Source organism: Hyperoodon ampullatus (assembly GCF_949752795.1).
Source record: "Hyperoodon ampullatus genome assembly, chromosome: 4".
Lineage (NCBI taxonomy): Eukaryota > Metazoa > Chordata > Mammalia > Artiodactyla > Ziphiidae > Hyperoodon > Hyperoodon ampullatus.
The window spans coordinates 80,341,785-80,485,963 of record NC_136917.1 but is presented as its reverse complement, the minus strand read 5'-3'; the positions used below and the strand labels follow the sequence as shown (position 1 = coordinate 80,485,963).

Genomic DNA, 144,179 nt, shown 5'->3' with positions numbered 1-144,179 from the left:
GAGAGTCTTTTTAGAGGAGCCATCAATAGTCATAAACTACCACTCCCATGGAAGACCTGGTTCCATAGGAGAGTGGAAAAAGCTGGGAGAAGGTGAAAAATGTGTCTTTGGCTCTAACAGTCCAACACACATTTTCCATTTAAGGGCAAAGCCATGGACGATCTGGCTATTTCAGAGTGGAATGAAGAAGCCACACCCAGAGCCTCTAGGGCTACCCTGTGCTCCCAGATCTAAGCCCGGCTCTGGAATCAGAATAAGTCTTCATCACTTGCACGTGCACACCGGGAGCCAGGGGCAGGTGCTGCGGAAGATGTGAAACTCCCCTACGGTCTTGCTGGGAAGTCTCCTGGTGCCCCTCTCTTGTTGGCCTGAACTGAGCAGCCAGCAGCTCCTGTCCTTTAGGCCAGAAATGCCTACAGAGCTACTATTGTTTCCCTCAGGTAACAAATGCCACAGGCCTGGGCCAGCCCAGCTGCTTCCGCGCCATCCAATAAGAAGGGTGCTTTGTTTTAATTGTCACATTTGTTGTTTGGAAGAATGCTCTTTGACCACAGAGTTTTCTCGGTGACCTTTACATAAGAATTGCATGCAAATGTCCGAGCGAAAGGTTGTGATTGGTTTGGAAAGGTTATCTACATTTGTCTAGATGGCTGTCTTCACAAAGGCGGAAAGTTCAGGCACGGAACCCAGGGCTGGGGTGCAGCCGAGGAGAAAGGTCATCTGGTCTACACCCCTCAGTCCACTGGGCCGCATCTGCAGGTGGCGGCTTCTGTTTGCTTCTGGCCTCCCACGTTTTACCTCAGCTAGAATAACCCTGCTGGCTGAGGCGCCTTGCTGCTGTTTCCCCCAGATCGCCTGTTTCCTCAGAACAGGCTCTCTTTGAGCAGATGTAATACATCCTCCAATCGCCCTGAGATAGGCCATGCAGAGGAATCACCCCTCTGAACAACCAAGGCTCTGTTAATAGGTTCTTAAAGGGTTTGTTGAGGGGACAGCGAATTAATGCTTCACCCTCCAAACAACTCTATTTAAATAACTGCCCTTTCTGAACCAAAAAAAAAAAAAAAAAAAGCTCTGGAAACTCAGCTGAGATTAGTGTGTTCCTTATTACCGTAGAGGCGTCTGATAACCCCTTTCCCCTAATCTCAGGCTGGTGATGGGAGAGAGATGGATTTTTTTTTTTTTTTTTTTTTTTTTTTTGCGGTAGGCGGGCCTCTCACTGTTGTGGCCTCTCCCCTTGCGGAGCACAGGCTCCGGAGCACAGGCTCAGTGGCCATGGCTCACGGGCCCAGCCGCTCCGCGGCATGTGGGATCTTCCCAGACCGGGGCACAAACCCGTGTCCCCTGCATCGGCAGGCGGACTCTCAACCACTGCGCCACCAGGGAAGCCCGAGAGATGGATTTTAAATGAGAGGTACTCAGATTTAAGCTGCTGAAGAGAAAGGCCTCTGCTATGATTTATGTGTGGGGGGGAGTGGCCAGTCACTCCCAGCGAAATCAGACTGTTGATTTTCCTACTGGGTGGAGGTCCGGAGGCAGCATAATTAACCTTAAAGGTCGAGTGGGGCGAGGGTGGGAGAGAGGGAAAGCCTGGAACGTGAAGCTAGGGACCAGGGTTGTGCCTGACGGATAGCAGAGAAGGTTCCAGAGGCGTGAGAGGATTGCAGTGGAGGAGTGTGACGTGCTCATGGATCACATCAGCTGTTGACGGGGGATTCACAACAAACAGCTGCGTGTGCAAGCCACAGCCCAGTCCCTGGGGAAGCAGGTGGTGGGGACGTGTGGGCTACAGCCTGCCCCAGCCTGTCTCCATTAGCTGTAATTACGCTCATGACTTGTGCTCCGGGACAGCAAGGAGCCAGCAAGGCCTGCTGGGACTACCAGAGACCTGCCTTTCTAGCAGTGGTGGTCAGTCAGCTGTAAAAATGGGCCACAGTTGGCAACAACAGAAGGAGTCTGAGGCCTGAAGCAATTTTTCTTTGAAATCAGCTTCTAAATTGCAGGGAGTCCAAATAAATGGACACACTTCCTAGCGCGAGCGGCTTTTCCATTCCTGCTTCGTTGCCTCAGCCTGGCCACTCCTTGCTGGAGCAGTTCTGGCCATGGGGTTGGGGATGGGTGATGGGGGTCTTCTCCACTCCCTCAGCCTCACCCCCCGAGGCTGGAGGCGGCTCTGAGCTATCTGGAGGGCTGTCACAGGCTGGGCACTTAGCTGAGGATTCATGTGTGCGAGCCCAGTTTCATTACCAACATTACCGAGTGCTTTTCACCTTATAAACTGAAAATGTGTTCCATAAAAGAAACCTGTAATCTACAAGGGAAAGCCCCTGTAAACTAAAAAGCAAAGAGGTACCAAGCGTTCACTCCAAGATAAATACGTGTGGTACTAGGATGCAGGCTCTCTCCCCAGTCTGCCCTCCTGGGTAGAGAAAGCCTCTTTCTTAGGCAGCGGAATTTTCTTATAATTTACCCAGTTTAAATTCTGGCCTGTTTCTTTCCCTAATCATAACTGAAATTAAATGACAAAAGAAGGCCCTCCTGAGTTTTGATCAATCACTTAACATTTACGGCATCTTGGTCACTAGGATTTGAAAGTGCAGGCCTGACTGGGCGGCCCTGAAGCACTTAGAGGGGAGTGGTCCTTGGTGGTCGACAGTCTCTGGGTGGACAGCTAAGGCACGGGGCTGCCGGCACAGGCATGAATGCAGATCCCAGTTCGGCCGCTTAATGGCTGGGCAAGGGACGTCATCTTTCTAAGGCTCAGGCTCCTCACCCATCAGTGAGGATAATAATAACTATCTAATGCTTAGTTTGGGATTGAGTGACAGATGTGACAGCACTGGCATACTGTAAATGCTTAGTGAGTGTCGGCTCTTTTTCATCATCACTAAGGATCAACACAATCACACTTTCTCTTCACAGTGCTGGCTCAGGTGGGGAGGTGGGGCGTAGAGAATCACTTTCTGGTATCATCCTTGACGCGAGCCCCGACTTTTCATACTCCCGTCCTCTACGCAAAGTCGAAAAGCCAGCTGGGTTGGGTCCTTGCCCTGTTCCAAATAGGCCCTTTGGACTCTGATTTCTGCTCATTCTCCTTTCTCCTCCATCTACCTTCACGCCCTGGCTGAAGTCTCACCCCCTCTAGGAAGCCTTCCTGAAGTCACCCATAATAATTCTTAGAGTATTCCTAGAGTATTCATTAGCACTCCCTGCCTCTTACTGAATGTAATGCTGTGATATTAATTAGCTTTAGATGGATCCGTGTCACCTCTTCATCCAGCTGGCTACAATTTTGAGGTCAGGAGTGGCTTTCTCTTTCCTCGCATTTTCCGCTAGCTTAGTGACAGGCTCAAAATAGGTGCTTAGCAAATGCTTGTTTAGACTCTTGTAAAAATACAAAGAGGGCTGAAGACTTGTGCAAAGATCGGAGTTTGTTTTGATTATCTCTGGCGTTGATTCATTCAACCAAATTTGACTGAGAACCTTCTAGGCCCAGGGATATGGCGGTGAGCAAAACACAAATAGGTGTTGATGAGAACGAACGCACTGCATTGGGATTGGGATTTCTCCCACAGGTGTGGGAGAGGGATGTGGGGGTGGAAGATCACGGCTGTCTTAACAAGTATTATGGTTATTTGTACTGTACCAACTTAGCTAACTGGAGCCACAGCCTCCTGCATTCCCTGTGCCGTATGGTTCTAGGTGAGCACTGGCCACGTGAGACATTTTGAGTAAAATTTGGAAGGTGGAGGTAAAGCAGGAGCCACAGTTCTTTTTTTTTAAATTTATTTTATTGAAGTATAGTTGATTTACAATGTTGATTTCTACTGTATATCAAAGTGATTCAGTTTTATATATATATATATACATATATATATAAAACATATATATTCTCTTTCATATTCTTTTCTATTATGGTTTATCTCAGCATACTGAATAGAGTTCCCTGTGCTATACAGTAGGACCTTGTTGTTTATCCATTCTGTATATACTAGTTTGCATCTGCTAATCCCAAACTCCCAATCCACCCCCCATCCCTCTCTCTTGGCAACCACAAGTCTGTTCTCTATGTCTGAGTCTGTTTCTGTTTCGTAGATAAATTAACTTGTGCTATATTTTAGATTCCATGTATAAGTGATATAATAATGGTATTTGTCTTTCTCTTTCTGACTTACTTCACTTAGTATGATAATCTCTAGCTCTATCCATGTTGCTGCAAATGGCATTATTTCATTCTTCTTTTATGGCTGAGTAGTATTCCATGGTATATATGTACCACATATTCTTTATCCATTCATCTGTCAATGGACATTTAGGTTTTTTTCATGTCCTGGCTATTATGAATATTGCTGCAATGAACATTGGGGTAAATGTATTTTTTTTTTAATGTGGACCATTTTTAGTCTTTATTGAATTTGTTACAATATTACTTCTGTTTTATGTTTTGGTTTTTTGGCTGAGAGGCATGTGGGATCCCAGCTCCCCGACCAGGGATCAAACCCACACCCCCTGTATTGGAAGGCGAAGTCTTAACCACTGGACCACCAGGGAAGTCCCTGGGGTGCATGTATCTTTTTGAATTATAGTTTTGTCCAGATATATGCCCAGGAGTGGGATTACTGGATCATATGGCAGCTCTATTTTTAGTTTTTTGAGGAACCTCCATACTGTTTTCTATAGTGGCCGCACCAATTTACATTCCCACCAACAGTGTAGGGGGGTTCCCTTTTCCAGGAGCCACAGTTCTTAAGCTCTGAATGTGGGTACGAGGTGCAAGCAAGGTAGCAGTTTACATGCACCGATGCTGATGTGCTGGCTCACCCAGGTGGTACAGGGCAGCACTTGGCTCTGCAGATCTTCCCACTCCCACCAGATCTCCTTCGGCCTCTCCAAGGCCTGGGCCAGGTGTGCGTGCAGCTCCGTAGCATAGAACCCCTACTTCTCCTGCACGTCACCTACCACGTCGAGGTGCCGAGACACAGAGCAGCATCCCCCCGGTTCCAGATGTCGTGTGAGTCTCAGTTCATATCCTAGGTCCCAATGTGTCCTTGCTGCCACCCACATCTGCTCCCTTCTCAGCGGATGGTCTGGCTGACCCAGAGTAACTGCAGATCCAACGCTAGACGTGGAAGCAGAAGGCTGCACAGGCTACATCAGTCCACTGAGGAAGGTCTAACTCCCGTCAACTCTAACAGATCCGAATCTAAGTCATCCAGAATGGTCCTGCTTCTCTAATCAAACCCTGCCTGATCCAATGAGTACAGCACATAACATTCGTGGAGTCTCCTTGTGTGCAGGTCCAGTGGTCATACCTCGCCTAAGAGAGTTTACATGCAAATGATGTGGCAGGGACCCTTAAAACCCCCATCTCAGGGGGAGAGGCACTCACCATTCCCCTCTCTCCTGGGCTGTTCAGGCTGGCCTTGGGGTTGATGGAGAGGAGGTAGGATCTGTGCACGTGACACCATTGGAGGAACAACTGCTCACCACAAAACTGGCACAGTGGAGACGCAAAGCAGCTTCGGATTGCGTCACTGGAAGCTAGAGACGCAGCAGCTTTCTTTCAGTCCAGAAGATTATTGCTTAGCTTCTGCCAACGGGTGGTGGGAAGAGGTACCAGGAAATCCCATTTCCCAGATTCGCAGGATGCATTTGCCTTCAAAGGGGCCTCAGCCGTACCTGGTCTTTGAATGAGGTGGCCCAGGGCTAGGCGGGGGCTGCACAGTGTCCCCCTGGAGCAGCACTGGACCTGCGGTTCCTGCTTCACACAGGGGCCAACACACAGCCATCACCGAGCAGCAGGGCCGCAGGATCTAGGACGGGACGAGATGAGCAGAAACATCCAAATTTGAAGTCAAATAGGCGACAGTGTACACACTCACGTGAGGAAAACATGGGGACATGGAGAAGGAAACGGAGTGGAAACAGGGAGCTTCCCCGGGGCGCACTTTTATAGAGTGATGAACTGAAGCCTCACTGTCTGTCACTGTTCAGAGTGCCATCATTTTATCATCCTTCCCACGCAGTGCTGTGCTATTTTGGGTTCTGTTATTTTTTTTTCCCCTCTCTCACCTCAGTATGCCCGAGTTGCCTGACAAACGAATGTGTAAGAAAATGCTTTATTTTCCCCAGCTCGGATGGAGGATTTATTACAGGATGGCCACCTGCTCCTCCGTGCTGTCAGGCTCTGCCCTGCCGAAGATTCCTGCTGAGAACAGAGGCCTGCTGCCGTCTTGTGCCCAGGATCTGAGGCCCTGTTTGCTAGTAAGATTCCTTTGCTTAGCCAAGATCCAAGCAGAAGAGAAAAGAATGCCAGCCGCCCTTTTGCAAAGACCACATACCACCCCTCTCCCTTACACACGGTGTGCCAAAGGTTTGTCTAATTTCCTTCGTTGAAAAACAAAGCAAGACAAAACCAAAACCAAACAAACAACAAAAAGAAGAAACACACACAAAAAACTTGGAACTCTTTTGAGGACAAGGAAGGAGACGCCAGAGGAAGTGGAAGCATTTGATGTTATCTTCGTACCATCTGTTCACCTAAGTTAGCTATTTAATCAAATGAACAGTTGAGAGCCTGTATAAACCAGGAGGCTGGCAGTCGCCCGCAGTCATCCCACTCCTTCCCTCACTGCCCTTTCTGGCCAGGCCTCCTCAGTTTCAGGACGGCGGAAACCCTCATCACTTGTGTCCATCTTCCCGCTCTGGTTGAGGGCAGAGCCGTGAGCTGGGCCTAGGCAGGCCCTGGTGTCGCGTTACCTCTCGACCTGCATTTTCCGGGCCAGTGAGGGGCCAGCTCTCCTTGAAGTAAATCTCTCTGCCTGTAACCCTGGGGCTGGGACAGCCACGAGCAGCAGCACACCAGAGGCCATGTTACTTTGAGAACAGTATTCCCAGCAGCGGGACAGGCCGTTAAACTTCAGGAAAGAAGCTACGAGCCACCTCCAGCAGGGCACGCGTTCCCTGAGACTCGGGGCACAGGACGTGGCCAGAGACCGGTCACCAGTCAGCCTAAGTAGCCATCTGCGGAGACCAAGCCATTTCTCCTTGGAACTGATGACACTTCACCTTCAAAAGGGAACTGAGGGGGCTTCCCTGGTGTCGCAGTGGTTGAGAGTCCGCCTGCCGATGCAGGGGACGCGGGTTCGTGCCCCGGTCTGGGAGGGTCCCACGTGCCGCGGAGCGGCTGGGCCCGTGAGCCATGGCCGCTGGGCCTGTGTGTCCGGAGCCTGTGCTCCGCAGCGGGAGAGGCCACAACAGTGAGAGGCCCACATACCGCAAAAAAAAAAAAAAAGGGAACTGAGCCCGTCTGGGGCATCAGCTCAGGCCTAGTCTAACTGTGCTAATAAAAAGTTAGGTTGCCCTAGGAGACTTTTGCAGTGACAGCAGAAGGGTGACTGAGTGCCTGGGTTCAGTACTCCACTGACAGGTGTCCCCAGCCCCCCTCATTTTCCTAGCACCCCTAGGCAGATGCTCCTCCATCCTGCCATTTATATGCTTCTCTGTGAGGGAATCAGACCTAAATGAGCACTGTAATGCTTGGGAGATTTGTTTTATAATATAAAATGCATGACCTCCTCTCTCTAAACCATTTTCAATTCTACCTCAGATGACTCTCATTGAATTCTTTATCTGGATGTTTCACTGTTCTGTGTTTCTCTGTTGCTTCTAAGACCACATCATTTCTACCTGAAAAGCGCCTCCAGAAGTACTAGTTTTTCAAACTCATCCATTCTTAGGTGAGCACAAATGCCGAATCCTCGGTGAAGCCTTGGCTGAGACCCCACCCAGAGGTGATCTCCATCTCCTCTGGATTCCCATAGCTATTTACTGTGACCTATTTTACGGATCCCATTCATTTCTGCATCATTTAATGGTCGCCTAGCTTCTTGGTATAGTGGTTAAGTAGGTGGATTCAGGAGGCAGGTTTTCGGGGAGCAAACCCTGGTTTGGGCATTTGCTGTGTGGCTTTGGGCATATTAACCAGCCTTTCTATGCATCAGTCTCTTCATCTATGAGATGGGATGATAATTAAGTACGATGTAGGACTGTTGTGCAAATCAAATGAGCAAATCCATGTTGAATGTGTATGACAGTGACAGGCAGGGCTCGGCAATGTTAGCTGGCTTATTATTATTATTAATTATTACTATTGTTATCATTATTATTATATCTTCTCCTTTAAACTTTCTGATGGCAGGGGCCCATCTTTTCTATCTTTCTGCTCCACCACATGGCACTTTGCATATTGATACATGTCGATTTACTTTGTATATTGATAGATGTTTATAAACAAGTAGATGGCCAAAGAATAAATAAGACTTCCATTCCTAACAAATTGATCCCATTTTCCTCCATTAATTTTAAGTTACAGAGGAGTTGATAAAACTGACTTAGGCTTCAGATGACAGTATTAATACATTTTCTTAAATATAATACATCAGACGGGCATCCTTTCCATCTCGGCACATCAGCCCATGCTGTCATTGCTCAGAGGTAGTATCAAGAATCCATAGCCCGGGGGCTTCCCTGGTGGCGCAGTGGTTGAGAGTCCGCCTGCCGATGCAGGGGACACGGGTTCGTGCCCCGATCCCGGAAGATCCCACATGCCGCGGAGCGGCTGGGCCCGCGAGCCATGGCCGCGGAGCCTGTGTGTCCGGAGCCTGTGCTCCGCAACGGGAGAGGCCACAGCAGTGAGAGGCCCGCGTACAGCAAAAAAAAAAAAAAAAAAAAAAAAAAAAAGAATCCATAGCCCAAGACAAGCCTTCCAGCAATAAACCATTAAGAAGCAACTCACCACTGGGCAGAGGCCTGTCTATGATTGCCTGGCATCTGGCAGTATTCCCTGGCCCACTATGCAGAGATGGGCTCAGGGAGGCCAGAGGTGTGACAACCTAGAAGTAGAAGTTGGAGATTCAGACACACCTGGGATCTAGGAAGGCCTTGGAGAAGCCATGGAATTTTTCTCATAGACATAGAGTGACCCCCTCAAATTTTAAGAGGTGTCCCCATGCAAGTACTGTTGTCCACAGGCCTCAGGATCGTTTTGTAAAAGGACGTGGTGGTTTTTCCTAAGTCTGGGCCCTGCTAGTTTCTGTCCCACCTCCTTCTGACATTCTTGAGCAGGTGAGAGAAAATGTGGTGAAGGGAAAGAAAGGAGAAAGAGAGAGAGAGAGAGAAGAACTGGAGGAGAATAACCACAGTGAAAATCACCAGGGAGAGAAGGAGAGATTTCGATTTTGACATCTTTTTCCACTGTTGTTACCATGAATGAAACAACAGTGGAAACTGGAAGACAGTGAGGAACGTGTGTGCCCAGACTGGCCATGCAGGTGCAGCCCCGGACAGGCTGCTCTGTGGGGACAGAGGAGGTGGGCAGGCAGTGAGCTCAGGTGATGGAAATGTCACGGCAGCTGAGTTATACTGAAGCACTCAAAGTTCTTCTTTTCTGTCTTGATGAAAAATTTGTAATTTTTACTCTGTGGCAAAGCAAATGGAACAGTGACTTACGATTCACAATTGATGCAGTTTGACACTTCTATCATGTTTCTCGCCGGCACAAGCTTTATTACACTCAGCTTCATGGAGAGAAGCAACAGAGGGGAGGGGAGGCACTGTGCCCACTCCATCCTTGAAGTCATGTTGATGGCAGATGTTTGTTTATTTATTTAAATTCATTCACTCAACCAAGAAGTAATCTTGGAGCTAGATGGGAGTCCCGAGTTGCTTACAGAACTGTGCAGGAAGGACCAGGCTGACTCAGGAATCTGACTGGGGAAATGAGGAAGAAGAGAAAGTCTTGAATAAGTTAGAAGAGTCAAAATCCTGCCCAGCAATAGCTTAGAGGTGATTGTAATGCAGCAGAAATTTCAGTATTTTGTGATGTATTCGACCTCACAGGCACCGCAGAGCAGGGATGCGTGTCCCCTGCTGAGATGACAGTGTCTAGGAGGGGATCCAAATAGAGCCAGCCACCCCAGGGGCTTCATTTAGTCCACTTTCAAACCTGTGAATACAGCAGATTTCTGTTGAAAGCAAATACAATTACGTTGGTTTAAATAATTTAAGGACCAAATAACATCTTCGCAGAGTCAGTTGAGGTGTGAAGCACAAATGTCTCTCAAGCTGTAGATTAAAGTGGGAGCAGGGCTTGCATGTGTGATGGAGGAGGTGTGATCCCCAAAGTGTCTGGGGAAGATGAGGCCACTGTAGCTTGACTTCCCTTCCTGGGCAGGACAGTGGGAAGGGAATTGTGTCAGGGCTGAGCTGTGTGGCAGTCTGAATACTCCATATAACCTCCCTGGGCAGGCCCTTTGCTCCCAGGCTAGGAAGTCAAGGTTGGGTTGTATTCAGCTTGTGCTGGGAGCTGCCCACTCACAGGTTGGAGGCTCCAGGTTAGGGGTGGGAGGGTGCTGAGTCCCACACCATGGCCTGAGGTCATCTCAGGTAATAATCCCTCTAACGACCTGAAAGCTCCTCATCCAAGATGCAGGGTTCCCTTCCTGGCCCGAAGCACTGTCACAAAGAGCCCCATCTCTGCTTAGCCAAGGGAACACTGGCCCTCTTCAGGCCTGGGGACACCCTGGTCACAGTACAACCAAGAGAAGACCCCAGACCCCTGTGGCCTCCTTGCCCCTAACCCAGCAACCATTCACACAACCCTCAGGGGAGTATCAGACAAAGCCATTGAAAGAGTAGCTAAAGTGTTTCTTACTTACTGGATGACAGACTCAGCTGAACTGCAAAATGAAGAGGCATCTGGCAACGTCCACCTGCATTTTAAAGGAATTTACCCTTGGACCTAGCAACCCCACTTTTGGGCATCTATAAACAGATATACCTGTGCATATATTCAATGTACACAGAAGGCTATTCACTGTGATAATATAATAGCCAAAGATTAGAATCAACTCAAGTATTTATTAGTAGGGAACTAGTCAAACAAATAATGGTACATCTGCATAACGACGTACTACGCCACAATAAAAAGAATGAAGTAAATCTGTATCAGCTGATATGGAAAGATCTCTAGGATATACCGTAAAGTGAAAAAAGCAAGGTGCGGAACAGTGTCTATTGTATACTACTTTCCATATCACAGTTTCTCAATCCTTTTTTCATTATAACCCCCCACGAAGCCTTTTTAAGACATTTTTTCTCATTGCCACCCCCCATGAAATTTTAATACCGTGTATATCTGTTTATGTGCTGTATGTATAATGTATATCTGTGATTTATACATAAAAAGAGTATGAATTTTTCACTTCCAAAACCAATTTTCACCCCCTTGGGGGTGGTATCATCCCTGTTCAATAAGAAAGGGAGAAAATAAATATATTATGTAACAAACTGGAAGGATACATAAGAAACTCATAAAAGTAGTTGCCTGTAAGGAAGGGAGAGAATAGGGAGATGAGAGCCAAGGTGTGAGCAAGATTTCTCCAGGTATTCATTTTCATATTATTTTTGTTTTTGAACTATGCAAATGTATTGCCTGTTTAAAAAATTAAATTGAAAGACATGAATTCATTTTTTCTAAAGTAAAACAAACAAATAAAGGACGTCTGAGGAAGTGCCAAACAAAACACACAAGCAAGCAATACTTGCACCTCTGCCAAGGCTCTTCTCTTAACTACGCAGGTCCTTCAGGGCTGCAGGCTGCATCTGGCAGAGCCATGTATCCGGTACCGCCGGGGACCTCCGCCCCTCAGCAAGGGACTTCAGTCCCCCCAGGTTTATTTATTCATGTATTTAAAATTTTATTTTATTTATTTATTTTTGGCTGCATTGGGTCTTCATTGCTGTGCGCGGGCTTTCTCTAGTTGCGTCGAGCAGGGGCTACTCTTTGTTGCGGTGCGTGGGCTTCTCAATGCTGTGGCTTCTCTTGTTGCAGAGCACGGGCTCTAGGCGCGCGGGCTTCAGTAGTTGTGGCTCGCGGGCTCTAGAGAGCAGGCTCAGTAGTTGTGGCACACCGGCTTAGTTGCTCCGCGGCATGTGGGATCTTCCCGGACCTGGGCTCAAACCCGCGTCCCCTGCATCGGCAGGCGGATTCTTAACCACTGCGCCACCAGGAAAGCCCCCTCCCAGATTTATTTTTTAGCACAAAAGGAACCCAAGAGTATAGTCTGCCCTCTTATAAGGGCTGTTTTGGTTAGTTTTGAAGATCGTACCTTCTACTTTAAAAGCGTCAGGATGTTTCGAATTCAGAGGAAGAGGCAGCACAGGGACTGGGAGGTAGCACTCCCAGCCAGCTTTTCGGAGAGAATGTGAAACGAACGGGGAGATCACCCGTGCCCTCTCGTCCTCCCACGGCCCACACAGGCTCTTGCCAGGAAGGGCCTGCGCTGGGGCCATGCAGCCCTGGTCGTGAGAGAGACGTAAAAGGGCAGAGATCCTGGGCCTGCTCTGGTTCCTGTCACCTGGACCAAGGCCGGGTCAGCTTCCTCCAACAGTGTGTTTCCTCCTTCCAGAGAGATCGCTCGGAGGAGGAAAGACCATGCTTAAGGTTGATTAGTAGACCAGAAATTCCACTGTGGGATTAACAAAACAAAACTAAACAAAAAATTGGGCTCACACTTCAAGGTACCAGCAACTTTAATTTGATCGTGTAATGAGGCGAGATGATAACTAAGATGTACATGATTGTGTCCTTTCTTTTGCTTAAATATCAAACGTTGCCATGCGTTTTTGGAATAAGTGGCCGCCTTTGAATGAGTTTTGTTTTTAAAATGCTCCAATATGGTACCTAGGGAAGAGAGTCAGTTCATTTAGGTCACTTCATTTGGTTGTGCCCCTCAGACTCAGTTTCCCCGTCTGTAGAATGTGTAAATAATAATAATCACATCTACATGATAATGCTGTTGTAGAGAGTGAACGATTTGATGTAAGAAATGTTTCATGAGAGGAAGATATTGTCATGGTTGACATTGCTATTTCTAGAAGAGGGAGGGAGTCTTGCTTTCTAGAACTCAGTAGAGGACACTTAATAGACTTGTTGAGCTGAATTGTTGAGCTGTGTTGAAATGTCTCTGCTCCACTGAAGGAGATTCTAGAATAAACATCTCCCTTCTGTTATGTGGATTCATTTCTCGACTTTTTCAGAAGCCACTTACGAGAGGATGGTGTAGATATCCAGGGTGCTGTGTGCAAAATGACAGCTTTTGATGCTCAGTTCTATACCTTCTTACCACATCTCCCTGTGGGGCCTCAGGTCTGTCACTTAACTTTTCTGTTTTCTCTGCTCTTTCTGTCTCTGGGTGTTGCTCTTTGAAATAACCACTGGGAAACGCAAGCTGTCTCAGGCCACGCCAGTGCTCAGTGCTAAACTATAAACATTAGGGTGCTTCTCTCAGAACTGCCTAGACCCTCAGCATCATTTTATATCATAGTGAATTACCCTAACACCTGTCTACCTTACTAACATGCATTCCTGGCAGAAGCAACTGAGCCTTTTTTAAAAAAATTTTTTATTGGAATATAGTTGCTTTACAATGTTGTGTTAGTTTCTGCTGTACAAGGAAGTGAATCAGCTGTATGTATACATATATCCCCCCCTCTTGGACCTCCCTCCCACCTTTCCCCCCATCCCACCCATCTAGGTCATAACAGAGCACCGAGCTGAGCTCCCTCTAGCAGGTTCCTTGCTAGCTATCTATTTTACACATGGCAGTGTATATATGTCAATCCTAATCTCCCTGGGATAGGGAGTGTGGGAGGGAGGGAGATGCAAGAGGGAAGGGATGTGGGAACAGATGTATATGTATGACTGATTCACTTTGTTATAAAGAAGAAACTAATAAAAAAAATGTTAAAAAAAAATCCTAATCTCCCAATCTGTCCCACCCTCCCTTCACCACCTGTGTCCACACGTCCATCCTCTACGTCTGTGTCTATTCCTGCCCTGCAAATATGTTCATCTGTACCATTTTTCTAGATTCCACATATATGCGTTAATATCCAATATTTGTTTTACTCTTTCTGACTTATTTCACTCTGTATGACAGACTCTTGGTCCATCCACATCTCTACAAATGACCCAATTTTATTCCTTTATATGGCTGAGTAATATTCCATTGTATATATGTACCACATCTTCTTTATCCATTCAAATGTCAATGGACATTTAGGTTGGTTCCATGTCCTGGCTATTGTAAATAGTGCTGCAATGAACATTGGTGTACGTGTGTCTTTTTGAATTATGGTTTTCTCAGGATATATGCCCAGTAGTGGGATTGCTGGGTCATATGGTAGTTCTATTTTTAGATTTTTAAGGAACCTCCATACTGTTCTCCATAGTGGCTGTATCAATTTACATTCCCACAACAGTGCAAGAGGGTTCCCTTTTCTCCACACCCTCTCCAGCATTTATTGTTTGTAGATTTTTTGATGATGGCCAGTTTGACTGGTGTGAGATGATACCTCATTGTAGTTTTGATTTGCATTTCTCTAATAATTAGTGATTTTGAGCATCTCTTCATGTGTCTCTTGGCCATTTGTATGTCTTCTTTGGTGAAATATATGTTTAGATCTTCTGCCCAGTTTTTGATTGGGTTGTTTGTTTTTTCAACATTGAGCTGCATGAACTGTTTGTATATTTTGGAGATTAATCCTTTGTCAGTTGCTTCATTTGCAAATATTTTCTCTCATTCTGAGGGTTGTCTTTTCATCTTGTTTATGTTTCCTTTGCTGTGCAAAAGCTTTTAAGTTTAATTAGGTCTCATTTGTTTATTTTTGTTTTTATTTTCATTACTCTATATGCTTATTGTATAAAAATTCTAAAATAATGTAAAATGTATGCAGAAGAAGACATTACTCATAATCCTACTACTTAGAGATATGGAATGTTAACCTCTAGGCGTGTAGACATCTATGTATTTATTTGCATATATGCATAATGTGTGTATACATGTATATAGAGAAATATAGATATATGCATATGTGTATATATATGTGTATATTTAGGTTTATATAATTTTGTTTGCTCATTTTACTTTTATACACAAATGGAATCACAATGCGCATACTATTTTGTGAACTAATCTGTGCCTTTTCTAAAATCTGATAATATATTGCAGACAACCTTGCACAGTAATGAACATATTTCTTATACATGATTATTGGCAGAAGTGCCCCACGCCCAACACCCCCTCGAGAAACAGAGCTGGGAGCAGGGCTCACTGTTCCAAAAAGATAGGGAACTGGTAGAAAAAATGGTTTTCCACATTTTCCCCTTCCTCCAAAGAAGCAGATGACTGCAATGAGGATGTGCTGAACTTCTAAGGAGAGAGATTTTCTCTGTTATATGTGAGTCACCCAGGAATGACGTGGACCCGAAGCTTTTCTTAACAGCAAACTTTTCCAGGTCTGCATTCCCAAGCGGGGCAGTGATGCTGCGGGGCTCCTGGGCTTGCACTGGAACGCAGCACAGCATCCTGCCTTCCCCGCCCCTCTGGAGAGTCCTCCTGGTTTCCCAGGACCCTCAGGACTTCTCTTCGGGAGAGACAGAAGGAGATGCATTCTGAGGGCTTCTTTGTGCTTCTGTTGCCTGAATCTTCCTGGCTTCTGATTTTGTTTGTTTGTTTGGGGGTTTTGTTCTTGCACTGGAAATATTTTGTATCTAGATACATCCTCGTGCTGTTTTCAACCAATTCTTTACCATTCTGCTGTTACCACATCTCTCTTGGCTAGGGTACCTGCTGCCGCTTCAGCCTTCTGATAGCTCTCGTTTACCTCTAGGCGGGTATTCCTTCTTTGAACACAGGATTATGTAGCACACTCAGCTCAGTGCAAACTGTTATGTTCTTTTCCTGGGGCTAGTCAGTGGTAGAATGCACAGATGCTCTGGAGTCTCTTGGCAGACTGCACTCTGTCCCCGAGAAGGCCCCTGCAGCCATCCTGTTGGTACCTTCTCCAGGAGGTGACTGAGTGTCTGTTTCCACTCTTGTAGAAGCCTGCTTTATGAGAAAGAAGAGCCAGGAAGGATGAGGTTGAGGAGGGCAACAGTGTTCCATAAGAGTCAGGGAGAAAGAGCTGCCAGTTTCTGAAGAGCCAAATACCGATTTCAGAGCCACGGTGTGGACCCTGACTGCAGCTAATGCTCCAGGCAGGCGAAAACAGTCCCTGGAGGTCTGGGAGCAAAGAGCCCTGCTTCTCAGGGAGGAAGAACAGAGGAGGTTTACCTTCCTGGAGCAACAGTTCTTTACTGTTTTTGGATCATGGATCTCTCAAGAAATAAGTAATAAGACCCCAGTAGGGACTGATAGGGGAACAGCAGGGATCCTCACTGCCATGTACACATACAATACAGACACATCACAGACAATTACAGGAAGTTCACAGACCCGCTAACACCCAGCCAGAGCCCTGCTGGGAGTCAAGCCCAGGAAAAATGTCTGGTTAGAGCTTTTAGTGGAGGAAGCCCAAAGCCCTGGAGAGCGACTCTCCACCCCCAAACTGAGCAGAAGGCAGAGACCATTTTCTGGAATATTTAGGTAGAACCCCTCCCTCCCTATTCCCAGTATTTCTTTTTTAAAAAATATTTATTTATTTATTTGGTTGTGCCGGGTCTTAGTTGTGGCAGGCGGGCTCCTTAGTTGTGGCTCACTGGCTCCTTAGTTGTGGCATGCGAACTCTTAGTTGCGGCATGCATGTGGGATCTAGTTCCCTGACCAGGGATCGAACCCAGGGCCCCTGCATTGGGAGCACGGAGTCTTAACCACTGTGCCACCAGGGAGGTCCCCCCAGTATTTCTTTACAAGGGGAAGTCAAACCAAAAACATGTGGTTTGCTAGGTATGTAGAACCTTCTCCGCCAGCCCTAGACTCTTGGCGTGGAGACCCATGGCTGTGGCTTTGTGCACAGCTCTTGCTAGAGATGATTCAGCAAAGCTGGGAGGACGTGCTCTGATCAACCAGGATTTGTGAACCAGAAAATAAATCCTGCAGCACTGACTCTGAGTTTGGCTTATGATCACAGGGGCCCCTCATGACCTCAAAGCTGGTGCATTGGGACTGATTTATTTTGCAGGCTGTGGGGGAGCCACGGAGTTCCTCAGCTAGCGGAGAAAGGAAGGCTTCCTTCTCCGTTCTTCATCGGTTTGGATACGTTTCTCTCTCCCTGGCAGGACAGCCTCATGGACCCAGACCACGTTTCTCGGCAGGGTGGCTGGTGCTGGCCTTGGCTCCGAGCTGTCCGTCAGCACCAGCGCCTGGCCAGAGGCCTGGGGCCAGGCCAGTGAGGGTGGCAGTGTGAGAGGGGTGCCACTGGCCAAGCCCTTGTTTTTGGTGTCCTGTGAGACCCAGAGATGGCCTTGGACAAAACTGGAGAGGCTGAGGAGCTTGTTCTTTACTCCTCCCGCTTCTTTCAAGGCCACTTCTTTCTGCCTCCCCCTTAAAGGTGTATTCCTCCCATCATGGCCCAGCGGTGCCAAGTCTGCTTTTGGGGGAAGAGCCTATGTTTTGTGCAGCTTCTTTATCTCTTAATCAAAGCACACCCGTTAATAAAGTCCTCCCTTCAGAGGTGGAAAGGTACTTTCTCATTTGAGCTTCAGAATGGCCCTGTGAAGTGAGCAGACTTACCTCTGCCCCAGCCTCACTCCCTGATTTACAGAGAAGGGACCCAAGATTCTGAGAAGGTGGGGAGTTGGTGTTTATTAAACAGAAGTGTGACTTCTGTGGAATCCTGGGTTTGGGGTCAAAAGGACCTGGATTCAAATTGAGGCCCTGCTACAGGCTTGCACATTTGCCTCTTTTAGTTTTGGGGACCATTCTGAGCCTAAGTTTCCTTAGAAAATGTATTAAGTGGGAATAACATACTGCCTGGGGTTGATAGGAAAATTGAATGAGAATGCATGGCAGGTGTTCAGTCGTGGTGGAAATACTGGCTACAACCTATGGAAAGCCAGTGCATCATGTTTTGTTTTTCACTAGCTCACATACCACTCACGTGGTGGCATCTCTTTAGAGCCAATTTCCATTAATGATGGCTCAATGTGAGGCTGACATAACACAGCCAGGACATTTCCCAGTGTCCTCACACTGAAATGACCCAGCTCATTAATTTTGTTCCTATGCTGTTTTAAATAGCTTGAATCCAAAGGGCACTTTCCGTTCTCATTCCCTTGGCAAATCGCTTGGTGCACTTGCCAGAATCTCCTTGGTTACTCTCACATATGGATGTGGAACATGTTAATACCGGGCCAGACAGAGCCAAGTTGAGGATTTCACATTTTCAACATACACATTATTTCTTTTAACTCGGAACTCTCCATTGAGGCCTCTTACAACCTCCTGTTCAATGGGTTTGCAGCTGTCATTTCTCCCTCTGACACACCCACTGGCAGTCCTCTGGTCCCACACTTTGTGGCTCCTTATCACTTACAGAGCCAATCCCAGATCTTGGCTGCTGGGCAGTACAAACACGCTCAAGTGTCTCAACATGACCCAGGGTGCCCAGTAGAGGACGCTGTTTCCTCCTGCCAACTACGCCCTTCCTCACCAACAGCCCTCCTCCCCAGATAGAATTCCCTGGACAAAGACATCTCTCATCTGGCAGCTGGAAGAAACCTCCCTCCTTCAGAAGGCCCTAGCACTTGTCTTTGTCTTTCATATACCACTTATCACTTTCTCCTTTGAAGAATATTCATTTAATCTCATCTGCCTGGCTTAGCACCTCTTATAGAAGTCTCCTTGGAGGCAAATTCCCTTCCCGATTCATCTTTGTAGCCCCATGATACCAAGCACAATATGTTTCACAGATTTTCAAATGAATTAGTGAATTGAATGAATAGATTAAAATATTTTAAGTATGGAAGAAAATGGTAGAAGTAGTTTGAATTATTGAAAAGTTAGAATGTAGTTGAAGCCATGTAGTCATATTACTTTCAAGTATATATCTCCAGCTAGGCTAATCTAGTCTTGCATCATCGATATCTTTAGGGAACCTATTTTAATGCATAAATGAATTATGATTAATATTATATCAATTATTTATAGGTACTTGGTGCTTCTGAAATACTTTTCAGGTCTTTGGAGACTTTTTTTTTTTCCTCCTAAGTATTTTACTATTTCTACCTTGAAATCTAGTTTACACTATTAATTTCTTGTTCATGGGTGTGCATAGATATATTTCAGCACAATTCCTGTCTGAATGACCAGAGTACATTCTAGGAAACATCAGTCCTGGGAGATGTTCCATGAAAACAGCATATTTTGTCATCCAGTACTTTTAGGATATATCATATCCTGTTCCTTTCTCTCTAAGATTCCCAGCTACTAGTTCTCCAGAGGGATACTGTATTATTGAGTAGGCTTCCACTTTAATTCAGTCACCCTTTACTGGAGCCTCCACAGGGTGTCAGGCACCCATGCGAGGTGCTAGGAATGCACAGGAGACTGACACTATCCCTGCCCTCTGGAGACACCTGAAAACAAATTATTACAAGCCAGGGTGTTGAGGACAACGGTGATATGGAGGCCACTCAAAGGAATAATCCCCCCTGACCACTCAGAGGGACAGGGTCACTTCTGAAGTCCACTCCTGCCTCTATGCTTCCTCCCCACAGCAGGGGACAGACAGAGGTCTCCCTGCAGCTCCACCTCACTCTTCACCACCCTCCATGTGCCCAACTCCTACCACAGGCAAATTTCAGAGGCTCCCATATCCTCCCTCTCAAGCCTTTCCATCAGGCAATTTTTTTTTTAACCATCTTTATTGGAGTATAATTGCTTTACAGTGGTGTGTTAGTTTCTGCTTTATAACAAAGTGAATCAGCTATATGTATACATACATCCCCATATCCCCTCCCTCTTGCGTCTCCCTCCCACCCTCCCTATCCCACCCCTCTAGGTGGTCACAAAGCACCGAGCTGATCTCCCTGTGCTATGTGGCTGCTTCCCACTAGCTATCTGTTTCACACTTGGTAGTGTATACATGTCCATGCCACTCTCTCACTTTGTCCCAGCTTACCCTTCCCCCTCCCCATGTCCTCAAGTCCATTCTCTACGTCTACGTCTTTATGAGGAGGGCACTTTTTTGGTAGAGAAAGTCATTCTGCCCTGACTGGAATGCTCATCCTTCAGTTCTTCACCTGAACAGTCAGGGAGGCCTCAGCCAAAATGTCACGTCTTCAGAGACGCCTTCCCCTGCCAGCCCACCTGCCATCCCCACTCCTGCCCATCAGGCAATTTTAAGTTAAACTATATGGAATTGCCAACGGTCAACCATTATTTACCTAAAAATGGCAGTTTCATGTGGTTCAACTCAACACGTCGCTGTTGGCCTCTGTGACCCTCCGTTCGGGGTAGGGACCAAGGAGGAATTTGCGTAAGAGCAGGCAAAAAGACTGTTCCATTTGGGCTGCTATCACTGCACCTCCCAGGTCATCTTCCTCTCCTCCTCCTCTTGACCCCTGAGGGTCAGTATCTCCCACCTTCAGCCTCCATCCGTTGTTAACTTCTTCATACTCAGAGCTCATCACTCACAGTTCCAACATGCCACTTCCTAGAGGGACCCCGGGACAAACCCCACCCTGTCCCCTGAGATACAGCCCTATGTATCCCACTCCTGGAGTTATAGGGCATAGGTCTTACAGAGGGGAAAAGAATGTGGTGGCTGTGTCCATCTGTGATGGCCTCCTCACCCCGGAGCAAGAGCGGGCTCAGGAGTGTGGATGGACTTGCACACCCTCTCCCGATGCTAGAGACACAGCCGAGGGCCCTGCCCTCCTTGCTTCTGAAAGGCACCACCTGTGTCCTTCGTACAGTTCCCTCCAGGCAATGACTGTCAGGCTGAGGGCAAATCTCTTTGCAAAGACGGGAAACTGACACTCCAGTAAAACACCCATCCAGCAGAGCAGACAGGAATCCTACTCAAAGCCAGAGCTCAAAAAATATTAGCCTGGATTAAAAAAAAAAACAACAACAGAGAATAAATTACAAACCAGGTCTCTTGTTGGTAATGGCATAATAAGCATGTTATTGGGTGTCTACTGCATGCAATATGGTGTTTGGGGTCCCAGGGGACAGATGGAGACTGTGAGGCCTCTCCCAGCAGAGGGGATGTGTTCCAGAATCAAGGGGAAAAATCACGCTGGACAATAAGGATACATTTTTGGCTTTGCTGACCTAAGGAGTCAAGTATTCTCCTATATGTCATGGTCACATTTTATGCAACGGTTGCTTTTATGAAGATCTTGCATAATTCAAGACAACATTTTCCATAGCAGCAAATGTAAAGTCAGGGGGACGTGTTCCAGGAGGGCAGAAATCTGTAATTACTATGTTGTCCTTTTGCTTTAAAGCTGCTCTTCCTCCCAGCATTATCTTTAATATCTGGCAGAGCCTTTTCCCACATTAACAACATGTCAGAGCGTATGGACAGGTTTCATCCTGGCATTTTACCACATCTAACTTCTCTTGCCAAGATTTTGATTTGGGTGCCCCTTTAATCAGCCTTAGCACTAGCATCCCCATTCAGGGGTCTTTTAGGTGATTCTGCTATAATAGATTTTTTAAAGACAATAAATTATATCAATAACGATTAATATTAGCAGAATAGTCACCAAGATACTAACAAACTCTGATATATATAAACAATAAGAAGGTTCACAGATTACAGATCTTGAAAGAGGATGGCAGGCATTTCTATGGCCACACATGTGGGAAAAATACAAACTGTTTCCAAGGACCCCTGCTGGTCTTGAAATGATGCAGTTCTTGATGGATTTGGTTTTTTGGAGGATTCATATTCATTCCAATTTTGTGTATAACATGAGACTGTCGAGTCCATACTACTTTATATCCCCTGGTTTGGATTTGCCGTGATTATGCTGTGATAACTAACTGGGATCCCTCTCCCTTGTGCCTGATAACTTAGGCTGAAAATCGTGTAGGCAGAGGGGCAGGCCTGAGCAGCTGTGAGGGGAGGAAGAGGGGAGGTGTGGGGTACAGGGGAGACTGGACCTGGGAGACAGCTGGTAGCGATGAATGGGAAGTGAGTTTTCCACCCTAAGTGTGTTGCCCTGCCAATTGATCACCTGTGCCAGCAAGAAAATGAAAGCTCATTAACTGCCTCTTCTACCCCCACTGGAAAACACCCTGGGGGATACTCTGCGTGTGTAGATTACCTGACTAGTTCTCGGGTAGTGGTTCTTAAACTGGGGTCCCTGATCAGCAACATCAGCACCACCTGGGGGTCTTGTCACAATGCAGATTCCGATCCAGTACCGCTGCAGGGGCCTGACCTCCTACATTCCTAACAAGCTCCCAGGGGATTCAGGGGATGCTGGTCCAGGGACCACCTTTTGAGTCGCAAGCCTGTTGGGTTCTTTTAGGGCCCATCAGTTCCCTTCCCTCGTACCTCTTCACCACTTGCAAGTGCCTAAAATCCACCTTGATTATACAACTAGAGAAAAGGTTAAACACAGCTGAAGTGACAGTATCAGTGACGAATTCTTCCACAGGATGAAATGACTAATGTGCCTTTGGATGGTGGAGAGAGGATGAGGGCCCTGACTTTGACCCGGGAGAAAGGACAGAAACAGGAGTCTGGGGAAGCCAGAATCACTTTGAAGACTTGACTGTTCTGCACAGGGCAAGCCAAGGGAGTCCTGGCAGCCACTGTCTCTCGGTGTGGCTCTGGCTCCACGCTGCTTTGGCTATTTATTACGTCTGACTTCACAGAAAGGGGCTTTGTTTAGCGGGTGAGCTAACTAAGGCATCAAGGTATATGATATAGACCTTGCCATCCAGGAGTGTAATGTGATTTTTAACTGTTTCCAGAACAAATCTTAAGCAACCCAACTATGCACAAAACCCACCATGATTAGTTTTCAGTTTCTAAGCACCTTCTCATTCTCGACCGAGAAGTGGACAATCCTGAAAGAGCATGTGTTCTTCTCCAAAAGCCACAGGCCCCTTACATGTCAGAATATATTCAGCTTTTGGGGGAAATGACATGACAACTAATTTTCACATAAAATTCATCTTCACAGAGAACAGCAGGCAATACACAATAACCGCGCATGGGATGCCTGAGATTTATTTTTCTTCTTAAAACATGCCTTTTACTGTGGTTTTAATGATGTGCATACAATAAAAACATTCATTTTAGAAGGCCAAATAGTCTCTGAACTGTTTCTATTGTGCATTGTATTGGTAAGGATAGAATAAGCTCATTATTCACATACAGTCAGGAGAGCGGGAAGTGATTAAACCTTTTGATAAGAAGATAAATGATAGGAAATCCATCTGAAAGCCTGTACTGCCCGAGTCAGAGTTTCCACTTTGAGCCAGCACAAAGCCTGCCTTCTGTGCGAGGCGTCTGGGCATCCTCCCCCTTCCTGCTGTTGTCCCACTTTGGCTGTGACCCTCTTAGAGACCCACACCTGGGGCCGTAGACTTTCCTGAAAGTAGGACCCGGAGGCATGGTGGGGACCTTGCTTCTGCGCTCCTGTCCTACTCATTACCCTTGAAACCATTTGTTGTTCAGTGTGTCCTTCCCTGATGCTTGATGCTTCCAGATGTTGGAGACTGGGTCTCACGTGCACAGCCTGGCACACATGGGCACTTGGGAATATTTGTTAGATGGATGGATGTATAGATGGACAGATGGATGGGCGGACAGATGGAAGTTTATCAAGCTTTAAAGTGGTCTTCATTGAGCGCTTGGCCCTAGGCCAGACTTTTGTACAAATTGGTAATTGACGGACCATGTGTACATCACTTGCCCCTCCAAGGGGCAGGCTTCTCCTTGGGGAAATCAAGGGAAGCCCATCTTTTCAGGAATTTTGTGCGCACACAGTGATTTCTTTAAAATGCACTGAAAATTATATCCACTGATCCCCACACTCTGAAACAAACAAGCCACCTTCAGTTTGTCTGCTTCAGGTACCATAACTAACGTTCAGGGCCTTGAAGGCACTGAGGGTGTGTGACCCTCCAGCTCCCAGCTACCTCCCATTTCAACTCAGGTTGTGGCAGAGCAGGGTTTGGACTTCCAGTCCCAAGTTTAATATCCAGGAAGCAGGGAGTCACTGAGAGATTATGGAAACACCACTCCATCGCCCACCTTCCTCCCATTTCCATGCTTCTGTGCTTCAGGTAAAGCAGAGCATGATTAGAATTAGTGACTGGCTGGCCACCAGCAAGAGTCCACTCATTTCATTGAAGCTTCTGAACTTCTGTGTAGCAAGGATAAGGATTTTTAAAAATCTAGGTGACATTATTCTGAAAAAAAAGAAAAGCTTCCTTTTCTTATGTACAGGTAAATACAAACAAAAGAAACCCCCCCAGACTTCACATTAGACATCCTATTTATGCTCTTGATCTTGTCTGACAAATTAACAACTTTGTCACTTCCACAAGCCATATTCAGCTCTTCGCTTTTGGAATTAATTGTGATAGGCTGACAGAACTCCAGAGAGCATTGATGAATACATTTGGCTCTATTACCAGCTTACTGTAAATTTTGTCTCACTCATGTGAAAGCAACAGCACTTGGTAATCCTGAATCAGGAGTTTATCAAATTAGAGCTTTCTCTAGTGTCAGAGTAAATTAGAGCACAAATTATTTTCTTGAACATACTGATAAAATGAGGCCAACGGTCTCATTTGCTGTCTTGTATATGAAATGATATTGTTTACATGGGTTGATTTTATTTTTTTATTTTTTATTTTTGCGGTACGCGGGCCCCTCACTGTTGTGGCCTCTCCCGTTGCGGAGCACAGGCTCCGGACGCGCAGGCTCAGCGGCCATGGCTCACAGGCCCAGCCACTCCGCGGCATGTGGGATCTTCCCAGACCGGGGCACGAACCCGTGTCCCCTGCATCGGCAGGCGGACTCTCAACCACTGCGCCACCAGGGAAGCCCCTACATGGGTTGATTTTTAACAGGTCTTTTACTCAGGAGTGCAGGATAAATTGACCCCAAATTTACCTGTTAAGACTGGTTAATAAAATATAAAAAGAGGGACACATCAATGAAATTTCTTTGGGCCTACAAAAATCTCTGGTTTAGGAATCAAAACATGTAAGTTCTAATGCCTGCTTTGCCATTTACTTACTGGCTCTCTGTCCAGAGTGGACATCTGTTGTTTTTGCCTGCCCATCACCCATGTCCTTGTCTTCAAGTAACAGCAGCTCTTTCTCACTCACACATCATGTTTTCCCTGGGACTGATCCCACATCCCAGCCCCAGAAAATGTGCAAGGCCAGAACATTCAGACTCATGGTGATTAATTCAGCATTGGGCATGCAATTTAAACCAGGTCAATGAAATTCAAGCTGTGACTTTTACTAGAACTACTCATTTTTGCTGGGATTGCCCAGTTGATAGACTACAATGCTAGAGCTTCTGGTGGACATTTTTGCTCACAGGAAAGCAAATGCATTGCCAAGAAATGGAGAAGCATACATTTGGGATAATGTTAATTGAGCACCTGGATACAGCCTTACCTGCACAAATAATGTCTGGAGTTTTCAGATACAAGAGCTAATAAATGTTCCATGTATTTGCCTTTCTCTCCCCCCCTCCCTCCCTTCCATTCTCCCTTCCTTCTTTTCTTCCTTCCTTCCTTCCTTCCTTCCTTCCTTCCTTCCTTCCTTCCTCCTTCCTTCTTTCCTTCCCTCCCTCCCTCCCTCCTTCCTCCCTCCTTCCTTCCTTCATTCCATCCCTCCCTCCCTCCCTCCTTCCTTCCTTCCTTCCTTTCCGGCTTGGTTTTTGTCATTTGCAACCAAAAGAACAGTGATTTTAGCAAATGCCTTAACCTCTCTGGGCTGTAGTATACAATTGATACAATTAAATGAAATGAGATTCCTTTTATCTAAGAGTATTTCTGACACAAATATACACTGTAGAGACAGTGAAGCACTTTTGGAAATGTGTTTATTCTGAGACACCAACTAAACATGCAGGGACTGGAAAGAGGCAAAGCATCTCCAACCCTTTCTAAGCTCTGGCTCCAGGGAGCAGTGGCTTCATTGTGTCACTGGCCATCTCATCTGTCCTGCTGGGCTGGTGAGTGGACTGAGTGCTCTCACCAAGTCAGACCTGTCCAGAGAGTGATAACTTAATCCTTGCTAGTGCACGACAATCCCTGAAGCATACATAACTGGCACATTGACTGACCCAAACTCTGTGGAGTGTAGGTAGAGATCAATTTTGCTCTTTCTCATTGTTGACGCTTGAGATCCAATCTGTGGACCCGTTTTTACCCATCCATAATAAAAATTCTTGGGAATTCCCTGGCGGCCCAGTGGTTAGGAATCTCCACTTTCACTGCCATGGCCCTGAGTTCCATCCCTGGCTGGGGAGCTAAGATCCCGCAAGCCATGCAGTGCGGTCACAAAAAAAAAAATTCTTCCAGTTGCTTTAACTTTTAAAAATAATTTCAGTTCCATAGTTAAAATACCCAGTCTGCTGTAATAATTAAAACCTCAAACTTAATTCAAAAAGGAAAACTCTGGGCTTCCCTGGTGATGCAGTGGTTGAGAGTCTGCCTGCCGATGCAGGGGACACGGGTTCGTGCCCCGGTCCGGGAAGATCCCACATGCCGCGGAGCGGCTGGGCCTGTGAGCCATGGCCGCTGGGCCTGCGCGTCCGGAGCCTGTGCTCCGCAACGGGAGAGGCCACAACAGTGAGAGGCCTGCGTACCGCAAAAAAAAAAAAAAAAAAAAAAAGGAAAACTCTGTCCTCCCAGCTTAGGTTTGAGCAGTGGGAGAGAGGGATAATGGTTGGTTGGATTCTTTGCCGTTCCCCCCATCCTCCTCCTCCTCTTCACTTCCCCAGGCTGCTTCGGCTTCCTCCAGGGCTTGGAGAGGGTGAGGGAGGAGACGGGGGCGTAGCAAGCTCATATTTGGCCGGCATCGCCGTAACCCATGTTGTTGCCTCCTGGTTTGACTGGTTCCCAGCAGGGCCCATTCTGTTGGGTTTCGTGGGGGACATTCTTGGGAGCCTTCAACTGCATAGGGCATCACCTTTTCTCCTTCAGCCCCTGCAGTCCACTGGCCCTGTTGGGTTCCATTTCCCTCCAGGTGGCCCATACGGACCAGGTCTAAGATTTTGCTAAGCCAGGTCCCTTCCTGGAGTCCCACATCTAATCCTGGGGAGATGGCCATTGTAGATGTGCAATCAGCCCTCAGTATACTTCTCTGCTCTGCCACCAGGCTGCTTCAGCAAGCCTCTGCCTGTGGACTTCTTGAGAAGTGAGTCAGACCCAGCCTCCATCCCCTACATACTCCAGGGGACACAGGTCAGACTCTCCAAATGATTCTTTTGAAGCCCATGTCAGCTGAATAGAAAAGAGGGAAGCCTCATCCGTCCTCACGACCCCAGTGTAGGACGGAGCACCTGCAGACTCAGAGCACGCTCTCATCTCTCTCCAAAGAAGGTCTGGCAGCTTTCTTCACTTCAGTCCTTTTTTGTCCTCCAGGCAGACGACGGCTAGTGGACAAATCTTCGCAATGGCCTCATAATGGTCAGGCACCCCACTTTAGATTGGGGCTTCCTTGGCTCTTAGTGTTCACTGGTACCTCTCTGCCTCTGGGGCCTTAATCAAAACTGAGACATAAAGAGTCCCATATTAACATCCTGTCCATGCCTTGGGGTCTGTGTCAGAATTTTCTGGTTCCAGTTCTAAGTGTAAGTGGAATCTTCTCGGTAGAGGGGTCTCCCATCCCATCCTTGGGCTCTTCCCCCAAATCATCTCTCTGTCCAGAAGCCAATAGGATCTGGGCCACAGTGGTCCCAGGAGTGCAAGGAACTTACCTTTGCACAGGAGTGTTCATTCAGATGCCTTGACGCTTTGGTCATTTGGATTTCAATCCTACCTGATGGGACTTCCAACCACTCTTACCAGTAATTTGCATCATTATTTAGATTCTAACATAAATTACTGGTCTGAACATCTTTGTGAGTTAGACTGCTAAAAGGAGACCAGAGAGGTTAAGTAGCTCACCCAAGGTCACGCAGCGGAGCCGTGGCAAAATGTTGGCATGTGACCCCCAGCCCGTTCCTCTGGCCTCTAGACCTTGCAAGCTCCTTCCCAAGCTCATTATTGTCTGTTAAAATCCCTTCTCCCGTTTTGCACACAGCCACCGAGATGTCTGCAGATTCATTTTAAACAGAATGCAAACATTTCCAGAATTCATTTCCATTTCCATTTCCAGCTCTGAGGAGGTGTTAACTTCGGAGTACTTCACTGATCATTTTTCCTCTAACAGCAATAATTGTTTTGAAGAACTTGACACACATTTCACCAGGGCTCTGTGCTACCAGGCAGGCAGGGAGCAGTGAGGAACTGAATTCCAAGGGCTAAATTTGCATTCTGTGGCGTCCAGAGAGTGAGCTGAACACCCCACTCCCATTAACAATAATGAGAGGTGTGCGTTAAGCTCTTCCTCATTGCCAGAAATGTATTTCATCCTTTGGGGATCTGTTCTGATCCTTGGCCCTTCTGTGCATCCAGCCACCACAGCATTTGCTTGGTAATTTATAAAAGATGTGTGTTGCACCTGGGTGCCTCAGAAAATTTTAAATAATTTAAAAGCATTCAACACCAGCCTTAAATTAAAGCTCCCCAATTCCCTTGCCAGATGAGTATAATTAAACTCAGACCCACACAGGTGAGTCTTTTAATACATTTTAGGGATCAGGAGGCCTGGGCTGGGTCTGAGGCAGGAGTAATTCCAGAGACTGGAAGGGGAGAATGATCATCCTGCAGGCAGCATGGCATGCGGAGGGCAGATGCCAGTCTATAACAAAGCTTGGGAGCGTGCCATTATTCCAAGACACTCTGCATGCTTAACAGACATCATCTTATTCATCTGACTCCACCCATCAGGGAGAATGGCTTTTGCTTCCCATTCAACACCCTGGCCAGCAAGGTCCAGGATGGCCTGACCCCAGGCTTCTCAGCAGAGCAGGAGGGTGAAGGACTCAGAGTTTCTCCCAGTGCTGGGGTCACTTGCTCAATGGCGGTGGGTAGGTTCACGTGCAAAGTGCTTGAGGTTGGGACCTGAATAATCTGCTACAACAATAAGAGCAACACTTCCCAGTTTACCTTAGATTTTATTTTCTGAAACAGTTATTTTTAAACCCAAGTCCCTGGAACCTTGAGTACCGTGAAAAGCACCACTTTGGGAATTAAAGGGACCCCAGCTTGAGTCTTGGCTCTTACCACCCACTAGGGAGTGACCTCCAGTAAGTTACATCACCTCTCAGCTTATGCTATAAAAATTTTATAATGAATCACTCATTAGTGTATAGGCTAGGCTACTGTGAAGCAATCATATCGATTACGCTAGGCTACCATAAGGCAAACATATTGCTGCTTCTTTGTTATCAATGCATGAACTCTTACATCTGTAAATATGTTATATTTGTAAGGGGCAGGGGAATAACAATGTCCGCTCGGCCATGGCTGTCTTAACAGACAGACTTGGACACTCTTTTATGCTTCCAGGGTTGCCCTACCTCCGCGGTGCAAGCTGGGTAAATTCACACGATGCTGAATCCCTGGCACTTTATCCCAGGCTGGCAAATCATCTCAATCTTTCCCTTATTTCCAAATCTAAAAGCAAGCGTGCTCCGTAAGCTCCTAGGTAAATACATCCTTATGCTCCATTCTGGATGGGATTCTGGAGAAACAGAATCACTCAATTGAGACAATAAAGTAAATCTGAGTTTAGGACCTGAACAATCCAGATAATTGCTTTACCTATGTACTTGGTGGGACTGGAGACCCTGACTGGGATTGTCCCTTAGAATTGCACAGTCCAATGTGTGTGTGTATGTCTCTATGTGTAGATATAATATATATATACACATATATATTCTCATTAAACATTTTTATATTGCTTACATGTTGAAATGGTAATATTGTAGATTTATTGGGTTAGATAAAATATTTATTAAAATTAATTTTACTGGCTTTTTAATTTTTTTAATATGGCTACTAGATAATTAAAAATTACATATGTGTTTTATATTATATCTATACTGCCCTGGAGATATCTTTTGTTTCCATTGCAAGAGGTAGATACATAGCAGGATCAACTCAAACAAGGGGTTTTATTATCTGGATCCATGTGTCATTGTTCAGAAACCTCAGAACCCAAACCCCAGGGTGGGTTTCGCTCAGGTGACTGGATCTGGGAGGTATTCCTGGGTCCACAGTAGCTGAAAGGCCTCCAGCAACAGGGTTAGAAACGATCTTCGATCTTTGTGGTTCACCAACGCCTGTTCCTGCGTCTTCTCTCTCCTTGCATGACCAATGGGTAGCCTCTCTCCAGATTTCCTGTTTATATTCCTGAGAGAGAGGGGCTCATACTGGCCCAGCTAATGTCACGCTTTTCCTTGAGCTCTCTTTGTCAATCCCAACAGCATCCAATTGTTGTTTGGATTCTGGACAAAGCACAGAAAGAAGCTCAAGTGAGGTGTACACAGAGTAAGAGGAAATCATGTCACTGGGGAGAGAAGGCTCTTGTTATGGGCTGAGTTTCGTTCTCCCCAAATTCATACATTGAAATCATAACCCCCAGGACCCCTGAATGTGACTGTATTTGGAAACAGGGTCTTTGAAGAGGTAATTAAAATAAAATGAGGTCATGAGGTGGGGCCCTAATTCAAAATGGCTAGTGGCCTTATAAAAAGATTAGGATGCAGACTTACAGACTGGGAAGACCATGTGAAGACACAGGGGAAGATGGCCATTTACAAGTGAAAGCGAGAGGCCTCAGAATAAACCAACCCTGCTGACATCTTGACCTCAGACTTCTAACCTCCAGAATCGTGAGGAAATAAGTTTCTGTTGTTTAACACCTCATCTGCAGTACGTTTTAATGGCAGCCCTAGCAAACTAACACAGCCCTCAGAGATGAACTTGCCCCAGGCTCAATTTTTCTGTCTGCTCAGCCTGCCTGGGCTGCAGACCTGGGACTGATGAAGGCAGCCAACGAGATTTCCCAACAGGAAGTCAGACCATCCAGGTGTTCACTTCTCCCTGAAACTGTAGGGGGAGGCACAGGCCATGGGCGGAGCCCTCCCCTCATCCCTGCTGCGGTGGCACTTCAGCCAGCCGCTCCTTTCTGCTCCGTTAGCTCCTGGAGGATGAGGTCAGCTTTCCACACCTGCTGTTGACTGTCTTTCCCTCCTGAGTTGGCAGCGGGAATATAAGGACTTGCCCTGGCTTTTCAGCAGCTGTGAGGCAACCATTTTTGCTTTGAAAGTCACAGACCTGGGAGCTACCAGAATTACTACCCCTTGGGTGGAACGGGCCCCGAAAGAGCAGGAGGCAGGACACCAAGTGCCAAGAGAAAGCTTAGTTGTCATCTGAGGCCTTGAAACTTTTAAAGTGACTCAGCAAAGCTGTGTGCACAAAACTTTATCAATTGTGCATCATAAAGAAGTCATTTACGGCTTCCCTGGTGGCGCGGTGGTTGAGAGTCTGCCTGCCGATGCAGGGGACACGGGTTCGTACCCCGGTCCGGGAAGATCCCACATGCCGCGGAGCGGCTGGGCCTGTGAGCCATGCCGCTGAGCCTGCGTGTCCAGAGCCTGTGCTCCGCAACGGAAGAGGCCACAACAGTGAGAGGCCCGCGTACTGAAAAAAAAAAAAAAAAAAAAAGTCATTTAAATGCACAAAGTACTAATTGAATATTACTTTAATTCATGGCAATATGGAGTCATTATGAACCCCACTCCATCCCCTTTCAGAATGCAGAGGCGCACAGAATGGACTGCCCTTGAGATGCCTTGCCATTGGGGAAAAATGCCCAGAGTGTATTAATGGGAGGCAGTGGAGAGATGCCTCTTTAGTTCATTTCTGTACCTGCCTTTGCCTGTCCTCCGGTGATTGCAGAAATGAGCATGCCACAATCCCCATTCCTCCTCTCTGCAGAGTTTTTGGGTCCAAGAAAGGGAAAGCTCTTTGGCTTCTGACAGTATGCAATGCCCCTCACCAGCAACGGCCTCTGAAGGGCACACTTGGACCTGGGACACGTGTGGATGTAGCCCAGCGCCGCCCTCCAGAGAGGCTCCACCTTCACCTCCAGAACCTATTGCTTTGCATTGTCTTGGAATGTTCCTTATAGAAATCACTTGCCAGGTGTCTTGTTATATTGAAAGAAAATGGTTTAATGAGGAATCAGAGTGATAGTAATTTAGTTTTGTTGTTGTTGTTGTTTTTGCGGTACGCGGGCCTCTCACTGCTGTGGCCTCTCCCGTTGTGGAGCACAGGCTCCGGACGCGCAGGCTCAGCGGCCATGGCTCACGGGCCCAGCCGCTCCGCGGCACGTGGGATCTTCCTGGACCGGGGCACGAACCCGTGTCCCCTGCATCGGCAGGCGGACTCTCAACCACTGAGCCACCAGGGAAGCCCAGTAATTTAGTATTTGACAAGGGAGATTTGAGATGCTTACAGATAAGATTCACTTACAGTGGTTATCTCCAAGGGGTGTCGTCACCAGGAACTTTTCAATTTTCTGCTCCATTTTTTGGTAGCAGCATTTCATTCATTTTCTAATAGTAATAAAAGAGACAAAGCATATAAATATCTCCTTTCTCTGGTTGTATCAGATGCCCTGCTTCATGGCTGTGACAGACCATCGAACCAAACTGCATGGAGTCTGGCATGGCATCCACGCTGTGTGGCCCGCTGATAGTCAAGCCCATCCCTTGGAGTGGGATTGCCAAACGGGCCTGAGTGTGGGAGAAAGAGGGAAAATCCAAAACGTAGCCTCTGGCAAAGGAGAGGCCCTGGGCAGAGCCGGCTGTGAAGCACAGCCTTGGCGGCCTGTCTTCACCCAGCGTTCTCTGCCCTTGCCTGACCTGTCTCCTCCATGAGGTCTGCTCCCCAAAGCCAGGTGGTGTGAAAGGAGCTGGTGTCCCTGAGGGCACAGCAAAGCTTTCCTGTCTTGAGGCCTGGAGGCGCAGGAGTGAGAGAGTAGAACTGCAGCTTTCTGCCTGCAAAATCCACATCTAAGAGTCCCGCCAGCCCCCTCCTGGCAGCAAACTCTCCTTCCCCCTGCGGACTTCGCATTAGAAGGAGCGAGGGCGAGGAACTAGGGAATGAACAGTCAGTATTTGTCAGCTCTGAGCCAGCTGCTCTCCGTGAAATAATCCATCTGAACTGTCACAAGGACCCGGAGAGATTGGGGTGGTAATTTTAAAATGAGGAAACTGGGGCTAAAGATCTAAGAAATGAGTCAACTAGCATCATGTAGCCCATAAGAGAGACAGTCAAGATTTGACTCCAGGTTTTCTGACTTTGAAATCCACGCTCGTGGCTTTACTTCTGGTGCATCCTGCAGGGTTAACAACTAGTTCTAAGACTCCGAGTCTTTTTTTTTTTTTTTTCCCTAAAATTTACTTCTGTGGGCTGAGAGGCTCTTTTGCCTGGCTTTGCGATATGCGTAGATACAGAGATGCAGATATATGGTTCATAGAGTATTATCTTGCAAGAAAACAGGAAGGTGACCACACTAGGCTAGAAAACTGCAGATAAAACAGGTTGTGTGGCTTTGCCATCCTTCCTCTCGTGCACACGGACCTCCCCGAGCATGGAGAGTGTCACGTCCCCTGCCCGGCGCCCCGCCCCTCCTCTCCCGCTACTGCGCCCAGCACTGCTCTTCTCTTTAGTAGAAGCTAGAAAAGTGTTGAACCACAGTCAAAGTAAAGTTGTGAGCAGATGCACCGTTTATTACGTGCCCCAGCGTGAAGCCTGCCTGTGAAGTGTGTATTAGAATCACCTAACCACTGGGGCACGTTTAATCATGTAACGCATTGTTCTTTCAGCATAGTTGAGAGGTCCTTGTAAGTCCAACTGCCTGGTCACTGTTTTTACATAGCCAAATGTGACATTTCTGGGCTCAGCGGGGGGCGCGGGGGGGTGAGAGTTGAAGGCAAGGAAAACAAAACGAAATACTTTGAAGAAACGTGGCCCAGAGAAGCAGACCCCTTTGAAGACATTAGAGCGAGAACCAAGGGCAGAGTTTCCTAAATGTCCTTCCTTTCTCTGCCCCCTTTATAATTTTGGTCAAATTTTGTCAATAGATCACTGAGCTATTATTTATTTTATCTTTTAACTTGACTCACTCTGTAAGTATTTTGGCCTCCTCTCGGGCAATCATATCCATGAAATTACTTACCAGTTATGTCTTTTTCTAAAGCACCCTTAAATTAGGATAATTGAAATAAAAAGTGTTTGTGTGGCATTTATAAGTCATCTGAGGGGCACACTTTGGTGATCAAGGTGCAAGGGGACCGAGGATGCTTTCTTCCTCTGCGCGGGGCTGTCTGTTCTTGGGGCTCCAAGAGCTGGAAGCTGTCGGCTCGGCTCCCACCCTCCCTGGTGTTGGAAAGGACAGCGACAGCACAGACAGGCCCTGAGTGACATCTGGGCAGCGCCTACCCTCTGCCATGGGAGCTGCATTTCCTGAGAACCCAGACTAGCTTGGCTGCCACTTTGTGAACAGTAGCCATGCTTTCAGAACCCTAGATCAGAATACATGGTTCGGTCACAGGATAGAATATTTTTTTTTTTTTTTTTTTTTTTTTGCGGTACGCGGGCCTCTCACTGTTGTGGCCTCTCCCGTTGCAGAGCACAGGCTCCGGACGCGCAGGCTCAGCGGCCATGGCTCACGGGCCCAGCCGCTCCGCGGCATGTGGGATCCTCCCGGACCGGGGCACGAACCCGTGTCCCCTGCATCGGCAGGCGGACTCTCAACCACTGCGCCACCAGGGAAGCCCCTAGAATATTTTTAAATGAAACAGTTCCAGAAAATATGGACAGCGAGGTTGTTGTAGTCACAGAGCTTCCGGAGAGGGTGGTGGGGTGACTCTTCCTACCCCCCTTTGGGGGCCTGGTGCATAGGGTGAAAGTGGACCCACCTGGAGACAGCTTGTGCCCTTTGCTGCCTCACTGGGTTTTATGGGCTAGCTTGAATGTAGCTGTACATTTTCTAAAACTTTAATTCCTTTTTTTTTTTTTATTAGTTTCTGCTTTATAACAAAGTGAATCAGTTATACATATACATCTGTTCCCACATCCCTTCCCTCATGCAACTCCCTCCCTCCCACCCTCCCCATCCCACCCCTCCAGGCGGTCACAAAGCACCGAGCTGATCTCCCTGTGCTCTGCGGCTGCTTCCCACTATCTATCTACCTTACGTTTGGTAGTGTATATATGTCCATGCCTCTCTTCCCCTTTGTCACAGCTTACCCTTCCCCCTCCCCATATCCTCAAGTCCATTCTCAAGTAGGTCTGTGTCTTTATTCCCGTTTTACCCCTAGGTTCTTCATGACATTTTTTTTTTTTTAATTCCATATATATGTGTTAGCATATGGTATTTGTCTTTCTCTTTCTGACTTACTTCACTCTGTATGACAGACTCTAGGTCTATCCACCTCATTACAAATAGCTCAGTTTCGTTTCTTTTTATGGCTGAGTAATATTCCATTGTATATATGTGCCACATCTTCTTTATCCATTCATCCGATGATGGACACTTAGGTTGTTTCCAGCTCCGGGCTATTGTGAATAGAGCTGCAATGAACATTTTGGTACATGTCTCTTTTTGAATTATGGTTTTCTCAGGGTATATGCCTAGTAGTGGGATTGCTGGGTCATATGGTAGTTCTATTTTTAGTTTTTTAAGGAACCTCCATACTGTTCTCCATAGTGGCTGTACCAATTCACATTCCCACCAGCAGTGCAAGAGTGTTCCCTTTTCTCCACACCTTCTCCAGCATTTATTGTTTCTAGATTTCTTGATGATGGCCATTCTGACTGGTGTGAGATGATATCTCATTGTAGTTTTGATTTGCATTTCTCTAATGATTAATGATGTTGAGCATTCTTTCATGTGTTTGTTGGCAGTCTGTATATCTTCTTTGGAGAAATGCCTACTTAAGTCTTCTGCCCATTTTTGGATTGGGTTGTCTGTTTTTTTGCTATTGAGCTGCATGAACTGCTTATAAATTTTGGAGATTAATCCTTTGTCAGTTGCTTCATTTGCAAATATTTTCTCCCATTCTGAGGGTTGTCTTTTGGTCTTGTTTATGGTTTCCTTTGCTGTGCAAAAGCTTTGAAGTTTCATTAGGTCCCATTTGTTTATCTTTGTTTTTAGTTCCATTTCTCTAGGAGGTGGGTCCAAAAGGATCTTGCTGTGATTTATGTCATAGAGTGTTCTACCTATGTTTTCCTCTAAGAGTTTGATAGTTTCTGGCCTTACATTTAGGTCTTTAATCCATTTTGAGCTTATTTTTGTGTATGGTGTTAGGGAGTGATCTAATCTCATACTTTTACATGTCCCTGTCCAGTTTTCCCAGCACCACTTATTGAAGAGGCTGTCCTTTCTCCACTGTACATTCCTGCCTCCTTTATCAAAGATAAGTTGGCCATATGTGCGTGGGTTTATCTCTGGGCTTTCTATCCTGATCCACTGATCTATCTTTCTGTTTTTATGCCAGTACCACACTGTCTTAATTACTGTAGCTTTGTAGTATAGTCTGAAGTCAGGGAGCCTGATTCCTCCAGCTCCGTTTTTCGTTCTCAAGATTGCTTTGGCTATTCGGGGTCTTTTGTTTTTCCAAACAAATTTTGAAATTTTTTGTTCTAGTTCTGTGAAAAATGCCAGTGGTAGTTTGATAGGGATTGCATTGAATCTGTAGATTGCTTTGGGTAGTAGAGTCATTTTCACAATATTGATTCTTCCAATCCAGGAGCATGGTATATCTCTCCATCTATTTGTATCCTCTTTAATTTCTTTCATCAGTGTCTTATAATTTTCTGCATACAGGTCTTTTGTCTCCTTAGGTAGCTTTATTCCTAGATATTTTATTCTTTTTGTTGCAATGGTAAATGGGAGTGTTTTCTTGATTTCATTTTCAGATTTTTCATCATTAGTGTACAGGAATGCCAGAGATTTCTGTGCATTAATTTTGTATCCTGCTACTTTACCAAATTCATTGATTAGCTCTAGTAGTTTTTCGGTAGCATCTTTAGGATTCTCTATGTATAGTATCATGTCATCTGCAAACAGTGACAGCTTTACTTCTTCTTTTCCGATTTGGATTCCTTTTCTTCTCTGATTGCTGTGGCTAAAACTTCCAAAACTAGGTTGAATAAGAGTGGTGAGAGTGGGCAGCCTTGTCTTGTTCCTGATCTTAGTGGAAATGGTTTCAGTTTTTCACCATTGAGGACAATGTTGGCTGTGGGTTTGTCATATATGGCCTTTATTATGTTGAGGAAAGTTCCCTCTATGCCTACTTTCTGCAGGGTTTTTATCATAAATGGGTGTTGAATTTTGTCGAAAGCTTTCTCTGCATCTATTGAGATGATCATATGGTTTTTCTCCTTCAACTTGTCAATATGGTGTATCACATTGATTGATTTGCGTATATTGAAGAATCCTTGCATTCCTGGAATAAACCCCACTTGATCATGGTGTATGATCCTTTTAATGTGCTGTTGCATTCTGTTTGCTAGTATTTTGTTGAGGATTTTTGCATCTATGTTCATCAGTGATATTGGCCTGTAGTTTTCTTTCTTTGTGACATCCTTGCCTGGTTTTGGTATCAAGGTGATGGTGGCCTCGTAGAATGAGTTTGGGAGTGTTCCTTCCTCTGATATTGTTTGGAAGAGTTTGAGAAGGATGGGTGTTAGCTCTTCTCTAAATGTTTGATAGAATTCGCCTGTGAAGCCATCTGGTCCTGGGCTTTTGTTTGATGGAAGATTTTTAATCACAGTTTCAATTTCAGTGCTTGTGATTGGTCTATTCATATTTTCTATTTCTTCCTGAGTCAGTCTTGGTAGGTTGTGCATTTCTAAGAATTTGTCCATTTCTTCCAGGTTGTCCATTTTATTGGCATAGAGTTGCTTATAGTAATCTCTCATGATCTTTTGTATTTCTGCAGTGTCAGTTGTTACTTCTCCTTTTTCATTTCTAATTCTACTGATTTGAGTCTTCTCCCTTCTTTTCTTGATGAGTCTGGCTAATGGTTTGTCAATTTTGTTTATCTTCTCAAAGAACCAGCTTTTAGTTTGGTTGATCTTTGCTATCGTTTCCTTCATTTCTTTTTCATTTATTTCTGATCTGATCTTTATGATTTCTTTCCTTCTGCTAACTTTGGGGGTTTTTTGTTCTTCTTTCTCTAATTGCTTTAGGTGCAGGGTCAGGTTGTTTACTCGAAATGTTTCCTGTTTCTTAAGGTGGGATTGTATTGCTATAAACTTCCCCCTTAGAACTGCTTTTGCTGCGTCCCATAGGTTTTGGGTCGTCGTGTCTCCATTGTCATTTGTTTCTAGGTATTTCTTAATTTCCTCTTTGATTTCTTCAGTGATCACTTCGTTATTGAGTAGTGTATTGTTTAGCCTCCATGTGTTTGTATTTTTTACAGATCTTTTCCTGTAATTGATGTCTAGTCTCATAGCATTGTGGTCGGAAAAGATACTTGATACAATTTCAATTTTCTTAAATTTACCAAGGTTTGATTTGTGACCCAAGATATGATCTATCCTGGAGAATGTTCCATGAGCACTTGAGAAAAATGTGTATTCTGTTGTTTTTGGATGGAATATCCTATAAATATCAATTAAGTCCATCTTGTTTAATGTATCATTTAAAGCTTGTGTTTCCTTATTTATTTTCATTTTGGATGATCTGTCCATTGGTGAAAGTGGGGTGTTAAAGTCCCCTACTATGATTGTGTTACTGTCGATTTCCCCTTTTATGGCTGTTAGTATTTGCCTTATGTATTGAGGTGCTCCTATGTTGGGTGCATAAATATTTACAATTGTTATATCTTCTTCTTGGATCGATCCCTTTATCGTTATGTAGTGTCCTTCTTTGTCTCTTCTAATAGTCTTTATTTTAAAGTCTATTTTGTCTGATATAAGAATTGCTACTCCAGCTTTCTTTTGATTTCCATTTGTATGGAATATCTTTTTCCATCCCCTTACTTTCAATCTGTATGTGTCTCTAGGTCTGAAGTGGGTCTCCTGTAGACAGCATATATATGGGTCTTGTTTTTGTATCCATTCAGCCACTCTGTGTCTTTTGGTGGGAGCATTTAGTCCATTTACATTTAAGGTAGTTATTGATATGTATGTTCCTATTCCCGTTTCCTTAATTGCTTTGGGTTCGTTATTGTAGGTATAGTCCTTCTGTTGTGTTTCTTGCCTAGAGAAGTTCCTTTAGCATTTGTTGTAAAGCTGGTTTGGTGGTGCTGAACTCTCTCAGCTTTTGCTTGTCTGTAAACGTTTTAATTTCTCCATCAAATCTGAATGAGATCCTTGCTGGGTAGAGTAATCTTGGTTGCAGGTTTCTCTCCTTCATCACTTTAATTATGTCCTGCCACTCCCTTCTGGCTTGTAGAGTTTCTGCTGAGAGATCAGCTGTTAACCTGATGGGGATTCCCTTGTGTGTTATTTGTTGTTTTTCCCTTGCTGCTTTTAATATGATCTCTTTGTGTTTAATTTTTGACAGTTTGATTAATATGTGTCTTGGCGTATTTTTCCTTGGATGTATTCTGTATGGGACTCTCTGTGCCTCCTGGACTTGATTAACTATTTCCTTTCCCATATTAGGGAAGTTTTCAACTATAATCTCTTCAAATATTTTCTCAGTCCCTTTCTTTTTCTCTTCTTCTTCTGGAACCCCTACAATTCGAATGTTGGTGCGTTTAATGTTGTCCCAGAGGTCTCTGAGACTGTCCTCTGTTCTTTTCATTCTTTTTTCTTTATTTTTCTCTGCATCAGTTATTTCCACTATTTTATCTTCCACCTCACTTATCCGTTCTTCTGCCTCAGTTATTCTGCTATTGATCCCATCTAGAGTATTTTTCATTTCATTTATTGTGTTTTTAATCGATGCTTGATTCATCTTTAGTTCTTCTAGGTCCTTGTTAACTGTTTCTTGCATATTGTCTATTCTATTAACAAGATTTTGGATCTTGGAAATAGAATCTTGGATCAGCTTTACTATCATTATTCTGAATTCTTTTTCAGGTAGACTGCCTATTACCTCTTCATTTGTTAGGTCTGGTAGGTTTTTATCTTGCTCCTTCACCTGCTGTGTGTTTTTCTGCTTTCTCATTTTGCTTATGTTACTGTGTTTGGGGTCTCCTTTTTGCAGGGTGCAGATTCGTAGTTCCCGTTGTTTTTGGTATCTGTCCCCCGTGGCTAAGGTTGTTTCAGTAGGTTGTGTAGGCTTCTTGGTGGGGGGGACTAATGCCTGTGTTCTGGTGGTTGAGGCTCGATCTTGTCTTTCTGGTGGACAGGTCCACGTCTGGTGGTGTGTTTTGGGGTGCCTGTGGCCTTATTATGTTTTTAGGTAGCCTCTCTGCTAATGGGTGGGGTTGTGTTCCTGCCTTGCTAGTTGCTTGGCATAGGGTGACCAGCACTGTAGCTTGCTGGTCGTTGACTGAAGCTGGGTGCTGGTGTTGAGATGGAGATCCCTGGGAGATTTTTGCTGCTTGATATTATGTGGAGCTGGGAGGTCTCTTGTGGACCCGTGTCCTGAAGTTGGCTCTCCCACTTCAGAGGCACAGCACTAACTCCTGGCTGCAGCACCAAGAGCCTTTCATCCACCCGGCTCAGAATAACAGTGAGAAAAAGTAGAAAGAAATAATTAGTAGAAGAAAGAAAGAGAGATTGAAAGAAAGGAAGAAGGGAAGAAAGGAAGGAAGGAAGAAAGAAAGGAGGGAGGGAGGGAGGAAGGATGGAAAGAAAGAAGGAAAGAAAGGAGGGAGGGAGGGAGGAATGAAAGCAAAAGGAAGAGTGAATGGAAGAAGGGAGGGAGGGAGGGAGGAAGGAAAGAAAGAAAGAAAGACAGGAGGGAGGGAGGGAGGGAGGAAGGAAAGAAAAAGAAAGTGGAAAGAAGAAGGGTGGGAGGGAGGGAGGGATGGAGGAAAGAAAAAGAAAGGAGGAAAGGAGGAGTGGAGGGAGGGAGGGAGGAAGGGAAGGGAGGAAAAAAAGAAAGAGCAGGTAAAGTAAAATAGAATAAAGTATGAAATATAGTAGCGTTATTAAAATTAAAAAGTAATTATTGAAAAAAAACACGGACCGATAGAACCCTGGGACATATGGTGGAAGCAAAGCTATACAGAGAGAATCTTACACAGAAGATTACACATACACATTCACAAAAAGAGAGCAGGGGGAAAAATCAAAAATCTTGCTCTCCAAGTCCACCTCCTCGATTTGGGATAATTCGTTGTAAAAAGAGGAAAAGGGCGAAAAGTCTGAAATCTTGCTAAGTCCACCTCCTTAATTTGAGATAATTCGTTGTAAAAAGAGGAAAAAAGGGGGGAAAGTCTTAAATCTTGTCCTCAAGGTCCACTTCCTCAATTTGGGATGATTCGCTGTCCATTCATGCACTCCACAGACGCAGGGCACATCAAATGGACCGTGGAGCTTTAATCCGCTGCCTCCGAGGCTGCACAGAGAGATTTCCCTGTCTCTGCTCTCACAACTCCCGGGTCTCAGCCTTGGACCCGGCCCCGCCTCTGCGCGTAGGTCGCCGGAGGGCGTCCGTTCTTTGCTCAGACAGGACGGGTTTAAAGGAGCCGCTGATTCGCGGGCTCTGGCTCACTCAGGCAGAGGGGAGGGAGGGGAATGCCCTCTCCTCGCGCACCAGGCAACAAAAGGGAAAAAAGTCTCTTGCCTCTCCGGTAGCTCCAGACCCTTTCCCCGGACTCCCTCCGGGCTAGCACTAACCCCTTCAGGCTCTCTTCCTGCCGCCAGCCCCAGTCCTCTCCCTGCGCTCCGACTGAAAGCCGATACCCGAGCCTCAGCTCCCAGCCCCGCCCGCCCTGGCGGCCGAGCAGACAAGCCTCTCGGGCTGGTGTGTGCCTGAGGGCACCGATCCTCTGTGCCAAAATCTCTCTGCTTTGCCCTCCACACCCCTGTTGCTGTGCTCTCCTCCGCTACTCCGAAGCTTTCCCCCTCCGCCACCTGCAGTCTCCGCCCTCGAAGGGGCTTGTAGTGTGTAGAAACCTTCCCTCCTTCACGGCTCCCTCCCACTGGTGCAGGTCCCGTCCATATCCTATTGTCTCTGTTTATTCTTTTTTTCTTTTGACCTACCCAGGTATGTGGGGAGTTTCTTGCCTTTTGGGGGGTCTGAGGTCTTCTGTCAGCGTTCAGTAGGTGTTCTGTTGGAGTTGTTCCACGTGTAGATGAATTTCTGATGTATCTGTGGGGAGGAAGGTGATCTCCGCGTCTTACTCTTCCGCCATCTTCCTCCGGCTCCTAAAACTTTAATTCCTTGTATCGTATTACTTGACACACTCAGACTCCTTCACTAGCATGCATTGCTGTGGTCCAAACTAACTGGAGAGAGAGAGAGAGAGAGAGAGAGAGAGAGAGAGAGAGAGAAAGAAAGAAAGAGAGAGAGAAGCATGAGGCCCAGCACTGAGATGGAAAATAATGTGGAAGCCCAAGGGTCCCCTGCCAGTGCCCTTTTCTGGCCCAGAGAAGGTGGCCAGAAGGGAAAATAAAACCTCCCACTGGGATGGGTGTCTTTATAGTATTTGAGCAGAGTGAACCGTTCACCATGTGCTTTTCCTGCCTCAGTCACCTCAGGAAATTTTCTTTGTGTGTGTTGATTGGTTAGGACTCTTGATTGCAAGTGACAGGAGAGCCAGCTCAAATCGTCTTCAGCAAAACCAGAACATATTGATTCATGTAGGCTGCATTGCACAGGGGTAGGACTGGTTTCAGGCATGGCTGGGCATGAACCTCAGACAGTGTCCTCAGGACTCAGTTTTCTCTTTATTTTTCAGCTCTCTTTACCAAGTTGGCTTCCGTCTTTTTTTTTTTTTTTTTTAATTGGAGTATAGTTGCTTTACACTGCTGTGTTAGTTTCTACTGTACAGCAAAGTGAATCAGCCATATGTATACATGTATCCCCTCTTTTTTGGATTTCCTTCCCATTTAGGTCACCACAGAACATTGAGTAGAGTTCCCTGTGCTATACAGTATGTTCTCATTAGTTATCTATTTTAGACATAGTAGTGTATATATGTCAATCCCAATCTCCCAGTTCATCCCCTGCTCCTTTCCCCCTTGGTATCCATACGTTTGTTCTCTACATCTGTGTCTCTACTTCTGCTTTGCAAATAGGTTCATCTGTACCATTTTTCTAGATTCCACATATAAGGGATATTTTACGATGTTCGTTTTTCTCTTTTGGACTTACTTCACTCTGTATGACAGTCTCTAGGTCTATCCAAGTCTCTGCAAATGGCACTATTTCATTCCTTTTTATGGTTGAGTAATATTCCATTGTATATATGTACCACATCTTCTTTATTCATTCCTCTGTTGATGGAACTTTAGGTTGCTTCCATGTCCTGGCTATTGTAAATAGTGCTGCAATGAACATTGGGGTGCATGTGTCTTTTTGAATTATGTTTTTCTCTGGGTATATGCCCAGGAGTGGGATTGCTCGGTCATATGGTAGTTCTATTTTTAGTTTTTTAAGAAACCTCCATACTGTTCTCCATAGTGGCTGTGTCAATTTACATTTCCACCAACAGTGCAAGAGGGTTCCCTTTTCTCCACACCCTCTCCAGCATTTATCATTTTTAAATTTAATTTTTGATTTATATTGGAGTATAGTTGATTTACAGTGTTGTTAGTTTCAGGTGTACAGCAAAGTGATTCAGTTATACATATGCATATATCCATTCTTTTTCAGATTCTTTTCCCATATAGATTATTACAGAGTATTGAGTAGAGTTCCCTGTGCTATACAGTAGGTCCTTATTGATTATCTATTTTATATATAATAGTGTGTATATATTAATCCCAACCTCCTAATTTATCCCCCACCTTTCCCCTTTGGTAACCATAAGTTTGTTTTCTATGTCCGTGAGTCTGTTTCTGTTTTGTAAATAAGTTTGTTTGCTTCTATCTTGACTTTACACGGTCCTAACATGGCGGCAGGAGCACCAGTGCCTACACTGTCTTTGGTTTCCAGGACATATTCAGCTGCAACTCACTCCTCTGCAGCTTTTCAGCAGATCCAGGGTTTCAGGAAGGTAAAAAGCCGCTTTGTACTGAGTTCAGGTCTAGCTCTGAATTGCAAGGGAGAAAATCTGAAGGGCAATGGCCAGGCATTGAACTTAGTTCAGAAAGATCTCTTTGGTGGTGTTTGCACCTTGATATACAAAGTAAGTTATGGATTTCCATCATCCAAGTGGGACTTGGACTATCAGATTTCTTCTCAGTTTATGAAATAGACATTTAAAAAGCTGGGAAAAATATTTTTTAAAAGACAGCAGTACAGCAGCCCTTTGCAGTGATTGAGACTTTTAGAAACACTCTCTGGGCCGGGCTCACCACGGCCAAGGATGTCCTCACCCACGCAGGTGCCCAGTGAACCAGGCTGGCTCTTTGATTGGTCCCTTCCCCTGAATTATTTCCCCTTTAGACTTTCTACTTTTGTTCCCTAATGTAACTGACACCATAACCCAAAGGTATGGGCCAAATAGGAAACCAGAGGCACTTGGTTTAGAATTTCCTGAACAGAGAATACAGAATAACTCACACTTACTGCTAGACACTGACATTTGTTTCCTTATAGAACCTTTATGATAACATTGATATTCTTCATGTATCTGTCTGGAGGAAGGGTCTCAGGAAGCCTCACAGGGTTACCTTTAGCCCTGAGATGATAAACTGCAGCAACTTGTCCTGTGTTGCTCTTTCTTCATGCCCACTCCTCCTCCAGCCTGCCTTCCCTGGTAGCTGCCTGCAGCAGCCATCTCCTCTCCCCTGAACGTGGGCCAAAGCTGACGTGGCTTGGAGAACCATGGCTCTGCTGTCTATTTACTTTGGAATAATACAAAATAAAGCTGACCTGACTCTCTCGGGTTTACCAAGAGTTTTCACTTTTCATGCCCTCTGTCTCATTAGATTGCCATAACACTTCCACCAGGAAGGCTGAGAATATGAGCTCTCCGGATTGTTGCTGCACCACAGCCCAGCCTAAAACACAGTGTCTGAAAACACCAATAAACACCATGAGGGATAAGCAGACACAATCTGACTGGAAGCTGCAGGCTGAACTTCCAAGACGGCTCACTCACCTGGCTGGCAAATTGGTGCTGGCCATCCAGTTGGGCTTCTCCAGGGGCTAGTTGGGTTTCCTCACAGCATGGTGGTTGGGTCCCAAGAGTGAGCATCCTGAGAGACATAAAGTGAAATTTTATCTTTTTTCTTTTCTTTTTTTTTTTTTTAAAGACCTGGGTCTGGACACTGACATAGCAGAATTTGTGCCAGATTCTACTGGCCAAGCTGTCACAAAGCCGAGATTCCAGGGGAAGGCACAGAGACTTACACCTCTCAGTGGGAGGAGTGGCAAAGAATTTGGGGGCCATGTTTTAAAATCGCCAAATTGAGATGATGGAAGAGCCCCAAGAAGTTTAGTGACTTGCCTGAGATCACTTCAGTAGACACCTCCTGAGGTGCCTGTCCAATTTGTTACCACCCTCTCTGAGATTCGCTCTTTATCCATGGGGTGGCCCCTGAAGCCCTGTTCATGCTGCAAAACTCGGTGTCATAGGAGTTGCTTGGTCTGTGTGAATAGCGCCCCCTGGAGTTTTTTAGTGCCGCCATCCAGAGACCCCCACTGTGACTCGCTCCAGGAATTTAGAATTGGGATGCAGATAGATGGGTACTGTAACTGGCTGGGGTTTACAAAGAGAGAGGACTTTGGGTCCAGAACAGGGGACACCCTGATACATGTTCAAGATAGAGGAAGTGATTTCTTTTCTCTGGGCCTCAGCCTCCTGTAAATGAGGAGGGTGAATGATGTTAATTAATAATCTACATTCTTGTGATTCACTACAGAATGGTAGTATACAAACGTGGCTCCCCAAAGCACTTTCTTGTTTCTTGGTATTTTTTAACCATTTTTAAATTGAAGTATAGTTAGTTTACAAAGTTCTGTTAGTTTCAGGTGTAGAGCAATGTGATTCAGATATATATATATATATATATATATATATATATATATATATATACACACACACACATATATATGTATATATATATATATAATTTTTCAGATTTTTCCCATTATAGGTTATTACAAGATATTGAATATAGTTCCCTGTACTATACAGTAGGTTTATCTATTTTATATATAGTAATGTGTATATGTTAATCCCAAACTCCTAATTTATCTCTACCCTGCCATCCCCTTTGGTAACCATAAATTTATTTTCTAAGTCTGTGAGTCTATTTCTGTTTTGTAAATAAGTTCATTTATATCATTTTTTTAGATTCCACATATAAGTGATATCATAGGATATCTGTCTTTATCTGTCTGACTTACTTCACTTAGTATGATAATCTCTAGGTCCATCCATATTGCTGCAAATGGCATAATTTCATTCTTTTTTTGCCTGAGTAATATTCCACTGTATATATATATACACCACATCTTATTTATCCATTCATCTGTCGATGGACACTTAGATTGCTTCCATGTCTTGGCTATTGTAAATAGTGCTGCTGTGAACATTGGGGTGCATATATCTTTTCAAATTAGAGCTTTGTCTGGATATATGCCCAGGAGTGGGATTGCTGGATCATATGGTAGCTCCATTTTCAGTTTTTTAAGGAACCTCCATACTGTTCTCCATAGTGGTTGTACCAATTTACATTCCCACCAAACTTTTAGTTTCCTGGTATTTTGGTTCTCATCTTAGCATTGCTAGAAGACTGAGAATAGGGTAAGAGGTGGCTGATTTTGTGATTGACCCAACATCGTGAAGTCACAGATTCTCTGCTTCAGAGTGGAAAGGCTAAGGCTGAACTCCCAAGAGCACTGAGATGCCCTGGGCAATGGGGCAATGGAAAGTTCCCATGGGGCCTTTCTTACCCTACAGGTCTTCTGTGTCTACCAAAGGAGATCATGGCTGGAGGGGAAGTTATCAACCATGAGACTCTTCATGACATTGTTTTTGGTACCATTGCTATATCCCAGTGGTTCTCAGTTGGGGTGAATTTGCCCCCAAAGAACAGTTGGCTGTGTCTGAGACGTTTTTTGTTGTCACAAGTTGGGAGGGAGTATGCTACTGGCATCTAATGGATAGAGGCCAGGGATGCTGTTAAACATCCTTCAGTGCAGAGAACTGCCCCCTTCTTCCCCAATAAAAAAATAATCCAACCCCAAATATCTATAATACTGAGGTTGAGAAGTCCTGCTATGTCCTATTGCCCAAGAGAAAATTTGAATTTACAATCTAGATTGAATCAAAGTTTAGATTATGGCTTGAGTTTTTAACACTGGGTTTTTCTTTCTGGGTTATGGCTTTGTAATCCAGATAACAGCTGAAATCTCCCTGTATCTTGAATTAATTTCATGAAGTTAATTCAAATTCCAAGTCCATACCTCCTTGCCTAAGATTTCTTCAAACTCCCATATAGGAGCTTCTGATCACCTTCCTTTATCACATGTGGTGTCTTTTCTGTCCCATGTCAGCTCATATGTGAAAACTCACCTTCTGTGTCAATTTCCATTCAAGTGTGAGTAAGCATACACACACCCCATGTGCACTAGACCGTTTGTATGTGTGTACAGTACAGTAGTGTGTGTGTGTGTGTGTGTGTGTGTGTGTGTGTGTGTGTCAGAGGGGACTGGGATGGAGTAGGAGATTTATAATGGGGCATTATTCCTGTTCGTAAATTTCTTACCTTCTGTGCTAATGGGCCATGTGGAAACTGAAGAGCTTCAACAGTGGGTGTATGAAGAGTAGAGAATGAGCAGATGTAATAATTGGTGGCTATGAGAGAATGATATTTTAAAATTGGAATGTTCTGTGAATGAAGAAGCCAAGGGAAATATTTTTCAAACTTTTTTGACCATAACTCATAGGGAAAAAATCTGACACCCACCCAGCCCTGTACTCCCATAAAATATTACCTATAATTCAAGCAAAAGTTTCATGAAAAAATACCCTTATTACATGCAGTGATTGTGGATATTTTCTTTTCTATTTTATTTTGTAAAAATGCTGCAGCTCACTAAATTAACTTCATGACTCACCATTGGCTCTGACTGGCAGTTGGAAAACATGGTGAGGGTGATGCCCTAGGGTAAAAGCCTGGGCCATGGAGGTGGGTGGGTTGGGAGAAGAGTAAGGCTGCTTGAGTTGACAGAGTTGGGAACTGCAAAGCTCAGGTACTATATGATCACTCACAGTGGTATCCAAGTTCCCCAGGGTGGTGGTGGGACTAGTGGATCAGGGAAGGTTGTCATACATGAGCCCAAGTCATCAGTGAATATAGAGGAATCACCAGGATGTCACTCAATGTCTAAACTGAGGAGCGTGAGAGGGCAGGTTGGAAAAAACCTCAGAGGTAGTGTTTTTCTCCTAATGGAGGAGTATTGGTGGTTTAGAAGCGTTCTAATTGTCCTTCTGGTCCCCAGCACCCATGGCACAATACAGCTGCATTGCACAGATGGAAAATCCTTGTTGATGGTTTCATTCTTTTGACAGATATTCATTCAGCACCAACTAACTTACCAGCAGATCCATACACTTCTGTGTTCTGCTTTGTTCTTCCTAAGAGCATCCTAGGGATTCACAGCTACACCTGGGGCACTGCCTGATTACATTATCTTTTTCCTCCCATACTTACCTTCTGCATGAACACATGAGTCACATGCAAGAAGGCGATCAGAACGGGTAAAAATATGAACTTGTCATATAAGACTTGAAAATGGCTCCTGACCCCATTATAACATAGATGTTAGGGCAAGATTATATGACTCATACGGTCCAAGACTAACTTCAGTGCCTGCAAGAGTGCTGGAATAAGCAAGCAGTGAACCTGCAGTCTGATGATGAAAGACTCAGGTCATTGGACTCCAATTATTACTTCAAACATCATGTCCCCACTTCAGGCCCTTTGGGAGAAGCCTGTGTTTGAAAAGGTCACAGTTTATTTACCCCTTTCCTGGCTCAACATCCATCTGTAGCTCTGCAAGAGTAAGATAGAGGTTGCTATCTACAGCTCTCTATCCATTGGCAGAGTCTGGGGTTTGTTGCACCCATGTGTGAATCCGGGCTCCGTTGCTCACCAGCTTTCCCATCTAGATGTCAGTTTTCCATTTATAATATAGGGTTCTTGTGCCTGAAACACATAGTACAATACCTGGCGCGAAATAGATCTCTAAAAATATTATTTCTTTTACCATTCTTCCATTTATCCTCCCTCCTTATGGTAGATGGCTTATTCTCAATTCTTCGCCCCTCGATGTGTACCATCTCCCGTGTTCCTTCTAGCGAGAGGCAGAATATATTTTTCTGCCCCATTGATACTGGGCTTGGCTACTTGATTTGATCTTAGGCATGTGACTTGCTTTGGCCATTGGCATATTAGCAGATATGACATAAGTGGAGGCTTGAAATGTGTTTTTATGGTTGAGCTTATTCACTTGCAACCCCACTTTTTACCATGAGAACAACAGGCCTCAAAAAGCTGCTGGGCCGGGGAGGATGGGAAGCCTGTGCAGAGACCTGGACCCGGCCTGCAGCTTGGAGTCAAGCCCAGTGGAACCGAGCCTAGATCAACTGAACCCTAACTGACCTTCAGAGGGAGGAACAAGTGCTTATGGTTGTAGGTCTCTGAGTTAAGTAGCATTATTGTAGCAGTGGCTAACTGATAACTACCTTATAGTTTTCACCGTCCATAATAAATGCTGCATACAAAGTAGCAGAGAGAGTAACTTTTCTAGGGAAGCAGTAGCACAAAGTGAATCACTGGTGCATAAAAGGGACTAGAGCTTTATTCTTCTGCTAAGCCTGAAAAACATTTAGTAGGTGTCACTTGGCCAAAGCAGGTCACATGCCCAAGATCAAATCAAGTAGCCAAGCCCAGTATCAGTGGAGCTTCAACTTCCCCTCCATCTTTATTTGTGGGTAGGGGATTTCATATCAAAATGAAACTATTTGGATAGTAGTTTCATTTTTCGATAACAGATAATAATGCCAGGATTATTGTTTCTCTGAGACTAGACCCAAACTATTGTTAATAGTGTATTTTGCACGAAGCTAGATTCTGTTGACTTCAGAAGAAAACTAATTCTTACTGAGTGAGGTTGTTTGCTCTTAGGTAGTCGTAAGGTAACCTGAGCCATCATGGTGGAGAAACTAAAGTGGGTCCCTGTCATGCATGGCACAGAGCTCCCCTCTCTCTGCTTTGCAGCCTGAGAAGGAAAGCAGAGGAGAAGGGGCACCACCGCACACAAGTCCTGGAGACATTGTTCACATTCGTCTGCAGACTTGTCTCCCATGGGAGGGTGGAATCCAAACAGATGGGGGCGAGAGATGGGAAGGAGCGGAGCACAGAGAGGGGCTACAGGGGGGGAGGGAGGGAGGCGTGCTGGAGACAGAGCTGGGAGACCTTGGGGCCCCCGCAGCGGGTCGAGCATTAGTGAGCTGGTGGGCGAGTGAGGATGAGAATTCCAGATGTGCTCCACTTACCAAGCCAGGGTTCAGGCATGAGCTGTGTCTGCCTAGCACACCATTGAGATAGAGATAGAGGGACTTGCTTTATTTTCTGATTCTCACAGGAGCCCAGCATAAACTGGCAGCTGTTCTGGGTAAGAACAAAGCACCGCTTCTGTGGGACTGTCCCTGTGGGACATCCTCTGAAGGCCTAAGTTCTGAGGTTTTGTTCTCCCGGCTCCAAATGTGTATGGAGCAAGAAACAATGTTAGTTAAATAAAGCCACTTCTTCCGGCCCATCTACTGTGTCTGCTGTAGAATACCTTCTTGAACCTTCAGTAGAATGTCCTGCTGAGTTCAGTGAGCTCCTTCTGAGGAGGACGGGCGTGGTGCTTCTTCCCAAGGGGAAGCACCTGTTTCCTGATCACCTGGCAGTGCCTGGCCCTTCCGCTTTGGCCTGTAATTCCTTTAGCCTGAGGGACCATCATGCATATTTCTCTGCTTACCCAGGTCTCCCTTTAAGTAGTGAGGGACATCCCCCTGTGAGACAGAAAGAAGGTAGGATCCTGATACACCCTGCTTAAATTCTATTCTATTTCAAAAGTAAAAATTTTGTTCAGAGAACTCCTACCTCTGAGTTTTCTGGTTTCATTACTCTTTCCTCTGTTTGTATGACACTCGGGATAGATCCAAGTTTTGTAGGGCCCAGTGCTTATACAATCTGAAGGGCCTGCTTTATGAAAAACTGTAAAAGAACAGGGTGGAACTAGGTACAGAAGTGGAGCTTTACTTAGTTTGAGACTGGAAGGGGCTGGTGTAAGTACCTGGTCCTGAAACGTGGGCTTTCTTTGCTTCATGGTAGTCTGCCTCTGACTGCAGCTGATTTAACTTCTCCCCCTTTTGTCTAGGAGGGTGGGACCCAGGAGCCAGAGCCTCCTTGGGCAGGGGGGCGGGGGAGCGAGCTTCCTCCTGGGCTCCCTGTGGGAATGTCCTTCAGTTTGTCCTCGGCCTGCACTGCCAGGCAGGGGTACCCTGCAAACAAGGCGGCTCGCCATGTCTTGTGGTGTCACCCTCAGGAGAGCTCCAGCAAGGGCCTAGCCAGGCTGCTGGGGCGGATTCATCCCTCCAGACCATAAAATGAGTGGGATCCTCATGCAGAGGTCTTGACACATGTCAAATGTCACCCTCAGCCCTTTGTCCCCTAAGTGGAGCCTACTGGTAGAGCAGGGAGATGCTGTGATGTACCAGAAACACCTACTGGCCTTTCCTGTTTTCTCAAGGAGCACACCCAACCTCCCCAAAGGCCACTTTGTCTGAAACAGTCTCTTCTAAGGCTTCCTTTTCTTAAAATGTCCACAGCTGACCATTCTTTCAGGTAAGAAATGTATTCGGGCTTTTTGCCCTGCAAACAAATCTAAGGGAGAATAAAAAAGCCGAGGCGTGGGCAGACTTCACTGGATAATTATTCAGGTCTCAGAAAGGACAAGAAAGGAACCAGGGCAGGTGTGGAGCTCTGGATAGCCAGGGTCAGTGCACAGCTTTTGGGGCCCTACTTTTGGATCAATTTTTTCCAGCTGTTGAGTTATTCTTTTGTCACTTCTCTCAAGGAGAGCCAGACTGGCCTGGTTATGGTCATGTGTCCACCTCTTGTTCATGACAGACCAGGTCATCCTGAGTGAGGGTCCTGTCAAGATGGCATAAAATGAGGAGATGAGGTTCTGCAAAGCGGGGGAATCTGGGCTTCCCTGGTGGCGCAGTGGTTGAGAGTCCGCCTGCCGATGCAGGGGACACGGGTTCGTGCCCCGGTCCGGGAAGATCCCACATGCCGCAGATCGGCTGGGCCCGTGAGCCATGGCCGCTGAGCCTGCGCATCCGGAGCCTGTGCTCTGCAACGGGAGAGGCCACAACAGTGAGAGGCCCGCGTACCGCAAAAAAAAAAAAAAAAAAAAAAGGGCTTCCCTGGTGGCGCAGTGGTTGAGAGTCTGCCTGCCGATGCAGGGGACACGGGTTCGTGCCCCGGTCTGGGAAGATCCCACATGCCGCGGAGCAACTGGGCCCATGAGCCAAAATTACTGAGCCTGTGCGTCTGGAGCCTGTGCTCCGCAACAAGAGAGGCCGCGATAGTGAGAGGCCCGCGCACCGCGATGAAGAGTGGCCCCCGCTCGCCACAACTAGAGAAAGCCCTCGCACAGAAACGAAGACCCAACACAGCCATAAATAAATAAATAAATAAAGTAAAAAGGTAAATAAAAAGGCATGCTATAAAAAAAAAAAAAAAAAAAGTGGGAGGCGAATCTGAGAGCTGCTACAGAAAATGGGAGAGGGATACAGGGTGGTGCATGCACTAAATGGATACCCTAGGTAGAAGCGCCTTGTTTCACAGTCTGCCATCTGAAGGGACTTTTGCAGTAGTGTCACTTCACCATGAGATTAATTAACAGAGTCCAGGGCGTGAGGAGATGGGACACAGGGTGATTTGATGGAAGTTTGGGCTTTGGGAAAGTTCTGGAACATGGAAAGTGATAAGAGGCAAGCCTGGGTGAAGGATCCAAGAGGAAGAGAAAAGTCTGAGCCCTAGAGAGGCCTGGAGAGTGTTGGAGGTTAATGCCAAATGACATGGGGTTGCTAAAAGGAGGATGATGGGCCCTAACCAGAAACTGTGTTGAGTTCACCAGTTTGTCTCCGTAGAACTCTAAGTTTTTCCTAGAACGAAGCATTATCCTTTTACAGTAGCTGTTTTCAAAACTGTATACAGGCATCTCAGCCCAAGTGGGGGTCAGAGAGTAAAGGAGGCAAGCTCGGAGGAGAGAGCAATTAGAGAGCAATTTTGTCTTTACCAGCTGAGTCTGAGGCTCTGAGCAACATCTCTGCAAGGGATTCCGGAGCTCTGAGGTGTTGAATGATCAGAGGCAAAGCCACCTGGGAGATATTTGCAGGGAACTCATAAATGCCATGGGAAATTATGAAAGGTTGCTTCTCAGAAAGAGCAGAGGACAAATAAACCACTTTTGGATTTAAAAAAGGCAAACAGGGGCTTCCCTTGTGGTGCAGTGGTTAAGAATCCACCTGCCAATGCAGGAGACACGGGTTCGAGCCCTGGTCCGGGAAGATCCCACATGCCGTGGAGAAACTAAGCCCGTGCACAACTACTGAGCCTGCGCTCTAGAGCCCACGAGCCACAACTACTGAGCCCATATGCCACAACTACTGAAGCCCGCGTGTCTAGAGCCTATGCTCCGCAACAGGAGAAACCACCGCAGTGAGAAGACTGTGCACCACAATGAAGAGACAACCCCACTCGCCGCAACTAGAGAAAGCCCACGCGCAGCAACGAAGACCCAACACGGCCAAAAATAACTTTAAAAAAAAAAAAAGGCAAACAAATTTGACATCACAGAGTCCAGTGGAAAGACTTACTGTATCAAATAGCAGGTCACAACGGATGCTCGAGATCTACACCGCAAGGCCCTGATAGTCATAAAATGAAGGTGTCATTGCTGGACTGCAACGTACTCCAACTTCAGGGTTTCTGGGATCATAAGTCACTTGCATGGTCAGACTGTGGAAATAGTTCCTTTCCCACCAGATTCCTCAGGCTCAGAACACATGCAAGGCTCAGAACACATGCAATGAGCAAATCTGTAGAGTGCTTGTCCTAGTGGAGGACCTTGGGCTCTTGCCAGCTAGGAGAAGGGCATCTGGTTATTGTCAGAGACTGAGCAGAGGTGAACGGCCCCATCTTTCTTCCTGCAAAGAGCAGGAAGACCAGTGTTCTGTGGTCTTGCCTCTTCTTGGCTTCCTAGGTTCCCCTCCCCCCACTTTTAGAACAGGTATATTTCCTGTCCACATCCCCCTGAAACCATTGGGCTCTGCCTAGAACCACTGACGTTCATCCCTAATCCATTCTGAGCTCCTGTCCCTCATTCAGCTGTGCTGCCCTTGGCTTTTTATCCCACTAGAAGCTGCTGCACTAAGGGGAACAGGCCACTGTGTTTGTTCTTTCAACTACACAGAGAAGCGGAAAGTACCTGTGTGTCCTTCACCAAGGAATATTTTTAGTTGGTTCCCAATGCGGCTTTTCTTTTTTCTTCAGAAATACCTAGATTTATTCTTGGAAGCAGCCCCTTGCTGCTGATGCGACGTCTCTTCTTGGTTATGCCTAAGTAGGATCGTTGAGTCAGAGTCCCTCATTATCTGTTTTATGATGAGGAAGATGCTGTTCTGCTTCACAAAAGAGCACTGAACTGGGGCTTCTCTGGTGGCGCAGTGGTTGAGAGTCCGCCTGCCGATGCAGGGGACACGGGTTCGTGCCCCGGTCCGGGAAGATCCCACATGCCGCGGAGCGGCTGGGCCCGTGATGCATGGCCGCTGGGCCTGCGCGTCCGGAGCCTGTGCTCCGCAATGGGAGAGGCCACAACAGTGAGAGGCCCGCGTACCACAAAAAAAAACACTGAGCTTGTAGGAAATGCCCTTGTTTCAGCTCTTGGTCGCTCCCGGTGAGGTTTTGTTGGCCAGTTTTAAACTCTCCATAAGCCTTGTGGGCTTTGACGATCTTAAGCAAATACACAAAACCCACGATCTGAGTTCATCACTCCCTGCTTAAACATCTTTGCTGGTTCACATGCCAAAGCTCAGGCTCTTCATAAAAGGCCCTTCACGATTTAACTGCAGCCAAATATTCAAGCCTCCTCTTGTTCTACCATGACCAGACACTCTACACCCCAGGCGTGCAACCCCACTCCTTTCCTCTAAAACTGGCTGCCCATATCACTGTACTTCCTCTGCCCATGTGAGGCCCTCAGCTGGGAATACTCCTCTTCCCCCATCCTGGTCTCCTGGATGGTGGCATCTCTCCCAAGTAAAGTTCATGCCTCCCTTCTGTGTTTCCGTGCTGATGGTCATCCCTCCTCTGGGACACTTATCAAGGTTCATTTTAATTATTTGCGGACGTCTACCTTCTTGACCGTGAGTTCCTTGAAGACACCAGGTTCTTATTCTCACCTTTCAAGCCTTAGTACGGGGTCTGGCCAGAGCTGGAGCCCAGTAAATATTTGATGAGCAGAATGAACAGTTCTGCAAGGGCAACTTTTCCTTAGACACCAGAAAATTAGCCCTTTTAAAATGGACACACATCCCTGCAGGGACCGGATGTTTGGGGAAGGATTCACACCCATTCTCCCCTCAACTAGCTCTCCGCTGGCCAAAGGGACCAGAATTCCCGGGAGGTCGCTAATGCCTCTCCTGATGGTCTGTTTCCTGTTACTAGCTAAAGGAAACTATATACCATTGTGTTTGCTTTCTTTCTTTTTTCCTTCTTGGAGGACAGGAAGTTCGGGGTGAAGCCAGTGCTTCCTGGTATAATTGTTCTACAAAGTTCCTCCCCCTTTTGCCTTTTCTCCTTCTTGGCTCTTGCCTTCTGACTTTAGTTTTAGAGGTTTCGTGGTTCTTTCATATCTGTGCTTTTCATTGAAAGCCGTGTCACATCCTTCTGGAAGCAGGTGGGACATAAATAATAAATGAGAGATGAACATATGATACAGTGCTCTTATGTTGCTTCACAACAAGCCTTGCTGCTAATGCAAGAGGTTTCCCACTCCATCTGTGGGTGTGTGCCCCTGCCCTCCTCCAATGCACACCCTGGACACTTGGTCACACTCACAAGGCAATGTCATTGTTTATATCATCCCTAGCTGGACCTGGGGAGAAAGTCCTTTGACTATGTCCTTCTCCAGAGCACCTCTCACAGATTTCAGAGAAGGGGTTCTGTGCATGCAATGCATTCATCTTTATTGTAGATGGACCATGCTGACTTGCCTGCCATGTAGGAGATTCTGAAAAAGTAAGGTGATTAGAAAAATACTATGCCTCAGCCTGACCACCTTTCATTAGCATCTCTGGACACATACACACATATACACATGCACACAATTTTACATACACCTTCAAGGGGTTGGGAACTCTGGTTTAAAAACCCATTCTCTACAAGATGGCTTAAATAGGATGCTGTTCCCGGTCAGGGATGGCTACATCCTAATCACAGCTACATCATATGTGGGTGAATAAATATGTGATAAATGCCAAGGAAATGTTGAAAACAGAACAGTATGATGGTTTTGCTTTACCTGCTTTAAAACTACCATAATTAAAAAAGGCATAGTGCTCAGATGGCCAACAAACACATGAAAAGATACTCAACATCACTAATTATTAGAAAAATGCAAATCAAAACTACAATGAGGTAACACCTCACACAGGTCAGAATAGCCATCATCAAAAAATCTACAAGTAATAAATGCTGGAGAGGGTGTGGAGAAAACGGAACCCTCTTGCACTGTTGGCGGGAATATAAATTGATACAGCCACTATGGAGAACAGTGTGGAGGTTCCTTAAAAAACTAAAAATAGAACTACCATATGACCTGGCAATCCTGCTACTGGGCATATACCCTGAGAAAACCATAATTCAAAAAGAGACACGTACCACAATGTTCATTGCAGCACTATTTACAATAGCCAGGACATGGAAGCTACCTAAGTGTCCATTGACAGATAAATGGATAAAGATGTGGTACATATATACAATGGAATATTACACGAAATTGGGTCATTTGTAGAGATGTGGATGGACCTAGAGACTGTCATACATAGTGAAGTAAGTCAGAAAGAGAAACACAAATATTGTATATTAATGCATATATGTGCAATCTGAAAAAATTGGTATAGATGATCTCATTTCCAAAGCAGAAATACAGACACAGATGTAGAGAACAAACGTATGGATACCAAGGCAAGGGTGGGATGAACTGGGGGATTGGGACTGACATATATACACTATTGATACTATGTCTAAAATAGATAACTAATGCAAAGCTACTGTATAGCACAGGGCATTCTACTCAGTGCTCTGTGGTGACCTAAATGGGAAGGAAATCCAAAAAAGGGGGGATAATATGTATACATAAAGCTGATTCACTTTGCTGTATGGGAGAAACTAGCACAATACTGTAAAGCAACTATACTCCAGTAAAAAATTTTTTAGAAAGGCATAGTACTGACACAAGTACAAAAATTAATAAATGGAAGAGAATATGGAAAGGGATCCAGGTCAGTCTGGAGACAGTGTCTGATAAAGGTGATGACCTCAGGGTTCAATCACAGAAGCGGAACCACTATCAGTGATACAGAGCGGTGGTTCTGAATAGAGGTGATTTGGCCCCAAGGGACATTTGGCAATGTGTGGCGACGTTTTGTTTTGTAGCCACAACTAAGGGGCAGGTGCTACTAGTATCTAACAGGTAGAGGCCAGGGAGCTGCTGACGTCCTACAATGCACAGGACAGCCTCACATAACACAGAATTCTCTAACCCAATGTTAATAGTGATGAGGTTGTGAAACCTTCATGTAAAGGATTTATTATCTGATAAGGACAATACACTTATAAACGTCACTTTACTCATATTCAGGGACATGGACACTAAAAGCAATGAGCCTTTGTGACCACAAGATTGACCCAACTTAAAAAGATGGAGGCCCTTCAAGGGTGGTCACGGTGTGGGGACAAGGAGAATTTCATTTGTGATTGGTTGGTATGGACTGAACGTTTGTGTCCCCCCCAAATTCGTATGTCAGAACCTTACCTGCACAATGTGATGGTATTAGGAGACGGGGCCTTTGGGAGGCGGTTAGGGTTAGAAGAGGTCATGAATCCTCTCATCACTGGGGTTCGTGCCCTTGTCAGAGTTCCAGAGAGCTTGCGCCCTCTCTCTGCTCTGCCAGGTGAGGCTACAACAAGAAGCTGACAGTCCGCAGCCTGGAAGAGGCTCCTCATCAGAAACTGATCATACTGGCACCTGATCTGTTATTTATAAGCCACCCAGTTTTTATGATATTTTGTTATAGCAGCCCAAGCTAAGACATTGGTATTACTGTGAATTATTGGAGCATTGTTTAGTGATTTTCAGAAATACTCATTGATACCGACATATACACATCTTTTATAATAGTACTAATCCAAATTCTGGGAATCTAATAAGTAAAAATAATTTCAGTTTTTAATGATATAGCTTCTAGTTTATGTATTATAGCCTTGTTGACATGGGAACAACTATTATAAATGTAATGCTACATATTTACTATGTTTAAAACATTGTGAAGTTCAATATGACTGTTAACTTGGATATCTGGTTAATGCAAATAATGTGATTAGCAATATATGGATAATGGAAATACAGATAGATTCCTTTTTTTTTTTTTTTTTTTTTGGTACATGGGCCTCACTGTTGCGGCCTCTCCCGTTGCGGAGCACAGGCTCCGGACGCGCAGGCTCTGCGGCCATGGCTCACGGGCCCAGCCGCTCCACGGCATGTGGGATCTTTCCAGACTGGGGCACGAACTCGTGTCCCCTGCATCGGCAGGCGGACTCTCAACCACTGTGTCACCAAGGAAGCCCTAGATAGGTTCCATATTTGAAAAGAATCCTGCAAAACAGAAAGTATGTGAGGGCACATGTCAAATTGTCAACAGTGATTACAATGTGTGTATGTGTGAACAAGAGGAGGAGGCTGCCCATGAAAGAACAGTACTATGTGTAGATATTGACTGTATCTATCATGTGTGCTGACTTCAAAGACCTAAGCATCTGCAGAAATGTGTCCGTCTTAGATTTGAAGACTTTGGGTGCTTGCAAATTCCTACAGGAGCCATATTCTGCGGGGCCTTTGTTAATATATGCTTTCTTTCTCATGGAAAAAGCTCTGTATGCCACCTACTCCCAGATCCAACTATCAGCCCCACTCATGCAGCTAATTTCTACTCATCTTTTAAGACCCAGCTTGAGGGCCACCTCCTCTAAGAAGGCTTCTGAAAGCCCCCTCGAGCCCCACAGTCTGGGAAGGGACCCCTCCTCTGATTTCTCAATGGGTCCCACATCACCAGATCTCACCCACTTTTCCAGCCCCTAGAATAGCAACACGCAGCATGATGTGCAATCAATGTTTGCTCACTAATGAATCAATTTCAGATTTTCTGACAGACATTTTACATTTGTTTTCTTGTGGCCATTAGAAGTGTGCCACAATACTTGTCAACCTAACACTAAACCAGAGCGAGGCTTAGCCAAGGGGAGAGACTATATTATTAAAGCCCCCATCCCTCCCCACTGCACTCAAGCCCCCCACGGCCCCCCATCTCAATACAAGGCACATATTGAGATTTTCCCTCTTCACCTGACAGCTGGGTCTCTGATATCCTGGGAAAAATATATTTCCATTTTTAACATTAAAGAGTAAAAATACATTGAGCACCTATGGAGTCCCATTAACCGTGGAGAATGTCATGTTTGTTTAAACACATTCAGGGCCCAGAGACTGCTTACAATGTTGGTACTCAGCCTAATGCTCTCACGTGCAGAGTCTGGATGTCAGAGCAAGCTCGATGAATTTGTATTTACAGTCAAAACAGACCTTCCGAAAAGCTAAGGAAGATCCAGCACTGCCTACATGTGTCTGAAACTTCAGGACCATGCAGAAACCACAGGAAAGGGTCCCTGTCCTCTGATTCCCCTGTGGCCCTCTATGTGGCAAGGCAAGATCGAGGGGTGTGGTGGGGAGAATGGCAGTTATCCTAGGCTTTAGGGCATATGGATATTTTACTGTCTACATCTAGAGCAGCTTGCCACTGTAAAGGTACATCCCAATGATGTACCTTCAAGGGTACATCCAGTGATGTTCCTTTTGTTCAGGCATCAGTGCCAACCACTGAGAACAGCCTTCTCCTTAAGATTCTGGGAAGAAGACTTTTGTCTAGCTTGGGTCACCTGTCTACCTCTTGCTTAGGGGAGGACAAACAACCTTAATTTATGGTCCCATCAAGACCACAGCAAAGGGGGCGTTAACGCTACAAAAGGAAAGCAAGATGCTGTTATCAAAAAAAAAAAAAAAAAAAGAAGCAGCAAGGAAGCATGGCACCCAAATATCTACCACTACCTGAGGCTTTCATATGTAGCCTCTGTGCGTTTTCACCTGCCTCCTCATTATACCAAGGCACGTGGGAAGGGCTGCTTTGTTCCCTCCCCATGCGTCCCCACGAGCTGCATTAAAAATTGAATTTCCCACCTTCAAATGAGGTTCCTTATATTCACTGTAATCCGATTCAACCTGTATTTGAAAACGTGTAGGGTGGGGTTATAGGGTCCCTCTGGGTCCTGCCGGGTCCTTTAGCATGAGCTGGGTCCCGTGAAACCTTAAGGACAACCATGGTGCATGTAACCTTGCTTTTGGTGGTTTGGCACATTTTACAGTTTCTTATCTTAGTGAAAAGGCTTCAGATTCTGGGATTCCTCCCTTTTCCTGGGCAAGTCCTCCCACTCTACCATTTACAAAGGCAGTTATTAAGAGCTCTGATGATCCTCGAGACTCTCACACCAATTCTCTAAGATCCTGAAAGAGAAACAGTCGTATTGTTTTCAGCTTGAAGAGGTTTCCTCCCACAAAATCACCCTTACCCAGACTCAGGGGACATGAAGAAAGGTAGGGTTGTACATGGCCTGCTGATGCTGGGAGGGGGTCCACTGCCACCAGTTGTCCTCCTGGCCCCCCTGCCTTCTCTGGGCTATCCCCAGTTCTTTGCATGGAGCCGGGAGTGGGGCAATGAGAGTACCTACAAGTGAGGAAGTCCTTGTGAGACTGCAGCCCCCTCCCACCCTTGCCCGTCCACAAAAATATCCCAAACTTCTTCAAACCAACATTTTCATCTCCAGTTTTTGAATAAGTGAAACTTGAAGCTTTGATGCCTTATTTATTTTAAAATCAAATTTAACTCCTTCCCACACAGCCCAGATGTTCCTTCATTTTTCCTATTTTGACTTCCTCTTGACATGAAGGATGAATGGTGGAAATGAGGGCCAGAGAACGTGTCATTGCAGACAACGCTGTGCTCCTTGAAAGGTTCATGACCTGTGGATTCCCCCAAATCCTTACCCAGAGCTTCTCTGACACCTCGAGACCCTGGTGATCTTGCATCTGAACTTGAGAAATGGGTGAGCCTGCTAATTTCAGGCACCCTCTGTCAGCTTGCATATGCTGGCACATCACAGAGACGGATGAAGAGCCAGAGTAAAAATCAACCTAAAATAAATGGTATTTGAAGACCTTGAAGCAGATTAATTTAGACATGGTTTGAAAAAAGAGTGGATTGGCTTTTTTTTCCCCTTAATTTCTTAGTTGGGATTTGGAGATTTTCTTTTTTTAATGGTAGAGCAGAAGATTCAAATTCTATCCCTTTAATTTCTTACTTCAAATTGCTGCAGAGAGTAATGAAGGCTCAACTTGGCTCAAATATTTTTCCTTTGTTTAGAGCAGGCAATTAGCAAGGGGACACTCGGGCTTCTGAGTACAAGAGAGCTCGTTCTACTCTCCTAGCTCCCACTGCAGAGAGAGGGAGAGGCAGATATTAAACACTGTTCAAAAAAAATAAGTAAAGAAGAGCCCTGGTCCTTGAACTACCTCTAAAAGATATCCTATTACAATTTTTCAGTGTTTCCTAGGAAACCAGTTCAGTGTAAAAACATATTCTTTGTCTTCTGCTCTTTGCAAAATTGTTTGAACCATCATATCTCATAAAAGGTTGCTCCACCGGCAATTTGAACAGCATTAAAAAAAAAGCTTAATCTGCAGTTTGCTGCACCAATGAAGGTGATACACCTTTATCGGAGGCTTGAATGCTTCAGACTGTATTTGCTGAAAATGGATAAGATTATGCCATTATTTCTGAAGTGTCTGTGAAATCAAATCTTGTTGTCTTTTTCCCCTCCACATCATGTCTTTTTTCCCCCAACATACCCACGTTGCATTTAAAAAAATCTCCTTAGATGGTTTTAGGAGATTCTTCTCAGTACTTACACAGCAGAGCATCAAAGAAGAGAGAAATAAATCTCTCTCTCTCTCTATCTATCTATCTCCATATTCAGCACATACGTGCTTGGTGTCCAGCACTGATATGCTTCTGTGTCCCCAGTGTCATCACCGGGTCACAATCCCCTAATGCCCACTCTGCTGTCTTGGGTCATCTCTGATTTATCTTCTACTATCATTGCATGTTTAGTTCTTATTGTGGTTTTGCAGATTGAGGTATTTGAGTGTGTACTGGGGTGGGGACCTCATGAGGGTCAAGGGTTTAGGGCACTGTGAGATTTGTTTGTTTGTTTGTTTTTGACACCTGAAATTTCAGTTGCTAACTTTATCTCATATGTGACAGCCCTTTGGAAAACAGGAGCAGCATCTCCGCAGTACTGACGTGGGCGTGCACATACAGAATATCTGCAACATGGGCTGCAGGGTGTTGTCTGCACCACTGGAAGAGTGTGTCGCTGAGGGATTAATCTGACTCCCATCCCTTGTATCATTAATCACTTAGCTTCCTGCAGTGTTGGCTGTCTCTTGGTTTCTGATAGGCACTCTTTGTCATGTTAAAAAAGCATCCCCAAGCCCACGTCACCTAATAAGACACAAGATGATTAAAAGCACTGGCTATGGGCTTCCCTGGTGGCGCAGTGGTTGAGAGTCCGCCTGCTGATGCAGGGAACACGGGTTCGTGACCCAGTCCGGGAAGATCCCACATGCCGCGGAGCGGCTGGGCCCGTGAGCCATGGCTGCTGAGCCTGCACGTCCGGAGCCTGTGCTCTGCAACGGGAGAGGCCACAACAGTGAGAGGCCCGCGTACCGCAAAAAAAAAAAAAAAAAAAAAAAAAAGCACTGGCTATGGTGTCACCCAAATGTACATCCTGGATCCACAAATCACCAGCTCACTGAGTATAGAAGTTCTTTAATTGTCCTGTGCTTCAGTTACCTTATCTGTCAAATGGAAATGACAAAGGTAGGATTCTTGTGAGGATTAAAGGAGCTAATGCTGGGAAAACACATAACCCAGTACCTGGTACCTGGTGAGTGTGTAATCAGTGCTACTATGACAACTGCTAGCAGTAATTTTGTTTCTGTGTGGACGTCTGTGGAAACTCAACTCTTACTATCTTACGTCTGATGATAACTTAGTTTAGCAAATTTCTTGGGCACCTACAGTTTATCAGGTTTGGTGTCAACTGTGGACTTTCAAAGGTGAAAAAGATTCAGTTCCTGCCCTTGATGTGTTTATAGTCAAATGGAGAAGCAAATCTTTCCAATGGATTGTGGTACAAATTAGAAACCTTTATGCACAAGCTGCTTTGGGGGACGAGAGAAGGAAAGCCCAGCTCTGCCTGGGAACTCAGAGAAGGCTTGGAGGAGGCAGGGTACCTAAACCAGATGTTGATGTAGCAATTGTGGTGGTTGATTACATTTCATTTTTGTAAACGAAATGTTTTTATGTGCACAGAATGTGGCAGGCTGCTGATATCCTGCAGTATCCATTCCCCCTTCTTTTTTTTTTAAAGTCCCAGCACACGCCTGAGTTTTAGCAAAGCACAAGAAACTGAAGTTTCCCAGCTTCCATTGATGCCTGATGTAGCCCTGTGATTACACTCCTGTCCCTGGGATGTGCTAAAGAGTTCCGTGCAACTACTGGGATTAGCTCTTAAAAATGACTGGGGAGGGCTTCCCTGGTGGCGCAGTGGTTGGGAGTCCGCCTGCCGATGCAGGGGACGCGGGTTCGTGCCCCGGTCCGGGAAGATCCCACATGCCGCGGAGCGGCTGGGCCCGTGAGCCATGGCCGCTGAGCCTGCGCGTCCGGAGCCTGTGCTCCGCAACGGGAGAGGCCGCAACAGTGAGAGGCCTGCGTACGGCAAAAAAAAAAAAAAAAAAAAAAAAATGGCTGGGATGCTCCACCACTCTCTCCTTTGCTCTTCCTGTTGACTGAGAAAATGGCACAATTAGAAACGCTTCTTGGATCCTAAGAAGGAAGACACACATTGAAAATTGCAGAGCTGCCCCACCGATGCTGGATCATGTGCTTTGGGGCTGTTACATGAGAGTGAAATAAGTTTCTATCTTTCAGCCTCCACGTTCTGCTGTTACTTTTTTTCAGTAGTTAAATCTGTACTTCCTAGCGTATGGTGTCAGGCAGTGAATTAGGAATTGGGACGCTTGCTTCTTGCCCTCAGCCCTGCCAAGAAAGAGCAGCGTATTATTGAGCCACCTCTCATGTCATGATTTCATCTTCTCCAAAAGGAGAGAGGGGTGTTGAACTAGATTTTTCAGCACCGTGAGATATATGATAATGACTCTCACTGACATTTTTGGTATTAATGCTTTACAGTTGTAACAAAGTAGTTTTTCTTTTGAAAGAAATGTCACAGACTCTTGGGATGAGACATCCCAAGGGGTGGGCTTGGGACTGAGTGAGTGGTACTTCCATCCAGGCTAACTGGAGCCGAGATTGGAAACGCTCTGGACCCGGACAGGGCAGCACTGCAGATGTGCACAGGGAACATGGCCGTGAGGGTGTTGGCATAAAGTACAAGTCACCAAAGCAGACAGGCAATCCAAGACCGCCAGGCGTCATGCTGGTGCCACAAGCACTGCCTCAACAGCAAAGGCAGTGAGTGAACCTACAGTTGTGCTCCTTGCAGTGCTTTCTGGGGCCGGTTCTCGAGGCCAGAGAGTCCTGCCCAGAGGCACCAATGGGGCCAAGGAGACAGGAAGAGTCCTGGCAGCAGGGAAGGCAGGATTCGGTGATAGGACAACCTGTTCTCCCCAGCCAGCCATCTGAGAAAGGAGCAGGAGCACAGCACTGTAGTGTCTGGAGCCTCCAGGCCTCCAAACAGGCATCATGTGGCCGAGATGGCCGCAGCAGTGAGAAAGAGCCAGAACGCTATCGGGCCAAGCAGGGCTTTTGTTTAACGAGGTCTGGCTGGCTGCTGTTGTTGGCAGATAAGGAGTGTTTAGGGGAGAGAGAAAAAAGAGACATTTTCATTATCAGCAGGATGGGGACTCAAAGTCATTTATTTAATTTGATGATTTAAAGGACTAGGATCTCATTTTGGATGCCAAGTTGGAGAAGAAGGATATGGTGGGATTTCGGGTTCTGTAAGCACCAGTAAACGTTCACCTCATGTGACTTTTTTTTTTTTTTTTTTGCGGTATGCGGGCCTCTCACTGTTGTGGCCTCTCCCGCTGCGGAGCACAGGCTCTGGACGCGCAGGCTCAGCGGCCATGGCTCACGGGCCCAGCCGCTCCGCGGCATGTGGGGTCCTCCCGGACCGGGGCACGAACCCGCGTCCGCTGCATTGGCAGGCAGACTCTCAACCACTGCGCCACCGGGGAAGCCCCACCTCATGTGACTTTTACACGCTTCTGTGAAGTAGACGGGGCTGCCATCATTGTCTACTTTTGCACATGGGGAGAAGGACATGCCAAGAGTTTGAATGAGTGCCCCACAAATGGGGAGGCCAGCTCAGACTCGACCCACAGACTCACAATGAGATGCACTTCCTTCTCAGCTGCTTTGCCTTGTGAGAAGTGAGAACTCCAGATTGCCAGATGAGGGCTGACTGTCCCTAAGAGCCTCTAGGAGGCTGGCCTTGGTGGGCCTGGTCTTGGAGCACCTCACCCTCATGGCACCACTCCCACTGAGCGCTGCTCTGTCCCTGGGCCCAGGCTTGTCTGCTGCTCTAGCCAGGTAATTAGAGAGGATCTTTTTGGGTCACTCTTTCCTGAGGACAAAACAAGCCCTTTGGTTTCTCAATTAGAAAGCTCAACAGATTGAGTGACAAGGAGAAGGTTTTGATCCTGCTGTTATAGTCACCTAATTAAAATGAGAGGCAGGTGCTCCAACACCTAGTAATTTTCACCTCACTTACTTTAGCTCCAGTTACAGCCCTTCCCTACTGACTTACACTGTTTTAATTACAAAGTCAGAAGGAAATATGACTATTTGCCTGTTTCTATTCATACATATCAGTCTAACACATTATCTTTTCTCCCCAAGCAAGAAATGTGATTGCAGGCCTTCTCTTCACCCTGGAGACAGAGGGGGATAAATCTTTCATTCTTAAAAGTAAACACCAATAAGAATTCAACTCAGCCAACACCTAATCAGACTTCAATAGACAATTTTGTTTCAGAAAACAACTGTATCCTTTTCCCAGGAATGGAGGAGGCAGGTCTTCAGAACCACTGCATTTGGTATTGTCTTGGCATGCACACTTTGGAATAGAAACCTTCCTTTTCAAACTTAATCGGTTATTGACTCGGACCCTATAGATCAGGGAAAGTTAATCGCATCAAAGGTCGTTCAGTTTACCAAGTACATAAGTAAATAGCACTGTGCAGCAGTTGGAATTATGTGTATATTTTATACCAGAGCTACCAAAGTTGGTGCCAGCCAAGCCTTCATCTTTACTAAAAAGCATATTTGTGTACTGAGAAAAGGCTTGTGGACTGGGAACAGGGCTTCAGCTGGCAAACAAATAAACAAACAAGCAGCAACGCTCCAACCAAGCAGAAGGAAAACAGTGGGGTTAAGAAGGGTGATTTTCCTCTCCCTCTGAGTGAAATCTGTCTGAGGTTACCAGTTGAGCAGGCAAGTGAAGATGCTGGCTTCCTCAGAGTGCTATGCAATAGCCCGACTCGGCGACTGGCTGGGCCGCGCTGCCCCCAGGGCAGGAGGGAGGCCAGCCACCCACTCCAGACAAGAGGGCCCTGCCTCTTCTGCACCATGTGCCCTCATACCAAGCAGCATATGAACTCTAGGACGGCCAGTCTGCAGCACTGGCAACATGGAACGTGGGCAGTGATGTGGCAGATAGTTACCTAGGTGGAGGCCATCTCTACCTTCTGTCTCCTATTGGGAGAATCATCCCACCGTTGACATCAGAGGTGATGTTGAATTGCTTAGTTGGTACCCATAGTGCCAAAGTGGCCAATGGGACTAACATGAGAAGTCAGCAGGGGTATTTCTTTTTTTTTTCTTTTTGCGGTATGCGGGCCTCTCACTGCTGTGACCTCTCCCATTGCGGAGCACAGGCTCCGGACGCGCAGGCTCAGCGGCCATGGCTCACGGGCCCAGCCGCTCCACGGCATGTGGGATCTTCCCGGACCGGGGCACGAACCCGTGTCCCCTGCATCGGCAGGCAGACTCTCAACCACTGCGCCACCAGGGAGGCCCAGCAGGGGTATTTCTTACTTACCTCTTCCTCTCATACTTACTTTACCTCATTCTTCTATGAAGGGAAGGGTAGGCAAATTCTTTACCCTTCTAGGTATAGGGCATTTCTTCGACACTGTTCCCAATTAAGCCTGCCTTCTCTTTTTTTTTTTGCAGTATGCGGGCCTCTCACTGCTGTGGCCTCTCCTGTTGCGGAGCACAGGCTCCGGACGCGCAGGCCCAGCGGCCATGGCTCACGGGCCCAGCCACTCCGCGGCATGTGGGATCCTCCCAGATCGGGGCACGAACCCGTGTCCCCTGCATCGGCAGGCGGACTCTCAACCACTGCACCACCAGGGAAGCCCCAAGCCTGCCTTCTCTTAAGCTTCTTAAATTTCTCTTGTGCTCTGTGAGGCTTGGGTAAAATGAAGAAGCCCTGAAAGCCAGGCCTTTCATCTTTGTCTTCCACCTGAGGCAGCCCGTGTCACTGCCCCTGAAGTGGGAGGGTGCATCTCAAGAAGGGAGGTCACAGAATTTGGCTTCAGCTCTTTCTTTTCCTGCTTTGTTGACAATTCCTCATAACACTGCTGGCATCAGGACTTTGCAGACGCAGGAAGGAAGAGATGTATTCTTTAATGATGGAAAAATATGAGAGCACAATACCCTTAAAATAGAATGTGTGCGCCTGGCCTTTATTTTGGGGACTTTATTGTTGGTAGCCGTCTCTCCTGGGAAATGCTCTTGGGGGGCTTTCCCCCTTTGGTGAAACAGAATAACTGCGTAACCAGAGGTGTCCCCGAGAGAGCTGAGGGGATGATGTCAACACACAGGTTTTGGAAACGGGACTCCATTTTTATGTCGATCACTGTTCCAATAGATCCCTCCTCTCCAAACTCCAGTTTCTGTAAAGTGAGGATAATCATACATGTGCTGTTGCCCACCCCACTAGGCTGTTCTGAGGATCTAATAATATAATGGACAAGATTATGTCTGCAAACTATAAAATGCCCCCCACGTAAATTGTCATTGTCATCAACAAGCAGAAGTCCTGCTCCTCTTGGGTTGGTACCATTCCACTTTTCATCTTTTATGAAGTAAAAGTTAGCCCTATTATTGAAATTCGTGCTTATACACTGCCATGGGCCAGGTCTGCAAAATGTTCAGTGTCCACACCTGAGAACTAAGTTTCTTTTTCTTTTTTTTTTTTTTGCGGTACGCGGGCCTCTCACTGTTGTGGCCTCTCCCCTTGTGGAGCACAGGCTCCGGACACGCAGGGTCAGAGGCCATGGCTCATGGGCCCAGCCGCTCCACGGCATGTGGAATTTTCCTGGACCAGGGCACGAATCCGTGTCCCCTGCATCGGGCAGGCGGACTCTCAACCACTGCGCCACCAGGGAAGCCCCAGAACTAAGTTTCTTACCCTCTCTCTCAAACACCCACTTTCTCACTACCCTGTAACATGGTCAGGGCAGGTGTCATGATGAACAGGATAACAGAGACCGTTCAGCTCACGGACGGAATTTTCATCATCTTCCTCATCCTAGGAGACCCCTGGGAATCCTGCTGGAGTTTCTTTCATGTTGGTTTTCTGGCATTGCTGTTGTATCCAATGTCACCTTCATCTGTTTCTTTGAAAAATGAAAATCATCAATGAGAAAAATGCCTCCAATTTCATGGTTACTTACTTTCCCCTTCATTAGCATCCCCTTATTTGGACCATTATTGCAGCTCCTCAGCGGGACCAGTAACTTGCTCTGGGGATGATGTTAGTGATTCTCAAGGGAACATCTCCTTTTATTTGAAGAGATTAGGAAGATTAGGAAGAATAAAAAACTGCTAGTCACCTCGGTCAGCATCCATGGGCTGCCAGCGACCCGTGTCCAGGCCCCTCTGTAAAGATCTTGACTGTCACTCCTGAGACTATAATTTATGACAGTTCACATATGACCAGAAAGTGCTGAGGTGGAACGCATGTTTTACCAGGAAGAGGGGTGAAAGACCTCCCAAAGGGTCCACCTTCAGCAGACACTGGTTCTGACCCCTGTGACATGTTTGGTATTAGACCCCAAGAGGAAAAAGCCTCATGACAGCAGCTGTTTGCACATGTGCGCAGGGATGTGTTTGCAGAGGGGGATGGGGAACTCCCCACCACTCATCTGCCTCTCTTGATTTGCTCAAATTTCATTTCCATTTGCTAGAGGGACATCTGCACATTTTTCTGCCCAGTCACATTTAATGCACATCAGTTCAGATATAACTCTCTGTTGAGGTCAACTGCCCCCCACCTCCAGGCATCCCCGGGGGGTTAGAGCTAAGGATACACAATAGTCTAAATGGAATACTGAAGATCCCCATCTGTCTGGCAGGCCCGATCAATAAATGTGAGCCCTTCCTCCCCAATTCTGTACAAGAGACACATCACCACGTGGGTTTAAGACAGGCGTGAGGTGTGGGTTTCTAAGGGTTACTGAGTCCAAGCACCCAGCTGTCGCAGTGCTCAGCCAGGACAAGGATTACGCTCGTGATTGTGTTCTTTTGTTACTGAAGGTCTTTGAAATTCCCCTACCCCTTTCCCACGAGCAAAATATCCCGTGTCTGAAACTGTAGGTGCCTTTCTGACACTTTTATTTCACTTGCTGAATGACTTTTTTGGAAAGAGCTTTTGTTCAGGCAGTCAAACACCTAGGCACTATGGTTCTGGGCATCTTGTTTGGCTTCTGCCAACTTAGGAGACTGAACAACGAGACCAGTTTGTGTTTGCTTGACATGGCACTTAAGGAAAGCAGGCAGGTCTAAGACATCAGCTCTGGCCCCGTGAAACACCTAGCCTATTGGCTGTACTGGGACAGCCACTCCTGAGAGCCAACAGTCTGAAAACATGTGGCAGAAGCCACCAACCCTGTAACAAGCAAGCAAGCAAACACAACCATTAAAAATCTAGGTTATGGGCTTCCCTGGTGGCGCACTGGTTGAGAGTCCGCCTGCCGATGCAGGGGACACGGGTTCGTGCCCCGGTCCAGGAGGATCCCACATGCCGCAGAGCGGCTGGGCCCGTGAGCCATGGCCGCTGAGCCTGTGCGTCTGGAGCCTGTGCTCCGCAACGGGGGAGGCCACAACAGTGAGAGGCCCGCGTACGACAAAAAAAAAAAAAAAAAAAAATCTAGGTTATCTGAGGCACTTCTCAAGCCTGAGCAGGGACATCCCTGGGGCCCCAGCTAAAATACAGGCTGCACCTGTTCAGCCTCTGTCACCTCTTCACCAGACAAGAACAAAGCTGACTTCAGCAAAAGCCACCATCCCAAGTATCAGGTTGCACTGCAGGGATTGTCTACAGCATGATCTGAGCTCCAAGCGACCCGCTTGCCTCGGCCCAGATGAAGGAATTTGGGATGCCCAGCTGGAGAAGAGTGAGGCGTGTCTGCAGGCGTTCCTGTGACAAAGGATGGCAGAGTGATTTGGAGATGAGTTTGGGAGGAGCGAGTGTCAGGTCTTTTTAGCTAGCATTACTCTAATGATGTGACTGAAGAGGGCATAAAAGACAATAAATTCGTCCTTGGAAGAGTGTTCTGCTGCCAGCTTTGGGATCGTGGCAGATCCTTTCACTCAATGGACCACAGCTTTCTCATTTTTTAAAATGAAAGGGTCAGACAAGCTGTTGGCCATTCTCTCCATTTGACATTTGGGTATAACCAGGCAGGGCAAACCTGTCAGTCACGTAAGGAGAAGGAAGCTCTTCTGACCGGCAAAAGAAGGAATGGTCACAGAGCTGATTCAGTTCTGTCTCCTAAAGAATCCGAAACTGGATGTGGGGTTTTCATGCATTGCTCCTACCAATTTGGCATGCCACTGGGTACATTGCCCGGCAGCCAGCAGCCTCTTCCTGGACCATTTCCACATTACTGCCAGGTAGCTTTCTAAAGCACAAACACATGTGCTTGTGGCTTTATAGACTCCAAATGCACTCCACTGCCCATCAGCTAAAATCCTAGCAAATGGTCCACAGGCCTCTCCTGATCTGACCCCAACCCCCTGCCCAGCCCTGCCTCTGTCAGGCTCTCTCACAGACCCTGCTCAAGGTCCACTAAACCTTCTGTGTCCCAATCACAGCACCTTCGGCACCTTTGTACAAGTTTACCCTCTGCCTGCCCTAGCTGTCCAGAGAACTGATTCTGTAAGGACCAGCTCGTATGTAGCCTCGAGGCCCAAACCTCTGGCCTTTTCCTCAGCACTTTGTTCCTGTCTCCCAATGGTAATTACAGAGGCCGTGTCCACCTCTCCTTATAAATGAGGAGGCAGCAACTATATTCTAGTCAACTTTGTGCCTGACAGAGCCTCGCCCTATGGGTGGGATTCAAGTAACACAATTGGAAATGAATTATCAGAAGGTGACTAGACGATTGTAAGTGTAAATTGAGGTCCACCCGCAGCTTCCCACACTCAAACTGACCCAAAACACTTGTAAAAAATTATTTCAGAAGGTCAAAAGTAAAATACTACAGCTGAAGACTTATTTAAATAACTGTTTTAAAAATATTCCAGAGGGGGGGAAAAAGCCCTGATCTAGGCATTTCAAAAGGCTACCCTGCAAAATAAAAATCAAGTGCTGCATAGCACTATACCTCCGACCGTGTCTTCTGGCTTACAAGAGATAGATGTGAACAAGGAGTAAAATCCTGCACCCTCCACCTTATTAATATGTAAAAAGGCTGAAGTCACATCTGTGCAAGGATCTTTTTTTTTTTTTTTTTTTTTTTTTTGCAGTACACGGGCCTCTCACTGTTGTGGCCTCTCCCGTTGCGGAGCACAGGCTCTGGACGCGCAGGCTCAGCGGCCATGGCTCACGGGCCCAGCCGCTCCGCGGCATGTGGGATCCTCCCGGACCGGGGCACAAACCAGTGTCCCCTGAATCGGCAGGCGGACTCTCAACCACTGCGCCACCAGGGAAGCTCAGGTTCTATTTTTGGTGGACCTTACATACTAAAATCCTAGCCTTGATCTCTTAAACTATCAAGCCTACCATAAATGTTTGATGATGAACAAGCCCATAAAAAGAAAATGCATAAAATGAATTGAGGGAGTCAACGCATGCTCTGCCTTTTAATTACCAGTGGCTTCTGCTCTGATCCTGCTCCAGGCTGGGTGCAGGCAGAGAGAACACATCAATAATTTGGGGAGCAGGGTGTGGGTATTGCAGACAAATGGGTCTAACTACGTTGTGATTTATGCTTTTGAAGCCAAATAGAGATGGAGGAAAGATGAGCATCCTAGCCAAAAAGGGGGAAATTATGAGATAAATAAAAGCATTCAGGACACAAAAGAGAATGTAGAACAGTCTTGCTTTATTACTTTTAAGTAATAAAGAGCCTTTTCCTTGCCTTTTTGTCTTTTTTTCCCTTCTTATTTTTCTTTTTTACAACATACATTAAGTCGTGAATCAGATGTTAGGGGGTGTGGAGATGGAAGGAAAATTGGTGACATCACAATATTTTTACAACTTTACAACAAATATAAATCTGAGTTGGTTGCATCTACCAGTGTCTAGCAAGGGTGGAAAGCAAAGGCACACTCAGGTTTATGGACCCTCTCCCCACACGCTGTGGGGAGCAAAAGAAAAAGGGAAAACACTTAAATGCAGAAGACCAGCTCAATATCTGCGGGCATTTTAGGGTTAACACCGCAAGTGATGGGTTGTGGGATACAGGGACTGGGGTGGAAGTTTGACACAGGACTCTGTAACACAGCTGAGGCATTGATGCCCGTACATGGGGACGAGAGAGCAGGTGTTGCACCTCAATACTCCTGGGAGTGAAGCTTGGGGAAGAAGGTAGCAGGGTGATATATACCCATCACCTTCCTAAGTTCCACATTTCTAAAGAAAATAGAAGAAGACAATATCTCTGTTCGTAGCAAAGTTTCATGGTTTCAGGGTACAGAGTTCACGAGGTGTGAACATTGATTCCACTAACAAAACAAGCAAAACAAAAACATAACACAAAAATAACAAAAACCTATCCCGAACAACAGCAAAACTGCAAGGGGTGTTTCAAATAAAAGGCTGTGCACGTGCCCTTGGGACACACCCAGGTCTCACTCTGTTTATGGAGGCACCACTTTTCACAGCCGATTCAAAATTATACCCAACTGTCTTTTTTAGAAAGTTTTTTTTTTTTAAGACAAAACTAAACCCAGAAGATCAAACTGGAAATGAAAAAGAGACAAAGAGACCACTAAATATACTGTTTAGCTGTTTTAAAAAACTGATAACAACCAACAATGCTCACAGTTTACAGTATGTTGACAATTCTTTTGTTCGTGATTAGAGTAAACAAAAGTCCCTTGTGTGTGCTTGAGCTAATGAAAACCAAGGGGAAAAACACACGCCCAACCCCCTCCCCCTACAAACAATAACCGCAAAAGGATAAAGAAATTAAAAAAAATTAAAAACCTTTTGCCCCAGTCAACGTTTTTGTAGCATCCATTGTGGTTGGCCTTGTACTTGGAGTTACTCATTAATCACAGCAGGGACCAGCCTGCCTGCATCTATTTCCATGTCATTTCTTTGTGAGCATTGCACCTGTGTGCTGCGCACATGGCTTGGAGACTCCACCCAGGTGCCTGCCCAACCTCACTGCTGTGTTCTCCAGGCAGTGGACACAGCAGGAATGAGGACTGGGACGTTAGTCCCTTTTCTGCTGGCTAATGAGGATATCATCATTTTGAAATGATCTGAGAATACAAGGGAAGCAGGGAGATCTGGAGGAAGAAAGGAGATTTGCCACCCACAACACTGGGGTCCACGCTTGGCAGCATGGCCAAAGGGTGGTTGGAGTTGGCACGACCAGAAGAATGTGTGAATCGGAGGGTGTGGTGTCGCCCAGCTTTCCCAGGCTGCAGGATTGTAACCATCACCACTGCATTTTCTTCCATCTGCTGGACACTAATCTTCCAGAGGGCTGGACTGGGGGTGGGGGGAGGGAGGGTTAAATAAGTATCTGCATTTATTTCCAAAGGGGGAAAAGTTGATCATAATGACAGTTTGCAAGTGTACACAACTCAGGGTGTAAGGCACAAATTTACATGTGGAAAACAGGCTATTCACAGATGTAACCCCACGAAAAACCTGTGTGATCAAACCATTAATTGATGCAAGGTAGCAGCCAGCATATTAATTAGTTCACACGGTTGGTGGATTTTGTTTTCTGTCTCACATGCAAAGTGAAATGAGATGGCGTATCACAAGCTGGTGCCTTCACAGAAAGTAGGAACCACTGACAAAGCCATGTTGGCAGCAATGGGACGCGATGTTCCATTCTAAAAGTTCCTCTCCTGGTTGCTTTAGAAGTTAGGATCTGGAAGGACTTTTAAACTAATTACTCTTTTGCATGTTATAAGCCAGGGACCTGACCAGCAAGTTAAACTGGTAGATTTAAATAAATATTCCCCTCTTAAGTTTTTCTTTAGCTAGATATCAGTCCAAACACAAAGCTCAGAATTCCAGCTGCAACTTACTTACTCAGTGAATATATTGTAAAAATAAACTCAATTATTCCAGTTAATGGATTTCGCGTTAAATAGTTTAACTATCAAGGGACTTTCTGAAGAGCTGTTCAGAGGATGGTATGTGGAGAGTCCTTTTCTTAAGGAAAAAAAGTGTGAAAAATAAATAAAGAGTTACTTGCGTTAACGGTCAGGTTATTTCATTAAAAGAGAGGAGCAGAAATTTATGACATAGTTGCCCAACATGGCATTCATCTGCTATAACAGAAAGCTGTAACACTGGTGGGCATTTCACAGTATCTGCGCATAGTAAACTTCTGCCCTTGTTAACGTCTGAGTTAGAATTATCAATGAATTCTTTTTAATTTTCATGATTTTTAAAAATGTATCTGTTTTGCAGGTTGGAACGCTAGCCCAGTTGGGCAGCGCTCGGTGCAGTCATGGACACAATGTTGCAATTGCTGTTCAAGCGCGTGTGTGTGCACGTGTGTGATGTGCGCATGCGCGCAGGCTTGCGCACAGGCGCACACGCCGGGGGGTGGGTGGGTATGTGCTTTTGGCTCATGTTTGTGATGCTGATTGAAGTCTTTCGTGAGTCCGACCTGTTGCGGGGTGTGGGGGAAGAGTGAAGGAAGAGAATGGAGGTGAGTCCCGCGTCGCGAACCTTCACCGAACAGCTTGGCCCAGTTTTCGAGAGCCCCCCTCCACCCCCCCGCGTCTCAGGGGAGGACCCAGCGTCCTGGGCGCCGCCGCGGCCGTCTTGGTCGGGTGGGTACTCAGCAGCCGAGAACCTTGCCGAGCTGAGCGGGCGCCTAGCCTTTCCTGCTGGTTCGACACCTGACCCCTCCCCCCAGGGATTATGTACACGCGTCGTTGGGCTTCATGGAGGTGGAAAGGGGGGCAAAGGAAGGTTTGGGGGGCACGTCCGGCTTTAGCGAGGGCGTGCGCTTCAGCCCCGCCCGGGTCAGTGAGTTGTAAGCGTTGAGGCTGGGCTGCCTCGAAACAGTCACGGCCTGGCCCGAGGGCTGCGAGCTGTGCACCTGGATGGAGTCCACCCTCTGCGGGGCGGGGGGTGGGTTGTCTCCCCGGCCAAAGCTCTGGTTTCTGGAGAGGTGGGAGGAATTGGAGGAGTTAGTATTGTTTCTTTTGAGCGTGGCGGTCTGGTGGCTTCTCGTGAGCGAGTTCGTGGGGTAGCTCCTCTTATAATCAAGCCCGTAGGACGAGGAGTGGTGCATCTCCAGCCGCTTGCTCAGGCCGTTCTGAGATAGGGAGGCTCCGGGAGGACCCAGGGAGGCCTCCCGCTGGGGGACTTTGGGGGGCAGGCTGTCCAGGTTCTCCACCAGGTTCACCCCATGGTTGGGACTCTTGCTGCTGAGATGTTCCTTGATGGTCTTATATTCCAGGGTGGCCGCCTGGTCCTCCAGCGCCAACTGGGCCACCTCGCTCATTTTGGGCTGGTCCACGTACTCGTGCTGGTAGCCCTGCTGCGTGATGGGCAGCACGACCACGCTGGGGATGTGGCTGGGGGAGGCCCGCAGGGGCAGGTCGGTGGGGATCACGGGGGAGCCCATGGGGGGCATGTCCTTGGTGCAGGCGTTGATGAGGTTCTGGTTCCTTTCCCACTCGCGGCTGCCGCGGTTGGGCTTGCGCTTCTGCTGCAGCGTCGGGGTGGACTCTGGGGTAGGCAGGGCGGCCAGGTCCAGGTGGTGCTGGTCAGCCTTGATGAGCACCTTAGCGGTGTTGCTGGGAGTGGCGAGCTTGCCGTTGTGCATGAGTGGCGTGAGGATGGCCTCCGGCTTGGGGTCTTTGGACTGGGTGTCCCCAAAGAGGCCGCTGAGCTTGGTGACGCTGCTCATGGAGCCGCGGCGCGAGTGGGCGAGCTCCTTCTCCTTGCGGTGCACGGAGGACATGTCTTTGCGACGGTGATCGCAGACGCAGTAGACAATGATGCCCGAGAAGACGGCTCCCATGACAAAAGCCAGAATGACCGCAATGGCCAGGAGGGTGACAGGGACGAGCTGGTCGTGGCCTTTGAGATAACTCTCCCGAATCACTCCTGCAAAATACATCGCATATGGTGTTAAGAAATGAAAGCACACCGTGAGGCTGATTTTTGTTGGGCATGCACCCAGTTAATTAATAACAGTAAGAAGTGACAATAGCACCTCCGCAGAGCTCGTTTTCAAGACACCGTTTGCCAAACGATAACTAATTAATCCTCCCCGCCCCACCCCCCAGTATGTAAATAGACTTCAATTGTTGCCCCCTTTGTGTTCTGAAAGTGTTTGCCCCTCTTTTCAAGTACAGGCTCTTTCTACTTTGCTTCACTCCGTGGAATATGGAAGTTTTTCCTTTCCAAAATGTATCCTTCTTCCCCTCTCATCTCTTTTCAATCTTCCCGGTCCTAAAACCGCGAGATATTTTGAGTCTGGGGCAATAGGCAACAATTTTATGCATGTTAAATGAACAAATTGCACACCACTCCAGGCTTCCAGGGACTTTGCTGATGACTTCCTGTGGGCAACATGGCCTCTATCTGGAGAAAAGCTGGTTAGCATTTCAACCAACTGGGGGAAAGACAGGGTGTATCATTTATAATGTAAGAGAATAGCTAAAGCGCACAGATTACAAATGTTTATGCTGATTTTGCATCACCTCTACAAGGGGAAAAAAAAAACTCTTGCACACTCAATTTCAGATAAATATGCTAAATGTTTGAATGAAGCTCTTCCCTTACTTGAGCTGAAAGAATATTTAGAAAAAGAGACCATTTGGGCTCCTGTAGTGAGTTTGAGAAGTGTCAGGTATCATTATTAACAGCTAGAGTTTTCTGTCACGGTGAAATTCTTCAGCAAAGCTAATCTCTTCAGTTTAATAAAAATTATGTGGCTCTACCTGTCAATAATCTTACACTACATAAACCAAGATGCTATGTTTCTGAAGAAAGTGGCTTTCCCTGTTCCTGCTTAATTAGCCACCAAGCTGAGAGACTCTAATCAAATGCAAACACTGAAGCTTTTATTTTTTAGTACCAAGTGAGAATACACATCACAATTGTCAAACCTTACGTGCTTGATGCAGTAGCTAAAAAAATAAAATCTCAAATACCTCAATTCCTGCCTCTGGAGAGTGAAAGAACATGAATACATTAGAGGCTCTGCATGGGCTGAGGAAATGTAAACATTGTTCCTATTATGGAAATGATAGTAAGACAGAAAATGTACCTTCTCTGGTCTCAGGAGACACATTTTTCATCGACTAAACCAACTCTTTCTGGAATATGTTTAATGTGTTTTACTGGCAGGTATCAGTGGCATAGAATTAGAATGAAATGAAATAAAAATCTCTGTCCCTTCCCAGACCCACAACACACAGCCCTTACACTTCTGCTGAAATGCTTTGTGTGTCACAGCTGAGACCCTGAAGAAATGCAGCTTTGTCACGGAGTTTTTCTGCTCAAATATTTTGATTGGTGAAGCAGTGGTTTTAAATCTCAGAAACCTTAGCCTGAAGAAGAAAACGTTCTCTTTCTCTTTTCTTTGTGAACTCGCCTCCTCCCCCCAATTGTGACATCACAGTTGGTTGCTGTGGAAATGATTGTCCTGTGACAAAGGATTGTGACTTCAGGTGGGGGGATAAATAGAAGCAGCAAATATCTCTTGAGAAATAAAGATGCTGTGATTAAACAAATGCCCTTGGTAGTGAAGGGCGGGGGAGGTAATTCACCCCAGGGAAAAGGTAGTAAGACAATGAACAATTTCCATGTGTGACACTTGTCAGATATTTCAAGATTTATCTTCATGAACTTTAAAGGGGTAGAAACTGAGAAGCAAAAACGAGCAGGAAATTCAGTTGTAACTCACACCTTATATGTTGTGGAGCTCCCCAAACAGCGGGGTGTCTTGTATCCAAATATGTTTTAATACCTAGTCACCAAGGAAATGTGCTAATGAGAATTTCTTCCTTAAATTTGCATTTCCTTGTTGTAATGCTAAAATAGCAACTGATTTTCTTTCAGTTTTGGTTTGGAGTGGGTTTCTACTGAACATCATTTTTAACCACCTACATATGATGGCACAAAAAATGTACACCTGTGAATAAAGTGGGTTTAATTTTGCTTATTGACTTGGTGATGTCACCGATGCGGGGTACTAAATTTTTTCATAGCAGTGGGTATTTCGTGGGTCCCTTCCAGCCAACTGTATTTATGGGGGCTGAGCCTCTCCAGTAGATTCGTACTTGGGATAGGTAGTTATCTACAATTGACTTTGGGATTTTACAATTTAAATTACTATCTCAACTTAAGAGAACCATCGAGGCTAGAGCAATCCATTTGCTTCATTTATTGTTTAATTGGGAAAACTCCAAAATTTTAAAGTTTATCCATTGCTTCTTTACTTTTAGCTCCCAAATAATTTTCTTTCATGTCTGAATGTTCTTAACTGTCTTAGACTCATGGACCCCACTCACTCTTTCAATGGGAAAAACTCTTTTAGTGGATGATATTTGAGTTCAGGTTTCTGGTTGTTAACAAATCAAGCAGGGTCTGACCTTTGAGAAAAATAGTGTCTCAGATGGCTTTCTCTGGCTCATTTTGTTATGTAAATAGTGTCCTTAAAAACCTTTCTGCATATACATCCCTCTTGCGTATAGCTGATTCACTTTGTTATAAAGCAGAAAATAACACACCATTGTAAAGCAATTATAGTCCAATAAAGATGTTAAAAAAACCAACCAACCAAACAAACAAAAAACCTTTCTGCATTTCTTCAGCTTTGAGATATCTACCGTGAAGCAGGTGGCTTCCCTCATCCACCTGTGCACATTCAGAAACCCCATGTCCAAAGTTAGAAACAGATCAGAGATTAAGTTGAAAGGAAAGTCAAGAAGATAAGACATTAGAAGTTATTTTTGGAAAATGCCTTCCAAACTTAAAGCTTTCTACTTATATCATGAAAAAGGGCAAATGATTAAATCAACTTTTTGCCAATGGTCACTGCACAGGATTGAACACACCAGACTTGTCAGTGAGGCTGGGGGTAGTGCAACACTAGAGCTCTCCAAAGGCCTGGAGTTTTAGGCTCCCATTTACTGCTGGGTGACCTTTGGGCAAATGACTTAACGTCTCTGGGCCTCAGTTTTTCCCATCTGTAATGTGGGGTTAACACACTTAATGCCTTACTGTGTAGTTACAAGAATCAGTTTAAATAATGATTAAGAAAGAGCTTAAGTGCTGTAGTTTGCTGGACAAATCTAAAGGTCAGAGGAAGCCACAAAAGAGAAATGGTGGGTTAGTAGTTCACCAAGGGCTTAAGAGTAACAGTCATAGCTTCGCCATTAGAATCCATTTGCTATAGGTCTCCCAGGCGAGGGATAGACCAAACCTCCAAACCTTCGGCTGTCCAAATGTTGCCAAAGGATTGCCAAAGGTCAATGAGGCAACATTAGGGAACATGTACCTCTGTTTCAGGACTGCCTATAGGTCCTGAGTTTTGAAATAAGTAAAACAACAACAGTGGGAAATGTTGAGCAACACACAGTGATTATAGACTCCTAGTGGAGGAATAATAATCCTGCAGTCAGCTCCTTGAGGGCAGGGACCATATTTTATATGCATTTATAATCCTAACCATCCCCAGGGCTCTTAGGTCAGACACTTAATAAGTGATTATTAAAGAAATGGGTTTGCAGTACATTGTAGAGACATTTTTTTAAATGGACTTCTAAATTTGGTGGGTCATCTTTGGAGTGACTATGTATAACCTTGCTTCTGAAATCACAGAAACATATCTCTAATCATACAACAGAATATAATCATACTAACATCCATTAGGCAAAAGAATCTATAAAGGTGCTCAGTATATATTCAAAATAATAATAGGATAAACTGTTTTTTAAAAAGGAAAAGACATTTGTTCTGGCATAACTCCACAAGAGAGGGTGAGGGTAAATGGGTTATTTGTAACAACCTGAGTGCTCCAGTAGAATTGGCTAATTCAAAACAAATGCATCTTTACAAAGGGCACACAAGGCTGGGGCTGGAGAAACATCATTGCTTCAGGTGCTGCAGTGAAACCCTGGGGAAGTGGAGGGCCTTTGTATGGTGGTATACTCCCTCCCCAGGTTCCCCCACTGTAGTGGTGGGGGGGAGTTGGCTCCACCCTGGGCTGTTAAAATGCCTTCCTCCACCAACCCCTGGGCCTTCTGCGGTCACCAATTGAAAATGGGGCATTAGTAATGAAAACAGTATCTGAAAAACCCTTTGCATTGATTAATTAACCGCCAGCTATTTCTCACCAGTCATGAGGTGCTAAATGGTTATTCTTTCCACCTTCCTATTGCAGGAAGCAAGACACACAATGGCTTAGAGATTTCTCTGAAATCATGCCTTAAATTGGGAGAACTGAGAAAGAATAGAATCTCCACTTTTTTTTTTTTTCTGAGGTGCGAGAGTTTTCAGATGCTGCTAGAAGAAGGTCTCAGAGGGGCAGTTTGAAGCCCTTTAGAGGCTGAAGCAATGAAAAGATTACGAACAACCCCGACCTCCAGGCCCTACAATATTGTAATTCAAAATAAGAACAATTATAAACTGCAAAATAAGAGGAAACCCAACACAGTTCTGATTTTTCCTACGATGACTATGGCAATGCACTCTGAAATTTCACACATCAAATTCTTTATTTAAATAATGGTTTTTGGTAGCTCGCAGGTACTCTGTTGTTGTCTCTAGTCTGCACAGGGAACCCAGCGCCAGGCTCTGGGACAGCATACCTCAGAAAAGATGCTCTCCTAACTCAGGGCTTGATGGTGATGTTGTTGGTGCCTTGACTGTCACTGTCCTGGACTAATAAGATTGTGGTTGCAAGCATCTTGCAGCAAACATTTACTAAGCACAGATGAAAGTACTGTGCTGGGTTTTGGGGAGACAAAGGTGAAGGAGGCACAAACCCTGAGATCCAGTTGGGGAGAAGGTAGGTGCACACACATCAACTACATCCAAAGTGCGGAAGCATCATGAGATGCATTGCTTCTACCTAATATGGATGGGCAAAGGCTTTATGTAGGAAGTGACATTTGAGCTAAGTCTTTAGGGTGCATAGGATGTCAGCTCAAGTGGAGACAGCAACAAGAACCAAGGCATGGAGGGGAGGAAAGTGAAGGTTGTGTTCAGTAATGGCCAGTGGTCCAACTCCCTTCTAGTCTCTTAGCTGTAGGCACCAGCCTCTCGGCTGCATTTGCACTTGCTTCTGGGCTGTCACACAGGCTGCTCCCTCTGCCCGGAATATCCCTGCTTACCTCCCATCCCACTGACCTTCTCCTTTAGGTCTCAGCTTACATGAGGAAGCCTTCTCCAACTCCCTCAAGCCAGGTTAGCTCTTCCTTCTATAAGTGTCCCCAGGGCTCTGCACCTCTCTATCCTAAAATCATCACTCTACTGAGACCTGCTCTCTGTTTGTTTTTTACACCTAAACTGCTCCAGACAGCTCCACGAAGGAGAGATTTCCCGCTGAATCCCCAGGCATAAAGGTGCTCAGTAAAGAGCTGTTAAATAAATAGTAAATGAATGCATGAATGAATGAGTACTTGCAGGGGAAAAATAGGAGTGAGTGCTAAACACCATTTGGAAGCAGGCTGTGAAAAGCCATGAAAGTCTGAAAAAGATTGGAAGGAAAGTTATTGGTTAATCTACCTGTCATTTTCAACGGTCTTCTTGCTTGAGAAAGCTGACCATCGAGTCAGAGCGGGGTTCAGCTTACTCTGTTTCACATTGAATCCATTATTGAAAAAAATACAGGCTTGAAAGAGTCAGTACCTTTGCATCAAAAGCACAGCCAGTCTACTTGAATTTATTATTACTGTTATTAAAATTAAGACTCTGTCTTCAACTGTACTTATCCCCTGCATCATACAGACATACCTGGGAGATGTTATCTGTCCTATGAAAAAATGAAGCCAAACAGACAAAGAAAAATACATGAAATCTATTGCACCTATTAAAGTAACTCCCAAGGAAGAGCCCTACCCATCCCCATCCCAGTTACCTTGCTAAGTACGTGAGGCCTTAGGCAGCCAGTACCTTGAAATGGTTAAGTGCACACTTTTCCTCTCTCACCCGTTCATTGGACCGCCTGTTTCAGAGCTGCTGTGATATGATGGATGTGTCTGTCGCCATAGTGAAGTGATTAATAGGCATCTGTGTAAAGCGGACCTGGTGACCACAAAGACAACAAAGCCCCTGTGTGTCCTTTAGAGAAATATGCAAAGGCAAAAAGGCCGATGGACATTTCCTCCATCGTGGAGCCAGAGCAGGGTTCGTGTTGGGTCTGAGAGCTAAGAAAGCTGGCAAAACACCAAGAAAAGCCCTGGAGTGGGATGTCCTAAAAATAGACTCTTGATTCTGCTTTGTAGTAAGACAAGCCTGTAATTCCCTTGAAATCCTCATAACAACTTGGGTGGATGGAATCTAACAACCCAATCTTTCTTGTTTGAAAATCGTATTGCAACAAAATGCCAGCCTCACAGTCCTGCAAGGCAGTATGAATGAACGAAGGAGTCACGGGCCAAGCATCACCCTGCTAACCACAGAGGGCCTGCTGTAATCCCTATTAAAGAGAGAAAAAAACAAATAGGGGGAAAACCCTAACTGGAGACAATTTATCCTCAAAGCCACACCCCAGCCCACAGAGATGACCACACGGAAAGTGCAGTGGGAGCCCTCTGTGGTTATCTCGGCAGGAAGCAGCCTTCTCCTTGTCTTACTGCATAATGCGAACCAGATGGCTTAGAAATAAACGGAACTGCCAGCAGCCGTGGAAATGGACTCAGAGTTTATAACTCAAACCTTCCTTTTTCTTTTATTTTCAAAAAAAAAATTTTTTTTTTTTTTTTCCTCCTGGCAGGCTGAAGATTAGGTGCCGGGAGGGGCCGTGGTCTCCAAGATGTATCAAGTTCATGACTGACCATGCCAAAGTAGAGGCAGCTTCCTGGCTGTTTAATACCCTCAGTTCAGAAGCTACTTTAAAACTCACAAATTGAAATGATACTGACTGTGGTTGTCTGCAGATGAATCCACTTCCAGTTCTATCACCTTTGACATTGATACATTTTTACTTGTTGGGATGCCCTCACAAGAGGGAAAGGGAGAATGAGCATAACACTTCGTTTCTCCCTCTGTGCCAGCGGGAGTTCCGGGTCCACCGTGCCTCCTCTGCTCCACTGGTTTAGCCTCGGCACTGCCAGGGGGAGTGCTACACCCAGAGCGGAGATTGAGGTCTAGACTGGGGGTCATGATGAGATCATTTTAAAAAGCCACGCTCGGGAATGTTGATCTGTGGTTCCATGTGTTAGGACTGTCACTGTCTTTGTAAAGGTAATGACTATTTCAGATGGGCAAGGTTTTAAGCAGAATTTGCATGGTTTATCTTCCTTCCTTTTGAGGTTTTCTTTCCAATAAGGCTAGAAACCCAGCATCTAAATCGTTTTTGAAACCAGACAAAGCATTTCTGTTTTCCAGCTTCCTGGTCCCATCTTCCTTTGCTCTCTTAAGAGGCATCAAAGCTACAAAATAGGGAAGTGGATCTCCTTATAAAATTGTGAAATTCAGGTGATTCTTTGGATTATTTGCAGTGCTTTGATTTTTTTTTTCTCTGCCAAATGAAGATAAAACAAATATGAGGAAATAGGTTTGTTTGAATGCTCCTAAAACTTAAACTTGCTGGAAATACAGTTCTTGGGATCTGGGTTATAGATGGGGCTGGGTATTATTGGTTAAGAACGTAAATCTTGAGGTCATAAAGATCTGGGTTCAAATCTTGGATCTATAAGTAACTAGCTGTATGATATTGGGCATTGTGCAGGACACATGTTAATGTTCAATTAATAATGTAAGGGGAGTGTTTCTAGAATTTCTGACAAGTTACCTTCCTTCTGCATGGTCCCAGATAGGCTATTTTGATGGAGCACTTTGGTTGGGTACCAGTGTATTAGCCAAGAATGGAGAAATGAGGATTTAAAAATACAGCAAAATCTTGGAAAGTGACCTTAAATAAGATAGCCCATACAACTTGGAAGTTGTCCTAAATCAGTATTACTCAGCATCAGCATCACCAGGAACTTATTAAGAATACAAATCCTTGGGTCCTACTCGGACCTTCTGAATCTGAATCTCTGGAGGTTGGGTTCAGAAATCTATGTTTTAATATGGCCTCCAGATGATTTGTATGTTCACTAAAGCTTGAGAGGCACTGCCCTAAATGATATGAATAATATTCCAGAAAACAGAATCAAGGTGTTATGCTTTAAAGTCCAACCCCAGACACCACTGAGGCAGTGTATAGCCAGACTTTCAAAATTATTTGTAAAAAAATGAATAAATAGTCTTCCTTGATGTTCACTAAAGTATGGCTCTTTAGTGGGTCTCGTGTATTCTTGCAGTTGCCGTATTCTGACAAAGAATACAAAATTGATAAGGTTTTATTGGAGAGACAAACACATCCCTAACACTTTCCCTTGGTACCTGACAAAAGCTTGACATATGGCCTAAAATGTTGTACCACTACTTCTGTAACAGAATCAACCCAATATGCCAGAGCCAAAAGCTGCTGGAAAAATGCACATGGTCTCTTTATTTGCCTCAGCATAAAGACAGGGGAATTGCTGATGCTCCCCATCTCTGTCACAGGGGCCATCAGGTAGTGTGGTTGGTACTAGAGAGCCCAGTCAGGACTGGGTCCCAGGGACAGAAGAAGCAGAAGCTTGGTAGGAACTCACTATTGAATAGAGCAACCTCCTTTAAAGCTTGTATCACATGTCACCTTGAAATCAACTCCACTCAAGCAATGCACAGCCATCAAGCAACATCTGATAATGATTCAGGGGAATCTTTTCCCTTACCTCTCCACGATCAGACAAGAGAATAAGAAACTCAGGAAGATTCTTTTCCTTTCTTTTCTGGATGGAAGGAGGGACCTGAGCTCATGTTTCATTCCCCAAATTAAGGTCCCGCTTTACAGTAATAAAAATGCCTGGTACAAAAGTGCCCTCAGCGGAGCTCCGTGCTTACGTATCTGCTGAGTTGTACTGAGTCTGCAAATCCATAGAATTACATAAGACATTTTAAGTTACATTAAATTTCTGCTGTGTGCTTTTAAATCATGGAGTGCAAGACCCATCATCACTTACGGTGTATTTATTACCTAAACAAATGTCAGATGATTGTGTCCAGTGTTATCTATTATTTAAGAATAATAAGAGGCTATAGGACTGGAAACAACAAGCTCTGATATGTCCAAAAGGTTAGGCATAACGCAGTTTGCTGCCTTACAAATTTCTTGACATTTTCCCTTCTAATAGAGCATTGTCAGTGGTGACTATACTGAACTTCCATTATTTCTATACAGTTCATAATGGCTGCCCCTGCCTTTAGCGAAGAAATCTAATTGCAGATACATATTTGAAAAAGAGTGCATCTTTTAAAAAATACAAATTTTAAAAATAATTGCAGTGGGAAATTCCTGTTATCCCGTTAAAAAGGAATCTCTTTACAAAGATAATGCCCAATTGTAGACTTACAAGAGCTTAAGAAATACTAATTAAGGATGACAAACCTTCATGCCGCCCATTATTAGCTTTCTGACACCGATTAAGAGCTGTGTACTCTGTACCCAGTATATGTGAATTTATCCAACTGCGTTTCACTAGTAGACTCCAGGGCCTTTCTACCACTAAAGTGCTGGGAGACTGACCTCTGATACCATTCTTGCAGGTCTGCTCAGGCCCGCAGTGCAGTCCACGTGCTTTGCAGGACTTCACCTATTTATTACTTGCACAGCCTGTGTCTCTGGGACCAGCGAGTGGACACAGCTCTTCTGTCCTCTTTCTCTCTATGGCAGTGGCATGAATTATGTATTCTGAGCAACTCTTGCAGCTTTTAAGGCCATTCTCATGTATAATGTCAAGAAAAGAGAGGCTGTCCTCAAGAAATTTCCCGGTTACCACTCTGTTGCCCTTGCTAGAGTACTTTGTTGGTGGAGCAGCAAGGTTTGCAAAATAAAACTTGTGTGTTACAAGCATTTTTTTTTTTAACTCCAAGAAACGAGGCTATCAGAAAGACAGTTTTGAGACAAAGCTAATATTATTTTCCCATTATCACACATGCTCCAAAATATGTGTCGACTCTTCACAATTTTATCGTTAGGACAAAACAAATTTTAGATGAACACAGTGCAGTTGAACCAATTAAAGAGCCCATTTTTAACTACACCAGATGTTCAGTTAATACGATCATGCCTAACCTAGTCCCTGTAGTCCTTGAAAGTTCCATTAAGCTGTCAGAAAACTTTGTCATTTGTGTGTGTTTTTGTGCAAAAGATAGGAGGGAATGGAAAAAAAAAGACTGAAGGAAAAGGGTGGGAGCAAAATGAATTCATGTCAAGGGTGATGTGGCTTGAAAAAGTGGCTACAGATTAAAGTAAGTAGCACTTTTAGAAGGTGAATTGATTTTTTTAATACCCGAAGGTTTAAGTTGCTGATTTTAAAAGAAAAAATTAAAGTCTTTATAACCATAATTTAAGTTCTTCATTTTTTTTTTTTGAGAAAATGATGTTAGGTGAAGAGAAAAAAGTTTAACTGGTATCTCTAGGAAAGAAAATTCAAATATTGGTGTTCAGATTCAGGCAGGCAGGGAGATGAAACAGCTTTCTACATGGCTGACATTTAACTTTTTTTCCTTCTACTCTTTCCACAATAATCTCATCAAGACCTTAGATAAATTCAGCAAGTTGTCAAGAGGATGCAAAATTAATGAGATCAAATCTACCCCTCTGCCCGCACTGCTGAAAGAACAATTACAGCCGACCACGTGGGCATCGTCCCCACCACACGCTCACAGGGAAACTTGCCTGTCTTCCAGTAGAGAGCCCAGCACCTGACCTCACCATCTATCATTTTCCTGGGTGCCTCAAAGAAAAGCCAGAGACTACAAATAGATTCCTTTTCTGGCAGGTGATAAAGAAATATTAATTTAGTAAAAAAAATAAATGGTGGCACCCTGGATTATATTGGCATTTCCTTCTCAGTCTCCCCACCAATTTCAAAATCTGTTCTGGATGAAAAGTCTGCCATGTGCCCTGCACCCCAGTGTTTTAACTAAAGTGGTAGAGAGGGCCGAGTCTGGAGTTGAGCTTGCTTGGGGCTTTACCTAGGGTAGAGCTCTTAGCTTGGCAAGGATCATCTACAGAAAATGCCAGTGATGTGTGGAAACACACTTTAGATCCAAAATTGATGCAAGATTCCATTTTCCAGGCTTATTGTGTACATGCAATTAACCACCTAATATGACTGAATAATCAATTTATTATATATCTGTCATCTGTCAATCTCTTGCCCTCTGTATTTCCTTCCCTACCACCCATCTTCCTTCCTATCACCCACTGCTTACAGGTAAAGCCAAAACCCCTTAGCATGACTTTTAATCTCAATTCCCTTTCTGGCCCTTTTTTTTTTTTTGCTGTACGCGGGCCTTTCACTTTTGTGGCCTCTCCCGTTGCGGAGGACAGGCTCCGGACGCGCAGGCTCAGCGGCCATGGCTCACGGACCCAGCCGCTCCGTGGCACGTGGGATCTTCCCGGACCGGGGCATGAACCCGTATCCCCTGCATTGGCAGGCGGACTCTCAACCACTGCGCCACCAGGGAAGCCCCTTTTCTGGCCCCTTTGAATTCTTCTCTTACTCTCAGACTTCACCCTGCCCCACTGCTAACCAGGATGTCACCTGTGTGTACCCCCTGCTAAACTGCAAGCTCCTTGAGTTCAGGGCTTATGTTGGATCAGATCAGTGTGTACTGTAGCATTCAGCAGAAGTCTTATATGTAGCGCATGTTTGCTGAACATCTGTTGAATGAACGAAGAAAGAAGTGAACAAACGTTGCCATTTTGCCTTTCTTTGAGACTAGGGTTATTGTTACCATTATTACATTTTCTCTTAAATTAAATTAACTATTAAATTAACTATTATTTTCTAGTGCTCTGATTCCAGTTCATATCCTTCAAAGTCGTGGAAATGAGAAATGGAAACAAACAAACAAAGGCAGCCATATAATTGAAGAAGAAAAATAACCCCATATAGTTTACATAACTGTTGATAAAAACCTGAGGTTAAATTAAAATTAGAAAGAAACAGTAGTTTTAATCATACCCTTGTTTAGGAACAGTTTGATTTCTAAGCCTTCTTCACTTAAAAGTGACATTTGGAAGCTTGATTTCAGTGATAATTTTTAAAATTACTCTAACATATTTCAAGCGCATATACAACTGTTACTGATATTTCTCTGGAATTAAATACAATGATAATATTTTTCACAGAATGAAATTTTTACTTTAATTCCTCTTATATGGGTTATTTTAGATTATCTAAGAGTTGAAGGGTAGATGTAGACTAGAGATTAGATCTTATATACTCACTGGAGAAGTTATCAGCAACCTCTTCAGTAGGATTGCCAGGTAGCAAATAAATATACAGAACTCCTGGTTAAATTTCAACTTCAGATAAATAATAATGTTTTAGCATAAGTATGTCCCGTGCAGTAGGTGGGGCATACTTATACTAAAAAATTATTCATGGTTTATCTGAAATTCACATTTAACTGAACACTCTATTTTATGTAGCAACCCTACTCTTCTGCCTCCAAATAATGGGCTTCTACTGGTTCCCCATAAATATTCTTCAGACTCACTCTAAACTTTCGAAGATTAAAATAGCTTAACAGAGCATAACAAAAATGATAGTAAGCCTTTATGGGGCAGGTTTAGCACAATTTACAAATTTAAAAATATACTAATGGGCTAAATTTCAAGAATTGTGTCTTTATCAGCAACAACAGCAACTTAGGTGCCAACTTTCTTATGAACTTTGAAAGATACCTTTCCTCTAACCCTCTAAATCAGAAATAAGGAAACTCTAATTCAGAAGCGTTGTTGGAACAACAGCAACCAGTCCCCCGTCTCTTAGTGTTCCCTGACCCTGACTGTGCATGTTCCTACCTGGTTGAGTTAGTCGTCGATTGTTAGGTGGAAGTTGGAGCCCTTTGTCCCCCCGCTAGCAGCCCCTTCCCCATCAAATAGAACCCCTCTCAACCCCTTTCTCTGAGTTCTCTTCCAAGACGGTCCTGTTCTACCATCACATTTAAAAATGGCTGTGATTCTATAGGTTTTACTGATAAAAGCTATGCATATTACCATGGAGTTAAGTATTCTTTTTTTAAAATAAAGCTTAGGATGTTCAAAAAGAGCCTGGGGCTTCCCTGGTGGCGCAGTGGTTGAGAGTCTGCCTGCCGATGCAGGGGATACGGGTTCGTGCCCCGGTACAGGAAAATCCCACATGCCGCGGAACGGCTGGGCCCGTGAGCCATGGCCGCTGAGCCTGTGCGTCCAGAGCCTGTGCTCCGCAACGGGAGAGGCCACAACAGTGAGAGGCCCGCCTACCGCAAAAAAAAAAACAAAAAACAACCCACAAAAAAAGAGCCTGAGTTGGCCAGCATTTCCAAAAAACTTTTAAATATGAGTCCTGTACCAGATGTACTCACTTCCCTCATCCTCCTTGTCAAGTGATATTATGACTGCTATAATATTGGCACTGAAGGGGACGACTAAAGGGGCAGAGAAGCCATTTCCAAGTGCTATGTCCTTGATGTGATCAGCCAGGTTGTCTTCAGTTGTCTAATATCTTTTTCTAAAGTCTGCCGTGCACCGTTTTGCCTTGTTCACAAAGACAATAGTGGTCGTAAAGGCTTTTTGGTGCATTTTTGTCTTTGTGTGCTTCATGTGTCTCGCAGTTTGATACTTCTTGGACAGGAACTATGTCTATCTCTAGTTTAGCCTCTAACTCCTTATTGGCAGCCAATACTGTGCTGTAGAGCCAGTAATAAATTTTGCTTGAAGACTCCTCAGAAAACATTTTTGTTATGTAATGTTACTGAAGAAACGGCAGAGAAAATGCAGTCCAAGTTTAGGAGTCAGGGAAAGAAGAGAATCTTATTTTTCTCCCTTTATTACCATCATTAGCAATAATTTGCTCTGTAAATAAGATCACCTGCATATGACTTGATAGGAACCAAGAAATCACTTTCCCAATTGGGAGAACTGAGATGCTTTAAAATCCTTCATCCATTAGATTTTTAAGCATTGCAGACTGTTAAAATGCAGAAGCTATTGGACCAGGCTCTGTTACCAAATATACTCTCTTAAAATGGGATTTCCTAGCCTGTTCATGAAGAAAGCCTGGCTCTGAGGGTTTGGGACTCAGAATAGGTAAAGTTTGAAAGAGAGAAAAGGGAAAAAAGGATCAAGTGTAGGTTACTGCCAAGTCAGGGGAACATGCTGTAGCCCAAGAGTCCTTACAGATCTCAGAAAAGTAGGCGGGAAGCATAAGTGCTGGAGGTAAACTTTCCCTGGGCCACAATTTGGGAAATAACGAGCTGCAGTCTACAGTTGGCTGCTCACTGCTGGTCTGGAGAATCATCTCGCCAGATGCTTAACAAGCCTAGAATGACTAATCTCTTTTTAGTCTAAATCCATTTTACTCTCAATTCCTACTTGACCAAACTTCTCATCCCTAATCACAAAGCTCAGTAGTTGGAAGAGAAATCAGAAGAGCACCAGGTCGTATAACTGCAGCGCTCAGAGCCCAGCCAGAAGGTAGGGCCATTATTCAGTCTCGTTCTTCCAAATGGCAGAAGCACAGTTTTGGTTTAGGTTAATCACCACTGGACTTTTTAAATTGCTCCAGGCCAGAGTTACCCACACTTTACTCATCAGCTACCAATGCTACAGTCCTAGTGAAATCAATGAGCCTCACTTACCATGTTATTTACTTTTTAAACCTCTGTATCCCTATACTTCCTGCATTAGTAGTTACTTAATATTTTATTTAAATTACCTTTAAGGTGTGTTTCCAGTGGAAACTTTATATCATTATCATAAATGGAAAAAAGTGTCACTTTTCATAGATAGAAGATAACCATAAAAATTAAATTAGCTGAAAGCAAAACAATGTTTGTTCCAGCTAGCTCCAGCTGCATGGCAAAGCCCTCGATCTAAAGCCTGTTCTTTCTTCTCAAAAGGGTAGTAGCAAGTTTCCGTAGTTGTTAAAGCACCAAACTGAGACTTTTGCCTTGACATAACCAAGAAGACGGAAAGAGAAATGAAAGGGGTGTTAACTTTCCACCACATGATTCAGTATTCTTGAAGGCCATGGTGTCTCTGAGCCATCTAAATCATCTCATGTAAGATGTGACATGTCCTACTTGGAGGCTGTGATGCCTTTGAGGAATAAGTAATTGACTGTAAAGAGGATTGTTGATAAACTCTGTGATTTATACAGTTCCATTCAGGATTGTTATGCAGTGTGGCCAGTATACTCATCATTCTTCATAGACCTTCTGAATCTTACTGGAATGTTATTTGCCAAACTAAAAATTGCTTACAAAATAGCTTGTACATTGATTAAAATATATTCAGCATTTGCTGTACATTTTAGATTAAATTATTCATTTGATCTCTAATTTAAATTCTGTTTCTACATCTTTTCCTTGTCTGTAATGACATCTTCTTGACTAAATATAATAATGTGATAATATCCTGTTTTAAAGATTTCCCGAAATATATAAGCGTATATATAAGCTCTGGCATTTCCAATCAAATGGGAACGTTTTTGTATATATCGACTATTTCATCAGTTTTTTGAGAGCTCACAAGAACTCTAGAAAATAAACTCTGAAGTAGGGGATTTTCTTCTAATCTGATTTATTCTTGTGTCTTTGTGGCAGTGGTCCACGATTACGTTAGACATTTATGCTACACAGCTCTCTTGGCAGATCTGCCCCTGGCTAATTTCCTCACCTATCTTGCAGTCTTCTTGGAAATCAGGTTTTGGAGGATTATTACTTTTGGTCAGAAACAAGAGGCACAAGAGTGGCTATTAATTCTCAGTCTTGCTTAACCTAGAAAAGAAAGCTCTTATTTCTTTTGCTGTGGGAGGGGGGTGAGGGGAGAAAAGCCAGATCTAAAAATAAACTGGATTTTCTTTCTTATTCATATGTAATTAGAGCCCCTTTGTAACTACTCATTACCACCTCCATAGTTATAGGATGAATAAATAATATATATTTTTAAATGTGGCAAAACCAAGAAAGACGTAGCCAGGGCTGCTTCTAATTTATCAACTTGGTGATTAAAGGGCTGGCTCTAGAGGCTCCAGACATCTAGGGAGCCAGAGATAAAACAGGGCAGTTGGCTGTGTTTTTACTAATGAATCTAGGGCTTGAAAGATATCAGGCAATTTTAAAGAAAAGCAGCAAGGACAAGAGATATTAGACGAGGCCAGTAGGGTAATGAAGGACAAGGCCAGTTACTGAGGGAGAAAATTACTTCATTTTCTGTGATAATACTTCTGTGTGCTTTGTAGCTCTCTTCTCACGCTTTGTTAGTACGGCTGTATATATATAGACACGTACAGCATCGGAATGCTACCCCCAGTGTAGAAGGAAAGAGCCTTGGAACGTTCCGCAGAGGGGCAGAGGGCTTGGGTCTATTATTTTGAAAGGGGGAGGCTAAGAACAATGGTAGCAGAAGGGGGTTAGATTGCAAGGTGAGGAACAGTGCTTTGACAGAACGTGAGGGATGCACAGGATTAAATCAAGACGAAGGACACAGCAAGGAAAAGAAAGAAAAAGGCAAGCAAACATACTCTGGAAATGCGGAACCGTTTGGAGGATGAGCTGGGACCAGGAGTGGGATCAACCCAGTGGTGCTCAACATTTCTGCAGAGCAGAGCTCTGGGCTCGTTGGCTCACTGGTCTCTTTTCAGCAGCCAAAATGAAAAGGGCATGGGACACTTGACTCCTCCTCGGCTAGCTGGTCAGCAGACACATTTTCTGCTTAGCAGGGAAATGTGCGGTATTCTACAAACAGTTCCAGAGTATATTTAGCTCCTAAAGCTGGGGCACACAAATGTCACATTCCCATAAGACAATCGGCCCAGTGAAAAGAGCACCCACCAGAGGACCGCAGAAACCCCATTAAACTCTTGCATCCCAGGGGGTGCTACACACCCGGATGTGACATCATTAAGGCACCCACATCAGGGAATGGAAAGAAGCGAGGGGATCACAGATTGGGTCAAGTTAAAGGACGTAATCATGAGTCAGAAAAGAAACAAGACTTTTCCAACGGAGTAACGCCATCACCAAGTCATACCACACAGTGCTTGGCAAAACAAAAGTTCAAAATAAATCATGAACATTAAACAGAAAAACACTTCAGAGCAAAATGGAAATTAAAATCATAAAAAATCATGACAAAAGGAACATTAAGCTACATTACTTTTTTATTTTTGAAGTTTCTGCATAACAACTCGTTGTCATTGCCCTATCAAATACACACATAAATCAGTTGTCAAAAAATGAAGCTCAAATTTGACAGGGCAAGGCAAGGAGTTAATAGCACGAGAACAGTGATCATGTTAAAACACCCATGCAATCACCTCTGCCACCATTGTTTGACAATTTGTAGACTGCTTCCAGCTTTGTCAATATTCATAATAAGACCCAAGAGAATGAACAATGCCGAATTTTAAAATGATCTGTCAAAGTGTTAATTGGACTCTTTGATAACCTCCCTCCCTCGGGAGAGGTAACGATTGGAGAAAATTCACGCCATCCGTCTCAGTGAAGCGAAGAGGAAATGACTGTAACCAGCAGCTAGATATTTGGTTGACATATTTAATGCTTTACTGGAAAGGCTGTTTGGTTTTTCAGAAAGTTGCAGTGGGCAAATACAGAGTGATTTTTACTGCGTTGTCTGTTCTTGAGAACTCGGCCAAGACTAACACATCTGCGGTCGGGAGCCACACAGAACAAATAATGGCACATGCTAGGGCTGGTGGCCTGCTGTGATAGTTGTGCCCCATCACGAATTGGCCTGGTGCTTTCTTGTGATGGTTAAGAGCAGGGATCCCACCAATTTAGAGGCTGCTGAGACAAAAGCCACTTAAAAAAAAAAAAAGATTGGGGCAGGACATATTAACAGTAAGAAGTTATAGAAGAATAATAAAATCGATTAAGGGGATATATTAAAAAACGAGTTAAGGGACTTCCCTGGCGGTCCAGTGGATAAGACTTCACCTTCCGATGCAGGGTTGTGGGTTTGATCCCTGGTAAGGGAGCTAAGATCCCACATGCCTTGAGGCCAGAAAACTAAAACAAAAGCAATATTTCAACAAATTCAGTAAAGACTTAAAAAAAAAAAAAGAAGTTAAAAGGGCTACATCTTCCCATTTTGGGCTTGGCATGTAGCAGCAGAAGGTACGACATTCTCAGGAGATGAGCCGCCAAAAAAAAAAAAAAGATGAAAATTTAGTGTGTGAGTCTGCCTAGCAAACATTCTCTAAAAGTAAAGATGGAAATATGTATACAGAAAACCCTGGGGGAAGACATGATAGAGACTGTCTTCCAAGGGTCACTGTGGCTGCTCTGCCCTTGAGACTCAAATCCCTGCTTGGATGAAACTCTTGAAAACATATAGAAGTAAACAAGGCTGAATGGGGGGAAACAGCTCGCAACATAACTGAGCTTTTCAGTCTCTGATTTACAAGACTGTTTTTTGGACAAGTAAAGGCCTCTTTGGTTGCAGCTGCAACTAAAGTAGGATGTGTTACCAGAAGCAGCAAATGGCGAGAAAAGAGATGACATTTCCTGTCTCTAGTTGAGCAAAGAAAGCCAGGGAGAATTTAGGACAGTTCACAGTAGAGTCCCTTTCATCTAGTTCAGCTTCCTTTCCATTTTAAATGCATAGCAATTCTGCTTGATTAAATAACATATTTTTGTTTTAGCTGTTATCCTCTAAGGGCAATGAAGTGCGTCTCAGGACCTCAGCTCTATTCAAATTCAGCACCATGCGAGAGTGAGGGATGCTACCAGCCAGAAAAGACTTAACTCTGCTATTTCTCCATTCACTGATTAAACGGGCTTTTACTTTGATTACATGTACTTGCCAAAGCCCGCACCACATTCCATCCCATTGTAGGGGGAAGAGAGGATCCAAAAATCACTGAACAAGCTAAGAGGAGTGGAAAGGGATCTCAGGAGCCAGTATCTGCTTTGGGCCAAGCCATGCCTCTCTTGGGTGGAGGAAGCTTAGAGGATGTGTTATTTGTTTTGTGTGGTTTCTCCTTGGTCAGGGAATCATTGTGGATCAAGCCTAGCATAGAGGATTGGGTTGCAGCCTTTTCTGAGACGCTTTCAATCATAGTGTGTTGGAGGTTCGTTCCTTAAATGCTGCTATGATTCAGCTGGAAGCAGTTCCATAGTCCTCCCCACTTTTCCCTCCCTCTCCCCCCAGAGGAAGAGGTACTTCCAAGGCCTTACCCTTCTTGTCTTGGTGATTATGGGAAGACACTGCCCCCAAAGAGTCTGTGCTGTCAGGTGAATCCTTCCAGTCCAGCATTCCTCCCCTAGACTCATACCCCTCTTGAGCCGCCGAATTGGACGTGGTGGTGCTGGGCAGGAGGGAACTGGAGTGCCCTGTTTTCATCACAAATATAGTTAGGGAAAACATCACCGGAGACACCCGCTTTCCCTTTGCTCAGAGGCCAGGAGGTTGGACACCCACGCTGGCTGTAAAAGACTCAAAGGAGATTGTCCTAGAAATAACAAGACTGGTGGGTAGGATTCAGCAGAAGACCCCTTGAACTTGTAGTTAGAGGATGAAGGGCGAGATCTTGTCTCTGCTGCTCGCTGGATGAGCCTGAGGGAATCACTTAAGCTCTCGGGGCCTTGGTTGGTTTTCCCTGTGCACGAAGTGGAGATGATGTCGTTTACCTCCCAGCGTTGGGAGGATAAAGTGACATCATGTTGAAAGTACCTAACAGTATCTGACACATAGTAAGCGCTCAAGAAGTATCAGAGTCCTTCTTTGGTATTCTCATAGCAGCACTAAGGTAGAATGTGTCCACTCTGGGGACAGCATTTGTGACTGACGGGGCAGGTGTATGGTAGTGGATGAGCCTCTGCCCCGTCACAAACAACTCAGCTGCCCTGAGCCTTTCCCATGGAGGATGTGTCTAGTTTTCAGCTGCAACGCAGCCTCATAGGCATTCCTCTTTGTGGGGGAAGTGACTGCTTTCTAAAGGGATCTGCTCCCACCCCCCACCCCCTCCTTCCTGGAACAGAGGCCTCAACTTCTCCATGTTGTTATGGCTGTGCCTTTTGTGTCTTATTCCAACCAAGTTAGTTTCGTGGTTTCATGACTCATACTAGTGAGAGGTGGTTTTTTGAGGCCACACCGACTGATCCAATTCAGATTAAAAAGGGAGAGCTTTTTGAGATCCAGAGTGGCCTACCATAGGATAAGGCCAGAGGAAGAATGGCTAGGTTGGGAGTTATGGCAGAAACTGGATGTTTCCTGTGAACACATTTCTAAGCTTTCCCTCCCATCATTCCACAAGGTTAAATGCAGATCATATCTGGTGCTTTGATCTAAGCTGTCACAATGATTTAAAGAAGCCCCACTACCTGTTCTCTCTGGTGGAAATAAAAAATAACCTCTCTGTGATTTCCAAGTAGAGTCTTTGGCTTATTAAAGCATCTTACCTATAGCAACCTCTTGAACAATTTTTAAAAAGACATCAGGGCAACTACTGTGAATGTGTAATTGGTGCCTTTGGTAGAAAGTAGGACAGATTCACAAGTGGCTCCAGCCTTGGGCTGTGATCACAGCATATGTGATAAATATGATACTAGCCACCAGAAAGAAAGATTATAATGAATGCACTGCATTCTTCTTTTTTACAATTATTATTGGAAGTTGGATTCCTAGGAGACTTTAATACTATAAATTACATACTATGTATACACACACACATATACACATGTGTGTGTGTGTATGAATAAAGCGGGGAAAAGCAAGCAAGCCAAGTGGCTTATCTAAGCTATAGGATTTCCATGGAAGCTCCACACTTGAAGTGTTACCACAAAGCTTTGGTAACGTTTAAGAGGCCCCTTTCTGTGTAAAGCTTGTTTGGCTCTTACACAGCTTCAAATATCCGCTTTGTTGCAAATAGTCTAGTTCGCTCCAACTGCTAAAAACTATTCATTTAAAAGTAAAGAATTCTTGTGTCTAGACTTTTTGTTTTTATATTTCTGGGTTTCACATCTCATCTCCCAATACTGGTAAGAGAACAAGGGTAGGAAAATTACTAACCTGGCATTGGAAATACAGACTTTCTTTTACTTCCTTTATGCTTATTTTGAGGTCTAAAATATAGCCTCTATTTTCTACTCTTGAATTCAACAATGCTCTCATGCAGTATACGGTCAACCTAAGAGACTTCAGCACCCAGCCTAAGCAAACAATTAGAAATAGCTTTGCAGGGAGTCAGAAAGGGGGGAAGGAAAAAAAGAAGCCTCTCCTCCGAGTAGCAAGAATTTCTTTTACCTGAATTGATATGCATTTTGAGCACTTTCAATTTAACTGTGTTCAAGGGGCAATTTTATGGTAATGCCATAAGTATGGTTTAGGGAGAACATTTCTTAGTACGGTAATCTAGGGGAAATATATGCCTAAGGGACACGTTCTCTGTAGAAAGATTTCCTGGACCATATGCTGCAAATATATGGAAAACTCATTGGTAATGGAAAGCTATGGCTATGAGAGGAAATTAATGTGGACCAGATGGTAGTTAGGTAGGAAAACGTTTCATACAAATGTGAGAAATCAGCTCCTGCCTATTGCTGAAGTGTTAGTCTAATACCCACCACATCTCCATATTCTACATGTAAATCTAGAGAAACCATGCATCTGATGTACTCAAATGGAAAAAAAAATAGAGCAGCATGAGGTTTGTAATCTTTCAAACTTATGCTTGAGGACAGGCAATGTGTGTCACGGGTGAAGCAAACAGTCGGAGAAAGCAATGCCTGATTCTCAAGAATTTTAGAACTACCACGTAAAAGCACCATTAAGCAGCCATCCTTAGTTTGAAATCAAAGAGGTGTATTATTATTACCTCTCCAACTGTTAAAAGGAAATCACTTATATTCCTTCTTAGAATCTGATTCTACAGGCTGTATTGTTTTTGTGCATTCCCTAAGAGACTGTAACCAAAATAACGCTACAAAAATAGGCAGTCGTTTGTGGATATGGTATTACATGTCAACAATTTGGAACCTATAATTTTGTCTTATTAATCCAGTATGAAAAGTCATATTATAATCAGTGGAGCTTATGATGTATTATTCTTATAATATACAAAGAAATAGATTTAAAAAGTTAATTTTAATATGCATCATATTGTTTCTCTATATCTACAAGTCTTTGTAATTCTAGAGGTTAGAGATCCTTCAAACTACTCTAACCTATTAACAATGATTGTACCCAATTAGACACAGAAGAGACACTAAATCAATACAAGAGAGGATGAGAGAAGGAAGATAATCAGGGTCCAATTCACTAAAAAAGGGTTCTTGTATATGTAAGTGGTGTTGCACAGAGCTTTTGCCACACAGAGAGTTTGCATGGCTTATTGAACGATCCCTTTTTCAGAGTTAGGCAGTTCTGGTTCTGTGGGTCACCCTATGACTCTGTACTCAGCCACTGAGCTTTTTATGGGAACATGCAAAGGACACAGCTAGACACAGTGGGTGCATTTTGGACTTCGGGGTTGGCTTCCTAGTCTACATCCATGCTCATAAAAACAGCAATTTGCTTTTTCCTTTGATGGTTCAAATATAGCACCTAATCCAGTGCCTGGCACATAGTAAGCACTAAACTAATGTCTGCAAATGAATGAGTTAAATCTCTTCTAGGTTTATTAGCTCCAAAATAAGCATCTCTTGCAGTAGTTTGTGAAAAGAAAGTCTCCTCTGTTTTTGTAAGTACTGTCTGGACCAGCCCTCATGTTGATGGTCAATTAATCATCTAACCCCTTCACACCCGGAGAGATTGAGCCTGAAAGGGACAGGATCATGAATTGAAAGGAAAATTCCAACTCTTCTTTAGTTTCATCACAGAAACCACTGACTGAGCGAATGGGTATTGTTCTTTAAAGTGTTAACATGGAGGAATTAATAAGTTCCTTTCCTTTTATAAAGGCAGTAAGAGAAATCCATAAATTGAAGAGTGACTTTTGTTCGTAAAGAGCATCCCATGGTTTGATTATTCTATCTGTATGAGAAATTACCTGGGAGTTAAAATTGGCCGTAGTACTGTTGATGAATGCTGGGGTTACTGGTTCAGTTAGATTCAAGACCTGAATTTCTCAATATCTGTTAAAGATTATTCAGTTATAGGAAATGATTGCAAAGTATGATATTGGAGAAGTGCAGATGCGAAGTTGGGTTCCCTTTGTGAAAGGCAAGCTAAGCTAGATGACACTTGCCTCCTGAGAAGTGTTTCTTCCAGCTGTTGGTGTTTGACATCCTGGCTTGAATCATAGAGGAGAGGATGGTAAAGGTGGATGAACTCAGTGGGCTGGTCTACTCCACGCTGCCTCACTTCACGACAGGAGAAACCGGGCATTGTTTTCCCTACCTGCACAGCCCCAGGTTATAAGATAGTCTTTAGGACTTTCAAAGGGGCTTTTTATTTATGCTAATTAGACACAGGAGTGAGAGTTTCCACAGAGCTATTAGATGTATTTGTAGCCATCTTGAACTATGTTTTTGAACCCTGAATCCACCTTGCTTTCTTTTCTTCCCTCTTTTTTTCTTTTCTTTATTTTGTCCCCTTCCTCTATTACCTACCTCTACATTTAAAGACTGACCTAGAGCTGTTATTGTTATGTGTCTTAAACATAAAAGTTATAAAATGTGTATCAGTGAAGCTTGTAGTCCCCATTATAATGCAGAAGCTTAAATTTCCCATTACATATATGTTGTTCATTATCTTTAAAAAACACACGCATAGTTTACCTTAATAAACATTTGGGGAGGCTTTGAGAAATGGAACTGGAACATTTCAACTACAGTTTAACTTTTCTTATAAAGAGCTCAGAATAGTCTGTTTATGGACTTAATGGCTTTGTTTAGTATAGTGTCTGTATATTTCAGAGCAGGAACAATGGGGTAAATCCTGTTTGCACATCATTTCCACTGCGTCACTCTTCCTTGTATACATTTAAAGACGTTTCACTGAAGATAGGTCTAAATGTTCATACTCTTCGTGTGATTAAATTTCGATGGCTATATTGGAAAGTTTTGCCTAATAAGAACTTAGTATCTGCACTCTGTATAGATTTCGCTGCAGAGGGTATTGTTCTGAAAGTCAGCATTTTGGGGAATGATACTATCTATCATTTAAGGAGCTATGGCCTATGAGTTATAAGCACTATTCCTTTATCTTGGATGTACTTATGTCCAAAAGCAATTTCTTCTCCCTCAAGAACTCATTAAATGCATTCACCAAATTCCCTAAAGTTGGCATATTTCATGTTCTGTGGATTAAAAATGTAGGACTCATTCTCACATGTCAGTTGCCTCATATAGGTAGAGTAATTTTTGAAGCATCATGAAATCTATGAATAATTTTAGTGAATTGGGGCCCTGAAGTAGCAAAGAATCTGGTCCATGATGTTTAGGAATGAAGATTATAAACTACCACAGGATGAATGGCTGAAAGAATGAAAAAAAAAAAAACCCATAAACTGACCATATACTGTGTTGTAAGACATTTCATGATCTGGTAGAGGAGTTGAAATGTCTATAAAAAATAATGAGAATTTAAAAATTAATTTAAAAAGAAACGTAAAATTCGAAATACTCAAGAGGTTTAGTGAAACAGGATTTCTCAAATATATTTCCATTGCTATTAAATTATGAGTAATATCTTCCTTACCATTCAGTGCCACGAAGGAATCTGAAAGACAGAAGGGAGGAGTAAGTTACTTAACATTTTACACTCTGCTCAGTGTGACTTCCGTTATAAGTGGGAGGGAGCTGATACAGAGCTGTGCTAACATACGATCCCCAATACTAAGTAAGTGCTTTTTACTTTCTGCTTGTAATAGAAGATGCTTCATATTTGGTCCGATTTCATATCCTTATACTATCTCTTTCCCAAGTAAGTGAGCTTCCTCAAAGTCATGCCTTTCTTGCCAAGAGGCAGAGAAAAAGCAAGTTAGTGGAAGGAACGGTAACTGCGATTATATGTAAGCCGTACTCCATACAGAGGGATGTGTATGTGGATAAAGTGAGTGACATCTGGACCACACTTACAAAGCACTTTTTCTTTACATTCTCTCTCATTTCATCCTCCCAACCATGCTGCGAGGAACTGTCCAGTATCACAATGTTCTGGACATTAAGCAGGGGTTTTAGTTAGGAAATTAACAAAAATAAAAATCACACATACAGGCAACATACATTTGTGTGTGTGTGTGTGCACGCGCGTGCCCCCGCTCTGTGTCTGGGTCACGTCACTTGTTCACTCAGCCTGCTACTCAGCCTCTGACACTGGCTCTTTATGGTTTCCTCATTTCCCCTAAAACTCCTGTTACAGAGTCATTGTGTACCAAATATCTAAATCCTTTGAATGCCTGTGTGTGACTCGATATGTCTAACAGAAGTAGGTCATGCTCCAGTGGGAGCCCAGGAGCAGAGAAGCCGCTAGGAAAGGCATTACCTCCTGCCCGGAGCAGGCACCCTACGTGCCTCAGGAGGAGTGGGGGTCGAGTTACGGAGCACACGAAAACACAGAGGCTTGACCACTGAGACGGAAGAGTAAATCACTGGCCTGGGGCCTGAGGGTCTGCCCTGCGCTCTGCCTGAGGACCCAGGCGTGGTGTAAGCCTGCTGGTGTAGTGGATGCTCTAGAGAGCCAGTAACACTTTCACATTTTTCATATATTTACCTATTCAATCCACATTGACACCCCTATTTTCCTAGATGCCTATATCATCGAATCATAAAAATATGGAGAAAATTATTCACTAAAATCAGCTAATTAAGTTCACTCAGGCATACATACCAACCGAAACCTGTTTCCCTAAAAATGGGGCCATAAGGCACCAACATGATCAAGATCCACCAAATCAAACATCAAATTGTTTCATTGCACACACATAGCAGATCTTTTGGGCTCCGGACGCGCAGGCTCAGTGGCCATGGCTCACGGGCCTAGCCGCTCCGCGGCACGTGGGATCCTTCCGGACCGGGGCACGAACCCGTGTCCCCTGCATCGGCAGGCGGACTCTCAACCACTGCACTGCCAGGGAAGCCCCCTGTGCTAATTTCTTAATTCAGATTTTGTGTGTGAAGACATAAGAAGAAGCTTTTTCCGGTATATATTTGCAAACAAACAAACAAACAAAATATGACCAGGAATTTGGAGATGAGGCTCTGTGGCCCTATTTATTTGATTATGTCTGTTCTCTAGAAAAGATAAGGTATTAAATGGCACCTTAGAGTCTGTAATTTCTGGACTCATGGCTCAAAGATTTAGAGTTATATCCATGATTTTCATTATCAAATCAAATATCAGAAGTAATATAGTTTCATTCCCTTAGGAGCTATTTTTGATGCCATTCTGAATACAGGCTTCTTGAAATTTATCACATACAACATTTAAAACATGGCAAACTAAATGTTTTCCAAGAGTATGGCATTATTCTCTAAATTAGCATTAATAAAGCATTTTCAGGAGAATATTGATACTAATCAGATCACTGGACAACTGGGCAGACCTTTGACCAGGATCCTTTATATAAAGTTCTAACTAAAATGTTAGCATGTAATAACTTTTGAAATGACCTCTGAGATTAGTATAGTAGGTCAGTTCTTATAAAAAGGTTATTTTGAGTCACCTTGTATGTAGTGGGTTCTTTCTGAAATTTTTTTCTACTGCAAATGGTAATAAACATAAATCTAATTTAAAAAATAATTAATTTTGTTAATCGATATGTTCAAGAGAAATAAAATAGTCCTATTCAATTAAAAAGCTAGAGTATAGTGATCAGTCTTTTTATTATTTGGCTGAAAATTATGGCAATAACATATCTTTAAAAACAACAAAACTGGTTTTAAATGGAAATGCTGATGTAACTTACTGCCCTGCTGTAGTAGACATCCTCTAGAGTGAATTTGTTCCACAGCATTATGATAATGAAGTAGGTGCCAGCATTTATGGCAACAGCATTGGCAACAGAGGCTTCAAAACACACTGTTTTCTTTGATATTTAGAAGGTGATTTCTGTTATTTATGCATGTTTTAGAGGCAGCTGCACTCAGTTTCACATGTGGGGTCATGTTTCTAGGCCAGTCTATAAAAGCATCTTTTTTATAGAATAAATATCCAAATGGATAAAAAACTCTACTTACTGTGACAGTCTCCCAGGCCATCTGTATTGCCACGCTCTATGTCCTGTTCAAAAGTCAGTCTTCAAAAAAAAGGAGGGAAGAGAAGAAAGATAGACACAAATTCAATGATATGAGTCTATTGCAGGATGCATCTTAAGTTTCACTAAAGCAACTAATACAGTTTGATAAATTGAGTGACAGGTGCAAAAAAAGTAGGTAACAGCTCGAAAGTTTATCTCCAAAGCTTACAGAAATGAGTCCTTTGTGAATCTCCCAAGAGAAGCCATGTTTTAGACAGTTAATTCAGGTATTATTCAGGGAGTTAATTAGTTTGTGGATTACCTATATCACTCTTTGCCTCTGATGCCCTGAGCATTTCTTTTTTTTTTTTTTTTTTTTTTTTTTTTTTTGTGGTACGCGGGCCTCTCACTGTTGTGGCCTCTCCCGTTGCGGAGCACAGGCTCCGGATGCGCAGGCTCAGCAGCCATGGCTCACGGGCCCAGCCGCTCCGCGGCATATGGGATCCTCCCAGACCGGGGCACGAACCCGTATCCCCTGCATCGGCAGGCGGACTCTCAACCACTGCGCCACCAGGGAGGCCCAGCATTTCTTAAATATCTGAGAAGTTTACATGTTAACACACACTCCTTACATAAGTGATACAGAAGTCTCTAAATTAGAAAAAAGTATTTTCCTCTCTTTTGCCCCAACTCTTGCTTCCTAGACCTTTATCTGTTTCTTTGCTTAGAAGTAGCTTTGTATAACAAAGTGTTCAAATGGTCAGTGGATATGTGGGCCCCTGAGAGGACGGACATGGCGGTGCATTTTGCTGAGACCACTCAGGTGTTTCGTTCACCCCTGCCCCAGGCCCAGTCCTCAGGAGTATTGCCCTCCCGCTCCTCTACAGGCTCACTCTTCTTATAAGGTCACCTTTGGGCTGTATAAACTATTAACACCATCAATAAGATCAATCCTAATAGTATCTATTTAGATTTTTAAATAAGCGCACTGGAATACTCCAAAGGAGTCTTGTCCTTTTTGGGGGGAACTTTGCACTTCTTTCTACACCATAACTGAAACTCCTGTTTTGTAACTGCCTTCAGAGTTTACGTATGAGCCATATAGGAAAACTTTTTGGAAAGTCACACCTTGATCTAATAATGCACCATGTTTGTTTTCCAGTGTTTTTATGTTGTATTAAAAATCAAATTCATCCTCAAAGGATAAAGATTTCTAGTGGTAATGAAAGCCAGTATGTACCAGGCCCTGAAGGCCACTTTCCAAAGAGAGTTCCACATGTTTTGAACAATGAAATGTTCTCATGTTGACTTTAAAATGATTCTTAAAAATCAGTCTTCCTACTTTTGGTCACACCTTGACTAAAGAAAGGAGATAGGTCATTTCTCAGCTTCCCTCACTGTGCATTATGATCCTTTCTCCTTCACTTCAAGGTTCCGGTGAAAAGATGCAAAGCTTTAACACTGTAGTAGGTCAATATTGCTACTCACAAAGCTGATCTAATAATAAATGGTGAGTCAACCCTTTGCATTAGTCAAATTTCCAGGTCAGACTTGATAGTTACCATTAGCTCTGTATATGGAAATACTTTCCCTCAAATTATGCAGGTGGTGGTGATCAGATATGCCCTCCTGTCTGTTGACTAGCTATTCTCAAATGGGAGAGGAGGCTCAGAGTGATGTGAGGACGATTCTTTTCACCCTTTAGATCAGAGGAAGTTGAAGAAATGGCTAAGAAAGAACTGTGCTGCCATCTGGCACCTTCCTTGAATTGCCATAACCTGTCAAGGATATGCGTTGAATATTTTTCCAAATGTCATTTTGGATTTCACATCCACTGAAGTAAAAGCATAAAACCTTTGAGCTAATACCATCCAGGCATTTAAAGTCAGGGTAACAATTCTAAGCATCAAAATCACATGCATGGCAGACTAGCTTGATCTAGCTGATCTGCTGGAGAAATGCCAAGAATTGATTTTACCACCTAATGAGTAATAGGGTCAACTGTTCTTCAGTGCAGGGGAGAGGTTTATTGCGTGTATACACTATGCTTTCAGTACAAATGCATTGCTTAACAAATGCTCCACAGTGTCTTCTCAGCCCTGGATGGTCAATTAGAAGAGCCAGTTTTGCTATGGCTGGACAAACCACATCACTAATCTAATTGGTACCCTCTTGCTCCCTTTCTCGGCTGTTCTCGCACTGTGATGATCAAGGCATGTACCGTCGCGTCCCTCTCTCCAGGGAATACTTAGAGGTCCACTGTGTTGTTTTTTCCTGTTTTTAATTAGTCTGAGGATGGATGATTAATCAATTGGAAATCTGCCACGTGATGTTGGGTTGTTCTATGAAATGGGAAAAGGAGGGAGAACGGCCGGCATTCGTATTGATGAGGTTTGTGCACAGAAGGCTGAGTGGCGGTGGTATGTGTGAGCGCAATTAATTGTACGTCTAGGCCGCTTTATACTCTCCCACACCTCGGGCTGCTTACCTACTGCCAGGTGACAGATGGGCACAGGCACCTCCTTCCTTTACCCACCCACAGTAGGGGTCTCTGGAAGCGATACAGGTTCTGTAGGAAGAGGATGACTGTGAGCTACCTAGGACTCTTTTCTAAGCACTGTGGACTTTCTAATGATCAATGGGGCAAATACATACTTTTTGCACTTCCCATGTCGTTCACACCGGCCAAGGGGAACCTTTATCACACAAGTGGAAAATGCAACATACAGAGAGCTGCTTGCTTTGTCCAGTTGCATGCCCATAATCCTCTTGTCTTCTACTCCGTCGTAGCTGCACCTAATTTTATAAGGCAGGATAATATCATTCACGGGCTCTCTTGGGTCAGTTCTCTTTTTCCTGCCACCACCCTTACACCCCACCTCCCAGCGCACAAGGTTAGATCTCTTAATCTGATCCAACTGAACGGGAAGCAGAACCTTATGTGTGCACCCACACACATACACATAAACACACAATGTATGTGTTTATATAAACACATTATTAGCAAGGAGAAAATAATGCTTTTAATGTATGAAAAGATTTTTACAAATAATACTAAAAGTCACCTAAGTGCATAAAATCTAAGTCTGCCATGATTTCTCTGAATGGAAAAGATAATAAAGTAACAAATAATTACTAGGAAAGAACCAAACATTCTACGCACTTTTCAGGGTTGTAGACACTCATCTCCTCCAGGAAAAGGCTGTCATTTAGGAAACCACTGTTTCCTATCCTGGCCAAGAACTTCAAGATGATTCCCTTCTCTGATCCCAGGAAAACCACAGTGTGATTCTGATATGGCCCAGCAGCGGTGTCCACCGCAATTTTGGTCAGGCGGTATCTAAAATGACAGGATCACATTTTTTATCTCTTTGTTGGTCTTTCATTAAAGTGTCCCCTTTTCCACTTCAAACAATTGGGATAGAGCTTTCTAGTAATAACCTCAAGAAAAATATATGCATATAAATAATGCTCTCAAGCTGTTCTGCTCCTTTATTTCCATATGTAGAGCATTAGTATGGCTCCAAGGGGAGGAAAGAGGTATGTATGTGTGGAGGCCAAGTTACATAATAAATACGTAGCCATCACCATCTGAAACCACTCAGCAATTATCCCTTCCATGAACAACAAGGAAAGACTGATGTCTGCTGTGAAGAGGGGAAGAAATAATAAGTGAATTCATTTAATATTTCGCAATGCAAAGTACTAACCACTATCCGATCACAGCTAACATTTCACTGAACACTGAAAAGAAAAGCAGCGGCTACCATTTTTCCATACTTGTCCTCTGAGCTGCGAAGCCTTGTCAACAAAATGTCAGACTGGAAACCTTTCTGATTGTGTACAGAGGGGTAGAGAGTTCTGAAGGATGGGGAGGTAGAGTGCTAATGGCAATATTAATAAATAAATGGATATACAAGCCAAACAAGATCCACCTAAAGCCAAAGGTGAAGGGCATTAGTCCTCTTGCCTGCCTAGATAAGTCCTATTGGGTATCCTCCTTCTCTGAAATCCCATAGCTGTTCAACACTCCATGGATACCCTTTTCTCCTTAAGCATCATGGCAGGAACCGGAAAACATGGATTCTTCTGCAAGGTACATACCATGGTTTCCATCTTATGGGCAAGAGCCATTATAGTATTGGGTTGGCCAAAATCTGCCTTCGGTTTTTAAGTAAAAATAAAAGACACATGTTTCATTTTCACCAAGAACTTTACTGAACAACATATTCACCCTTTTGTTCCACTACCTTCTGCCATTTTTCAGGCAACTTCATAATTTCATCTTTCCAAAACTTTTAATCTTTTTGAGCATGGAACTGTTCCAGGTGCCTTTTACAGTCTTCCAAGGAATTGAAATTTTTCCATTAAGAGAATTTTGTAAAGACCTAAATAAATGAAAATCCAAAGGTGCAATGTCTGGTCAATACGGCGGATGAATCAGAACCCCGGCCAAACCATAACAGTTTTTGCCTGGTCATTGAAGAAACATGTGATCTTGCATTATCTAATGCATCATATAATTCTGGATGCTTTTCATCAAGTGCTGCGTTCAGTTGGTCTAATTGGGAGCAGTGCTTGTTGAAACTGTTTGGTTTTCCAGGAGGAGCTCATAATAAGAGGACTCCCTTCCCATCCCACCATATATACAACATCACCTTCTTTGCATGAAGACCGGCCTTTGGTGTGGTTGGTGGTGGTTCATTTTGCTTGCCCCACGATCTCTTCCATTCCACATTATTGTACAGTATCTACTTTTCATCACCCATCACCATTTGTTTCAAAAATGGAGCGTTTTCATTACATTTAAGTGGAGAATCGCATGCAGAAATATGGTCAAGGTTTTTTTTGCTTAATTTATGTGGAACCCAAACATCAAAGCGATTAACATAACCAAGCTGGTGCAAATGATTTTCAACGCTTGATTTGGATATTTTGAGTATGTTGGTTATCTCCTGCGTGGTATAATGTTGATTGTTCTCAATTAATGTCTCGATCTGATAGCTATCAATGTCAACTGTTCTACCTGACCATGGAGCATCGTCCAGTGAGAAATCTCCAGCACGAAACTTCACAAACCACTTTTGACAGGTTCGATCAGTCACAGCACCTTCCCTATACACTGCACGAGTCTTTTCTGGCATTTCGGTTGCGTTTTTAACCTTTCTCGAAATAATAAAGCATAATATGCTGAAAATGTTGCTTTTTTTCTTCCATCTTCAGTATTAAAATGGCTACACAAAAATTCACCAATTTTGATGTCTTTTTTAAAATGCACACTGATATGACATCTGTTACATACAATCTAACAAAATTGCTTTGAATGAAGTTAAAGAAAACTAAGTTCTACCAGAGCCATCTTATGGAAAAAACTGAATGAACCTTTTGGCCAACCCACTACTTTAATATCTTTCAATCAAGTCACTGTTTAAAAATAGTGGTAAAGTTAATTAACATTTTGTTTGATGACTGCCAAAACTGGATGGTACTTGGGAAAGCCTGTTGAACTGTTTGGCAATAAGCCCTAAATAAATATGAGAAGGAGGAGTATTTAACGCTGTCATAGATTTCTAATCAGCTATCCCTTCTCCGTTGGCCACCACTCCAGACAACAAATGCTAAACTATGAACCCTTCATGCTGGTATACTTGTGCAAATGCTCCGTTAGTCCATGCTGCATATGACAGCTAACAATCTAGGGACAGTGCTCAGATGACATCTGCAGCATGTTTTGCAACCATATCCAACCAAACAGGTATCTACATCCATTGACTGATTCTCTTCACTTCTCCTCTGCTCTTACACACATGGGATGAACAGGCTAACGCAGAAGGAGATATCTTTGTTTCCGCTAATTGCTGGCATGTGTCCAATTAGCCTGAAACTATCTGAACTGTGTTCACTGGGAATGTGGTCATGGGGTTTGGTGGCATCCACCCATGTGCCCGGGACTTCAGAGCTGAATCAATGCCCAGGATAACAGAAGACGTTTGTGGCATTTCAAACTGTGATCCACTGATGACAGGTTCTGTAAGCATGGGGAGGAACAGGGGAGATCCAGTGAGGACATGGTTTGCTTGACACCCACCTGACCATCGTCCTCAGGAACCATGGCTTGTTGATGATGGAGGGCACGGCCTCATCCATGAGCGGGTGCGTTTTGATGAAATTCAGGGTATCGTCAGGAAATTCATTGGAGGTTGCATATTTTTCTAAGGAGGATGAGCCAGCGCAGCAACCTGGCCTAAAAAGAAACAAAGGGAGGGGGCTTATATCATGCTTTATGGCAAATTCTTTGAATGAACTGCTTCTCTGTGCATATTGCATGAGGGAGAATATACCGTAGGCTGAGAAGAGGAAGCTGAACAATGCATAATGCCACCAAAAAATATGCTTAGATTTCCTCAGGGCCACCTCCTCACTCCATAGAGAAGCCTGAGCCAGGACAGTTCAGCCTTGGCTGGGAGCACCTTGGCTTCCCTGCCAGAAGCAAAAACCCACCCCATAAACAGTGATGGAGCTTGAAACAAGTGAGGGTTTGGTTTGCACGTCTCTGGGACTGCTCTGTCTGTCTTAAAACACTGCTAGAACTTCTGGAGGCATTTGTTCCACAAAAAGAGACAACTGGGCTGACTTTTTCACAAATGTAGAAAACAAAGGCGTTCAAAAAGCTGCCAGCCTTACATACCTGCTGGACTCAGTGTAACTATCTCTCATTACTAGGGGGTCAGAGAACATTTGGGTTTTGTTTTTTATTGTTTTTGTTTGATTTGGGTAGGTATGAAAAGCCATTTACACTGAAATTCTTGCCTGAAAAGGCATTTTTAAAATTTCTGAACAATGACACTGAAAATTCATTTCTAAAAGAAATTATATGGTTTTAGGAGTCAAGGGACATCTCAGCAAAGTCAGATCAGGGAAACACCGGCACCAGTCTTGTCCAGACACCTGCTTTGCCCACTGGTGCAGGAGAGAAAAGTGGACCCTGACAACACTGGCAGGGTCTAGCCCCAGGCACACGCTTTCATGGCACTAACCCAGCCAGCCAGTGAAAGTGCCCAGATATCTGTAAGAGAGACAGGCCAGCATGTGGAAGGATGAAAGCAAACATGCTGCCACCAGCAGAAAGTCACTTGAAGTATGTGTCCTGGTGACGGCTGAGTGACACCATCTTTTGATACCCAGGGGAGCATATTACATAAGTATTCCCTGAAACCTGATCCCTTAAGCTTAACTCCCTTTCCTGCTTACCTGGAAGGTAGCTAAGAATCCCAGGCAATGACTTAGAGAATCTATCTGAGGTTGCCACAGTATGCTTTCTACACCTAGTCTGCTCTCCATAAATAACAGAGAATGCACATGCCATTTAATTCAGGGGATGAAAATGGATGAACTGTAGGGGTTTCTCCCATGGGTACAGTGTTTCATATTATCTAAGTTAGTTCAATTAAGTGAATTGCGCTGGGTATTTTGTGCGGGGGATTGGATGTCGGAGGAGAGAGTTGGAAACCAAAAAAGTTCAGAAGACACTGGGTTTCCTTCCGCAAATTAAGTGGAGGAAGCCGAACACACAGGGATGTTTCTATATAACTTAGATTTCGAATGCTGTGATGGGAGGTATGCAGTGTGTGCCACATAAAGAGGGCAGGCACGGGGCTGGGAGAGAGTTTCGTCCTGTCCCAGTTAGGAGGAATGAGTTAACTGGTTTAGTGTGAGGATTTGATAGATATTCCACAGGACCAAAAGGTCTCTGTATTGTCTCTCAACAATAGGTTCCTCATGAAAGCACTTCTGGGGCACATTTTGGGGAGGGGAGAATCGACAGTGCATCTGGACCCCAAGCAGACCAGAACCTGGCAGACCAGAGACATCCTAATAATGGCCCATTGTACCTGCTGCCCTTGGCCCAGAGTCCGGGATCAGTTCTGATCCAGTCTAGTCACAAAATCCAGGGAACACCATTTATATTTTACATTTTTTTAAGGCTGAAAGACATGGGTCTCTGCAAAACTGAAGAGAAGCGGGGAGGGGCGGTGGAAATCATCTCCCCAGAGATGTGAACTTGCACAACTCACTTTATACCTCTCTGGGCCTCAATTTCATCAACTATAGACCATTGGGGATGCTGGACCAGATGATTCCTGTCATCCTAGGATTGCATTGGATAATCCACAGATAGAGAGTCTAAGCAAAAGACTAGAGAGTCACTGTTTTGAATACAACTATAGGTAATTTGGGGTTTCGGTTAAGGTAATGAAGGCAAACGGCCTCACTGGCCTTTCTATTGTGTTGGCATTTGTATCTGCGTGGCCAGCATGGAAGGCACTAGTGTGCAGTTTATAAGGTGCTTATTATCAGGGGAGCAGATGGCACCATTTCTAGAAATTCAAGAAAGCCGTATAAATATTTGCACATACCTAGGCTTAGGCACTCGTTCATCAGGAACTGGTGTCCACGTGGAATCTGGAGACTTCTGTTCTTTGAATCTCCCAGTAAAAACAATGGCGACATCATGCATGTCATAGGCACACACTGCAGACCCAGGGATGCTGCAGTAGGACATTTCACACAAAGTGTTATTCATGCAACAGTCACGCATGCAGTTTGGAAAATATACTCCAAAGTAACTTTCCTAGTACGGGCAGTTGAAATTTAATGTTCGTATCCTGAACACTATAAATGTAAGGGATCCTAGCGCATAAGGTGAATGTTTCTGTGACTCAAATTTGCATCAGTGGCCTTAAAGAAAGGGCTAGTTACGGCAGAATCATAGAGGAAAATCTCTTTATGTCTTGTGTCTGGCACTGCTTTTGTTTGTAAAGGAGGAATGGTCAAGCTGGTGATTTATACGTTTCATGAATTCCCTGAAATTATCAGTCTTTAAACCAAATATAAAATGTTTGGACAACATTCTGCATCTCTAATGTTGGTGAAAATTTGAAGTAAAAGTGCTCCTACTGTTCACATATTCCTTCTTTGAATTTGGTTCCTCAAGCCAAGGACCTCACAAGTGAGGATGTTATGTGTGAGGAACCCAACCATATTTTATGTTAGTCACTGTACCTTGCAAGGTTTACTTCCTGTTTATTTGCATAAGACTAAACAATTTAAATCTCTAAAGCACCAACACTTTGCAAATAAAATGCTCTATTAAGTGCTAAATAATAATAATGACAGTAATCTCTACCTGTAATTACATTCTTGCCTGGCACTCCTAGAAGGATTTGGGGATTTTTTTTTTTTTTTCCCATCAGTGGTGAACAGACATGAATTATTCATTCATCTAGGTACACTGCTTAAACCCATGTTTGTTTTTGACTATGGTCGTTCCTTGATTTTGATCAAATAAATTTCAGCCACTGGCTGGCCAACAGTTTTAATCAGGCTTTGAGGTAGTGGGTCACTGTACACAGAAGCATCCAGGGCAAGACACAAGCACTTTGCAGCATGAACATCATCCAGGGAGAAAGAATGATTTAGTCCTGATTTTGCAGATGTTGAAAGGATACGGAAATCACTTCATATATGATTAGGAGAATTTTATGCCATCTTTAATTTCATAACACAGTTATGAAGTATTACTAATAAAGCAAGAAATAGGGAGAGGATTAGAAAGCTTATTTAAAACAAGGTGGCAGGATGAATTTTAAAGTATGTAGCGTGTGTGTGTGTGTGTGTGTATTCACAGTATTGAGTCTATAATAAGACAATGATCCCCATTTGTTTTGAAATTTCAGAACCCCCAGCATTATTTAATTTTGTAAGACTCTCTCCACATCTCGCTTTCCTAAAAGTAAGAGGTGTACCTATTTACTTTAAATATTAAGAAAAATAGGATAAATATTGAAGTATTTTATGAGGCACTTCATAACAACTAAAGATACCCTATGGTTTTATAGTCTTCCTTAGGTTATACTCATTTGTAAATCCTTTCTTTTTCCTTCCCTACTTTATTCCCTCCCTTTCTTCCCATCTTCTGTTCATTCAGCATATATTTATGGAACCCCTAATCTCAAGCAGTGAATGTCAGTAAATAAGAGCATCCTGCTCTCAGCTGACTCACAGTTCAGTGTGTAAGAAAACAACAAAAACAACAACAGTGATAATAATAACAACAATAGCAAATATTCCAACACAATCTGGTAAAAAGAGGTATGTGCAGGGTTCCATGGGGGCAGCTGGAGCCGAGGCTTGGAGCATTCCCGGGGGTTCAGTGGGCAAACAGACATGGGTTTGGCGGGCAGACTTGGCAGAGAGCAGGGCATGAGCAAGCTCCAGTAAGCCCTCTGTGCTGGGGGAGGAGCCCGTGCCTGATCATGAGGGGGCCTGCATGCTATGCCAAGGAAGCTGGGCTTTATCCCCAGGGCAAAGAGGAGCCCGTAAAGGATTTGAAACAACCTGACATGATGAAGTGTGCATGTGTGGAGGATCCGGTGGAGAGGGATGAAACCAGAGGGAGTAAAACAAGAGAGGGACTATAATTTATATATGAAAACTGGTATGCATATCTTTGCCATTTTCTGATTTTACTAAACAGATAAGGTTTCTGAGACTGCATTAGCATGCACTAATTGAATGTTTCCTAGGGCCCTTTTAAGAAAATTCTTTAAATGGGAGTATACGTAATACGCAGGAATCTACTACTCTTATTGTAATCATGAAGTGACTCGCTCTCTCAAAAAACATACAAAAATTAGAAATGTGCTCTGAAACTCCACTGGCACCTACATTCTGTGTTCCAAAATAGTATTCTTTTTCAACACTACTAGATACATCGGTTCCAAAGTATGAGCAGTCAAGGCCTGAATTTTATCTTTTCTATTCTCAAGTCTAAAAATTCCTTCAGATGGTTGCAGCCTATTTAAACCTAACTAAAGACTTCTTGCTGCAATATGGGTTTATGTTTTCATATCTCTTCAGTGGGAACTCTTGACTCTTGCCCTCCATATAATTGGGGAACATTATTTCATCTTTCAGCTAGCTCTGTTCTGGGCTCTACCCAATTCTTAAGCATTTCTTCCTAGCAGCTATCCTGTCATCTAGCCACTCATCAAGTGCTTCAGAGTTTTTGTAAAAAGTATAATCCAAAACAAAACAGTGCATTCCTTATGGAAGATCATATGGAACACACAAAATTCTACATGGAAGTGAGAATATAGTACATGTATTTCAATTTCATGACCATGGCCAGAGTTAGGATCATTTCCGCACAACGGTGCTAGTACTCTAAGGTCTGGGAGAGCCAAGTACCAGGGAACATAGTGTCCCTCTTCCTTCTGTTCTTTAGTCTCTACACATTTCACTGTTCCAGGGACAGTTATTAGTGTGCCATTTAATAGCTCAGTGTCTTAGCTTAAGTAAATACAAAAATAGGGGTGAACAGGCTGAGACAGTATTTCTCCGTGCAACGTTTGATGACTTGTAAATCCTCAGTAGAACCCTCCAGAGTCAGACAGTAGTGCTGTGGTTGGGATCCTGGTTCCTCTGACGGGATAATAACCAGGGTCCCTTAGGTGGGATGCAAGATTGACTCATCTAATTCCTAAATTTCACTTTGTAGCATTTTAATAAGTTTCCAGTATTTTTACTTCAAAAATTACTGATCTAGTCACAGAAATATTAAAAGTCAAATAAAATGTTAGATGACCTAGAAGGGAAAGGAGGAACATTCTTGAGTTCCAAAGCTGCTGCTTCCATCTATTGGCTACCTGGACCAGATAGTATAATTGAACTCAGTTTCCTCAAGTGTAAAAAGAAGACAACAGTATTCACTTTTCAAGATTACTGGAAGGGTTGAGAAATAGCACATGAATAGTGTTTATACCCCAGGCATATGAAAAGACTATATTGTTATAATATAATTTATCTAATTACTTTCTCCAGAATCCTACTCTAACAGTGCTTATAAATGACTGTTAATTTGTTGATGAAAACTGAATGTTAAGTGCTTCTTAGCTACAAATAGTGAATGGCAATTTTTCCATCAGTTGCAAATCTTGTGTATTAGACAAGAACCCCTTGGGAAAAGGAAGCCAGGAAGGACCGATTAAGTCCATACAGCCAGGGCATGGTTACCTGTTATAAGGTGTGGAAAACGTTGCCAGGACAACGTCACGGCCATTAATACGAATCACGTCTGTAACCGCCTGGAGGATGTTGAAATAAAAATGAGAGTCCCCTGGAACTGAGCAGTTCAGGCGAGCTTTAAGGAAAGATGTCCACTGTTTCTCCAGGACTCTTTGTGACCCTCCCATGTCATTCTTACAAACCTGAGCCACTCTTGGGAAAACTACCTGCAGAGGAAAAACATGGAGAAAATGAAATGCACTTACTTTTCGTGGAGATCTTAGTAGAATTTGCCTTTCTTAGAAAACAGAAACAGAACAACAAGGTGCTTAATTTAATCCTGTGTTTCTAAAATCAGTAGCAAAAGAAAAAGAAGGGAAAAACTCAGCATTGGAACAGCATGTTTTGAAAGATAAGGCTGTGGCATTTAATACAGAGCCATAAATCCTTCAGGGGATCAGCTCCCAGCCACATAAACTCATTTCCATACAGACTGCTTAGCTTTTTATTTCCTCAAACAAAAGCACACTTGTATGCACCATCTCTGCCATCCTCACTAGCTGCCTCTGGGCTCTGCATCTCATACTCTGAATTCCTCTAACCGTGCAAGCCACCCTGGCATTGAATTATGCCCTCTAACTTAGTGATCTTGATCTACTCTCTGATAAAAATAACTGAAATAGACATCCCCTCAGTGTTCTATTGCTTTTTGCAATACAGTCAAGACCCTTGGTTTTCTTAAAAGATATTGAATACTTACACTCTTTCTCTGGAGCGACTCAATTTAAAACAAAAAAACCTGATGAGTGGACCTGGAAACCACATCTTAAGGTACTTGAAACTCAGTATGAAATCAACCCAACATCTGTCTATTAAATTTTCAATATAAACATTTAAGGGGTTTCCCTGTAATCTGTTACTACTCAGAAAAAGCATACAGGGCTTTGAGGAAGCAAAATGTTTCACTTCCACCAGTCTTTGGCTGGATCTTCTCAAAACGATGACCTTGTCATTAGATTTATGGTTCTTATTTCAAAGTCATTGATAACCACACTGGCCCAAAATTGAGACATCCTCCCCTCTTACCTTTCCCATGGTGTTGTACTCCACCGCTATTTCCCTAAAGAAGAAGTAGATGTAGTCTCCATAATCTACCGCTTGGACAAAATACGGTTCTGTGGACAAATGGGCACTTTAATTGGGGACATGTCACACAGAGTTAAAAGAACTGCAATCAGCTGCAACCAAAGACATGTTATTAATTAAAAGTGTAGGGCCATTAGACATTTGGTTAACACTAACTATTTCTAGTGACTTCACACATGCAAGTGCTGGTGATTTCAGAAAGCATTTAGGCCTACAAGATTTTATCTTTCAGAAGCAGTTGCAATGAACAATGAAGAATAAATGAGTTTTGCATATCTATGTAATTTTATTTTCCACAATACAACGCTCAAATTACAGGATGGATTTTGTACACATCTCTTTGTCACCCACGGCTCATACAGGGTTGTGAACAGCTTTTTTCCTGTTCCCCACCACCTCCAATCCCCTGTTCCCTTCCATGAATGAAGTGTTCAGTTGTTTTCACGTGGGACTCTGAAATGAGAGCTTGAAGCAGGAAAGATAAATGTCACGTGTTCTATTATAGTGGCATTGGTAGTTTTGATAACACTCCAGAAACTCATGGGAAGTGAAAAGGGGAGGTAAATAAATCAACTGGGGGCAGAAGGTGCAATTTCCACCTTCCTGTCTGTGAGAAGGCATCACTAAGATGCAACTACAGTCTGGTCCATCCAGGCTCTGAATCTCCCTCAGGATATGTATCTCCCCCACCTCCCCTCCTTTCTTCTTTTGTTTGTTCACCTTTCAACCATTTTGAATCATGCTTGACGGTCCGTAGGGTTGGGCTGTCTCCAAGACTCCGGTAAATGACTGCATCAATGGCAAGGAAGTCAGTCACTGTAGCAGAGTACAGTTTTCCGTCTTCGAAGAGAAAGAGAAGAGGTGGTCGGAGTTGCAGCAAGATAGTGGGCGCGGGGGAATAATAGAGGCCTCCCCCCGCCCGGCTTTCCTGTATCAGGCAGATAAGATAGGGCACCTGGGAAAAGCCCAAGAGTCTCTGGGAAAACACTTGGCCCACATTCCTAACCATTTTAAATTGGGATCATGAGAGATGAAACATTTTTCATTTTTTAAATTGCACGGCAATTTCTAAGCAGCAGCAGCTCAGGGAACAGGGTAAATGAAAAATGTTGTTTGCTTCACTCGATTAGATGTACCTTGACTGAAATCTCAAGGCCAAGGCCTCTTGGACACTGCAACTGCCACCACACCGTGGTAAACTGGATTAGGTAGGAGCCCAGGGAAAGATAGAGGCTGATTTTATCACCAGAAAATTTAAGTGCAAGCAGAAGTAACAGCGTCCTCGGCCTGAGCAGGTGAGGGAAGTTGAAGAAAGGGGATTCATAAGCAAAAAAGAGCTGACTAAAATTGCTACTTGTATCCCGCGAGTCTCTGCTCCTCTTTACCTCAGTCAAGAGAGCCACTAAGCCCTGCCAATCTCTCTTTCCATTTAAAAAATATTTGCTTCAGTATTTCCCAAGTCACAAACTGAGAACATTCTGATATATAAGAAGCCAAAGTAAAGGGGCGGGGGGAAGGGATGGCGCTGAGTTCATATTGGTCTTTCTTTAAGAATTCATGCTCTTTGGGACTTACGCTTGAGGATACATTCAAGGCAAAAGAGAGCGAAGATGACTGAAGGTGAATCCTTGAAATTTTGGGATTAGCAAGCATTGTTTACACGAATAATCAAATGGGCTGTTCTGGAATAGCAAAATCTATGTAGATGAAATGGAAACACTAATTATATTTAATATAAAAAATTACTTCCTTGGCTCATTTTTAATGGATTACATATCTTCATTAATTGTGGCTTCGAAAGCATCTTCAAAAGTGGTTTATGGGCCTCCCTGGTGGCGCAGTGGTTGAGAGTCCGCCTGCCGATGCAGGGGATACGGGTTCGTGCCCCGGTCCGGGAGGATCCCATATGCCGCGGAGCGGCTGGGCCCGTGAGCCATGGCCGCTGAGCCTGCGCATCCGGAGCCTGTGCTCCGCAACGGGAGAGGCCACAACAGTGAGAGGCCCGCATACCGCAAAAAAAAAAAAAAAAAAAAAAAAAAAAAGTGGTTTATATACAATACAGTATTCTTTTAAGCTCTTCCACTTGTGGAATAAGCATATGGGTTTTTTTGTTTTTTTTTTTAAATCTTATCCAAACATACCTAAGCAAAGTTCTTGATGCCTACTTTTGGTCTTAACTGACATTTGCTTAGCTTCAGGATAGAGCTGTCTTCACATCTACACTATTGACATTCATATATCAGTAAGTATTGACTGTTTGGGTTAGATTTTAACTGCAAACAGCACACCTTTCTATTGATAAACATATGTCTACAAATATCACAACTTGTCCTGTAGAATCATAGCCCCAGGTCATACAGATACACCTGAAGAGTGGAGGGCAGTGGGAGCACTGTGTGTGCGTGTGTGGTTATTGCTGTTGAACACTCCCCCGTACTCTTTGTTTTACATCCTACACTGGGTATCTCACCAGAACTTTTACTTGTAAAATCAAGTACTATTTTGGCACTCTTCGTAATATGGCAACCATTGAGGTGCAACAAATATCTTCTGTTTATAAGGGCTGAGCTTTTATGAGATCTCAGACATTTCGGTGAACACTGATTCAACTATACCTGTTGGAGGGGGCAGGGGGGCAGTCACAGTGTGGTCTCACATGGCTTCCTTCCGGAAGCCTGGTGGCCTTAGTAAACACTCTGCCCATTCTCCTCTTTCTACCTCAGGCTACTTCTCTTTAGTTAATGGTTAAACCTGTGTTCTCCACTGCAGCCCACATCCTCCATGGTACTGACTAATGCAGGTGCCAAGTGTCAGAACAGTGTTGCTGCAGAAGTTATGCACTTTAGAATATGCTCAAACACTCTTACCACTGGCCTTGCCCCTGGCCATGCTTACAAACAGGTTTACAAGACTTTGTGTTTCTCACAATGCTGCTTCCCGACAATACTGTGCTCTACCTTTGGAGGAGAACCTGAGAAACCTTTCCTTCTGAACCTGGCACAAACCACTTCTTCCATCTTTGATGGCAGATTCAGGCCCACAAAGGGATGACATTGAGGATGAAGTTCAAGGAGCTAATCTTTTTTCATAATCAAAGCCCTAACGTCTCTTATCTGGCTAGGATGTGCCAGTTTTTAGCTGCTGTGATGGAAATTCTAGCTCACTGCTTTATTACATGCCATAACAATCACTATGATACCAACACTTCTCCCTGTACCCACCTCCACGTGCACAGCTGGCAGTGAATTCCTAAATAAATTTCTAATTAAAACACACTCACATGCGTACACAAAAATCCCAATCTGAACGTCGTGGCTTACTTGCTGCTGTTTTATATCCTTTGCAGTGGAAGGAAGGAGTGGGGATGGGGAGTACGGGTCAGCCTCAGCTAATCAGCCTCATCCCCTTTGGCCACTACAGTTTTTCTATCAGAGATAGGCATGTAACCTAGTCAGGTCAATGATATTTGAGAAGATGTTTGCTGGTAACTTAGGAGTATGTGGTCTCACTGCTCTGATAGACCTTCCAAAAGCTTCCTTTTTGTCTCTTTCCTTCTCCCTTCTGTATGTAGACAAGAGGACATGTAGCCCTAATTGAGCCCCCGGCAGCCATCCTATGACTCTGAGAACAGCCAGTCTCTCTCAGAGAAAGAAAGGAAGCAGAGCAGAGAAATGAAAAGGGCCTGTGTCCTGGATGAGATTATTGAGTCGTTGAATCAGACCAACCCCAAAGTCTGCCCTACCTTAAATCCTCAATCCACATTGGTGGTTCAAGGTGGGATTTTCTATTATTTCAGCCCAAACATGCCCTAACCAGTATGTCGCATGTTCAGTACAAAGTTGTTATTCTTCCTGAAGGCACAAAAGCACGGGTAAGCGTGGCAAAGACTTCTCTTAAGAAGCAAAAGTACAATTTCCATATGAATTTCAAATGGAAAAGGCATTGTTAATTACACTGTTCACTAGAGAATCAAAGTACAACTGTGACTCTGCAAATCCTCCAGAGTAGATGTGCAGCCACAGGCTGAGCACACAAAAGCAAATGCAATGAGAAGAAATCAGGTCATTTACCTGCAAACAGTGCAATGTTGGCATGTTTGGCATCGTAAGGGCATCTGGCCATTCCACTAAATTCATCCCCAAAAGGTTCCAAAGTATCCATCTAAATGAAATAATAGGACTTAATTAAGAACAACAGCAACCAGCAGTAGTAATAGCAACTAATATTTACAAAGCTCTTAATTTGCTAAGTAATTCATATGCATGGTGCAAATAATCCTCGAATACCCTCTGAGGTAAGTCTTTCGGTTTCAGATGACGAAGCTGAGGTCTAGAGAGATTAAGTCACTTGACTAAGATTCTACAGCTAGGAGAGTCAGAAATTCAGTCATGTCTGCTTGACTCTGAATCCCTACAATAAAGAGATCCCTTTATTCCAATAAAGAGTATCCTTCTGGAATGCTCAAGAAGTAGCCTCTTTCTCCTTGGAAAAGGAATTTCTGAGGCAGACACCAGGAAAACTTAATTCCCCTCCTTCCTCTCCTCCAATGAATTATCGGTTCAGTCATGAACTCTATATAGAGAATGACTTCAGTTTTGGTCTTGTTGTGCCCGAGGAGTCCTGCCTTTGTGGGTTAAATCCTAGAAGACGACACTGGAATTCTTTCTCGGGTTACATGATAAGAATAGTATGGTGTCAGCAAAGGTACAAAAACATAGATGCAAGCAGAGCTCAGGTAGCCTTTGTACCTACTTCAGAAACATGTCCCATCCTCAGACTGCGCAGGTGAGAAAGGCCCAGAAGCTGAGAGGCTCCCAACAGCCACAGGCTGCTGCTTGACTTCCATCTCCTAATGCCCAACCCTGGCCTTGTTCCTGTGAGCTAGAGGTTACTACTGGCTAGGGGTTATTACTGGCCTGCCTGTGAGCCCCTTTTTAAAAAACTTTATTTATTTATTTTTGCTGCGTTGGGTCTTTGTTGCTGTGCGCGGTCTTTCTCTAGTTGTGCCGAGCAGAGGCTACTCTTTGTTGTGGTGCGCAGGCTCCTTGTGTGGCGGAGCATGGGCTCTAGGCACACGGGCTTCAGTAGTTGTGGCATGTGGTCTCAGTAGTTGTGGCTTGTGGGCTCTAGAGTGTAGGCTCAGTAGTTGTGGCACACGGGCTCTAGGCACGCAGGCTTCAGTAGTTGGGGCACGTGGGCTCAGTAGTTGTGGCTCGCAGGCTCTAGAGGGCAGGCCCAGTAGTTGTGGCGCACGGGCCTAGTTGCTCCGCAGCATGTGGGATCTTCCTGGACCAGGGCTCGAACCCGTGTCCCCTGCGTTGGCAGGTGGATTCTTAACCACTGTGCCACCAGGGAAGCCTCTGTGAGCCCTATTTTAAAACAGGGATATTGCATATAAAAACCTGGATTTCTTGCTTCTTTTGAACAAGTTGGAAAGTCAGTTTAGGCTGTTCTTACCCAACTGGCAGCAGGCTATAGTTGAGTAATGGCAGCCCCTGCCATTTTCTTCAAACAGGCATGTGGTCTTTAGCACCAGGGCTCCTTCACCCACAGATTATCCTGACAACCTGCTTGCTTCACTCCTGTGAGTGACCTGTCTGGCTCCATAGGCATTTGCAGGTGAGGCAGGGCCTTACTAGCTGTTCACCAAATTTCATTTCCCTTTCCTACATATCCCACTAAACTACATTTCCCATCCTCCCTTGCAGGTCAGGTATGATCACATGACTGAGCTCTGGCCAATGGGGTGTGTGTAAGGCTCTGCATCACCGGTCTTCTTTACGGTTTTAGGGTATTTTGTGTATCATCTGGCAGTTGCCTGGTTTGACTACATATATGAGAACGGAAAGAAGATAAACCTAAAACAGCAGTGGTGCTGAGGAAGGATCTGTGAAAAGGCCTTTAGCACTAAATCAGGGTGCCTTAAATCAAGGTGCTTGGAGTTGCTGCCCAGGAGGAAGGAGCGAGGTTCTTACTGAGCAGCTGCTAGTGTTGTCCAACACTAGCCCTTTGCCCTCAACCCACAGAAACCTTTTCAGGGATATGACAGGCCATTCCTATGTACAAGCACTTTGAAATCTCCCCCATCGAAGCCATCCTATTTGTTTAAACTGTAGCCGAGAATCACATAAAGCAGTGTGTTAAAAATGTAATTTCAGGGAAAAGATGTTCAAGTTAGACATCCTTTAAAGCAAATGTACTCTTCCCCCAGCACATTTTTATGAAAGTCTTTTCCTAATATTTTGTCCCAAGGAACTGCTGAACTGTGACAGACTTTGCGGTCTGTGGCAAGTATTCAAAGTGATGCTTGGTACACAATGATGCAATGGAAATGCTGTTATCCCAAGCAGTGCATGCTGTAATCCTGGCAGTGGGGAAACAATAATATACAATGGGGACATATGTTTTAAAACGTACCTACTTCTAAAAAAGCGGCTATAGCTATAGCTAGTCAAGGGCAGGAAGCAATGAATAATTAATGTATTGGTTTGGGAACTTGGAAAAGTCCAGAGACAAAACAACGCCATGGTGAAATCCTCCTTCCATGAAGTAATAACTAATCCTTGTAGCAGTCATCAGATGTTAGACTTAACAGCAGCCCCTAGTAAATTAAATCACCGTAGGGTACAGATAATTATACTAAGAACCAGCCTGACTTGTGCGGAAGTTCAAGAGGTTTAGAGAACAGGAGGGAAAAGGTATGGAGTGTAGTTGTAGATTTATAGTGGGCAGCCTTCAGAATTCTTCCCCAGATAATCTTATTTGGGACTCTAATCTCTGTAATATATTCAGCTTACTTCTGTAAGTCAGGGCTTCCCTGGTGGTGCAGTGGTTGAGAGTCCTCCTGCCGATGCAGGGGACACGGGTTCGTGCCCCTGTCTGGGAAGATCCCACATGCCGCAGAGCGGCTGGGCCTGTGAGCCATGGCCACTGAGCCTGCACGTCCGGAGCCTGTGCTCCACCATGGGAGAGGCCGCAACAGTGAGAGGCCCGCGTACCGCAAAAAAAAAAAAAAAAAAAAAAAATGTGTAAGTCAGGGCATGGTGCAGAAGCAAAGACCAAAATTTTGTCACTCTCCTGCTTCAGAGAGTTTAACTTGATGCTTCTGCGCTCTGAGAGTTGGGTTAGTGGAAGACTGGTCATTGTTTTTGCTTTGACCCTTTGGTCCTGATCTGGAGATAACAAGCACTTAAGAGAGAGGCTGTTCATTCTCCCTGCAGCCAAATACATTATGTCTCATATCCTCAGCAAAGTCCCTCTGTGCCTCGAGAGTCTAAAAACACTTGTCTGAGCAATGCCAAGGGTTCTCACTACCATTCGCCATGCTAGTGTATCCTGTCTGCGGTTTCTGAGAGGCCCAGGCTCCTGGAACATGTTTCAGTAGGTGTGGCTAGAACAAGGGAGAGGTGAAGGCATCCCCTAGAGGTGAAGCATCCTGGGGAATGGAACATGTGCAGGAAGAATGAGCTGGACCACTTGCAGGCCGGGTATCAGAGTGCCAAGAAAACCTGTAATTTGTCATAAAAGATAGCTTTCCAACTAGGGAATTTGTTAGGATTTGTTAGAAGCATTAATCTTAATGAGTCCTAAACAATGACAAACGGGGATGGAATATTACTTGGTAGAATTAAAGTCCGTGCTCCAGTGTACCGTTACTGGTTGAATGTTTGACTGGACTGCTGCCTCTATTGCAGCCTGAATCGGCTGCTGTCATTATTTAAAATTTGGATATGACAGTTTTTTTGCATTAATTTAGATTTATAAAAATACTGCATTGAAAAAATCATTTATCTTGATTACTGAATTTTTTGATTCCCCCCCACCCACGTTGCTCCTGAGCCAGATGCTTCACTTGCCTCACCCTAATCCTGACCCTGCTGGTGCCCATTTCCAAACATAAGATGGAAGATGAGCATGAGGGTAAAACAGACCCTCCCTCCAATGTCTATGCTAAGGCAGTCTTTTAAAACTGTCAAACCCAGGCTGGTGAGCCCTCTGGTCCTGATATCAGCCCAACACTTCTTGGCTCATTCTTCACACCCCTAAGGTTTCACTTTGTGCTGGTGAAACCCAAATCTAGATAGGCCCCCCATGTCTCTCCCTAAATCAAAGTTGACCCGTCCATCTTCTTGTTGGAGATCTTTATTCATGTCCCGTAGGCATTGCCATCCATGGTGCCAGGCATACTCCTAACATGCAAGGTGGAACCCCCATGTTCTCACCACCCCCCTCAACCCCACTGCTCTTCCTTTACTCCCTGTGCAAACTGGTGGCCGCCCCATCCGTCCACCCACCCAGGAGATAGCCTTGCAGCCGTTCTGTCTCTCCTTATCCTGTGCTTCTTGTTAATTAGTAAATCCTCCTGGTTTTTGTCACTTAAGTATTTCCTGAATCTCATCTCCTCCCTTAATCCCTGAGGCCACCTCCCTCTCTAGGCTCTCTTTTTGTTGGCACTGTCACCTCACAGTCCAGCACTTCAGAACCAAATGAAGTTTCTCAAGCTCAGTAGACCGTTTCTTACTCCGTGCCTTTGTTCATGCTGTTCCCCTACCTGGAATGCCCTCCTCCCTTCATTTGGTAACTTCTGCTTCTTCTCTAAGACTGAGGTTAGGCATTATCTCATTCACTATTTACCCCACAAAATGAATCGAACACCTGTTCGGAGACACTGTGTCAGGTTCTGGGCAATCACAGATGCTTGGGTTTCTCCTGGGCTGGGGTGTTCGTGTTCCATACGTGGGGACAGCAGGAGGGAACACTTGAAGACAGGAGTCGTCTACCTCCTTCTGGAAGCTTTCCCTGACTCCACATCTCTGGCTGATATAAGCACTTCTCTGTGATGCTTCCATCATGCTCTGCATTATGTCACCATGGCAGCAAACCCATGGGACTGCAGTTTTCTTCTCCCTGTCTGGCTTCCCTAAGGATGGAGGCCTCCTATCTGTCTTTACAACGTCAGTGCCTAGTCACGGGAGAAACTCAATACGGGTTTGCTGAATGACAGACTGTTGCAGAAAGAAGGGACAAGGAAAGCCAAAGATGTGCATCCAAGACCTCACATCATTGGCATCTCTGCTCCTTCAGCAACACCACCATCAGCTGCATCAGAACTAACTAGATTTATTAATGCTGCGAGGGTTAATTTTTTTCCCTTGCATAAAGGCCAAGATAAGTAAGGCCATAGTCAAGTAAGCTGAGTGCTGAATGGAATTAACTTCCTGTGTTCTTGAAAATCTTACCTAGAGGAAAGTCTGCAGTTTCCAATGGCATGCTTTTGAGATCCCTTTAAAAATAGGAATCGTAGGGCTTCCCTGGTGGCACAGTGGTTGAGAGTCTGCCTGCCGATGCAGGGGACACGGGTTCGTGCCCCGGTCCGGGAAGATCCCACATGCCGCGGAGCGGCTGGGCCCGTGAGCCATGGCCGCTGAGCCTGCGTGTCCGGAGCCTGTGCTCCACAGCGGGAGAAGCCACAACAGTGAGAGGCCCGCGTACCGCAAAAAAAAAAAAAAAAAAAAAGGAATCGTTCACAATATAAGTGTGTTTTTGTGCTCAGAGAGGAGATGGTAGGGTGGGAGGGAAAAAGAGAAAGGGAGAGAGAGGAAATCCACTATGTGGTACATATGTTGGCGTTCTGAACAATAGAGAATAGGGTTTTACAGGAAGGGACTTTGCTGGGTCGGCTCTTTAAAGCCTTGTCAATCAATCCTGAACAAACAGGAAGCTTAGAAGCCTGCTCAGGATCACTCATGTGGAGCAATACATTAAGTCGAACAAGTGAGAGGAACCCAGGTGGTGTTGAATTAACCCTCTTAGGTTACTGCAGGCACAATCACAGTGAATTATGAAATACCTCCGGGCTGTGTGGTTCCAAGAGACAAGACAGCATTTACCTTATAGTTTCTGCAGGAAGGGTTGAAGGCATTAGTTCCACAGACAAACAAAGTATCATCGTTTTTCTTTAGAAGAACTTTAATAAAGTTGTGACACTCATCCTGAAAAATAATTCAAACTTTTTGGTATCCAGTCCGTTCAGTATAGAGACCCCTTGACCGTGCACCATGATCTGCTAACAGCAAGGTTAAAATGCTGGTGGCTGGAGAGTTCCCCTGTGAAAAGTTCTAGCCCCTCCTGACGTTTACCACAAGGTGACGATGAGAATAACAATTGCTTTTTCAACAGTAAATAAAACACGGCATAGAGTGGAAGTATGTGTTTATGCCACAAAAGGAAGGCAGGCCTGGAAGTACCAGCCTCCCCATCACATTAATTCTAATGCCAGAGGCTCCAGGGTCCCTTGATATATAAGGTTCCTGGCTGAAGTGTGTTTTTATGTTGTTCTATGACCAAAGGCACAGACTTCTGTATGTCTGCGGCAGCCTTTCTGAGCTCTTCTGCAGACTCCCTGAGGGTTTTGGACCGTGAGGCGTGGGCTCCCGGAGAGGGCACTCACAAGAGTCGGGGCAGCCAGCTTGGAGTCCATAATCCCTGGTGCCCCTAAATAGTTCATGACGCAGCCCTAGCAGCTGTCGTAATGTTTTATCACATTAAAAGCAAACTATTTTTGCAAATTAAAGCCTTCAATAAGTTGATGGAAGAAACAATTACTGGGGGAAAAGGGACTAGTGTGACCCATTCCACATCACGGTCTACGGCTAGAGATAACAGTCAAGGACTTAACCCAAAGTGGCAGCTGCAGGAGAAATGAAAATTGCCTACCTTATGTTTTCCCTTCATTCTGCATGTGTCTACATCAGCCTGTCTAGATTTCCATGTCAGTTTCTGCAGCGATCAAGAAAGAAATCAATTAGAACCCAGAGGTTGTCGCATTTGATTTTAGAAGTAAGAGTTCCCTGGGGGAGACTAGAGGCTGCACATATATTTATTGAAAGCTTTCCGCACCCTTTCTCCATGATTAATTCACCATAACAACAAAAGATTAGAGGTGGAAATGTTCATTTAATTTTGAACCGCTATCTATTCATTAAACTACAAAATGATCTTCTTCTCTTTGAGATAAAGATGAAGGAAAAAGGAAAGAAGAATAAACAACAGCGTGGATGGACATTTCACATAAAATATCCACATTAACTTGCTAAATTATGCTCATTTTGATAAAATACATGTCCTTGCCCTTCTTTTTCACTTGATAAATCAGTTTCCGTGAAGCAGGCCTTTTTCTTAAAATATGGAAGTCATTTTCTTAAACATAAAGGAGACATTCAGTTTAGGTGGACAAAGATTTAATTCGGGTTATACTCCTTCGCATAAATTCATGGGCTGAAGGGATCATCTACTTCTGGGGCGGATTTTATTAACAAAAATACCTCCATGTGGAGTTATAAGGGAAGCTTAAGGTTATATTTTATGTGTGTCTGAAATGGATAATTATCAAATTCCTGAACCACAACAGTCAACTCAAACTTAGTATTTCAAGATATGGAAACATAACAGTGAAACATTTGTAGGACAAAAGTTTACGTATGAAAACTGATATTTTCCAGGACAAACATCCAGTATTTTATTAAAAGAATTTAGCAATTACCTAAAACTCCAAAGTGTACACGCACACATGATTGATGAATAAAATATGAAGTACATAACCATTTCTGAGTATGTAGTAAGCCCTAACTTACCCCCAAATTAGGACTTCACAGAATGTTCCAAATTATTATAAGCCATGTCATCTCAATCAATGCCTTTAAAATACATATTCTCTTTAAGAACTGTCCTAAGGTCTTTCATTTCAGAAAGAAGGTTTTAAAACTACTTACTTTGCTACAATAAATTTCTTCCGTGTGTGAGGTGTCTATATCAACAGTATAAATATGGTCCCTGTAAACAAAGAAATATTAATACAACGTCAAACACAAGAGTCAAGATAGTTCATTTTCTCCTGAATACGAGTATATATCTCATTCAAGGCAGATAAACCCACATCCATGTTATTAAAAACAAAACATGCATATGCAAGAAAAAGGGGAGGGTTCAGCCTCCAAGAGATGCCTCTGGCTCACATTCAGAATCTTCTGACAAAGTGTGGCATCTTGCCACAAGGGACACCTTTTATGAAAACTTTCCAGTAGTCTCTCTCATCATGGAACTATAACATCTGTATATATGTAGTTTAGTGGGAGATGTCTGAAAGTTGAATGGGCTTCCAAACTGGAACACAGATGGGTTCGCATGCCCTTTCACTTGGTATTCAACATGCTACAATTGTTCATCAGCGGAGCTAACAAAAAGCTCATCTCCATCTCCATCTCTTTTTAGACAACATATTTTCAGCCTTAGCTTTGATAATTTGATTGAGAAGATGGAAGACAATAAAAGTAAAATTGTTTCCAGAAGCCACTCTCTCTTTTCACACGATGATGGTCAATTAAGGTCTAAAATGTACTTGAGCTAAAGTTTACATTTCTTGCTTCTGTTTACCTTCCTGTTTTGCTGAGAATTTGGTTGACTTTATGATTTGCTGCCATTCTCCCCTTGGAAGGGAAGAAACAGAATCAGCAGCTCAGGTGTGGGGCTATGTTTAAACATCCCCTTCTGTGTGAGCTGAGTACAAGGGCGTTTTTGTCTGGAATCCAGAAGAAAGGAAAGAAAAGAACTACACTCAACTGGGGAGATGGGGGGCTAGTGAGGGAAAGCAAAACAGCTCGTATTCCCTTGAAATAACATTGACTTTTTCTAAAATGCAGGAAGTCCTGGGGCTGGAAAATTACCCACAGCTTTAAAGCAAGACCTCAAGGCTCCCGTGTAGACTTTCAAGCCCCCTCATTACTTAAAAGAAATGGAGAGGGGAGAAGGAAAGAAAGAAAAAAGAAAGAAAGAAATCTGCTGTCAGGATTCACTTCAATTCTTTTCCCCCCAGTTCTTTGGAAATCTGTTTGCTACTGCCTTTAGGGAAAGCTCAACAGAGAAAAATAGAAATAAAAACAGGCTCTCTCCTGTGAAAATAAAAGGGGGCAAGGCAGTTGGCCTACAAAATTCCCTTGCCTGCTCCTGGACTGTGTGTGTGTGTGTGTGTGTGTGTGTGTGTGTGTGTGTGTGTGTGTGTGTGTGTGTGTGTGTGTGTGTGTGTGTGTGTGTGTGTGTGTGTGTGTGTGTGTGTGTGTGTGTGTAAGGGTGGTGAGAGGGAGAAAGGGGAGCCTGTTTTGTAAATTGCTGAATTGGGAAGTTCTTCAGACTTCAGTAGGGTGCCAGAATCGCCCCGCCCTTTACTTCCAAGGCAGTTTTATGGCATTCCTTTATCGCTTGTTTGACTCTGTTGGTGGTGCTGTGGGTCAGGTTGGTTGTTGGAATGGAATTGCCTATTACTTTGGTATTGGGTTTGAGCTGACTCGAGGTTTTTCCTGGCCCTGTCTCTCCTCAAAACTTTAAATAAGAGCTGAACATATGAACTGTAAATTAACAACTGATTAATATTGGCAATTCCTCGGGAAGCTCTTAGATTGCCCCCTTTGGGCATGGCCTGTTTATGTTAATTAGCAGTTCAGAGATTAAACAGCAAAGAAAGAAGAATTTACAAAATGGTTAATAATAAAGCAGAACTGAAAAGCATTCCTGCCATCAAGCTTCACTCAGTCCCTGGGTTCTGGATGGGACTTGGCTTCTGATTGCTGACACACATTGTCTAGAAGAACCGGGGGGCCTTTTAAAACTAAAATTCTGTGAATGAAATCTCCTTTTGGACAATGGCGATCTTTTTCAATCTCCAAGAGATCACATTGCCCAGCAAACAGAACGACGCTTTATGCTAAACCACAGACCAGGGTCAGGGGTTATTCCCCAGCACCCGTGTGTGCATCCTAGGGTTCATACCCTGCTCTCACTGAATTAAGTTATTTGAACACAAACCGACTTAATCCTAGGACTTCCTCTTCCCCCCTTCAGTGAGTACCCCTGAACTGTGTTGCCATGACTTGAGCCCGGGGGAAGGATTTCACTTTAAATCGTGTTACTTGCTGCCTGAGAATGTGGATCTCTCAGGGCACTGTTGGGAAACCTGAAATGAAAGGGAGAGGAGGGACCCTAAATACAGAGACCACAGAAATAATTTAGGAACTTCTCCAGGGGTGTGTATTGAAGGGAAGTGGCTGCATATAGAGTGAAAACCAACATGTCAGTGCTAGGCTGTTACAAATTTGACCTTTAACCAAAGACAGTCTGTTTTATAGTGTTAAAAAAGTGAATGTTTCCTTTTTTTTTTTTTCCCCTTCTCTTCTTTCTCCTTTTCTTGGGGTAGGGAGTTACAATAAAATGGTCTTGGTTTTAACAAGCTGTAATAATGGTTACTTTGAAGTCTGCACAGCACCTTGCTCCTAACTCAGGTGCCCACGGAGACCTGCAGTTCACACCCATGCTAAATCATCAGGCACAAGCTCAGTCTGTTATGATGTTTCTTTTCCCCTAAAGGCTCAGTTGCAAAGTGAACAATTCATAGAAGATTCTTGAGTCAACCTATTTCTCACAGATGCAATGTTTAATCATTTGTTTTGACCATCCTTTAGCTAATTGGGTACAAATGTAATCTTCCAGACTTGCTACATTTAGGAAACTAAAAATGGTATTTAAGAAGGAGCTGATAACTCTCCCAGAGAGGTGGCTACTAAGGATTCATTGGATTGCTTTTTAATGAATACCTACAATGGCCATGTTCTTGGGCAACAGCTATGAGAAGGTTATATCAGCAGGACAAATAGTACCACTTCTATGGCTCAGTAGGCTGCGGAGTACAGGGAGTAGTGACCCAGACTCTAGAGCAAGACCATTCCAGTTCAAATCCTGCCTCTGTCATTCTGACCCAGTCATTTCACCTTTCTGTACATGGTTTCCTCCTGTAAGACATGGGTATGATAATAGTTCCACCTTGTAGGGTTTTTTCCACGATTGAATGGATTACCATTTATAAAGGACTTACAACTGTATTTGCAATTAATATAGCACATAAAACCAATATGTACTACATAAGTATTTGTGAAGTAAAAATTCTAGAAAGTGCTTTGGCATTGCTCCCTGTGACCAAATGTAGGGTACTCGTAGGATATTTTAATCTAGCCAGTGGATTTTTACTTTATGTTGTATATCTTGTATTTTCAGAACATTTAAGTGCTTTGAAGGAATCCAGCACTGTTGTTACTTACCTGAAGACATGGTCTGTTTAAATGACATTTCCCCAGTGGATAAGTATTTTCTTAATTAGATCCAAATCAAAAACTTCTAAAATGGATGGCTACTGCTAAAGCAATGATATATACTATACATTATCTGCAAAAACACAAGACCAATATACACACCCCCACACACTCATTGAACTTAAATGGATACATGTTTACACATTCAACTTAATTTAGTAAGTATCAGGGAGAGAAGCACTTTACTCTGTGCTTGAGCAAATATTTGTATATATATATACGATGTTCAAGATAAACAGTGGATTATTTGAGTCTAAGCTCCAAAATATGCAATTATTTCTACCCAAATCCACATAATAAAGTTAAACAGACACAGAAAATCTTAAAAGAATGATTGCTTGACAAACTAAAGTAGACTTTAAATTAAAGGACACTCTGTTGGGGATCTTTAAAATGATGCATAGCGGGGACATTTAGGTATGAGGACCCTTGGGTGCTCTGAAGGCAAACGTGAGGAAGAGGTGGCTCACCTAGCAGCAATGTAGAGGGTTCTGTTCATGATCATGATCATCTGGATGTCCAGCCTATGCCTCTGTGTGGTGTTCCGTCCTGGCTTGTGGCCCACAAACACCGGATACTGTTTTGTATCTGTGAAAAGAGGAGATGGGGAAAGAGAGGGAAAAGGAAATTAAGCCAAGAGTTGACAGGGCAGGGAGAGGAGGGGGCCAGCCCCAAAACAAAACCATATTTAAGTCCAACCGTGCCACCATTTTCCAGTCTGTTATTTTAGGAAATGCTGTGATAGAAGAGTCCCCTTTAAGGATAATCAAGTTACAGTTTCATTTCCTGATGCTAATAAGACTGGGCTTAGATTTCTAAGTGTCACTCTTTCTGACTTGTCCTTCTTTCTGGGGGTTAAACTTGCCAGTGAACCCTTTACATGAAGGTGCTCTTTTCTTCCACAGTTTTCTTTTCATCTTTAGAGTGCTAAGCCCGAGGGGCAGTCTGCCAAAGATCTTGTCTCCGGACAAAACTATTTCAAAGCAGCCTTCCCATCAATCACCACAAAGGCAATGTGGTCTGGAGGCAAGAGCCCTCATCCAGGAGCCAGAAGAAAAATACAGTCTCCACAGGCGTCCAGTTGGAATAATCCACTATTGAAGGCAGCCCCGCTAGGTTGGTTGGCATTCTAGGAACTGTGGGAAGTTCGCTCTTGAGTTAAGCAATTGGCTAATCTCAGAGAAATGGGGGCTTTGACAGGACAGGGTCAAACTGAGTGTAGCCAGTCGGGTGATCTGGAATTTTCCCTGACCTGGAGAGTCAGTGAGCATAGTTCTCCTTTTCTGCAATTCTCTTTAGCTGAGAGCGGGCAATTTGTAATAATATCTGACCTTTGGAAATACCTACATCTCAAAAATCTCTCTGCCTTTAAACCTACAATCTCCAGAGCACTGGCAATCCTCCAAAGAAACTATGGAGAAAAGAAAGACGAGTCACATTTAAAAGGCAGTTGTTTTGGGGGTGAGAGGGGTGTAAATAATGACTTGTAATCCATTCACAGATTTATGCTCAGACCCCTACACCTGTAGCATCTGAGCATGACTCACTCTTACTAGAGAGCCTCAGTATATTTCACTCACAATCAAGCTTAGTATGGAATTATCTTGTGCTTTTTCCTCTACTGCTCTGAAATTTCATTTACCCACTGATCAAGGAGGTTGCTAAAACAATTCATGTCTGTCTCCTAACAAAGATTGGAGTGTCCACTGAAGCATGATTTTCAGCAGCACATTTGGGCCTGGAGCCTCTTCTGTACAGGGGCACCAAAGATAGAATACCTTCCTCAAATGGACATAAATAAATGCTTATTAAGGTTTGATACCTTAAGTTGGGTGGACTCTGCCACTTCAAGAATGATGGTCTCAAACTACACAGTTTGGTTCTTAGTCATACCCTGACTTTTTTTTTTTTTTTTTTTTTTTTTGCGGTACGCGGGCCTCTCACTGTTGTGGCCTCTCCCGTTGCGGAGCACAGGCTCCGGACGCACAGGCTCAGCGGCCATGGCTCATGGGCCCAGCCGCTCCGTGGCATGTGGGATCTTCCCGGACCGGGGCACGAACCCGTGTCCCTTGCATCGGCAGCGGGACTCTCAACTACTGCGCCACCAGGAAGCTCAGTCATACCCTGACTTTTGTTCTCAGTTAGAGCTGTCAAGGCTTGACACCTCCCCTTCGTATAAAATTATTTCCTTTTACAACCTAGACCGTCCAGCAGAAAGATGGGTAGATCTCTTTAGTATCCTAGTATTACTGTCAAATACTTTTTTTAAGGTTCCTTCAGTGTTTGGGGATTATTACTGTGAAGATAGATACTTGGGTAAAATGCTTTCAATTTTACTGTGATAAAATATTTTATCTTTTGGAGAGAAGGAAAAAAAAGTAATTGTCTATTTCATCCCACACACAGGTAGAACTTTCCTCTTTTTGAGGAGGCAACTGACTTTTTCATCATGTTGCTTTCTACCCTTGACAATGAAGCAGAGATCAAAAGAAAGTTATAAGCAGTAAAAGTAGGTCCACTATGAATTCAGAATCTCTCTATCCAAATCTAGCAATGATGAAACTTCTAAGTCTAAACAAAAGTTAATTTTTGTCCCTAAAGTACTCCAAAACAGTCTTCTTCTGTTCTGTTATCTTGTAACAATGCCTCTGTACTAATTACTTATGAAAATGTGGAGTACTGGCAACACCCAGATGACAGTGATGTTCTCCCACAGCTGGTTTCCAGGCATGATCACAGCCTCCTTGTAGTAACTGAGACTTCATCGGAGGTACTGAGGGATGTTTCAAATCCTCACAACCACGTTTATTGGAGTTACGGAACAGTCATCCCACCAATTTTGGCTAGACATGAACTATCTACCTCTGCCATCCACACAAGTTAAAGTGACTAACAAGTCTCCTGTCTTATGAAATGTTTAATTTGTATGTTGTGCCTGTTGACGCAAGCTCAAGTGCCCACAGGGGGAGAAAGTGAGAGTGAGAGTGAGACTGTGGATACTTACAGTTGCCATGCGAAATACTGATTGGCTCAGAATCTTCTGGGAAAGCAGCCCCAGCAAAGTGTAGCAGTGTGAAATATAGCAGCAAGGCTTCTGACCTCATAGTAGTTCAGCGGGGAGACTTTATTTCTCTACTTCACCCTGCCAAAGAGCAAAGAAGGGATTTTTTTTTTCTTTTTCTTTTACAAGTCAGCTTTATTCCACTCCATAAAATGAAATGGCCTTGAAGATAAATTTTAGAGAAAGGGGCTCCTGTTTCCTGTCTCTTCCACTGTGAATTCACCGATGACAGTGTTTTGCATAAGGAACCCATGTCCATTACCCACTGCAGCCTCCTTCCCATGCATCTGGGCCCTTTTGCAAAGCTTCTACCAAACAAGTAACTCAGAGCCTTAATTGCTTTGTCCTGAGAGTCGGTGTTAGGCCATTATGGGTGGCTGTTTCACAGTCACGAAATGGCATTCCAAAAAATGTGGATGATTTAGAAAGCTTTTTTTTTTTAAGGTAAATACATCTTTTTTCTTCTCAGCAGGTTTATAGTGGCATGCCATCCCCAGACATGAGTTGTTTGGCCAGCCCAGGATCTCTCAAAATTTTGAAGTAGTTGCCCAATATTGAAAAATTAAATATCTGATATAATGACCTAAATGTCAGTTCCCTTCAAGCACCATGCTCCCATTCACCAACCCCCGTCCCCACTATACTGGCCCAGTTCACTGATTTCCATTACCTGCTTGACCCCTTAGTTGAGATTTTCACTCATTTATGTAATTCTGTAGTAATTCTGTAGTGACCTTAGACATAAATAAAATCACAGAATCTACGTTAAAAAAGAAATAAATGGATCCTTTCAGACTCTGTGGAGAATGTTATAGGGAGCATCTGAAACCACATCCTGAAATAGTATTGTTGATTTTTAAACAATCATATCTCTGTATATTTTCGTGTCAGATACTACCTTGCAATGAAACCGTAGTGAATAAAAATGCCAATATACTGTTTTACCCATCTGCATTTTCTTAAAGATGCTCTTCATGTGTAGAAAAAATTCTCCTAAATCTTAGAAGTAAAAACATTCCCATATGGGGCTGCTGGATACAGTGAAAGGAAACTCATAAGACAGTACATATTGCATAATTCTCAGGCATATTTCAAATAAGAGTTGATCTATCAGGGAAATTAATGTAAAATGGGGCTATCTTTTTATCTTAGTAAAGCCTTTGAAGTAGACTGCCAAAGGTCTTGTTTTGAACAAAGCTATTTCACAGTAGTCCATCAATCATTTAAGATTGGTGTGTAATAAAGTCAAACTTAGTAACTTAGATGTCTCTGAAAGTTAATCTGGCAAACAAACTGCTAACTTACGCTTTTTAGAACACACTTAATATGAGATACCTGTGTCTCTGTTCTTCATTGCCAAAAAAAGCATTAACAAGTCCCGAGTGTTGCATCCCAACTGATAATTTCACAGACACAGCTGGGTCTTAATCACTTCTTCAGTCGAAAAGTGCACATTAATTAATTTGCTTTATCTTGAAAATCAAAGAGGGAGAGAGGTTGAGAGAAAAGCCTAAGCAATTCCATATCTCCATCTCTGATGTGTAGATTAAAATTAAACTTTAAATAATTACTTGTTCACAAGGGCGGTCCATAACTAAGAGACACGAACATGTATTTACAGACAGGTGAAAAGCACCAGTCTATTCATTCATTCATTTGCTGGTTCTTCCTATTCTGGAGAATCTAAACCCAAAGGGAAGAAGCTCTGTGGTGCCCTGATTTTGCTTGTCGTGGCTTCTGTTCAGTATAGAATTAAAGATGAGAAATCAATCACAAGAGCAAGTAAAAAATTAAAAAAAAAAAAAAAGAGTAAAACATAAACCAGCCACCAGTCAGAAAGTATATGGGGAAGAGGAAGTGGCAACATTTACCAAGGGCTCAAGAGCAGTATTATAGTATTATACAGAAGCCTATTACCTCAGAGAGTTTGCAGCACGCCGTGGAAGAATAATGGAGACTCAAAAGGCTGATTCTCGTTCCTTTAGAAATCTTTGGGACTATAGGTATACTTTTAAAGATTAATTTTTCTTGACATGACAAAGGAGTCTGTGTCCTCCCATAATTGCGTTCATCTTTGTACAGATGCCCTAAAGCTAACGAGACAAAGTCCTGCTATTTTAGTCTGTCTCCCAATTTTAATTTTTTCCATCTTAAGATTGCATGGATTGATGCAACATTCTCAATCCAGAAGCTGGCAGGAAGAGCAATGCATGCATAAGAAATCTGTTATGCAATCCAATGGCTTTTTTTCAATCCTCATCCTAGCCAGGATCATGGCTAAGATGGGTTATTTAAATATCTCCAGGTTTACAGAAGGGCTCTGTGCCAGGAAAAATATCTGTTTTATGTGTCTTCCTGTCATCGTATCATCAGGTTGTTAACATGTACATCATGTGGGTGAAAGTGTTCTGGCAGTCCCAGTTAATCTTGGCCAGTCCATAGGAATGCTTTATAATTTTCTTCAGCTGAGGTTTTGATGTATTATTCCCTTCCTACACAACTTTGGGCTCTAACCCTTGTAAATATGTAGACAATATATTTTCCTGTTGAAATGATTACTTTGTGGCGAGATCCCAATCAATCACATTGTCATTTTCCATCCTGCCGAACAGGGGCTGAGTCTCCCTGCTAAGACCCTAGCACACAGACTTGCGCTAGCCCAGAAGAACGAAAACAAACAAGAACCTTCCACTGCGCTCAAAATCTTGAGCTAGCTGGGCTGCCGCTATGAGGTTGTTTAAGTGATCTTGAAACTTTGTAAAGTGGTACCCACATATAGCATATTTATAGGCATCTGCAGACACTTGTCGATTTCCCACTTTGTGACTGTGCTTGTAGAGGCTAAAAATGACTTAGACTTAATCAGCTACCCAGAAAATTAGATCATGGGAAGACTGTCAATATGAGGATTCTAAACAAAAACGTTTACTTCAAAAATAAGCTCATTATGCCTGAATTGTCCATCTAAATTGTTTCAACCTTCCATAATTCTTAGCCTGAAGAGAAATGACCTCTGTAAAATACACCGTCACTAAAAAGTGATATTCCTATTCTTCTCCACCCCAGGAAATTCACTGGGAAGCCTTAAGAACAGGCAGGTGAGGTTAATGGGTAAAAAAGGCTTCCTAAGACAATGGTGGGAATGTTTCCACTGGGGGAGGGCCAGCCCCTCTACTCTGGGCAGCTGCTGTTCAGCTTTGAAGTGCAGGCCCTATGCAGTGTTGGCCCGCAAAGCCAGATCTCTGATTTTTATTTTTACTTCTTAAGAAGCCAGAAATCTGGAGTTGTATGTTAAACCTCCTTTTTTTTTTTTTTTTCCTCTAAATGTTGGCACCTAACTTAGTTTTTTCTTCTCTGTGAGTCACCTTTGGCCAAGTCCTACCAGTTTGTGAGTCCAAGTACAATTTTCTGGGGCAGGATTTGGGGAGTAGTGGGCAGAGGATTAGAACTAGTCTTGGGGAAGTGTGAGGCATATTCTGGCCAGGTGGGTTTGTCACGGCTTCTCAGTAGTAGTGGCTCTTGTGAAATTAACCTGATTAATCAGAAGTAAGATGTGGCCATTTGTGACCTGATTCTCTGACTTCATAATTATTTCTGGTTCTCGTGACATCCCCTTTGCTTTATGCTTTGCTAACACAATGACTTCTTTTTTTTCATTTCTTTTTGGCTGTGTTGGGTCTTTGCTGCTGCGCGCAGGCTTTCTCTAGTTGTGGTGAGTGGGGGCTACTCTTCGTTGCAGTGCGCGGGCTTCTCATTGCTGTAGCTTCTCTTCTTGTGGAGCACAGGCTCTAGGTGTGCAGGCTTCAGTAGTTGTGGCTCGTGGGCTCTAGAGCACAGGCTCAGTAGTTGTGCACGGGCTTAGTTTCTCCATGGCATGTGGGATCTTCCCGGACCAGGGCTCGAACCTGTGTCCCCTGCATTGGCAGGTGGATTCTTAACCACTGAGCCACCAGGGAAGTCCAAGACACAATGACTTCTATACTACGACAAGGGTATGAGGGGTAGATAGAAGTCCCAGTTATTGTCTGTACACACAAGTGAATGAACATTGCTTGTTTTAAAGACCCAATTGGGCTGCCCCACATACTCTATGTGTCCATCTGCAGCAGACAATGCATCAGTGTACTTGCACTTGGACTTGGCTGTACAGATATAGCTTGTATTTGATTTGGTACAGCCATTCTTCCAGAATGTTGGTATCCAATGAACATTTTAAGAGTTAAGTGGTAATGATGAGAAAAATAATTTATCTGGAAACTTGCAAATGCAAAGTGCTCTTGATGATAACTCTAAGTATGGCCTAGAAATAGAGACGAAATCATGGTAGTGGCACTTCTTTTTTTCTGTGGGGAAAATTATTTGCTACCATGGTTCTTTTAAAAAGCACATTTTCTACTGACATAATAGGAAGTTTAAAAGATAATCATTAATTCATGCCGTCATTAATAGATGGAAGGTGTGACCCTGGGTCAGTCTCGTAGCTGCACTGGCTCCTAGCTTCCTCACCAGTAAAATGAAAGGATATAAAATAAAATGGCCTATCAAACTCCTCTGGGCTCTGAGATTGTACAATTCTAGGCGATTCTGCCCTAGTGAAGAAAGGATTGGGTACCTGATGGTGATTCAGGAGGATAGTACACGGAGTGACCCTGAGCTCAGACACTGCAAGGCCACGGGCACCTTCTGGAGGTGTGGGGCTGGGATGGGAGGAGTAGGCGTCGAGGCAGGGTGGGGTACTGGAGCTCGAGACAGCGGGAGGTGCAGTTGGGCTCTGGTGGCGGTTCTGTCCGCCACCCTCTGAGACAATGGCAGGGCGGGGGCAGGACAAGCTCTGTGCACTCGGGCAGTGCTCTTTCAAAGAGAACAGGGCTGGGTTTTTTCTATACCCTTTCCTGGTTGCCCCTAACTTGCATGTGGTTTGGAAACTCAAGGGGCCATCAGTGTGTCACTGTGTGCATGTGGCAAACAGGAGGGATGGAACAGGTTCTCTTCCACTTTGCTCTTGGGGGACTGCAACAGGCAGAGCACACAAGTTGTAGAACGTTAGTCAGGCTGGAGCAAAGAACTGTGACTCTGTCTAGTTTCAACATCAGGACAAAGTGCAAGTCCATTAAGTAGTTCTAACCCTGGCCAAAGAGACCACCGTTATTACCGCTGAATCATATTCGGGGTTTAGTCGGGTTTTACGCTAAGATAACGTTTTCATTTTTATTGCTCCAGCCTTCTGACCTCATCCATCATCATCTTTGTTTTCACAACGTGAGTATCTTTAAAAATCTGACTTGAAACTGGTGTAAAAGCTTTTCCGAGAAATCAAACGATCGCTGATCATACAGGGAGGCAGCGGAAGCAGAGGGTAAAGACACAGCATGTGAATACGTCTGCTCCACTTATTAGCTGGGACCTTTGGCAAGATGCTGAAGGTCTCTGAGCCTCAGTTTCCTCATCTTCAGAGTGGGGAAGAATAGTGTCTTAAGATTAGTTGTGAGATACTGCACGTAAAAATGGTAGTCCTCCATAAATGTCTGTTTATTCTTCAGTTGAGATACTAAAAATTGCCTTTTAAGTTTCTCTTGGAATTCCTTAAATTCTCAGATTAGCAGCTGGGGTTCTATGTCTTCAGCAGGAGAAGCAGCTCTCTCCTCCTTCTCCTTCCCGGCCCCTAAGCTTCCTAGCTCTGGAGGTGGGTGTCTGGGAGAGGCAGGAGAGTCTGTCTCAGGATGGCACAGCTCGTGTTGTGTGATTTAAAAAATGTGAATCACAGCACTCGCACAAGGGCAAAGGAAAATATCAGTGTGGACATCGGTGAAAGGGTGGGGTGGAAGTGAAACTTTATTGGGCACCTTCTATGTATGACGCACACATGCGTATTATTTTATTTAAATATTACAGCAATCCAGAGACACAGGCCTTATCCTCTCCATCGTGCACACAAGGAAACTGAGGCTCACGGAGGTTAAGTAACATGTCCAGTCAATATTTATAGCACATCAGTAAAAACAGAAAGCCGGGACGCCAAGCCAGGGCTATGTGATGCCACAATTGATGTCCTTCCCAGAATGTCAAGGAAAGGGGAAGAGAAGGAAGGTTGGAAAGAGAGAGAGGCTGGCATAAATGGAAACTGCACTTAAGATCATAGTTGAATATAGGTTGATGCATCTGTGCTTACCTGGACAGAGTGGCTGAAAGTCCCTAATGGCTTCAGTAATAATAAATCTATAAAAGGAGTACATAGTCGCTTGCAAATGTGTAGGCATGCAAAGGCTCATTCCACTTTATGGCCCTGCGATTGCAGGCTTAAGGTGATAGAAAGACACAAATGCTTTTCAACCACGGTTTTAGGAGGAATTGAGTATCTCGTGACACCACTGGATTAAGTGGAACCACGTGCCTGCTTGCAGCCCCCTCAAGAGTGATGTTTTAAAATAAATACACCAAAGAGAACAACGTCTGTTATGAAGGATAAAAATCAAAGTTGCCTGTTTCAGGAGCTGAGAGGATACACAGATTTGGATACCTCTCAAGTCCGAGTAGGGAACCTCTGCCCAGACAGAGGTGGGAGAGCAGGTGTTGGTGCAGAAAACCCAGCTTGCTGAATGCTGAAGACTGCTGGTTATTCCTGCACCAGAGGGACAGTTCAGGAATCCAGTAGTGTTTAAACAGCAGGTTTCCTTCGCTGGCCTGGACAGCCCTGTTTCAAGGGCTGCAGCATTACGAGGCTGCTGCTGTCCACAGCAAACACGGCCAGGCAGAAGGACACAGAAGGATTCGTCCCAGACGGAGTTAGGAACAACTTGGGCCCGTTGATCCTGGTTGAAATGTCCACTGTACCCAGTCTTCAGGGGTCCTGCTGGCCACCTGTTTGGTGACACTGCATTAAGGTATAAGTTTTAGGCAAATGAGAAAAACAGCTCTAGCCTTTTAATAAAGCGTTTGATCTTTTTCTTCTCCTCAGCCATTAACAGAGACATAAAAGCTCCCATTTCAGAGGAAAGAGAAATGCCACAGACCTAACTTCAACACATTTTGGAGAAGGATGATGGCATTCAATGGAGTATAATAATAAATATCGACTGTGTATAATAGATGTTCCATTTTGATCTGAAACCGCTGTCACAAAGAGAGAAAACAGCTGTGAATTCAGAAGTCTTTTTAGAAAAAAATTTCCTTTTTTAGGAAAATAAAGGTTGGTTGTAAACCTGTGATCTTTTGAGGAGAGAAGGCGAGTCTTATCTTTCAGGTGATTCTTTGTTATGAGCGTTTTCTTTCTTTCTCCCAATGCTCTCCCTATCCCATAAATGCTTGAGACAGTGCATTTAGGGCACTTTGCTTGGATGTTTCAGATACAGTCTCATGACTCATTAGGGCTCTGCAGTTATAGGCGTGATCTCAGCAATCTGTGCAGAATATCCTGTGGCAAACCACCTTGATCTCAAAAAGCTGCCACAGTCCCAAGCATGTTTACCCATGACACACCCCAGCTTTTTGCCATCTCCATCTTTCTCAACTTTTACAATAGTGCTGACCTTAAACATCTGCTCCAGAGACAGAAACAAATACCCGCTTTGTTTTGCTGTTAAGGAAACTGAGGCCCTGAGAAGTGAGATCGTTTGCCAAATGTGGTGCAGCTCAAAAGTGGCCAAGCTGAGCAGCCACTGAGGACTCCTGGCTCCAGCACCGAGCTCTGTCCCTACATTACGCAGCTTTCAGAAAGGAAGCCAAGACTCATTCATTTCTCCTTGGCTTGCTGCCTGGTGTTCATTACTTCCATCGCTTGCTTTCCCTCTTACTGATTCCCTGCTTTCTGCTGGGAGCCAGGCTCCTGTGCTAGGTGCTGAGACAGAGGTGGAAAAAATAGATCCCTTACCCTCTAGGACCTTGCTGTTTAGTAGGTGGGCCTGACAGTTCCAGATCATTGACCAAAAATAGAACACACAAACAATAATTTTCCCAAAAGAAATGAAAATTCTGTTGGGGAGAATACTATCTGGAGGGTGAACGTGTTGCAGAGGGACGCAGGTGGGAAGCTCAGCGAAGGCCTCTGTCTGGAGGAAGCCTTGGCAGGTTGCGCGATCGTTCACTGAGAAGTGGGGCGGTTAGAGGAGAGGCGGCTCGGGGGACATATCGGGTACAAGGACCAGGTCTGGAGAGCAAGGCATTGAAACGGACAACTCCATGCCGGTTGGACTTACAGACACTTTCAAACTGGACCACTTCCCCCTTTGCTTAAGGAATTTCAAATATTTGTCTGAAGTAATGGATGGATGTTTTTTCACTTCACCCAAAGTTTGGTTTAAAGAATATAACTCAGAATAAAGATG

The 144,179-nt window shown here is 44.2% G+C and overlaps 1 protein-coding gene across 3 annotated transcripts; it reads right to left on the bottom strand.

The window, feature by feature from the left end:
- Positions 1-75,887: 75,887 nt before the first annotated feature.
- On the bottom strand, positions 75,888-135,934 carry SEMA6A (semaphorin 6A; the record flags this gene model as incomplete). 3 transcript variants are annotated; one of them, XM_079703934.1, is made up of 19 exons in its annotated part: positions 135,802-135,934; positions 133,268-133,385; positions 129,375-129,435; positions 128,320-128,382; positions 127,494-127,595; positions 121,674-121,764; positions 118,324-118,443; positions 117,544-117,632; positions 116,467-116,684; positions 112,809-112,940; positions 110,480-110,635; positions 107,555-107,731; positions 107,047-107,187; positions 106,880-106,960; positions 104,393-104,451; positions 101,913-101,933; positions 101,727-101,777; positions 96,449-96,604; positions 75,888-77,086 (listed from the first exon to the last, which is right to left on the bottom strand). In XM_079703934.1, exons 1-19 carry the CDS (start codon positions 135,899-135,901, stop codon positions 75,888-75,890), a joined length of 3,135 nt encoding a protein of 1,044 aa, XP_079560060.1. In that variant the 5' UTR covers positions 135,902-135,934. The 3 variants fall into 3 exon arrangements, with proteins under 3 accessions (XP_079560060.1, XP_079560061.1, XP_079560062.1); XM_079703935.1 differs by lacking the exon at positions 101,727-101,777; XM_079703936.1 differs by lacking the exons at positions 96,449-96,604; positions 101,727-101,777.
- Positions 135,935-144,179: the final 8,245 nt, after the last annotated feature.